At 36.0% G+C, this 136051-nt stretch overlaps 2 protein-coding genes across 2 annotated transcripts; both read right to left on the bottom strand.

The window, feature by feature from the left end:
• Nucleotides 1-15657: 15657 nt before the first annotated feature.
• LOC111060553 (endoplasmic reticulum metallopeptidase 1) lies at nucleotides 15658-99848 on the bottom strand. Its single transcript, XM_039422166.1, has 14 exons — nucleotides 99637-99848; nucleotides 91037-91240; nucleotides 87355-87700; nucleotides 69192-69451; nucleotides 63254-63374; nucleotides 61141-61452; nucleotides 53513-53742; nucleotides 50160-50340; nucleotides 43538-43722; nucleotides 27947-28102; nucleotides 26658-26863; nucleotides 24256-24371; nucleotides 20185-20361; nucleotides 15658-16210 (listed from the first exon to the last, which is right to left on the bottom strand). The coding sequence occupies exons 1-14, from the start codon at nucleotides 99652-99654 to the stop codon at nucleotides 15948-15950; spliced, it is 2775 nt and encodes a 924-aa protein (XP_039278100.1). The 5' UTR covers nucleotides 99655-99848; the 3' UTR covers nucleotides 15658-15947.
• Nucleotides 99849-102435: 2587 nt separating this feature from the next.
• On the bottom strand, nucleotides 102436-131768 carry LOC120348817. Its single transcript, XM_039422165.1, has 10 exons — nucleotides 131462-131768; nucleotides 127468-127583; nucleotides 125824-126058; nucleotides 120380-120587; nucleotides 119361-119597; nucleotides 115704-115988; nucleotides 111697-111977; nucleotides 109882-110113; nucleotides 104738-104931; nucleotides 102436-102749 (listed from the first exon to the last, which is right to left on the bottom strand). Exons 1-10 carry the CDS (start codon nucleotides 131639-131641, stop codon nucleotides 102639-102641), a joined length of 2079 nt encoding a protein of 692 aa, XP_039278099.1. The 5' UTR covers nucleotides 131642-131768; the 3' UTR covers nucleotides 102436-102638.
• Nucleotides 131769-136051: the final 4283 nt, after the last annotated feature.

Here is a 136051-nt window from a genome sequence, read left to right as displayed (position 1 = left end):
AGCAAAACTAAGTAGTTTGAGCGATGGCAACGAGTAATCAGTCGGCTATAATTAGTGGCTTGAGATTCAGTCGAAAATAGAAAAAATATAATAAAGAAAAAAGAAACCTATGGAATGTATGAAAAAACTAGAAAAAAAATAAAATTTCAATCCGAAAAGAAGAAGTACCAAGAGTGAAATACTAAGAGAGCAGAAAAAACTAGAATGAATTCATAATAATTTAAAAACTCACAAGAAAAAGAGATGATTCATGTAATTATCAATCTACAATTCACTGTACATATGTAATCCATTTAGTAACATAATGTAATTCATTTCTAGCATATATGCAATTCCTTTTGTAAGCAAAGCGAGAATTAGAAAAACAATACAATATAGTACACATGACACAAAAAATAAAACTTAAACTCAGAGAGAGAAAATTAATCTGAGAGTATAGCCCTACATAATAATAAATTCAGAGGAACTGAGGAAGACAGTATATGTACATCAAATTAAAATATTTTAGGTATGATATCTTCTGTCTTTATCCAGCTTTCAATTTTCAATTTAAGTGCTTTTGTAGGTTTTCTTGCAATGAAATGTTCCGGCATAAAATTAATAAGCTTTTTTGTTGTATAGTTGAATTGTCTTCTGCATATAGTTAGATCTGTTCGAGGAACAAAGCATCTATTTTACTGATCTAAAACTATAATTAGTTGAATGAGGTATAAAAAGATGTTTTTGTTGATTAATTATATTTCTACATTGTTAAAAAACGATCTGGCAACAGAGCAAAGCGAGAAAGAGATTGGCGCTATCCGCTTTGTTGAATGATGGACAAGGATAGCAACACCAATGGTAAGGAAATACTGCCATTATAAAGCGGACCTCACCATAGACTAGAGCAGCGGTATTGATCAAGCCACACAAGGAGTAATATGACAATAAATAGTTACCGTATACAATGTAATATAATAGTATATTATACGGTACTATTTATTTATTTATTAGGTTAGCACAAACAATAAAATGATTGGAAAAGAAAAAACAGGCTATTGCCCAAAACTTTTTCAAGTTCATAATTTATACTATTAGTTAAATAGTATATAATAGTAGCCTACAAGGAGCCATACTTTCTCTGCTCTGATTAATTAATTAAGAAGGTGGAATATGATTCCCAAATAACTCATACTTAAATTGATACAGTTTTTCAATAGTTACTGTTTACCGTACTACCGTATATGAATGCAATGATGAATAAAGAACTATTTGATTTGAAAAAAATGAATTTCAAATTCAAATTTATTCACACTCATAAATACGTATACAGAAACCAAATAGAGTCTAGCTTGACAAATACAACAATAATCCATCTAAAATTTAATAATAGATTGTAAGTAATAGTATATATATAATATAATCTTGTAGAATATCTTGTTGAATATCACTATATAATCTTGTTGAATATCTTGTAATGTAATTGTTTGAACCATTAGTGGATAATATACAGAACACATTATTTTAGCCGATTATTGTGACCGACTTTAAAACAATGTTTCAGATAAGTTCAATTTGAGAAGATTGCTGTTTACTACCAGGAAAAATTGTATTGTTGTTTTCATCCTGAGCCATATTTTAATGATGACTGTACAAATAAATGTCTTATTCAACTTAGACTGTAAGTTCGCACTACTTGAGATCAAATTGATAACTACCGGCAGAGATGAAAGAAATAATCTTTAAAAATATAATTTAATAAAAAAATAAAATTACGATACTAACTTCTCTGTGGTAATCAAAAAAGTATAAAAATATAAAATTTAACTTTTACGAGTTTTAAAAGTATAAGACTAGTAGGCTTATATCAAATTTAACTTTTACAAGAGTTTTAAATCAGATTTCATGATAAGGTTGATAGGTTCTCAGTGGTGCCATGAAGTAACTAGATGGAGTTGATATAATGTTAATATATTATGCTTGTATTACCTAATAAATGAATAGATCATTTAAAAAAATGAAAATTATCGTTCAAATTAAATTTTGAATTCTGAATACTTCTCAGAGAGGAAATAAGTCGTCCAATTTTATGAAATTTGTAACAATTCTGTAATTATCTATTAATTTATTTTCTATTATTGATTATTGATTGATTGATATAATAAGTATACATCATATAAATGATAGGGAGAGGAAAAATAAGGTAACCTTGTGCTATTCCTCTCCCCAATTTAGATATGGTTACCATAGTCCGAAATAGGTTAAGTCTTGTAGCTCTTCACTTTGCAAAATTTTCAGACCACTAATATGTTCACAAAGTAAATTTTCAAATTTAGACGCACTAAACAAAAAATAGAACAGATATTCCACATTATTATCACTTGAATAGAGAAGATTTGTATATTAAAGAAATAATTTTGAAAAAGAACCGAAAAAACAAACAAACATTGTTAATTCATTGCTAATTCACAAATTTGTTGTAATAGTTCAAGAAAAACAATGACCCCTAAACCTGAAACTGGTTTTCGTGAAGTTTTAAGATAATTGAGGTATAATAATGAATAAACATTGAGATTTTACTAATGTTCTGTAAGGCAACTCCAAGCTTTTGGCTTATCTATTTTTCTAATTATAGCTAGAATATGTTTTAAATCTTCAGAAACTGCAGAGTTTGATCTTCAAGGAATAGAAATGAAACCACAGTACAGAGAAGGCAAGATGTCGGCATGTCTGATTTCAATCAAAATATTCCGATATGCGATGTCATGCCAACTTTTACTGGTGGAAAACTACAAGCAGAAAAGATCTCCTGTACGAGACTAGAGGCTGAGGATACCCTATATGAGGCTAGTCAATCGAGAGAACATCTGGACAACATAGATTAATCCTTTATTAGATTTTATTTATTTATTGTTTATTTATTTATTTGCAATGCAAATGACACTAATGTGATAACATTAGTAGATAAAATTAATAGGTAGTCCTTGTGCTATTTTTCTTCCAGATTGATACGGTACTGAAGCTAGATACTAAAATTTACTAAATTTTGTAATGAATTTTTAGGCTAATAGCATAGAGAAAAGATAGCATAAGATCATATCCCATATATAAGGCGTTTATGTTATAAATTTTACTGTTAACTCAATCTGATTGTCGTATAGTGAGGTCCACGTTTTAATGGCAGTAGAGAAAATTAGGAGAACAAAAGATCAGATCTTCTTTCTTGTTAGCTGTTACAGGTTTATTGATGTAATATTAACTGTTTAATCAATTATATTTTATTAAGCAAGAAATTATATTTTTCAATAATCTCATAATTAAGATGAAATATTTTGTTTAATTATTAATTCTACATTGTTTAAAGACGATCTGGCATCAGAGCAAAGCGAGAAAGCGATAGCGCCGTGGCGTAACGTTTCCAAACCTGGCCCCCACGCAAAAAAAAGTCCGGGCCCCTCTTCTAAAATCGTACCACCTTTCTCCAGCCCCTTCTCCCTTAATCCCAAGCATTAAACTCTAATGTGAACGTACATCTTTATTCATGAGTGAATTACATAGCATAGTTGAAAAAATAAAACTTGTTCTCGATTGAATTCTACAATTCAAGTCAAGAATTATGTTTTAAGCTACAAATATAGAATCCAACCTTTAGAGCTAGAGTCAGTAAGTAGTATTTAGTCTTAAGATTCATGACTTATTAAAATAATAGAGATAATAATTTATAGAAACCTTTGATTTGATGTCTCCTAGCTCTGCAATCACTGCTTTCTTGGTACAGTAGCACCTTGGTTCTTTCTCCCACATGTTTTTTTCTCACATGTTTGTATTCTGATTTCTTGTTCACGCACTTGAAGAAGTTTAAGTTTTAGGTTTTAATAAGAAGTTTTAATTTTTCAAGATTTTAAATTAGAGTTCGATTGATAATATTATTCATTTTATTGATTTGAAAAAAATGTTCAGAAGAAATAGTAGCCTACCTTTGAGTTGTATTCTTACACAATGAATGGAACCTGTCATTTTCCACAATAAAACTACTGCTCTTTTATCAAAAGTTACTTCCAGGATTATTTTATTTTTATTTTTAAAGTATGCAATATATAATTATCATTTCGGGCCCCCTATACCGGGTAATTTTATTTTTTCAGAAAACCTATATTAGCCTACATATTATCCGGGCCCTAGCCCGCGCCACGGGTCAGCAAGGGTGTAGGTTACGCCACTGACTGGCGCTATCTGCTTTGTTGAATGATAGACAAGGATAGCAATACCATTGTTAATCAAACACTACCATTATAACGTGGACCTCACTAAAGCTCTTTGTCTTATAGTATCTTGCTCATCTTCAATAAATTTTGAAATCCAACTAGAATGCCTTTACTTGACCACCGCCATTTTGTCCTTAGAAAGAACGAGGACCGCAGAACTCGGAACCTCTGACTGCTCTCAGTGTGCACACACCCTAATACTGTATAAGTTTTTACCTTTTAAGTTTTTCAGGAGGATTACCGAGGTATATTTTTCAATGCATCTATCATCCCTTCATTCCATTTGTAAATATTTGAAAATAAATTCAATTTTGATTTATCTGTTCAAAAGACGAAAAAAACAAAAGTGAAACAACTTATGTGAATTACGTTGTTGGTTATCCAACCAGATTATGTTGGTTATGTGAATTAATTATTTTGTAACCGCATACATGTTATTCCCTTTGCAGCAGCAGAGAGTATACAGATTGAAAAGTTATTTTTTGTTAAGAAATAACTTTGAAATATTTTCCCTTCAAGAAAGTGTGTTCTTCTGGATTTGAACTTCAGTAATAAATTAAAATAAATTAATTGACACAACCAATTATTACATATCATAGCATAACCTATAGTTTTTTTTTTCATTCATAACTCTACCTTCATTGTACTAGTAGTTCTGTGAACAGTAGACCTCACGCAGTATTCTCATCCACAAGTACCTGATTAAAACTATAGACCTTATGGAAATACAGCAATAGAATGGCTTCTCCACACTTCTGTGTAATCACTTGTTAGCTGATTTATGATGAATAATTGACCGAGCGAAGTGAGGTCTAAGATTCAAGTCGACTGTTTGGCATTTCTCTTACTGTAATGTTTAAATGTTGCGCATTTACGGCGAAACGCGGTAATAGATTTTCATGAAATTTGACAGGTATGCTCCTTTTTTAATTGTCGACCTATATACAAGGCTTTTGGAAATTTTGCATTTCAATGATGATATAAAAGGAAAAAGGAGCCTCCTTCATACGCCAATATTAGAGTAAAAATCAGACTATAGAATTATTCATCATAAATCAGCTGACAAGTGATTACACAGATGTGTGGAGAAACCAGTCTATTGCTGTATTTCGATAAGGTCTATAGTTTCAATCAGGTACTTGTGGATGAGAATACTGCGTGAGGTCTACTACTGTTCACAGAACTACTAGTACAATGAAGGTAGAGTTATGAATGAAAAAAAAACTATAAGTTATGCTATGATTTGTGATTGGTTGTGTCAATCTAATTGATCGATCATTTAAATTTATTTAATTGCTGTATTTCCATAAGGTCTATAGTTTCAATCAGGTACTTGTGGATGAGAGTACTGCGTGAGGTCTACTGTTCACAGAGCTGCTAGTAAATAGTCTGACTTTTACTCTAATATTGGCGTATGAAGGAGGCTCCTTCTTCCTTTTATAGTATCTTTGAAATGCAAAATTTCCAAAAAACCTTGTACATACGTCGACACGCAATTAAAAAAGGAACATATTTCATGAAAATCTATTACCGCTTTTCGCCGTAAATGCGCAACATATAAACATTTAAACATGATTAAACCGTCGACTTGAATCTTAGACCTCACTTCGGTCGGTCAATTATTATCGGCTTAAAATACTTCTAGTAAGTCGCCTTTGTAAAATAATGAATAAATAAATTACAAAAGGGTGTGGGTTCATTAAATGAATCAATTCAAACCTTTAAAGAGTATAAACAATCCTATTTATTCAATATATTTTTGTATTGCCATAGATTACAAATAGTAAGATATATAAATAGAAATTACTTTAAGTAATTTCAATAATAAATATAAAACACATCCCATACTTGTATTTTTAAGATCATGCTTTATAAGAGTCTTATAATATAACTTATGATAATTATTTTTGAGACTCATAATAAATAACAGTCTTTAAACTTATAATAGTAAATATCTCAAGACTCATTGCATGAGTCGATCCCCAATCAAAAACCGATTAATGAAGACAAGACTAGTCTCGGTTAGTCACAATACTTCACATTGTTGCTTATGAAGCAATACACACCGATCAGTCATTGCAATTAGACATATCTTCATAAGCAACTATGTGAAGTATTGTGACTAAACGTGTCTTGTCTTGTCTTGACTAACTGGTGTGTGCCTAGCCATAGAATTAAGTAAATCACGAGATAAATTGTCTCATACAATGGGCTTCGAATAATGTTCTTTCTGAATAACAGTAAGTACTTATAAGTTGCTAGGCTGCTGACTTTACAACTTATGGGAAGCCTATGATATAAGTTCATTTTATCAGTGATTTACAATATTTGTGACATTTATTTATTTATTCGTGGATACAATAACAAATCATATAAAATAATATGATTGGGTAGGAAAAACAGGCTTGGCCCAAAACTAGCTTTTACATTAACATAAAATAATATGAATTTGTGTATTTTCTTAGAAAAATCATGGGGAACAGGCAGTCAATCAATTTTTATAAAATTATTCATTTTTAGTGATTCAGTTAATCTTCAGATTTATTGCCATTAATTTTATCCACTTCAGTTTCATTCCAAATAGAGGCTAATTCGATATAATTATATTGTAAAAACACTATGTTGTAAAATACCCGTAAGATGGTATAAATGGAATGGTATACCATGTAGTATAGATATGCATTTTTTTTAGATCACTAAAGAATGTAGATATTATCAATGTAGTTATGTAACTTAGTATAAACTAAGATGTATTTAGATAAATATAATATAAATAATACACAATAAATACATAGCACATAGAGAAATAGCTTTACTCTTAGGGAATATTATACATTACAGTGTATTATCAATGAATGGAAGTAGAATAAGCTATATAATCTTCAGGAATAATAAATCGATTCAAATTGATTGACTGAGATCTCCCACTAGGTGATTTGCACCATTAATCCATTGTAATATTATGTATTAATAATAATGATGATAATAATACAGTAATTATTTCGTGTTCAAGAAATTAACAAAAAGTGAAAACCGACTATTTGAAATATAATTATGTCTTGCTGCCATTATATTATAACATTCTGTGAAAATTTAAAAATTGTTTGTGAAATGTGATTATATGAAAAAGGCTGTTTGGAAGAGGTAGATCAATATATATTTTATAAATTTTTGTAAAAAAAGACTGTACAAGTCTTATTATAAAAGACTAAAACAATGGGTATTTCATAGATATTATTTACATATTTTTACAATGTCTAGTAAAATGTGAAAATAGTCTGAATGGAGATGGTGTAACAATAGTTAGATTATAGATTTTGGTGTGCTTCAAGATTTATTTCGTTGTTTTTTAGACTAGTAGATGATTTTAGTTATCAACTTAACTTTTCAAGGACAATAAACTATTGATTGTTTCTCAAGAATAATGTGCTTTATGTATATGCGAAACACTGTGAATAATATATTTTTATTGAATTTATTAAAACTAAAATGGATAAAAGGCACAATTTCAACAAACAAAATGTAGAAAATAATCACCAAATGGTGAATGTGTAACACTATAACAACGGGATCTTAACTTAGTAACTTATGTTTAAATCTCACTCGAGTAAACTTACACCATCAGTGTATAATCTTCCTCGCCCCGGTTGTAAAAAAGCCTGTTAAATTTTAATCGTGATTAAATACCATGAGAACAAAATAAGAGAAGACTTATTTCTGCAAAAGTCTTCTCTGATTGGTTCTCGTGATATTTAATCAAATTCAACAGGCTTTTTTGCAACCAGGCCATACCTACTCATTTGCACACTCATTTTTGCACCATATGACTGGACTAAAAGCTATGTCTTCATTGTACTTTATTATTGCAGTTATGGAGAATGTCTTGGAAAGTTGGAAGAAAAGCTTTTTAAATAGCTTTTTTTTCATTTCGGACTTTAAAATATCATCTGAATTTGGGAGAGAAATGGTACAATAAGTTTCCTTAGTTTTTCTCTCCCATTCAGTGCTTTCTTGTGAAAATAAATAAATGAATGAAATAAATACTATCAATAGTATTATGAGTAACTAATGAAATAATCAGTATACAGTACAGGGATATGTATAATTCCTACTGAACCAAAATAGTTATTTGTGAAACTAGTGCGCAAAGTGACAGTTTGCTGCACCGAAAGAAACGTTTATGGTTTATGTTTTAATGTTTTCTTGAGTGCAGCAGAGGAGCTTTGCGTACGTATTTCACATTAAGTTTTTCCTACAGTTACCATTGAATATGAAAAGTGGGTAATTATGGGTAAAATTGCCTGAAATGCATCAAATGTTTTTCTGTGTAATTTTATTATTTATAAAAACCTTAATTTATTGTCAAATTGAATAAAAATGTTGTCCTTGGTTATAATATATAATGAATAATAATTAGCGCGTTGTGCTTCGTTGCACGTCTGCTCACTATAGCAGCCACAGCAGTCACTGTTACCAACTTCATTTTGATTTTGCTGCACTGTTGCTCCATATAACCTACTAAGTATTTTGCGTTGCCATGTTGCAAATCTGGAGTGCAGAAAAATTTTTCCCGCACTAGAGCGGAAAAGTGATTCTTTGCGTTCTGTAATCAGTGCAGCAATGGCCACTTTTCAACGTAACTGTAGGAAAAGTTATTTCTATATGGGATATGAGATTCACCACATCTATTAATAATAATTATAATTATTCTAGGTGACTATGGATTCACACAAAACAAGTTTAATTTGAAGCAACATGAACAAGAATCCAAGATATTTAAAATGATTAGACATACCAATAAAATTTATAATATAACTAAATCATAAAATTTAACTAATCCGATGCAATTGAATAACCTAAACCGTCTTCAATTCAATAAACCATCAACATAAAAACAGCTACATAAAGTAAACAAATCAAATTAAGAGATTATTCTTAATCACTGTTTAAATATGCACGAATATAATGTAAACAATGGTTTACAATATCTTATTTACATGGATAAATACGACAGCATCAGTCAAAATACAACAATATATAAAGAATAAAGATTATTACAATCACAGTAAACTATATTACTGAACATTCCAGAGCTAGATGCTAGTAGCTAGTTCTATTGCAGAACGTTAGAAAATAATAATTATTAGATGAAGATCCAAAGTTTAATGCTCTAAATGCATTTAAAATTAAATAAGTTTGAAGAGTTAAAAAGAGGAAATTCTAAAATGAAGAATTCGGTACAACTCAACAATAGGAGTAAGAATATAATATAAAACGTTATATTAAAGTATTATAATAGGGATACGTGAATGTTTAATTATAGAAAATAACTTGTAACCTTGTAATATTACCTACAATGGTACTAGTTTATTTTCTATGATTGAAACGTTATAAATTCGGTCTACCAAAACTCAAACACCATTAATTTTTCATATTTTCAGTTTGCTCCATCTGTAAATATTCTCATCTGTACTTTGTACGAGGGTCATTCAATAAGTAACGAGGCAAATTACTAAAGCTGGGTTTACACCAAAGTTATTAACAAAATGTTAATAACCTAATCCTTATAGATTCTATTAGAATGAACATAACTTATCATACATATGATGAACATATGAATTTGTCAAGTTCCATTCAATCTAATAGAATCTATAAGGATTAAGTTATTAACATTTTGTTAATAACTTTGGTGTAAACCCAGCTTAATTTTAAAAAACGGCTAAATTGATCCTTATGGTACTTTCAGGACATGAAGTTGCCAACCTTGCGATGACATCTGATCAGTTGTTCCACTGTATTTCGTAAAAGTAATCGCAAATTGACTCAGTTAACAATGGCGAGTCTGCTTGAGAATTGCACCGTGAAAGAACAACGTGATGTGATCAGATGTTCAGTCGCAGGAGGTGAGAAAGGTAGTGAAATCCACAAAAGAATGTTTAAAGTGTTCGGAGACCATTGTTTGAATCGTTCAAACGTTTACAAATGGGTAGAAAAGTTGCAAAGTGGCCGTACAGAAGTCTGTGACAATCACCGCAGTGGACGCGACCAGTCAAAGTTGGGACTTCCTCTCTCAAAACTCGAATTTATTAAAATTAGTAGAAGTGATGGTGATGTTGTGAAATCTCTCCATAATAAGAAAACAAAGATATTGTCGAATTTCACTAGAAATTTATTAAAAACTTTAAAACAGAACCATGGTTTTACGTAGTTAACCAATGCATCATCAGCTGTACTGAGGAATGAGGATACAGAAACATGTTTCAGTACAGCTGATGATGCGTTGGTTAAATACGTAAAACCATGGTTCTGTTTTAAAGTTTTTAATAAATTTCTAGTGAAATTCGAATTTATTAGTTGATTCGGACAATAGGTGTATCACTGTTGAGTTTATAAGTGAAAAAGTAAACGCGAGTGTTGGAACTGTCCTAACATTATTCACAACAAGCTGCAGTGTACAACAAAACTTGTGCAAGGTGGAAGCCTAGACAGCTCACGGACGTTCACAAAGAAACCCGGCTTCAAATCAGTCAACAGTTGAAAAATCGGTATGCGACTGAAGATGAATGTTTTTCCAAAGAATTGAAACATATTTGATGAAACATGGATCCACCACTATGAGCCAGAGCCAAAGACCTTAAAGATGCATAGACTCACATGCAGCGCTAGTGTCGTACTTGGAATTGAAATCGGCCATTGAGGGGGCAACCTATAAGATTAATACATATCAATGCCTTTGTAATCTATAATATTACAAACATATAGATATAATATCTCGTGCTAAAATACTCCAATGGCGGCCTTCAATTTCAAGTAAGTGATATCATTGGGAAGGCATAGGCATTGTGGGTCTATATATCTTTAAGGTCTTTGGCCAGAGCATGACAACCTCTAATACAAGGCCCCGGCCTACGATCTTGCAAGGTCGCAGTGTAGGCCTAGAATCTAATACATGATTGGTGAGAGAGATTTTAAAAAATACCAGCTGACCTTTTTCACCAATCATGTATTAGATTCTAGACCTACACTGCGACGTTGCAATATCGTAGGCCGGGGCCTTGTATTAGAGGTGGCTATGGCCAGAGTCAAAACGACAGACACTCAAATCTGATCACGGAACTTTGTCTTCCATGATGCAATTCTCAAGCGGACTCGCCGTTGTTAACTGAGTGAATTTGAGATTAGTTTTACGAAATACGGTGGTACAACTGATCAGATGCCATGACAAGGTTGCCAACTTCATGTCCTGAAAGTTCCATAAGGATCAATTCAGCCGTTTTTGAAAATAAGTAATTTGTCTCGTTACTTATTGAATGACCCTCGTACATCTGTACTAGTGTTATTCACTGCTATCAGCATGTCTTATAAATAACGTGGATGGAAATAAAAATAAAAATCTCAGTACCCTTTTTGAATTATTTAATCACAACATGTTTCGGACATTGATGCCATTTTCAAGTGATATGAAGTAAATAAATAAATACTGCTGGAAGATTCTTATTTTGATCATATGTTAGTGTATTCATATGACTTCATATCACTTGATAAAAAATTCGGACATCAATGTCCGAAACATGTTGTGATTAAATAATTCAAAAAGGGTACTGAGATTTTTATTTTTCTTTCCATTTCTATAAAAAGTAGCCCTATACAGAAAAGAGATAAATAACGTGAATGCTACACATTCATACAATGCTGAAGGGAATCTCAAAGTACATGTTCAGTAAAATAAATATGTTAGGGCACCTTAGCGTTTTGTTTACAATTTTTGAAGAGGAAAATCCTCTACCATAGACGACTTCTTGGGGAAGTTCCACTCACTGAATATTGTATGTGATCTGTTATGTTTCCGGAATAAATTTGATTTGAATTTCAAATCAAAAGTGCTTTACAGACTGCATTGGATCAACAACTGCATTTGAAATAGGAAAGAGTTGAATGCACCTTTAGGGGTCAAAACAGGAGGCAGCTGAGAGCGTTGAAAATAATGCATGAATGTGTCAGAACAGTGCAGCGGCGAAGGTAGAATGTATCAGAGAGAGCAGTTTATCAGAGATTGACAATGGTATAATAACCGAAACCGGTCTTTCTAAGTATCAATAAATCTGTGGTTTTTGACAATTTCCTAGTCTTTTTCATACAATATGAATAATTACCACAATATCAACTTCTCAACTACACAAAAAGTGTATAAGAGAGGGTAGCTTAGAATGTTGAAAAGTAATGCATGTATTCAAACGTGTCGGAACATACTGGAGCAACGAAGCTAGCAGAGAATATAGATGGGAGTGTTGATATAATGCATGTATCTATATGACTCCGCTTTCTTCTACCTTCTACCCTACCTTCGCCGCTCCACTATGTCCGTACACATTTAAATACATTAATTGATTTTCACCACTCCAGCTACCTTCCTTACTACACATTACCTTCGCAGCTCCAGTGTCTATTGAAATACATTCAAATATATGCTATTTTTTTCTATTCTCTTAGCTATGGTTCAACCTTGAGAGTTATTTTACATTTAAAGCCAAGTCGGATTGGAGCATTGCACTGGCAAATAGAGGTCAAAACAAACTTTGTAGTGATTTTTGATCATATTTTAGGTACTAGTTATTTTTAATCAAATAAAAATGGAAAGGTAACTAACTAACTGTTGAGGGTGATTTTACAAACAACATTTTACAGAAGATTGCTAGAAACTAAATTTGATTTTACAATAAGTTGCGATTCATGTATTTTGCCATGAAGTTTTGATGTGGGATGAGTGGACATGTTAGTATTACATGTGTTCCAAACCACGATTTTTCAACTCAAAAATAATTATATTTAACTCAAAAGGTCACACAGAATTAGAAGATGATATACATACAGTAGTTTTAAACCAATAATTATAACAAGAGTTATAGTCGAAAAGTATGTGAAGATCGATGCAAATACGGCAGTATTTTAATCAAGGGATTGTCACAAATTAATGTTAGAGCTTTCAAGGATTGTAGTTATTTGTTACCAATATTAATGAAGGAATAGTCACAAATGTTACAGCTTTTAAGATTGTAGTTATGTGTTACCAATAGAAAAAATATGAACGTCCGACATTACAACAAACATTATAGAAAGAACAATAAATTGATACAAGAATATATCGTTTGAACCGACGAGACATACAAAACCCACGAATACATAGATTAGATAGCTGTCAAATACTACAAACTATAAGGAACGTCATCGAGCGAACAATTGATATAAGCAAAATAATTTTCGTTTGAGTTGACAACAGAAGTTGACAAAACATAAAAGAAACTACGAGTAGATATGTTGTCAAATACGGAAAAATAAGCAAAAAAAAAAGGGGAAAGGATAATCAATATATTAATATAAACATAAGAATCTACAGTTTCAGTTTACAAAAGGTTGACATAACATACAAAAACTACGGATGTATAAAGCAGATATGTTGTAAAGATAATGAAACAAAATAATATAAACCACAAAATATGAGAAACGCTATGGAATGAACAATGTATTAATATAAACACAAGAATCTACATTTTGTTGAAAAAACATACAAAAACTAAGACCCGGTTGCACGGAAGGCTGTTAGATTTTATTCATGATTAAATTACAAGATAACCAATCAGAAAAGGTTTATCGGAGACTAATGCTACTCTGATATTCAGAGCCTTATTGGTTCTCGTGGCATTTAATCGAGATTAACAGTTAACAGAATTTTGTACAACCGGGTAAATGAGTAGATCTGTAGTCAATGAGAAGAATATAAACCAACAAACTACTAGAAAGGTCATAGTGAACAATGTATTACCTAATATAAACACAATAATCTACAGTTTGAGCTGGCAACAGAGGTCGACAAAATATAAAAAAACTACCAGTGGATGTTGGAATAATATATTTCGCACCTAGGGCCGAAAATGAGACTTTTCCGGCTCGAAATCGGTTTTCAAGTCCGAGGCCATAGGCCGAGGACTAGAAAAGATTGAGAGCCGGAAAAACATTTTTCCCGTGGTGCGAACGCTATTTTTCGCCACACAGAAAAATGAACAATATATATATATATATATATATATATATATATATATATATATATATATATATATATGAGAATATTGTTTATTAAGCACTTCCGAAAGCAAAAGTGGAAAATCATAGCTCTAGCAAATCTGAGGTAATCTGAATATCAGGAAATTGTCCAAGCACTTCCGAAAGCAAAAGTGGAAGATCATAGCATAGCTCTAGCAAATCTGAGGTAATCTGAATATCAGGAAATTGTCCAAGTATTTTATTGTACAGGAAATTGTTCAATTATGTGGGAGGTTGAGTTTATACTTTTTTATTCTTTCAAATGACAATAAGATGATATTATTATAAATGTTTTAATTATTGAATAATAAACTCAAATAATGAAAAGTTTTTTGATCAGCTGTTTTAGCACACTTGAAATTTAGCGGCCGGAAAGAAACCTGTTCTGACGTCAGACAAGAGTCGTCTGCAAACAATGTCTTTCAGATCTACGTAGGGACTGGAAAACAGCTGCTTTCTGTGCAGTGTGGCGAAAACATTTAAACCAACAAACGTGAAGAAAGTGTTTATATTATTTAATAGAACATTGTTTTTTCAATCAAGGGGATGTTCCACTTTGAAAAATTTTATAAGAGCCATCAAACAGCGAATGATATATCAACATAAATAATCGAGTCTTTAGTTTGGTTGACGATGCTTACGAGTAGATATAGTTATATGAGAATAATACAGAGTGACACAGAATAACGGGAACTTTTAAAAACGCCATAAAACATTAGTGGGAAGGGAAAAAATGATTTTATTCAAAGTAAAGTTCAAGACTTGCGATTTGAGAATTATTAATGACATCTATCACTTTTCGACAATTACTTTCCAAGATGGCTTCCTCCTGCACGAATACACTCTTGAAATCTGTGTAGAGATTCCTGAACGATTGCTGCAGCATTTCAGCTGGGATATTGTTAATTTCATTTTGAAGTGTCTGTTATGATTCAACCACAGTTATTGGTCAAGTTGTGAAAACGTTTGATTTTAGTTAGCTCCACAAACAGAAAATCGCAGGTGGACAGATCATGGGACCAGGAAACGCATATGTTGCAGCGATCAATGAGGAATCGTCAACATAGATTTCAAGAGTGTATTCATGTAGGAGGAAGCCATCTTGAAGAAGTAATTGTCAAAAAGTGTTAGATGTTATTAATACTTCTTAAATGGCAAGTCTTGAACTTTACATTAGTTCGAATAAACTCATGTTTGCCCTTCCCACTTATGTTTTATGGCGTTTTTAAAAGTTCCCGTTATTCTGTGTCATCCTGCATAAACCAACCTATAAGAAACTTGTTTGTATTATTAAACAAAACATTGTTTTTGAATGCGGGAGTACCACATCAAAAAATATTCAACACATTTTACTAGAACCGTCATAGAACGAGTAATATAATATCAACATAAATAATCGAGTCTTCAGTTTGGTTGACGATGCTTACAACAATGACGAGTAGATTTTGATATAAATATATGAGAAAAATATAAACCAGCTGAAAAAACGTGTTTATATTAAAAAAAAACATTTTTTCAATCATGGTTCAAGTTCCACATTAACTCAACAAATTTTATAAGATACGTCATAGAACGAACAATATATCAACATAAATAATCGAGTCTTTAGTTTGGTTGATGATGCTCACGAAAACGATGAGTAGACAGAGATATAGGTGGGACAAATGGTACGTTCTGGGAGCACAGCTGTACTGTGAGTTGGGTCAAAAGACGTAGGACTTGTAGGAGGCCGTCCAACCGGAAGTGACCGTCCAGGGCGGAAACTGCGCGAGAAATCTGCGCAGTCGCACGGACGTCTGGTGGGCGCCGTGTATAAAATGGCCGCACAGTGCCACGTCTACCAGACTGCCTTGTTTGTCGGCGGGCACCTGCAATCACCAATTAATCAATCAAACCGGTTAGGTTAGGTTAGATTTCGTTAGGTTAGGTTAAATTTGGTTAGGTTAGGTTAGGTTAGATATGATTAGATTGGGTTTGGTTAGGTTAGGTTCTCACAGAACTAATGAATTAATTAAGCAATCGATCGATGGATGAATTTTCATTTCCCAAAGAACCAACACAAAATAAAAACGGAACGATACACATTAAAGACGACAGTTAATAACATGATCATTGAGAGTAGGCTTCAGTGAAACCAAATTTCAAATCTTACTATTGCAAACCTGTTAAATTCAGGACGATTATTTTTGCAGATGAGCCCACATAAGCTTTTTTCTTGTGCGTGGGTAAAGGAAAGTTTGAGGGTAAGATTATGAATTTGATGAGATGCCCAAACGTCATCCGAAGGGATTCGGCGGGATTCGAACCCGCGACCAAGTGGCGCTAGCAGACTGAACGGTGCAACGCCTTAGGTGCATTTTCGTTTGTGCGAAAACTTCCGCAGTTGACAAGCATTGTTGACATTCATATTGTCTAAATTTCAAGTGTGCTAAAACAGCTGATCAAAAAACTTTTCATTATTTGTGTTTATTATTCAAGAATCACACATTTCTAATAATATCAACATATTGCCATTTAAAAGTATAAAAAATATAAGCTCAGCCTGCCCCATTAAAATATAATTGAACATAATCTTCTAGGTTATGTAGACAAATTGAAATCAATCTACCCAATTTGAGATTCTATCCCTGTCGTGGTCGACGCGGCATTTACGCACAAACGAAAACCCAGCTTTAGTCGTCTCGGCTATCCTGGCCGGCAAACTATAACTAAATAATATCGATCTGTCTATATCAGTCTACAATGAGATTCACGTTATCAAGTCAGTTGGAAATGATAGGAAGGGGTAGTAGCCAGTTCTCTTTTTTCATCATCTTTATTTATATTTCTGTTGTTTAGTTATAGCTGTTATGCCTCATTTTATAGCTGTGATTCAAGTTATCCCAGTATATCTGATAAAAAATTAATTGTTTATTCTTGTTAGTAATATTAATCAATTATATCTCAATTGATATTCATCAAGAGAATAATCTTATCATGATTTCTTAATAAATATTCATAACAAGAGGGGATGCTAAGGATAGATCCACCTGGAGGCTTCTTGTTGGTGCGGCCAAATGCTGACATAGATGGCGCTGGGATGAAGTAAGTGATTGATATTTCATATTTTGGTAGGTGATGATATATCTACATAGCCAACAAGCAATTTGGTGCGGTGTTGGTGAAGGATCGTGCTATCTACTTTGTCTAATAACAGACAAGGATAGAGAGAAGTAGCACCGAATGAGGCAGCAGCGTTGCATCCAATTTTCCACTATAGTTTTTGTTCTAATTTAAAACGCTGCTGCTTCAGTCAGTGCTACCATAGAGAAACAATAGCATAAGTAGATATCCCATGGTATAATGTCGCAACTTTTACTGTTATCTCAAGCCGATAGTCCACGTAGTTCTTTCCCTTCAAGCTGTGTGACACTGGTAGTCTCTCATATTGTGCCGTTCATACACTCTCACCCCAACAAAACAGTAAAAATCGACAATAATCGACAGTAATCGGCTTGAGATAACAGTAAAAGTTGCGACATTATACCATGGGATATCTACTTACGCTAGTGTTTCTCTATGGTGCTACCTCCAGTTGTTATTTAACCTTCCGGTAGTCGCGCCCTTGTTCTAATTTCTACAACATCCAATTTTCCAAGTGTTATGTACTCTGTTTACTGTCAAAACATTTTAATTAATTGTATAATTACTATTTCCATCTCATTGGATTATTATATTATGCCTATGAACTTATTCCTACGCATGATTACCTTTTTGTAGCCCAATAAGGTACACCAAGAAAAGCCAACAATTCCGTGTTATTGGTTCGTTGGCAGTCTCTTTCCCTATCATATGCACTGTCGCGACTAAATGACACCTAAAGACTGAAACATTGCTCGGTTGATCAACTCAGTGAAGTGATGGAGAGAAAGTTTTGTCATTCACTGACACCACCCCATCCAATAGTTTTATTGAAGTTGTATATGAAACTGTTGTACTTTTTACAACAGCGCGACTGCCGGAAGGTTAACTCAGTGTTGTTAAGATTGACCCAATAATTCTAGGCTGAAATAACTATTTGCCAGTTGAATCTTAAGCCTCGTTTACACCAAAGTTATTAACAAAATGTTAATAACTTAATCCTAATAGATTCTATTAGATTGAACGGAACTTGACAAACACATATGTTCATCATGTGAATGTTAAGTTGTGTTCATATAATAGAAAATAGAATCTATAAGGATTATGTTATTAACATTTTGTTAATAACTTTGGTGTGAACGCAGCTTTAAGCTGCGGGCATACTTGAGCGCCATGGACACGCGCATTCCACTCTTCATCACCTGATGCTATGCTTCTTATATCATCACTAGCCGTCAGGCTCGCTTCGCTCGCCATATCCGTCTAGCCAGGGGGCTCCGCCACCTGGACCCCCGACTGGATCGTCCAAGAATGAGATCAGCAGGCTCGCTTCGCTCGCCTGCATTTTTCATTTTTACCATATTATATTAGGACATTCCAGTCGGGGGTCCAGACTAAACGTCTGGCTAAACAGATATGGCGAGCGAAGCGAGCCTGACGGCTAGTAATATGATATTCCCAGGATTGAAGTAGCAGTGCCCAATCAATTTTTCCGCGATAAATGCATTTAAATCTTCAACTTGGTGCCAACCTAACAAAAGCAACTCAACTTAATGCCAACCTGACAAAATTATCAATTCAGTTGCCAGTTAACAACTGTTTCGAAGAGGTACTCTATCTAGATTATAGTTCTATAGTAACATATGATATGGAAATTTCAATTCTAATTAAGAGATTGGGAGAAGAAGAATATACATGCTAAAAGACGAACTTTAAACCCTTAAAAACAACCCTTAGAGTTGAAATATTGCCAAAAGATTTCTTAGTGCGCCTCTAAAGGGCCAACTGAACATACCTACCAAATTTGAACATTTTTGGTCCGGTAGATTTTTAGTTATGCGAGTGAGTGAGTGAGTGAGTGAGTGAGTGAGTGAGTCAGTCAGTCAGTCAGTCAGTCAGTCAGTGAGTGAGTGCCATTTCGCTTTTATATATATAGATAAGAGTATTGTTTATGATGATGTAACAAGCGTAGTCGTACCAGACTTACATGTACCTTACTGCTTCTGTACAAATACAGGTAATAGTAGTTCTGTGAACAGTAGACCTCACGCAGTATTCTCATCCACAAGTACCTGATTGAAAATACAGCAATAGACTGGCTTCTCCACACATCTGTGTAATCACTTGTCAGCTGATTTTATGATGAATAATTCTATAGTCTGATTTTTACTCTAATATTGGCGTATGAAGGAGGCTCCTTTTTCCTTTTAGATTATCCTTGAAATGCAAAAATTTCCAGAAACCTTAAAAAGGAACATACCTGTCAATGAAAATCTATTACCGCGTTTCGCCGTAAATGCGCAACATATAAACATTCAAACGAGAAATGCCAAACCGTCGACTTGAATCTTAGACCTCACTTTGCTCGGTCAATAATCAGCTGATGAAAAATGAAATAAGCGTGTTCGTGGCGCTCAAGTCTGTAAGCAAATCTTAAAATAGATGGTATATTAGTCTAAAAGTAGAGTAAATATAGCACAGAAGATGGTATAGTACAGTATAGGGTGTTCATGTTCCAATTTTCAATGTTAACTCAAGCCGATGTAGTTTTCTTTTTCGTGAAGCTATGCGACGCTGATAATCTCGAATACTGTGTCGTGCTTACACTCTCACCCTAACAAAACAGTAATCGGCTTCAGTTAACAAGAAATCGGCTCGAAATTTGGAACATAAACTACCTATACCATGGGATATCTTCCTATGCTATCTTATAAGGTCTAACCTTGAAATCGATGTAGAATCGCCAGGGCTCGGGGGTCGCTGGCACACGAGTAGTAGACAAAGTATGTGTTGCGTCCGTGCCACTTGGGGCCGGCGAGTGGCTTGGATGCATCCACGCTCCAGCCAACCAGCTCCATGCCATCGCGTGGTGACACCAGCAGGGTCATGTGGTCTGGACCTGTAACCCAACCAACCAATCACAACACACTTACCAACTCACACTCCACACAAGCAACAGATTCAGAAATTGAAATAGCGACAGATTTCAAGGTATTCAAATTCAGTATTTTTTTTATCTTACACGCTCGCAAACAGACATCAGTTTTGTGAGTTTCAAGTTCTTTTGTAAGATTCTTTTGATATTCATATTAAAGTAATGCATCCATATTAATATTGAAAGAAAAGGACCAATGACAGTAGAGCTTTCCGAAGGACTCGCTGCCAAATTCAAGTCATAAGAATAAATTAATAGAACAGTAGATTTCAACTTTTATTGGTTAATAGCTAATTGCCGACCAGATAGCCGAGTTGACTAAGGCTCAACTCACACTTACGCGACTCAGGTCGAGAAGAGACTCGACTCTAGTGGTTCCAAATGGTGACACTCAGACCAGTCAATTCTAGTCTCCGCGACGTCACCATTTGAGTCGAGTCTCTTCTCGACCAGAGTCGCGTAAAGCATGGACGTTTGATCATCTCATAATTCCCTCGATCTAATGGCCAAACGTGTGGCTTCACCAACACTATAATTACATTCTTTTGCTCAATGTTTAAGCTTACATTTTACTAGAGATTGATAACAGTGTAACAACCGAAACTGGTATCTCAATTTGTTTTAGTAAATCAGTGGTATTTATAAAAAAAAAAACTAGCAAGTAGTCCGTGCTTTGCACTGGGGAAAATATGGTGATATCAAATGCAATGTCCAGGAAACGAAAACATCCATTAATATAATAATTATTCATTATTTTGTTAAAATTACGTGCATAATCTTCGTCAGAATTGAAAACCCTCAACAGTCACACGTGTTACTAATTACGCCACGGAATCACTTGGGGAAAGCTCGGTTTGGTTGGGATTTTATTGTTGCGTAAATTTTGAATCAAATTAGATAACTTATACAAATCATAACTTGAAAGTTTTGTATCAAATCTTGTGATAAAGGAGTGTTCATTCCTTTCTACAATATGTAGCGTATCATTTGAACCAATTGAAGTGATACAAAAGGAAAAAAAACTATTGTTTAGGCTACTGAAACTAATATTTGGGTATTATCATTGTTGATAACAAAAATGGAACCTCTTCTTCCCTTTCCGATTGGAAAGTAATTTTGTACCCCTTGTTATTCTGTGTTGTTGAGGTGGAAAGTATACTTTTCATTACAGTGAAACATAATGAAAAATCATTGAAAATCGTAATTAATACATTTCATTGATGTAGAATACATTTATTAATGCATTTTCATTGATTCAGTATTTTCAATACTGAATTAAAATTATTTGATTAATAAACATGGAAATAAGCCTATATCCAATCTCGGTAAATTCAGAATATATATTATATTAAAGCTTCTTCATATAAAATTGCAAAATCATCATTTCATTAGTTCATAAGTGATGATGCATCAATAGTGTATTTTCTATCCCATACATGTCTATGGCAATGTATTAACCTTACATTTAAGGTTAAAAAATATTTTTATTAATGTTTTTATTAATTAATTAATGAGCGTAACCAATATTTTTCAAGGAATTCTTCATCAGAAACAATTGAATGTAATCTGGAGATTAAGTAGTAATATCCTGCTCATTTCATAATTATCCTGCTCAAAATATGAGGAATTCACCTGCTTTGAATGTCTTGAAAAATTATGTTCTTATTGCCTATGATAGATTAAAAAAAGAAGGTAGGCTACATACTCAGCTAGGTTGACGTATAATAATATTAAGAAGCTGTACAGATGTGAATTGAAAATGGCTCAACTGAACCATAATGGCAAGTTTATTGAATCGGCTAACAATAAATGCTCAGTGGCTTGGAAAATTATTCGAAAAAAATCCAAGCCTGCTCAGTCTACTGTTACAACTGTATCCTCTGAAGAATTCAACCAATACTTTATCAGTGCTGTAGCAGAAATTCATAAAGTGATCGAGCCTTCAGCTGTTTCTGCTGAGGAGCTTCTGGTATCTTCCCCAAAAACGCAGGCTGTATTTGTATTAAAAGAAGTATCATGTGATCAAGTCTCTTAATAGTTTCTAGAATGAAGTCCTCCACTAGCAAAGATATTTATTCCCTTTCCAGCTCATTCATAAAACAAGTCATTGAATTTTATTTTACAGCCATTAACATCTTGTTTTAATGCCTGTATCAGAGAATCAGTTTTTCCATCAACACTTAAGCATTCTAGAACAGTGCCCATATACAAGAGGGGGGACAAAGATTCACCAGAAAACTTTAGGCCAATATCGGTACCACCCATCTTTAGTAAGATATTTGAATACATTATTGCCTCACAACTATATGAATTCTTTGAATCAAATGGTTTGTTCAGTGAAACTCAGTACGGATTTAGGAAAGGTAGGTCAACTATTGATGCTGTTAGTACCATTGTGGCTGACATTGAGAATGGTTTTAATGATAAGAATCACACAGGATTGGTTCTTTTCGATTTGACTAAAGGATTTGATGTGGTGGATCAAAACATTTTATTAAGTAAATTAGAATTTCTTGGTATCCAAAACAATGCTCTTAAACTATTAGAATCTTATTTACAGGGTCGTATCCAGACAGTATGTGTAAACTCAGAGTTTTCCAAGCCAATTGCTGTACCACATGGCGTTCTTCAGGGGTCCATTCTTGGGCCTCTACTTTTTCTGGTTATGATGAACGATATTGGGTTTAGCATTCGATCCAAGGTGGTATGCTATGCTGATGATTCATCATTAGTTACTGCTGATGTGGATCTCAGTGCTCTTGAACAAAAGATGTCCAGATGTCAGGGCGAGGCAGAAGCCTGGTTTAGGGCAAACCGTCTATTTTGAATACAACCAGACCCAGAAGCTAGTGCTTGGTTTGAGACAGATCAGTCAGAGTGCAAAAAGTGCTAAGCTTCTTGGCATTACACTAGATTATAAACTCACTTGGATACCTCATATAGAAAGTGTCTGCTCCAAACTTAGTAGGGTTATATATACCCTTCGAAGGCTCAGGGATTGTGTACCCGTACACTATTTAAGAATGTGCTATTTCGCTTTTTTCAGAGTGTCTTTATGTACGGATTGGTCTTGTGGGTTTGTGCCCCAGATGTGCAAAGAGTGTTCTTACTACAGAAAAAGGCTATAAGAATTATATCAGGTGCAGCGTATTTGGAGCATTGCAGGCCATTATTTATAAAGGAAAAAGTTATGACAGTTTACAGTATGGTAGCATTCAAACTCCTACTTCAAGTAAAGAAGGATATAGGATCATATAGATGCAGAGTTGACATCCACAGCCATAATACACGAAATAAGACAAAAATAGATGTACCTTACACAAGACTGAAAAAAGTATTAACTAGTCCTAATCATGTATCCTTGAAACTTTTTAATATTCTGCCAGACTCAGCCAGAAACTTGCCTTTAACAGTATTCCGACAAAAACTTGAAAACCTTCTCTTACAGTTCCCACTATACTCGCTTTCTGATTTCCTCCAGCTGCCAGTAGAGAATTATTTTTTTGGAAACCATACGTGATAGTACTCTGTAGTCTTTTATATTTTTTGGTGCTTATATTTAAATGATGCATTATGTACGTTGGATTGTTTTATTCTTGATATTATTGTTTTATTGCATATATGGAGGAAACCTTAATAGAGGTCTCCAATAGCATTGTTTGTGTCCTGAATGAATGAAACTTTTATTCTATTATTCTGTTATTTTATTATGATGTATTTATAATGTATATTTTGACGTTTCCGATAGCATTGTTTGTATGCACTAAAAGGAATAAAAATCATTCTTATTCTTATTCTTATCATTTATATCGAATTAATCACCAAAAACAAAGAAAAACTGTTGAAAAGGTTACTCACCCACAGCTTCGAATGTCAACCTATGGATATTTTGAGGCCTAACCTCTCTTTGGAGTAAAGTTAGTTCAGTCGGTATAGAAATAATCGGCGAAGGACCTGGTATCCAATGCGTTTGCCTAAAAACAAAAAACAGGCTACTTGTTATTTCAACACACTTTATAAAAATGCTAAAAAACAGGCTACTCAGTATTTCAACAAACTTTATAAAATTGCTAATTTCACAAGACTCAGAAAATTAATAATAGAATCATAACAGCGTTTGTCAATAGACACTTGGTGAGAATGGGTGATGAGAGGATTATAAAATAGAAGAAGAAAAAGAAGACCAAAAGAGATGGACAGATAATGTGGCGCGGGATTTGAGAACGCTTATAGTTCGCAACTGGAAAAAGCAGGCAGAGAATCGGGAGAGATGGAGAGGCTTTGTGAGGGAGGTCAAGGGTTGTAACGACCTGTAGAGCTGAGGAGTAAGTAATTGTTACATTTATCTCTAGCACAGTCCCTCATACTGTATTGGATTGTAGGATGGGGAGGAACAAGCTTCTCACACATCGAACCGCTCCTCAGGGTACAGAAGCTGATCATGAGGGTCATCAATCAGAAGCCACCACGCTAACCAGCTATTCAATGAGTTTGACGTGATGGATCCAAGACATCTTTACTCCAAGGAGATACTATGCAGATTACACAAGAAACCAACAACATTTCAAACCAGAAACCACAACCACAACACCACATACAGGAATCTTTTCATCACCAATGTTGCAAGGAAGGCACTATAGCCTACCAAAGACATTTAGCACCAAAATTATATAATCTACTTCCTGCAAACTGTTAACAGATTAATCATTCTAGAAAGTTCAAAACAATAGTACACAATTGGTTGATGAGCAAAGGAAGACAGAACATAGAAAACATTATTGCAAACAATAACTCATATTTTCAACTAATAACTTACTTAACACTTAGCCTACTAATATTACTAATCCGCACAAAAAAAACAAACAAACCCTACTCTAGAACATGGTACCATAGATAAACAATAGCTTGAGTAGATATCCCATGGTATAGGGCGTTTATGTCGCAACTTTTACTGTTATCTCAAGCCGATAGTCCACGTAGTTCTTTCCCTTGAAGTTGTGTGACACTGGTAGTCTCTCATATTGTGCCGTTCATACACTCTCACCCCAAAATCTACAATAATCGACAGTAATCGGCTTGGGATAACAGTAAAAGCTGCGACATAAACGCCCTATACCATGGGATATCTACTAACACTATTGTTTCTCTATGATGGTACGCCATAGTGGAGTAGGTCAATTTCCACACAGAAAACACTATAGTAGCCCAAGCGAAAATGGGTCTCTCAAGGCCACTGCAATGTTGCCACTGTTGTCCACCCCTCACTCGACCAGTCTATATACATTGACTACCTATATTTCTATACCCTGAAGATCGCTCTTTCCTTCTCATACCTTCCCTCTTCCTATTTTCCTTCACTACCTGTCACAAATTCTTTTGAGCACGTCAGGTTCAAAAGTTCTATTGTGTCATTCTTTGAAGTTAGAACAATAACCTCACCCGTTACCTCCTCCCCTCCACCGCTATCTTCTTCAACATTATGAAATGGAGGAATATTGTTATGTATAATTTATAACTCTTTCTTGAGTCATGACATCAAGAAATCCAATTTTATAATAATGATTAGATTTTTCTTTATAAATGCAACTATTGAGCTATTACTTCATAAAGGTTACTTGAAGACTTTTATAATAATGAATTGGAAGTGGAGTGATGTATTTTTTTATTTTATTCAATATTCTTGTAGTGTCCACTTCACTCTGCATTTTTCAATTTGCATGAATTCTCATTTGATCAATTCTCATTCAGACACCAGTACAGCTGTTAGAAAGTTATTTGTATTATATAATAATATATAATCATTATGTACAATACATTTGAAAAACTGTAAACTATATTGTCCTCGTCATAGTCAGCAACCCAGAGAAGACAAACAATACTCCTCACAAGAACAAATACTTCACTCTCCAACCCTCTCTCTCACACACATTCACTTTCTCTCTTACTAGTCACCCCTAGTACAAAGTGGCAACAGTGTTGGTAGAGACGGGTGGTGGTGTCAAGAGGAAATTTCGACCTTGAGAGACCCATTTTCGCTTGGGCAACTATAAACATGTAGAAGACACATTATAAGAAATTTCTGAAACTAACCATTGTATGTAATTGTAAACTATCTAATATTTTCTGCAATTGATGTAGTAATTTCAGTTTTTTTAGGAAATAAACATTTATTTACTTATCTAGATCTGTTCAAGCTTGCCTATTTGTGCAAAATAAAGGCATATTTATCATTATTAATTAGTGTTGTGACAGCTACTGACCATATGAACGTCATGACAGGTATGATGTAGGGCAGACCGCAGTAGAGTCGCTTGTCGCAGTCCTCGTCGATTACTTGCGCACGCGCCATCTCGGGCACCAGTGAGCTGACCGAACGAGGCGAGTTCACATCCAGGTTGATCACCCAGAAGCCAGCGCGTTGCTCCTCCACCTCCCCACCCACCCCATGGAACGTCCGCTCCACGTGCTGAAAACACAAAATAATCCGGTGTGGCGCACTCACACAACTTTCCTTGCCGTCATGAAAACTGATCACCAGACACTAGTGTTCACGCGCATCTCAAGTCTACTATTCAAAGATCTGAGCCAGCTGGTGACAGACAGGACAATAACGCTGGAGACACACGAGGTCTGCTATCTCTTCATAGTGAATCATTTAATAGAATTAACAGTTGCCAACAGTTTGCAATTGAATAATCACATTTTCTCGAATTTCGAGCTTATTTTCAATTTTAGGTGAAAATGTTACTGGACACTAATTGTAGAGATTTTCATGCTCAATATTTTCGACTTGAGATTCTATATTTAAATTGTATCTCAGCCTGATAATTGGGAATCTAATATTAAACTTTGCATAGATGGGGCGGAGCTCCTGAAATTTTTACAGATATGGGACTTGTAGCAGTTGATAGAGCTTATCAATGCCTATTTTAGGTATAAATTTGATAAAAATCGTTGGAGCCGTTTTCGAGAAAATCGCGAAACCCCCTGTTTTTGACAACTTTTTTTGCCATTTTAGCCGCCATCTTGAATCGCATTTGATCGAAATTGTTCGTGTTGGATCCTTATATTGCAAGGACCTCAAGTTGAAAATTTCAAGTCATTCCGTTAATTGGGAGATGAGATATCGTGTACACAGACACACATACACTCATACATACACATACAGATCAATACCCAAAAACACTTTTTTGGATTCAGGAGACCTTGAAACGTATAGAAATTTAGAAATTGGGGTACCTTAATTTTTTTCGGAAAGCAATACTTTCCTTACCATGGTAATTGGACAAGGAAAGTAATAATCACTGAATATTATACTGATACTAATAGTATATTATACTGTTATAAAACAGTATACTGTTATATACTGTTATTTACTTCAAACAATCAAGCATTCCTTTCAAAACATATCAATGAAATGAATAAAATCAAATCAAATAATATAGAGTAATTTGCAGGAGGCCAAGGTCCACATCGGACTGTAGCGCCAATGAATGTAAGAAAGAAACATAGAATGCATCTAACTATAGGTGGACTCCGAACCACTAACCAGTATCATATGCCTTTGCGGAGCCGGAGCCGCCGGATCGGACGAGTAGGGGAATCCGAGCGGAGTCAAGATCAACACCAAGATGGCTATGAAGAAAATGGCGCTCAGGAAACTCACCACTCGTTTTGGGATTTGGACTAGCAGTATACCAGGCACCTGCAAAATAAATTTATTACATCTGAAACTTCATACATTCGCTGGTTTATTTGAACAAGCATTACAATCACGGAAAGAGTCAGGAGGCGTCAGCTCTCATATTGTGTCCCATTTTGTGTCCCACGAAAGGTGGCACAACCGAAAGCCATGGATTTTACATGAAATCAGTGGCGCCATTTCACCAAACTGCTAGGGGGGGGGGCAAAAACCAAGCGGTATAAGGGGGGAGGAATACCCCCAAAGGATAGCGGGTCCTGGGTTTTTCCCCATAAATGTTACATTCGAAGATGTTTCAATATATGCTTCATTTGTCCAGTTTTTTACAAATGTGGTTAAAGTATCAATATAATAATACAAACACATACATTATTAGGCTAGTTATTAAATCATGAAATATTTATTAGAAATATAGGCCTACAGAGAGGCCCTAAAGTACGAATACACTGAAACAGATTTCTTAAAAATCATGGAAACAGTTATTTTTTTTACAATGACAATTTCATAGGGGATCATATTCTAATTGGAAAATAACTTTCATTTAGAGAGCAAAAGAAACATTAAGCTGTTCCCATAATTCTCACCAACTCTGTATATGTACATTTTTGATTGTCTGATTGTGCCCTTATTTTTGTTTTCACTGTGACATCTTGCAACTTGTTATTCTCACATTGAAATTTATGCAATAACTCACCTATTGTGCCCTGATCAATAATTGTACCCATTCTATATTTAAGCTTCAACTATACCACAGAGAAAAAAATATTCTTTATTACTCCATACCCGTAGCCATACTTTCAAGGCAATTTTGCTACATTGTTCATACTGTAGAAGGAATTATACTACTGCTGTTTAAAAACAGTATGAAATTCTAAGGATTCGCGTAGATAGACCCGCATTTTCATTATATATCCGATCCTTGGGAGGGCCTAGACCAACCGCCCCCCCCCCCTAAATGGCACCCCTGCATGAAATTGGCAAAATTGTCTCATATCGACCTTCCGAGATTTATTCATTTATTTTTTTTTCATTTTATTAATTCTTTATTCATTTATACAATAAGTACATTATCAATGAGAGGGAGAATAAGGTAACCTTGTGCTATTCTTCTCCCAAATTTAGATAACACATAGTCCGAAATAGGTTGAGTCTTGTAGTTTTTCAATTCATAAAATTTTCAATCCTCATGTATTTTCACAAAGTAGATTTTCAAATTTAGATGCTTCAAAACTAAACATAGAAGAAATATTTCACATTATTATAACTAAAATGACGGAAATATTCACTTATTAAAAATAGAATTTTGAAGAATTACCGAAAAACAAACTTAATTCTATGAGATCTATCGATTTTTCGATATTTGAAAAAAACGTAAATAAATTGGAAAATATCAGTATAAATTTAATTCTAAGGATATGGTTGGAGAGAGGAAGACATTTCAATTACATTCACATAATTTGTTATTTTTTTGACGTTTTTGAACTTTTTATGAGCGCTCAAAGTTGAAAAAAAGTACAAAAGTGCGTGTAGTCGAGTTCAAAGCCAAATTTCAAACAGTTTCGTGGGACACTCTGTATATTCAGATCCTAAATTTGGTCGAATAAAAGCGGATTCCCAAAGATCAATATTTAATTTGATAATCTTAAAAGCGAAATGGCACTCACTGACTAACTGACTGACTCACTCACTCACTCACTCGAACTAAAAATCTATCGGACCAAAAACGTTCAAATTTGGTAGGTATGTTCAGTTGGCCCTTTAGAGGCGCACTAAGAAATCTTTTGGCAATATTTTAACTCTTGATATGGCGGAAGGTGTGGCTCGTTCATCAATTGGGCTAGTCAGTCGGGTCGAGCGAGGGGTTTGTTACCACTGTCTGAAAAAATGGCTTTTGGTGGCCCTGCAAAGGGCCAAGTTTGTTGCTGGTGGCCCTGAAAAGGGACCAAGGCAGGCTAGAGTTTAGTAGTCGTCGACGGCGCGATACCACGCCGCGCGAGGGTCCCGGAGGTCCGTCTGGTGCGAGAGCAGCGGCAGTGGCTCAGTCAATGGTTCGCAGTCTCCCTCTGGTTTACCCGGGCTACGGAGCCGGGCGTAGTTGAGTCCTCATACACCTTGATGGTCTCGTTGTCACGGGTGATCCAGTAGACAGCTCCTTGGTTGTGGGCGACCGTAATGGTCCCTTCCATCTGGGTGCTAGGCCGCGTGGAATTTCTGAGCCTTGTTTGAGAGTTGATGATTCCGTGTGAGCACCTGTCGCCGATCTGGTAACGAGGCTGTGTCTCGGCTATCGGGTCTCCCTTCCTATGAGATAATTTTCTTGTTCAACACGGCTTCGCGTTGGATTGCGGTTAGCGTGTGTAGACGCTGGTTAATATGGTCTTTGTGCGGTTGAGTTGATTTTCGGGCCAGTGGCTCCATTCCCCTGGCCGTGGAAGGGTTTGGCCAAACAGGATTTGACTGGGGCTGTATCTTGTTGCCGTGTTCTGTCGATTTCGCAGGGTGAATAGCACGGATGGTTTGGTTCTCCCATTCTTGGTGTTGTTCTTGTAGGCGGATCCATAGTCCCTTCTTGAGTTCCTGGTTCCTTCTCTCGGTAGGGTTGGCTCGGGGGTGATAAATTGGCGTGGTGTAGTGTAAGACTCCCCATTTGAGGCAGAGTTCGTTCCATAGTTTCCCCGTAAACTGAGTGCCATGTCGGAGAGTAGGATTTTTGGGTATCCCCATCTGGAAACAGGTGCGTATCCATCGTGCGGCCAATCGTGTTGGCGTCGCCGTGAGGCAGCGGGTAGGCTTCTATCCACCTGGAGAAAGAATCAGTGATGACCAATATGAATCGATTTCTTCGCATGGAGAGTGGGTAGGGGCCCATCAGATCGAGACATACGGTTTCCCATGTCTAGTAGACCGTCGCGGTCGTTGCGTAGGTTCGTGATTCCGGTTGTACGCTTTTGAGCAGCTACACAGCAGGCAATTTTGTACGTACGCGGTTATCTGCGCCTTCATACAGGGCCTCCCATTAGATCATCGTCGTGATAGCGGAACAGTAGCCGGGTGCGAAAGTTGGGCGGTATGACTATTCGCCAACCGTCGCGTGTCTTCTTCTCCCAGAGTCGGTTGTGTAGGCGGTAACTGGTGAGGAATACTTGATCAGTTCCCAGTTGATCCTCCAACGGTCGGGGTTCGATCTCCATCCATCGTTGCACCTGCGCGTTGATCTGGTCGTCTGTGGCCTGTGCTTTCCGAATCTCTTCTAACAGTTCAGTTTCGGTTGCGATGCTTGCTAGCGTAGCGGGTTCACTGGTGACTGGCAGGATGTCGGGAGGCATGGTTCGTTCTAGTTGTTGACTGGTCTCCTCAACTTTTTCGTTGTCGGGTTGCCGTGACAGTACGTCGGCGAACTGATTCTCTTTACCCCAGGCAGTGTTCTAGGGTGAAGTAAAATTCTTGTAGGAGCAGGGCCCATCGAGTGAGTTTGGCACGGCTGTCCTTTGCAGTTTGTAACCAGGTAATCACCTTATTGTCGGTACAGAGTATGAATGGCCTGCCTTCCAGGTAAGGGCGATATTTGCTTTATTGCCCAGACAACCGCAAGGCACTCTTGTTCGTTACTGTGATACTGTTGTTCCGTGTGGTTCAGCTTGGCACTGGCGTATGCGATCACCTTATGGTCATTGTTGATTTCTTGGTATAGGACAGCCCCTATACCGACCTTGCTGGCGTCTGTCTGTAGGATGAAGGTCTTGGAGAAATCTGGTCGACAGAGTGGTTGGATGTTGGCGGTCAATGCTTGTAGGCGGCGGAAAGCTGTCTCTTCTGTTGGTGACCATTTCCATCGCGTCTTCGTGCTAAGTAGCTCAGACAGAGGCGCACAAACGTCAGCGGCGTTGGGTAAAAATTCTCGTAGCCAGCCGACTACTCCGAGAAATTCTCGCAGTTTCTTTCTGGTGGTGGGTGGTTGGGCAGAAGTCACAGCTAGGATAGCCTGCGGTTTTGCTTGGTTGCCCTCGGAGGTGATTATGTGACCGAGGTATTCAAGTTGCTTGCGGCCGATCTGGCAATTTGCTGCTGAGACAGAGAGATTGTATAGATTTAACCGTTCAAACACTTTGGCTAAGTGGAGTAAGTGTTCTTCCCAGGTATCTGAGTACACAATGATGTCGTCGAGATAAGCGTAGCAGAACTTGTCGACGTATCCACTCAGTACCTTGTTCATCATGGATTGGAAGCAGCTGGGTGCATTTCGTAGGCCGAAAGGCATGACCTTAAATTGTAGCTTTTCGCCGTAGGGAGTGGTGAAGGCCGTGTAAGGTCGAGACTGGGGTGCGAGTGGTACCTGCCAGTATCCCATCCGTAGGTCGAGTGAGCTGAATATTTTTGAAGTTCCCAGGCTTCGAATGACGTCCTGTAGGGTCATCTGCGGTGCCGTGGCTGGAACGGTGATGGAATTCAGCCATCGGTAATCGATGCAGAACCGTGATGTGCCGTCCTTCTTGGGGACAACGACGATTGGAGAGTTGTAAGGCGAATCACTGGCTTCTACCAGGTTGCGTTCCTTGAGGGCGGCAACTTCGGACTCGATAATTTGCAGTTTCTCCCGTGAGTATCGGTAAGGCCGCTGGCTGCGTATTTCTGAGCTGTTGAGTTGAATTGTCATGGTGGCGGCCGTGGTGATGGAGGGTGGCATCTGCTCCATGAACAATTTTGCATGTTGTTGCAGTAATACTGTTAACCGTCGGTGCTGGTCGCTGGGCGTGTCTTCTAGTAACTTGTCAACCAGGTGAGTGTCCATCTCTACTGAGACTGGTGGTTGCGCTATCCAGAAGATCGTGTCTCGCTGCGTCTTGCCGTAGATTAGCCTGTCTTGCTCAAAGTCAAGCACTGCCTTATTCTCCCGAAACCATGGTCGTCCCAAGATGATGTCTTCGCGTAGGTCAGGTAGACCTAGGAAGGGAATATTTTGAATGTGCTGTTTGATCTGGAGTTCCAGATGTCCTTGTATGGCCGTTTCACAGCTAGTGGGACGGTTGGCCAGCAGTACAGGTAGCTTCAGCGGTTGGATCCGTGTACCGTGGTCGAGGTGGGCAGCTCTCACGAAGTTGTGCGTTGCGGCTGAATCGAGTAGAGCGTGTAGTTGTTTACCGCGAGGATGACAGGGATCCGGGGTAGAGTCTGTCCGTCTATCTGGATCACGGCTAGGTTCGGTGCTTGGCTGGGCGGAGGGCTGGTGATGTGGTTGTTGACTACTGGGGAGGCAGTGTTGGTGACCTTGTCGGTGACTGCGGCCAGGGCAGTGTTGGTGACCTGGTGGCTGTCTGCAGCTGGGGCAGTGTTGGTGACCGGCTGGTTGACGGCGGCTGGGTCAGTGTTGGCGACCTGGTGGCTGACTGCGGCTGGGGCAGTGTTGGTGACCTGGTCGTCGACTGCGGCGAGGGCAGTGTTGGTGACTCCGTCCATGACAGCGACCCCGGTAGGTGGCGGGTGCGTGTGGGTCACAGTTGCATGTTCCTCCCCAGGCTGGTGGTCGATGACACGCTCATCGTCGGCTGGTGATGCTCTCCTCTCGCGGGCCAGTAGAGGCGCGGCTGCTGGGTGCTGTGGAGAGTCTCTGTCAGCCGGGAAGAGCAAGGGGTCTTCGGTGACATTGGAAGGAGACTTAGCAACGCTAGCAGGGTCTACGGTGGCGTGACGGGTAGGCGATCGATCCGTTGTGAGTGAGACGGTCATGAGTGACGGCTGGGTGGTTGACGCGCAAGGGTGTGCCGGACGCGGTTGCTGTTGTGAGACGGTGACCCGGGTGACGACTGGTACTGGGTCATTCTTGATAGCCCGTGGAGGTGCGGCTGCTAGGTACCGTGGAGAGTCTCCGTCAGCCGAGAAGAGCGAGGGGTCTTCGGTGACGTTGGAAGGAGGCTTGGTGACGCTGGCAGGATCCACGGTGGCGTGACCAAGGAATGACTGGCTGGCCGGTTCGGTGACGGTTATCGCTTGTAGTTGGGGTGGTGACCTGCGAGGCTGGCGCTGCGGGTCTTGCACCTCATCGTTAGTGTAGTGGACTCCTACTTTCCGTGCTGGAGGGGTGGAGTCCGAGTCTCTCCAGTATCGCCGTTTCCCTGCCGTTTCTTCGCGAGTTCTGGGCAGTCGCGATGAAAATGCTTGGCCGGGCAGTAATGACACTGAGGAAGCTGGTTGTAGTTGAACCTCGGCGGCGGCTCTCGATGGGGTGGCCCTGCGGGTGCCGTAGGTTGAGGCGGCTTATATTTTGGTCAACTGTTGAGGTCGGTTTCCAGGTCGTTGGCGATCATGATCAGCTCTTCATAGTTCGTGGGACGAGCAGCTCGAACTAGGGTGCGAAGCTCGGAACTCAGCTGACCGATGAGCAGGGCGATCACCTCGTCTTCAGCCAGGTTGGTTCCTAAGCGCTGCTGTAGTTGGAGCTTCTGACGGATGAATCGCTCCACTGGCTGGTTCGGTTTGTGGGTGGTGCCATAAAATTCCGTGTGAGCGGCTGCGATTTTATGGGCTCCCGAGAAACGGGCCTGAAGTCGGTCACGGAACTGTTCCCAGGTGGTGATGAATTCTCAGTAGTCTCTCCACCAGGCGGCAGTGTCGTCTTTGAGTTGCGCTTTTAGAAGCATGACCCAGGTATAGCTGGGAATGTGGTGACCCTGTAGCAGCTCGGTGCACTGTCGCATGAAGGTGATGGGGTCTTCATGGAGCTTGCCGCGGAAGAACGGTAGCAGGGTCGCTATGCTGGTCAGCTGGCTGAGGTTGCCGGTGTAGCTGACGGCTGGAGCCGGTAAGTTGGCCATGTTGCTGGGTGCGGTAGTGGCGTGACTAGAGGTTGACGGTGGAGCAGGCAGGTTGACGGTCAGCGCGCTGGGTTGCAGGGTGGTTGGTCGAGCGGGCTCGCTGGTGAAGGCGGGTGGCTGCGTTGCCCCGGTTTCGCTGGTGGAAGCGGGCGGCTGCGTCGTGCTGCTGTCGGTTTGACCGGTGGTCTGTGCAGGCCAGCCGGCGAATGTAGACTCGGTGTGCTGGCTGGTTGACTGCATCGAATCTTCGGTGGTCGTATCTCCACTGTCTCCGGCTCCGGTTCTAGTCGCTACCATGTTCAGGTGTTATGGGCGCCACTGGGAAATTGCCTGTTCCCAGACAGGTATTCTGAATTGAAAGATTCAGAGACACATTTTGTTGAAAGAAAATAAGTTTGAATTTTTTGTGTGAAAAATTCAAGACATACATTTAGATGAAAAATTTAAGACATACATTAGTTGAAAATTTAGGTTGACATTTTGTTTAAAAAAAAGTTTTGACAGTGGTAACGGGTTACTGTATCTCCATACAGTGAGTGGCCTCACGTTGGCAGGCGCCAATAATTGATATGGCGGAAGGTGTGGCTCGTTCATCAATTGGGCTAGTCAGTCGGGTCGAGCGAGGGGTTTGTTACCACTGTCTAAGAAAAATGGCTTTTGGTGGCCCTGCAAAGGGCCAAGTTGTTGCTGGTGGCCCTGAAAAGGGACCAAGGCAGGCTAGATGTTTAGTAGTCGTCGACTGGCGCGATACCACGCCGCGCGAGGGTCCCGGGCAGGTCCGTCTGGTGCGAGAGCAGGCCGGCAGGGGCTCAAGTCAATGGTTTGCAGTCTCCACTCTGGTTTACCCGGGCTACGGAGAGGGCTGACCGGGTGATCTACTAGCCAGAGGTCGTGCCGAGTCTCCGCCGGGAGGACCTCCTCGACCACTTCCTCGTTTAGAAGGGGCCTTCGGTCAAACCCGGGCAGGCAGGGTCGTAGGCTTCCGCTGCACACACTCCGATGTCGGTTCGGCACCCAACCCGCGCATCCAGAACCGCGCGCCAGTTGTTAGGCTGGGGCGCTAAGTCTTGGGGCGCAGCTGGCGCGGCGGTGTACAGCCTCAGCCTCTCCTCCACCTGGCGAAGCCGACGTAGGGCCCTCCTCTTCTGGATTCGGCGGCCGGCTCGATTCCTCCTAGGCATCGGCTGGGTAGTAGACAAGGAAGACACCTCAGGTTGCGGTTAGTCTCGCCGTGGTTCCCTCATTGGCCTGCTCGCTGCTCTGCTCCTGGTCTCGGTAGTGGTCTCGGCTGGTAGTGGTCTCTGGTAGTGGTCTCGGCTGGTGGTCTCTTCTGGCTCTTCAGTGGAAGGCTGCTAGTGAGCAAGTGCTCTCGAGGGCTACGCTACGCTACTGGTGGAACATGTTAGAGTGAGTCATTGCACCCTAACTCGGCAGTGTCTTGAGCTATGGAGCTCTATGACTGCTCAAAGTAATAACAGTGCTGAAGTTGGGGGTTCCTGATATAAGACCTTCAGTAGAGCTTGGCAAGTTTATCTTTATTTATTTATTTATTATTCTCTAATTTTTATTTTTCTAATATTGATCAATATCTGATATACTAATTCCAGTTCTATTTCCATTTAATTTTCGAGGTTAAAATATGTATAAAATATGTATTATATATATATATATTATATATATATATATATATATATATATATATATTATTTTTATTATTTATTTATTATTTTTATTTATTTATTATTTTTTTTTTTTTTTTTTTTTTTTTTATTTTTTTTTTTCCTGCCAAGTCTACTTTTTTGGGAGAAGTGGTAATGGAGAAGGGTTCTCTCCTAGGGAATTGAGTACTGTGAACAGTGGCTGACTGACAATCAGCTGCTGGCACCTTTACAGCCCAACTGCTAACTGTCAATCAGGCCACCATTGTTGAAATGGGAGTGGCTTGTGGGTTTGAGGTGGTCGTGGTATTTCGTACATCTGCCTTATTGATGTACGCCACGAGATAGAAGCTGTATCATGAAGCTTTCGAGATGTGAGCTGAATGAAGTTGAGTAATTGAGGGGTACTGGCATATTCATAGAGTAACCTATTATTCACTGTGTAGTGAAAGTTGCAGATGGTTCTGATGAGTCTGTTTTGAAGGCCAAATAGACGTTTTCTATTGGTCTTCGATAGATATGGGAACCAGACTGGGGCGGCATAGGTCAGGTATGCTCTGATGATGGCTGTGAATATGAGCAGCCGAAATTTCAGGGGGAGTGAAGGGGTGACAAGTAGGGGGAATAGTTGTACAAACAGCACACGACAGTGTTGAATTTTCACTTTAATGTGTTGTTTGAAAGTGAGTGTTCTATCCAGAGTTACACCTAGGTACTTGACGGTATGGGACCATGGCAGGGCGTGGCCATGGATTTTGAGAGTGGGAGGAAGTTTGAGTTTTCGGGAAAAGGCGACAGCCACACATTTAGTTGGATTTATCTCTACCTTCCAGGATGAACACCAGGATGTAAGCAGGTTTAATTGCTCTTGAACATTCCTGGCCGCCCTATTCAGATTCATGCTGCTCGAGTGGAATGTGGTGTCATCAGCAAATAGACTTGTTTGAACTGAAGGTAGAGATGGCATGTCATTGATGAAGAAGGAGTAGAGGATAGGTCCAAGCACAGATCCTTGGGGGACACCTGCTGTTGCTGGGGTGAGAGCTGAAGAGTTTACTGAAGATGGGGTTTGGTTGTGAACTTCGAAATACCTATTAGTAAGGTATGACTTGAAGAGTCTTATTGTTGAAGGTGGAAAGACAGATGAAAGTTTATAGAGTAGTCCATCCAGCCACACAGTGTCGAAGGCTGCTTTGAAGTCTATAAAGACTGCAGCCACGTGCTCTTTCTTGTTGAAAGAATCTGATAACTGAGAGCAGAATTCATTAGTTGCAGTGTTGTTGAACAACCTGCACGAAATCCAAACTGCTCTGGCCTTATCACACTATCTAATGTATCTCTTATATGTTTCTCCAGAAACATTTTCTCAAAAAGCTTTGAGAAAAAGCAGGGTATGGAGATGGCCTGTAGCTGGATGGTAGGGTGGAGCGTTTTCCTGGCTTTAGGAGCAGGAATAATTTGCTCTTTTTCCATTCTGAGGGGAAGTGTTGGGTGTTCAGAATGGAATTGAAAATTACAAGCAGGTGTTGGGCTAGCTCTGGAGGCGCATTTAAGATGGCCTTTCCAGAAATACCATCAAGACCTGGGGCCTTTTTTGGATTTGTATTTTTAAGTGCATTTGTTATATCTCCCATTGTAAAAGGTGAGAGATTATTTGGGGTGGGGTCTTGCACTGTTACTAAAACACTGTCAACTATTTTTCTAAAGTGGGTGCCGAGCTCTTGACTATGAGGGACGGGTGGATTTGAGAAGTGGAGTTCTAGATGGGAGGCAAACTCATCCACTTTCTCTTGGTCTGAGAAGATTAGCCCATTTGGGCCCTCAAGTGGAGAGTTTGGAGGTTTTTTCCTGAGAAGTTTACGGGTAGCTTGCCAGGCTGAGTTGGGTGGCAAAGAGGTGAGATACTCTTCCCAGGATTGGAGGCGATGTAGTTTAAGTAGTTGAGAGCATTTGTTCGATGCTCTATTAAATGCATATTTGTCAGCAGGAGCTCGTGTTATCTGCCAACGTTTGCGAGTGCTGCGGCGCTCTCTGATAGCCACTTGAATTTCAGTGGGAAGTAGTGAGCGTCGTTGGGGTGGGGCTAAGGAAGTGTTATCAGCTAGTGCTGTTTTTATAACTTCCGTAATATTTGCTGTATGAGCTTCCAAGTCGACAGTGTTCGAATGTGTGCTTGGAAGGATGGGAATAGAGTTTGACACACTTTCATGATACTTCCTCCACTTCACTGTGAGGCGATGTGGAGGTGGTCTTGCAATGTAGTCGGGACTCACAAGAGTGAACAACACTGGCAGGTGATCTGAAGACAGGTCCTCGACCACCTCAACCAGGGAGGTTCTTGTGAGTCCCACTGACAATGCATAATCCAATATGTCAGGTTGAGCAGCTTGATTGCACATACTTGTATGTGTGGGAGATGATGGGACATGTAAATGTATGTCTGTGTCAAATTTTTCTATGAATTCAAGGAGACATTTTCCTGCTATGTTTGTAACCCTGCAGCCAATAGCTGTGTGTTTGGCATTCCAATCACCAGCACCAAACATACAGGGAGAGGAGGTGAAAAGTTGAGATAGGAGGTCAGAGTTGAACTCTCTATTACGAGGAGGATTATATATGGAAACAAAAGTAACTGGTGTATTCTGTACAGAGATCTGTACAGTGCTCTCGAGGGTAGCTGAGTAGCCCCCTTTTATTCACAGTCCCCGAGTTCACCTGCGCTGCTATTGGCCGGCGGTGCTCGGCCCATAGAAACGCAGGAACGGGTGGCGGCGACTGAGGCGCACCCTGGTGGCGGGTGGGTCAACCACTCATTTGGTTGATGCGTGGCGTGGGGAGCAGAGCAGAGCGGCAGGCTGAAAGGTAGCGAACGCGAGGGAGGTATCACTCTAAGGGTTGTTTTTAAGGGTTTAAAGTTAGTCTTATAGCATGTATATTCTTCTTCTCCCAATCTCTTAATTATAATTGAAATTTCCATATCATATGTTACTATAGAACTATAATCTAGATAGAGTACCTCTTCGAAACAGTTGTTAACTGGCAACTAAATTAATAATTTTGTCAGGTTGGCATTAAGTTGAGTTGACTTTGTTAGGTTGGCACCAAGTTGAAGATTTAAATGCATTTATCACGGAAAAATTGATTGGGCACTGCTACTTCAATCCTGGGAATATTATATTACTAGCAGTCAGGCTCGCTTCGCTCGCCATATCCGTTTAGCCAGCCGTTTAGTCTGGACCCCCGACTGGATAGTCCTAACATATGATAAAAATGCCCAAATGAAAAATGCAGGCGAGCGAAGCGAGCCTGCTGATCTCATTCTTGGACGATCCAGTCGGGGGTCCAGGGGGCGGAGCCCCCTGGCTAGACGGATATGGCGAGCGAAGCGAGCCTGACGGCTAGTTCTTAATATTCACTTCAAAATTACTTCAACTCCGTAAATCACTTTGGTGAATGTTAAGGCGCGTACAGATTTACGCTCCGCGAACATGAGCAATTCACTTTTAATCAGCTGATCTGTGAAAATACAGATATAGTCTGCTGATTAAAAGTGAATTGCTCATGTTCGCACCTTAATATATGCAGTAGTGATTTACTGAGTTGAATTAATTTTGAAGTGAATATTAAAAATTATCAAATTAAATACTGATACGTGGGAATCCGCTTTTATTCGACCAAATTCAGGATCTGAATATACAGAGTGTGACAATGACTAACAAAAAGGAAGAGGCATTGAGGGTATTTGAGAGAGGAATTGTGAGGAAAATTTTTGGTGCGGTAGGGTGGCAGCGGATACATGGTGGAGAAGGAGCAAGCAGAGGTGGAGGAAGCACTGCAGGGTGAGAATATTGTTAGATTTTTCAAAGCCCAGAGAATAAGAGGCTTGGCCATGTGTTAGATGGATAATGAGAGCTTCCAAGAGTGACACTGAATGGAAAAATAGATGGACCTAGGAGAGGTCGTCCAAGAAAGAGATGGATAGATGGTGTGGAGGAGGACTTTAGAGGGAATGGGAAACTGGAGAGAGTTGTGTCAGGATCGACCGAGATGGAGGAGAATCGTGGAGGAGGCCAAGGCCCACAGAGGGCTGTAGCGCCATAGGGTATGGTATGGTATGGTATATACAGAGTGTCCCATCGAAACTGTTTGAAATTTGGCTATATTCACTGGACTGTTTGAGTAAATTTGAGTTTGATTATCGAGCATTATCGAAGCGCTATGTTACACTTGTGTGAAAGGAACAAATATGTAGCGTGGACTTAATATTGGTAGATAGGACGGCTTCGTTTTCCAAAGACGTATTCCTAGCTACACGTAGCTGGGTGTGATGACCTCTAGGATAACCTAAAGGTGCGTACAGATAAACGCGCCTCCAACACGCTCCGCCCTCGCTCCGCAATCACTCCGCCCTCGCTCCTATCATGAACGTTACGGGAGATGTTAGCTCTTCTCGCGTTCCACTCTTGATCCCCGGTCGATCATCAATCGCTGCTCGAGTGACGTTCGATTGTGGAGCAGAGCGAAAGTCTGTACGCACCTTTATATTATAATATAGAAGAATAACTAACTATCCTTATAGTTTTAATCAGTGATTTCTAGGAGATTCCTGCTAATCCTTGCCAAACAACGTTTTCTCCAACTCTATGATCTCTATCTCTGGAGTGTTAACTAAATTGACTATAGGTTTATTCTTAAATAGAGTCGATTTCCACTTTAAAACCACACTCTTGAAATTTGTGACCTGTTTGAAAAAGCTTTACATGTCTTGAGAAGACTTGAGAGAACCTTGCAAGTGAAAATTGAAAATGAATAGAATCGAATGAGTGGAATAGTTATTTGTGCAACTAGTGCGCAAAGTGACAGTTTGCTGCACCGAAAGAAACGTTTACGCACGAGCCGTAGGCGAGGGCGGATTGGTTTCTTGAGTGCAGCAGAGGAACTTTGCGTACGTATTTCACATTAAATTTTCATGCAGTTACCATTGAATATGAGAAGTGGTTGATTATGCGTAAAATGATGACTGAAATCCATCAATGTTTGTCTGTATAATTTTGTTATTAATAACAACTTTATTTATTTTAACTTTATAATCCAATTGAAAATTAATAATCGATAATTTATTCAAATTTAAAATTAAATTAATACAATTAATTTAAAAATTGAATAATTTAATGAATCTTAATTTCTAAATAATTTTCAAACACTCATTTATGAATGAAAATATTATTTGGAAAATGAATAATTAATAATATTCAAAATGTATAATTCAATGAGTTCTCATTTTTATTTATTTAAAAATCAGAAAAAATATAGATAGAACAAATTCGCATTCAAAATACATGCCAACAAAGTCAACAGCTGATTGGGATGACTGCAAGATAATACGCAAAGTAATACTTTGCGTTCTGTAATCAGTGCAGGAATGGTCACTTTCCAAGGTAACTGTAGGAAAATGAATATAATGAATAAAGGTATAATGATCACATTGAATGCGTATATGTGCAAGTGCATGCTTGATCATACATGACCAAGCTTGCAGATGAGAAACAGAATCTGGAAAGAGCAATAGGAACACTCACACTGAACGCGTGCACTTGCTGGTTGCGTTCAGTGTGAGCAGCTACATGCAAGTCACGCCGTTTTTCAATGACAAGTTCCAGATATTGTTTTTCGGCTCATGCATGATTCGACCTGTACTTGCACATACAGAGTGAGTCATATCTATGGGAACCCTTCAATAGATTGGAGACTGTTGTAGATATAATACTGTAACTTTCAGGATAAGTTATTGGTCAAATACACCTTTTGACGTACAACTGAATTTCAACCCCTCATAAGGGGGTAACTTAAGGGTTACAACTGAATTAGTTACGTACAACTGAATTTCAGCCCCTCATAAGGGGATGACTTAGGGGTTGTAACTCGAATATTCTAAATGTAACACCCATTGTGTGGTACATCATTTTAAAGGCCTTTCTAAAACAAGAAATATGACATCAATTAAAATTTTCTATGATACTTTTATCCAAAATTGCGGCTGATTGAGGTTTTAGTTTCTAAGGAAATTGGGTTTTACTCAAATATTTTAAATGTTAACACCCCTTGTGTGGTACATCATTTTAAAGGCCTTTCTAAAACAAGAAATATGACATCAATAAAATGTTCTATGATACTTTTATCCAAAATTGCGGCTGATTGAGGTTTTAGTTTCTAAGGAAATTGGGTTCTAACTAAAATATTTTAAATGTTAACACCCATTGTGTGGTACATAATTTTTAAGGCCTTTCTAAAACAAGAAAGATGACATCAATTAGAATGTTCTATGATACATTTATCCAAAATTGCGGCTGATTGAAGTTTGAGTTTTTAAAGAAATAATTGATAAGGTTTAATCAGCGGCCATTTTGGATAAAAGTATCATAGAACATTTTTATTGATGTCATCTTTCTTGTTTTAGAAAGGCCTTTAAAATGATGTATCACACAATGGGTGTTCACTCTCAAAATATTTGAGTTACAACCCCTCATTTCTTTAAAAACTTAAACTTCAATCAGACGCCATTTTGGATATAAGTATCATAAAACATTTTTATCGATGCAATCTTTCTTGTTTTAAAAAGGCCTTTAAAATGATGTAACACTCGATGGGGTGACATTGAAATATTTGAAATATTAATATAAACATAAATATAAACATTTGAAATATTCGAGTTACAACCACTAAGTCACCCCCTTATGAGGGGTTGAAATTCAGTTGTACGTCAAAAGGTAGAGTATTTGACCAATAACTTATCCTGAAAGTTACAGTATTATTATCTACAACAGTCTCCAATTTATTGAAGTGTTCCCATACATTCCCATACACTCTGTAAACGCATTCAATGTGATCACACCCTTATTCATTATTCATGATGCACAAGTATTTTTACGTTTCTACTCATTCTATTTAAATTTTTCAAGTTATAAACTCACCAGGAAACTGAGCAGCAGAGTAAACATAGCAGAGGATATCATTCCGAGCACGATTTCGGCATGATTGCCTGAGCCCGACCGGCCCATTATGGGGATGATGAGTTGCAGTGAGCCATTTATGATGTAGGCACATTCGATGTAGGGAAGCACCAGGCAGCCAACGTATAGCACCAGTATTCTCCAGTCTGAGATTAAACAGATGAAAGTTAATTACTTTGCATTGAAGTTCAATTGATTTGCCAAAAAATAGTTATTTGTATATCTAGAGTGAAAAGTACGACTTTTTCTCCCTGTGGGAAAAAGTTTGAAGCCCGAGGCGAAGCCGATGGCAACAATTTTCCTGAGGGAGAAAAAGTATTTTTCGCTCGTGATCTACACAACATTTTTCCTCATCTACATTTTTTTATAAAAACTGCAAATAAAAATCATTCGCTCGTGATGTACACAACATTTTTCCTCATCTACATTTTTTTATAAAAACTGCAAATAAAATCATTCTAATAACTTACGTATTGGTGACAATGTTTCCTAACAACATAACCTAAAATCTAAAACCTAAAAACCGGTCGGCTGATTGGCACTGCCGATTGCGCTATCTATCGGCAAAAGTTGTAACAATTATATCAGCTGAGCGGCTACCAAAAATGGCTGACTCCAGATCACGCGTTTCAGATTTGAATTGCAGATCAAAATATTTGTTGGCTGGTATTTTGAATAGAATAGAATATTTTTAAAATTGTTTAAATTTTTATCGTCTACTAATATTAAGAATATAATATCATACAAACATATATTTCATGAGTTGATCAAATTTCTTGTTTGGTATTGAATTCAGTTGACTCAATGATAGACACCTCTATTACGCTTTCTCATCTGAGCTTAGACCTTCTAACCTATTACAATGTAAGTTTTAAAATAGAGATGCTTCCCATGTAATTTAAATGGAGTCACTTTTCCTCCCTAGGGAGTTTATCTGTTTTTTACTACCGAGAGCGAAAAAGTGACACTTTAGTATTATGTTTCAGGGAGTAAAGTAAGTACTTTAGACAGTAGGTGGAGGAAAAGAATATATAACAATACAAACTACGAGATATAAGTTATAAAGAGATATACGTTAGAGGTGGGAGAAATTAATTTGGAATAATTTAAATTGAATTACAAAAAGAAATCATACACAAAACTCGAACAATCACTATACCTATGGTGAGATTCACGTCATAAAGTCAGTGAAAATGTTAGGACGACATATTTGCCACTTGCCAATTTCCCATTCTAGTCTTGCAATTTCCAAACCAGTCGATTCTAGTCTGCGACCTCACGACTGTGAGACTGAGTCGAGCGTCGACTCGACATGTTGGTCGAGCCTCGACTTGAGTTGCATAGTACTGTACATTTTTAATAAAAGTGAGGTTATGTTTCAAGAAAGTGATGTTTTATCATTTTAGATAAGACTTAAGTATTTAATATAGAATTCTAATAACAATTAGATAAGACAAAGAATTTAATATAGAATTCTAATGACAATTAGATAAGACAATGCATTCATAATAATTATTATAAAATTTGTTATATAAGCAGAAGAGACGTATTGGGTCTCATATTTTTAATAAGGAGAGGTATTGATAGATAGTTAGATATATAGATAGATATATATTACGTCTGGTTGGCCTCAACGGCGTCAGACAAGTCAAAGTGCTAGCAAAAGCGAGACACCATTAATTTTTCATGAAATTTAAACCTAGTATATAATTACTATTTGTATTTGACTCTATTATAGTAGTCAAAATAGTCCTTCAGACTATAAAAGCACTCCTCCTTTAGAAATAATTTCAAACTTCGTTTAAACTCCTTTATTGTTAATATTTCCCGCAACCGAATTGGTAGTACTTGGTAAATCTCTCTACCAATATAACTGGGTTTTTCTTCATACAAAGTCAATCTATACTATTCCGGGAAGGTTCTCTTATGTCGTTATGTCGGTAAGAAATGAAGTAGCATGGAATTGAAGTAGTGACAATGAGCAAGAAAGTCGTAAGGTCGAGAGATTAAAGTATCCTCGACTGGAGTCGTACGATTTGAGTCGAGGTAGTGTGAGTTGAGCCTAACATTGCTTTGTAATTAAAGCTGTGATCACAGAGAAAAGCTTCGAGCAAAAGTTTTGAGGTTAGGTTTTTGTATTTCTAATTTATGTTGTTCATTACTTTCCTTGCCCTATTACCATAAGTAAGGAAAGTATTTCTTTCCGATAAAATTAAGGTACCCCAATTTCTAAATTTCTATATGTTTCAAGGTCCCGTGAGTCCAAAAAAGTGGTTTTTGGGTATTGGTCTGTATGTGTGTGTGTATGAGTGTATGTGTGTCTGTGTACACTATATCTCATCTCCCAATTAACGGAATGACTTGAAATTCAGAACTTAAGGTTCTTACAATATCAGGATCCGACACGAACAATATCGATCTAATGCAATTCAAGAAGGCGGCTGAAATGGCGAAAATGTAGTCAAAAACAGGTTTTTTCGCGGTTTTCTCGAAAACGGCTCCAACGATTTTGATCAAATTTATACCTAAAATAGTCATTGATAAGCTCTATCAACTGCCATAAGTCCCATATCTGTAAAAATTCCAGGAGCTCCGCCCCATCTATGCAAAATTTGATTTTAGATTCCATATTATCAGGCTTCAGATACAATTCAAACAAAACATTTCAAGTGGAAAAGATTGAGCATGAAAATCTTTACAATTAATGTTCAGTAACATTTTCACCTAAAATTTAAAATAAGCTCGAAATTCGAGAAAATGTGATTATTCAATTACAATTCAAAACTGTTGGCAACTGTTGATTCTATTAAATAATTCACTATGAAGAGATAGCAGACTTCGTGTGTCTCCAGCGTTATTGTCCTGTCACCAGCTGGCTTGGATCTTTGAATTGTAGACTTGAGATGCGCGTGAACACTAGCGTCAGGTGATCAATTTTCATAACGGCAAGGAAAGTTGTGTGAGTGCGCCACGCCAGATCTCTTTCTTTGCTGATCTATTAGTAGGGGTAAAGTGAGAATACTGCCCCAAACCTGCCCCAAACCTGGCTCCAAATCTGATTCTTGGTTCTAACCTTGCCCAATCCAATGTAATCCGATCTAACCTAACCTAGCCATACCCCTAATCTCACAATAAACCTCAAATGAAGATTTCCCACTTTTTTGGAGAAAAAAAAAACTAGATCCAGCTTTTTTTTTTTCTTGAATAACTAGAAACCGTTAATTTTACAAAAAATCTACAAGAGTAACTTTTTCCAGTAAATCTAATAACGAATCCATTGACACCCCATTTGTCAAGATTGAACAAAAAATAAGGATCTCATAGATCCAGCTTTTTTTTATTTCTTGAATAACTAAGAAACCGTTAATTTTACAAAAAATCTACAAGAGTAACTTTTTCCAGTAAATCTAATAACAAATCCATTTGTCAAGATTGAACAAAAAATATGGGAAAACTAGATCCAATAACTAAGAAACCAAGAATAACTTTTTCCATTTATCAAGATTGAACAGAAAAAGTAGATCCAATTTCTTGAATAACTAAGAATAATTTTTTTCAGTAAATCCATTATTTGTCAAGGGATCCTAACTCTGAAACTAAGCAACAAGCATTTTTATGTTGAGACCTTGCTTAAACCTCAGCACTAAACCCCCCCCCCCCACAGGGGGGGTTGGGGGGCTTGACCCTCTGCCTTTAACCTGAACTACTTGAAAACTCACCTCAGGTTGTATTGAGAAGAAAAATATATATAATAAAAATGTATAAGAAACAAGTCAAGTCAGATATATTACTTGTTGATCAGAGTGTACATCTTGATGAGAGTATTACCAAATATGAGTATATCACTCACACACCATATATTCAACAGACATTCAATTACAATGATGAAATTCGAATTAGTTTAAAACAAGAAGATATTTATACACTTCCAAGTAGAAGTTTTCTCATAATTGAAGGCGAAATCAAAGTGAAAGATAAGAATGATGTTGAAACCAAGGACTTTTCACTTATCAATAATGGAGTTGCATACCTATTTGATGAAATCAGATATGAATTGGGAGGGGTTGAAGTTGATCGCACACGTAATGTAGGATTGACAACAACCATGAAAAACTATCTACGTCAATCAAAACTCAATGAAAAAATTATGGAGAATGCAGGATGGAAGTTGACTGGATGGAAAAGTTTAGATAAATTCTGCTTCTGCATTCCTTTGGATATGTGGTTAGGTGTAATGGAAGACTATAGAAAAGTTCTATTAAATGTTCGTCAGGAAATTGTTCTATTAAGGTCATCATCAGACTTAAATTGTATTGAATCAGAAACAGCAAAATCGGTGAAAATTGATATTACAAAACTACAATGGAAAGTACCCTATATACATGCTTCTGACACTGTTCGTCTTGATCTGCTGAGTTTAACACATAGTGATATACCAATTACCATTCCATTCAGATCATGGGAATTGCATGAATTTCCACAATTACCTGAAACTACTAATCTTCAATGGACAGTTAAGACAACTTCGAACATATTGAAACCTAGATTCATTATTCTTGGATTACAAAAGAATAGGAAAAATGTTATAACTGCTAACAGGTCACATTTCGATTTCTGTAATCTGAACAATGTTAATCTCTATTTAAATGCTCAATCATTCCCCTATGAAAATATTGTTGGTAATAAACATTTATTGTATCACATGTTCTCTGAATTCCAAAATGAATACTATCCTTATAACAGCAGTACATCAATTGAGTATAAAACATTTGATGAATATGCACCATTGGTTGTTATAGACTGTAGTAAGCAAAATGAACTATTGAAATCTGGTGCAATAGACATAAAGTTGACATTGGAAACAACAAATAATTTCTCAGAAAAAACCAGTGCCTACTGTTTAATCCTCTATGATAATGAGTTTGAATATACACCACTGAGTGGAACAGTAAAAAGAGTATTATAAATCTTCTATAAAATAACAAAGAACTAGACAATATTCAAATCAAAAGTATTATCTACAAATGTATCAATATTTTACCTTCAGTATCATCCCATTAATTTATAGAATTGTTCTTGTCTTCTAATAGAATTTTCTCCAAATTTAATTTTAAAGCATTTTATATTATAATTTGATTTATCAGCTTCTTTCAAAGCAAAATACTGACTGTGTATCCATATGAGCTTAGATTTTTCATTAAAGTTGAATAATGTTCTTGGTCTGGGTAACCAAACCTACATTTTTTTTCTGGGTGTACTCACCTACATCTACAATTTCTTTCTGGGTGTACTCACCTAAACCTAAGATTTTTCACCTATATTTATTACATTTTTTTCATACCATTCTTTAAAAGAGATTCCAGAAGAAAGTGAGAATTGTTGGATTAAGTTTGGATCAGTCATATACTTCCATTCTTTTTCATTATTGAGATTGATGTTTGGTATGAAAGTTGCAGCTAATGGTATACATTGTAAAAAATGGAAAAAATTCTGAATCAAATTTTTGATATCAACATTAATATCTCTATTATTATCTTTATCATACAAATATCGACCAAATTTATCAACACTCATGATCTATTTTTATAATAAATGTTTAATACAACCTGAGGTGAGTTTTCAAGTAGTTCAGGTTAAAGGCAGAGGGTCAAGCCCCCACCCCCCCCCCTGTGGGGGGTTGGGGGGGGTTTAGTGCTGAGGTTTAAGCAAGGTCTCAACATAAAAATGCTTGTTGCTTAGTTTCAGAGTTAGGATCCCTTGACAAATAATGGATTTTTTGTAAAATTAACGGTTTCTTAGTTATTCAAGAAATTGGATCTATGAGATCCTTATTTTTCGTTCAATCTTGACAAATGGGGTGTCAATGGATTTGTTATTAGATTTACTGGATAAAGTTACTCTTGTAGATTTTTTGTAAAATTAACGGTTTCTTAGTTATTCGAGAAATAAAAAAAACTGGATCTAGTTTTCCCATGAGATCCTTATTTTTTGTTCAATCTTGACAAATGGGGTGTCAATGGATTCGTTATTAGATTTACTGGAAAAAGTTACTCTTGTAGATTTTTTGTAAAATTAACGGTTTCTTAGTTATTCAAGAAATAAAAAAACTGGATCTAGTTTTCCCTTATTTTTTGTTCAATCTTGACAAATGGGGTGTCAATGGATTCGTTATTAGATTTACTGGAAAAAGTTACTCTTGTAGATTTTTTGTAAAATCAACGGTTTCCTAGTTATTCAAGAAATAAAAAAAAAGCTGGATCTAGTTTTTTTTTCTCCAAAAAAGTGGGAAATCTTCATTTGAGGTTTATTGTGAGATTAGGGGTATGGCTAGGTTAGGTTAGATCAGATTACATTGGATTGGGCAAGGTTAGAACCAAGAATCAGATTTGGAGCCAGGTTTGGGGCAGGTTTGGGGCAGTATTCTCACTTTACCCCTACTTCTATTTGAGGTTGAATTATTTTTCATAATTATAAATTGTAATTTTCCAGTGGTTAATTTATTGTTTATTTTATTTTAGAAGTCTCTTGCTGATTTAGTGTATACACGTTCAACAGTTAGTGGCCAGCCTTAGAAATGACATACCTTTCCAATGAGCGAAGATGCGTTCGCGTAGCACGCTGCTGATACAGCTGAAGAACAGCCACATGGCCGGGATGAAGCCAGACCTGATTCTGAACAGCAGGCAGATGAGAGTCATAGTAGTGTACAGGATCTGGTTGGCGTCGCAGTACAATCTGAAGAGAGTCCACGGTGACCTAATTACCTGCAAATACAAGGAATGCAATCAATAATTACCTTAAACGATTATCGGTTATCAAAGACCTTAAAAAGCCATGTAAATGTAGGTTTGAGACTCTTCAATCACCTTCCTCAAGAAATAAGAAATTTCCCGTTTTTGAAGTTTAAAGATGCACTTTACAATTTTCTAGTCAAAAATCCCTTTTACAGCTTGAACGAGTACTATGAGAAGTGAATATTTGAATGTATTATGACTTTTAAAAATTTATACTTTGATTTTATTAAGACTTATATTGTATAGAAATATATTAAGATGTAATTGAATATTATAACTATCTTGAAAATGTCTCATGCAATCATGTAATTGTTCTTGGACAAATAAAAAATATTCTATTCAACAAATATATGGAAATACAATAAATTACCATTTAACTACACGAGTGAAAAATAGTTAGGTTACCAAAAATATATTTAGAAAAAAGACATTCATTTGGGTCTGGTTTCCAGAAAAATTATTAAATCTTATGAACCAATATAGATAGATGAAGTGTAATAAGATGATAATAAGTTGAAGTGTATTTGGCTCAACTCACACTACCTCGAATCGAATCGTACGACTCCAGTCGAGGATACTCCAGTCTCTCGACCTCAAGACTCTTTTGCTCATTGTCACTACTTCAGTTCGGGTATGCGCCACCTTAGTCCTCCGACATACCCAGAACCTGAACCAGATTTTCAGTGCTAGGATGAATGTGTCTGGCTTTGACGCTGGTGAATACTTCAGTTCCATGCTTCTCCATTTTCTAACCTTACCGGTACTTTATTAACCAAAGACCTTAAAGAGACCCACAATGCCTATGTCTTCCCAATGATAGCTCTTACTTGAAATTGAAGGCCGCCATTGGGGTATTTTAGCACGAGTATTATATCTATATATATTTGTAATACAATAGATCACAAAGGCATTGGTGGCATTGGTATGTAATAATCTTTTGTGTTGCCCCCTCAATGGCGGATTTCAATTCCAAGTACGACACTAGCGCTGTATGTGAGTCTATGCATCTTTAAGGTCTTTGTTATTAACAGTATAATAGTTATTTGTGCAAAGTGACAGTTCGCTGCACCGAAAGAAACGTTTACGCCCGAGCCGTAGGCGAGGGCGGAATGGCTTCTTGAGTGCAGCAGAGGAACTTTGCGCACGTATTTCACATTAAATTTTTCCTACAGTTACCATTGAACATGAAAAGTGGGTAATTGTGGGTAAAATGATGGCTGAAATCCATCAAATGTTTGTGTGTGTGTGATGCTGTTATTAATAACAACCTTAATTCATTTAAAAATTAATAATCCAATTGAAGTTGAAAATTATCAGCCAAAGTTCTCATTTTTATTCATTAAAGAATCAGAAATATTCATTGTAGTATTCTTATGTTTTTTTATTTATATGGATATCGAACGGTAATCATTTAACCTTAAAATTCGAATTTTATAATGTATATTTGCTACTTTTCTCATTGCTTGCAGTTGAAATAATAATTATCAATAGAAAAGAACTATTATTTATTATTGAATGATGAGAATTCGTAAACGATTATTATTTAATTATGATTTAGATTAACATTATTCTTGTTTTGGATTTCTGGATTGGGATTTTATCATAAATGTAGGGTAGCCATTGAAATGATTCTTATCTAAATCTAACCACAGTCATTGTTACCAACTTAATTTTTGTTTTCGTGCACTAATCCTCCATATAACCCACCAACTATTTTGTGTTGCCATGTTGCAAATCTGGAGTGCAGAAAAAAAATTTCCCGCACTAGAGCGGAAAAGTGATTCTTTGCGTTCTGTAATCAGTGCAGGAATGGCCACTTTTCAAGGTAACTGTTGGAAAAATCTAATTCGTCACTACTTAGCATGTAACAGATTTTATAATAATTATTAATATATTGTCTTATCTAATTCTTATTATTGTCTTATCTTAAATGATAAATCATCACTTCCATCAAACATAAACTCACTTTTATTAAAAATGCACGTTACTATGCAACTCAAGTCGAGGCTCGACCAACATGTCGAGTCGACGCTTGACTCAGTCTCACAGTCGCGAGGTCGTGGAGACTAGAATTGACTGGTCTGAGTGTCGCCGTTTGAAAACACATGCTGCGTCGAGAAGAGACTAGAGTCGCAGTCTCTTCTCGACTTGAGCCTTAGAAACCAGGCCTAAGTTTGTTGTAATGTTTCATTGTGGCCCAAACACTAATCTTTCTTTGGTACATTAGCTCTGAATATTATCAACTTTTATTCTACCCTTCATTTGCTACTTCAAATTTGAAATTTATTTTTCCATGAGAGTGATTCACAATAATTGATTCCTTGGTTTATTTATTTACAACAATATGGGAGCATACGGGAAAATCACAAATATTGCTCCCAATCAAAATAAAATTGCAATAATCACTTTACAAAGAAATTGAAAATCGAGAGAAAGAAACAAGGAAAAAGACTATTATTATACTAGATAGACTATACTATCTATAATATTATAGATATACTATAATATTATACTATTATTATAGACTATTAGACTATATTAGTGACGAAAAAATCTTATGAGAAACTAAATATACCGAATACTAGAGACTATACTATATACTAGAAACCATTTACAATATGAGAAAGTAATAAGAGAGGAATCAAGAAATTACAAATAACATTCCAAGAATGATGTGAATTATATGCTGAGAATTGAGAATAAGAATGAGGTGAATAATAACAGAGCTAAGAATAAAAATAATTGTTTTGTGCGTGAATAATGATAGGGCGAATGATGAGAGATGAATACGTATATGGAAGGTTCCGGTAGAACTCGCCTACTAGTATAAATTCTGCTGTTCTTGTATTTAGTTTTAGTTTATCAGAGATTGCCAATGGTATAATAACCGAAACCGGTCTTTCTAAGTATCAATAAATCTGTGGTTTTTTGACAATTTCTTAGACTTTTTCATTCAATATGAATAATTACCACAATATCAACTTCTCAACTACACAAAAAGTGACCAATCTCTGTCCGGTCAACAAATATTCAAAACTGAATCCACTTTAATAAACTAACCAATCTCTGTCTAATTATAGATTTGAAATTCAAATTAATAATCATAACATTTTCAAAACTGAATCAATTATTACAATCTCACCAGTCTCTGCCTTCTTGCCGCCAGCAGTGTGACCAACAGAGGCACCAAAAAAGAGGGAATGATGTAGAGGAAGAATATCCAGACAGGTCGCGCGAACCAGCTCATAGCGCGATTCAGCATGGTCAGCGAAAACGCGGTCAGACCGCAGGTAAGCAGCGACAGCACCCAGCCACACACTATCACACCCGTGCAAAGGAACATCTGCCTCATGTAAAGTTGCTTCACTATGTCTGCAAAGCACACGGGTCTATTTTAAAACTTGACAAACTGAAAACTTGACCGAGTGGAATCTTGAAGAGTTTGAAATAGGCCTAGAACCATCCTTATCTTATTAGTTATATCCTTATCTTATCTTATTAGTCTGAGACACAGTGCGATTATAGGAAATGATTGTATACGAAATACAGATTATGTGAAATTACTTGGCCTAGAGCTAGATTTCAAGTTTGTGTGGGATGAGCATGTAAATGTAATAGTTAATAGAGTGAGTAGAGACCTTTTTGTGATAAGAAATATGGTAAAATTTGTACCATTATCTGTTTCAAAGATGGTTTACTTTGCATTGTTTCACTCCCATGTTGCTTATGGGATAGAGTTATGGGGAAGCACTGCAGATTTGCACTTCCAAAAAATATTTAAATTGCAAAAAAGAGCTATTCGCTATTTGGCTGGACTCAAATTTAATGAGTCATGTAGAGAGGCTTTCGTCTATTTGAACATTCTAACTCTACCCTCAATTTATATTTTCAAATTATTAGTCTTCACTCACGACCATATCTCAGATCTGGCCACAAACGCTGACATCCACAATCATAATACTAGAGGCAGAAATAAATTAGTTTTAAGACAGCACAGGCTTCAACTGTATGAGAAAATGCCTTCTTACATTGGTTCAAAGCTTTACAATAATTTACCAATTGAGCTGCAGTCCCTAACAAACAAGAACATATTCAAAAAGAAATTATACAGCTTTCTTGTTGCAAAAGCTTATTATAGTTTCAATGATTATTTCTGTAATACATGATTGAAGCATCTAGTAATAATAAATTTCTATGTCCTGCACTACTTTTAAAACCTACTTTATGTATCTGATGTCTTTGTACTGGTGCTTATTTTATGTCCATTGATGTGAGTATATTTTCAACAATTCCTCAAGGAATGACCTGTGACTAGACGATATTCAAATGTATATTGTATTATATGCTGTGTTGAATAAAGAGATTATCTTATCTTATCCTCGGTTCGAGTTCTCATTTAAGAATCTATATGATCAGTACACCATAACCCATGATGCTCTGGACATGAGCATAGTAAACCTTGAGCAGGATATCAACTACACACGTGCTCAGTCTTCTGATAAGAAATAACTCTCTGAGTTTCTCCAACACCTAATTCACATGGTTGTTCCATGACAAGTAGTGCCTGTCCATCCGAATACCAAGAAACTTATACGCAGCAGGTAGTCAAGATAAGATAAGATAAGATAAGATATCTTTTATTGCCATAAACATATACAATGCATTAATAGGCAAAAGTCAAAATACAAACAATACAATAAGTAACAAAATCATTACACTGGCGGAAATAAAAATACAATAAAAGTTACAATACAACCAACAGAATACAGTCACAAAAAATCAACCACTGTTAGCAGTGTTATCACTTGGCGTTGCCTTGATAAGGAATGTGCGGCTTCCATGAAGACTGATGTGAACTGTGATAGGGTTGTTGAATTGTCTGGTACTCATAAGAATCATACTCGACTTTCAATGCTTTCTGAATCCCCGATTTCGTCATCATCCACTATCTCTGTTGGACTTACAACTGAAGTGGGAAATCAAAATATCGATTCCAATAGTTTGTCATCGATGCTCGATGGATCGGATTCTCAATTTGGTCCTCTGAATGATGAACTTTCCCTTTTGAGAATTGAAAATGAATCGTTGAAATCTCGGCTTGAGGAGTTGGAGATACAGCGTAATGCGGCTTTAGACAGATCGATTGAACTGGATATCCAATTGATGCAACGTCTGGATGCAGCTAAAGACATTACGACACAGACCGTTCCAGCTCCAGCCAGGGACAATAGGACTAGCGGAACTCTGATTGATCGATTAAATACATTCATCGGTGATGAATTATTCACAGACAATGACATTGATGTGTATTGTAAGAAAATGTTCTCTAGATGTAAAGATTTAATTGTCGTTGACACGGCTGTAGTGTCTTTGATTATCAATGATAGTAGTTATGACCTCTCCTTTTTATGCCCCAATTCGTCAGTAAACAGAAATATTGCCTTTATTCTTAATGACAATTGCAAAGTTGATTCTGTAAATGGATGGAGTGGCTCACACTGGAGTCTTGTTGTATTTGATTACATTGATAGTACTTTCTATAATTTCGATTCTATGAGAGAATATAACAACAGGTCATTGAATATTTTGGTGGAAAGAATGAAACTGGTTCTCAATTCGGATAGGATAGTTCATGTAGACTGTCTGCAACAGCAAAACTCATTTGACTGTGGTTTCTTATCGCTCTTTCACCTTGAAAGCTACATCAAAATCAGAACTAAGAACAAAAGTAAATCCATTAATAATAGTTTTGAATTTGCCAGATTTGATTCAAAAAAGTATAGATTGGAGGTATTGAGTGCCATCGTTAATTTTTTAAAGCAGCAGAATGATGATATTGGTAATTTTTCTCAATCTACTGTCTCAACAAATCTTGAAAAAAAATCTCTTGCTCCGAAGTCAAAAACTGTTAAACCAGTTAGAAAAATTAAACTATTCATGAGTAGCCAGGGTCGTACTGTTGTTGATAGATTAATGCGTGACAAAGATGAAAAATGTAAAGTAACAGGTACACTAAAGCCTGGAGCTTGTTTTGAGGATGTGACCAGGGAGAGCGTGGGTGACTGCTCAGATTTGGGGCCTCTGGATGCGGCAGTGTTGATTGGAGGGGGTAATGACATTGCCAGAAATGATGCCAAAGGTTTCATATCAGTCCTGCGTAGGAGGCTGGCTGATTTAAGACACACCAGAGTATTTTTATTTGACATTCCACACAGGTATGACCTCCCAAAATGGTCTTGTGTAAATAAAGCAATTCAATGGGCAAATTCTGAGATACATAAAACATGTAAACATTTTGAAAATGTCACTGTGTTAGAGCTTTGTAAGTTGGGGAAACGTTTTCATACGAAACATGGGCACCACTTGAATAATCTTGGAAAGCGGTACGTTGCCTCACAAATCTTAAAACAATTCAATAAAGACGTGATAATTCCAACCAATAAACTTATTCCTCTAAAAAACTACTAAGGCCATCAGCCGAGACTGATTTCAATCCATATCGGCTGAATCATAGGGATGATTATGCCATTCACTCTAGGAAAAGTAATATAAATATCTTACATCAAAATGTACAGAGCTTATCAAATAAAATAGGACTGCTGGAGGAGATTATTGTTAATTATAAGTTGGACATTTTATGTGTATCGGAGCATTGGATGACTGATGCTGAGCTTGAAGTAAACTCTAATATTAAGCATCTACATTTAGTAACCGGCTACTGTCGCTCAATACGAATTCATGGTGGTGTGGCCATATATTCAAATCATGATGCGTCCCAATACAAAGTATTAAACTATTTAAATAACATTTCGGTTGAGTTGGACTGTGAATTAGCAGGAGCTCATTTCTTGAATATTGATATCATGGTCATTACTGTTTATAGAAGTACTCAAGGTAATTTTGAAACGTTTTGCAGGGTTATGGAACTAGCTTCAAGTTATTTAAATAAGAAAAACCGGAAATCAATATTATGTGGTGACTTCAATCTGCATTTTAATAGAAATAGTAAGGATGCAGAACACTTTGTTAATTTGTGTTGTATGTATGGGTTGGAAAAGAGGGTTCATGAACCGACAAGGGGTACCAACTGTCTGGACAATGTGTTCACAACTTTCAAAGAAAGTTTGAGTGTTCTAGTGAGTAACTGTCATGTTAGTGATCACTTGGGCCAACTTATTTCAATGAGTAGAGTGAATTATATCGATACACAGAAATCTAAGACAAACACTGAAAAGATTTATAAAATAGTAACTAAAATTGATGACAGTAATATTAATGTACTTAGGAGTTACCTGTTGATAGAAGGCTGGTCAGATATTTTCAATAATCATGCTGAAGTAGATACAAATTTTGAAGCATTTCTAAATACGGTTATATATTACTATAAATTAAGTTTCAACGTAATCATTACAAATAGGAAAACTGGTTCTGGTAGACGTTCAAGTAACAATCTAAACTGGTATACACAAGAATTGAAAAATCATAAGAATAGGCTTGATTTTTTATACTTTCTTTCCAACACATCCTCTGATTATAAAGATATGTATACTCGAGAAAAAAGTTATTACAGACTAATGATAAAAAAAGCAAAAAAAGAATCCAACAAAAGTTTAATAGAGAATTCTGAAAATAAGTCGAAGACACTGTGGAACATAGTAAACAAGGATAAATCAGAAAAAAAGAACTACTCAAGAACATTATATCTCCAGACAGTTTCAATAGTTTCTTTGCAAATATTGCTAATGAAATTAAGAAAAAACTTGATAAAAATGATACAGTTACATCAGATAATCTACTAAAGAATAAGAATGTTCCTGAAAGTATTGAGATGTTTAGATTCAAGCCCATTACAGAGAATTGCGTTCTGGAAGTTGTTAAGCATATGTCACCAAAGATAAGCAAAGATCACTATGGACTATCCAATGCCCTAATTAAACGAATCATAGATTGTATTGTTACCCCATTCACGGCACTTATTAATGAAGTCATCGCTAATGGAAAATTCCCCACTTCTCTTAAAATTACCAAAATTATACCAATTTACAAGAAGGGCAAGCATGATGATATTGCCAACTATAGACCTATTGCTTTGGTCCCTATACTGTCTAAAATAATCGAAATTCTGCTCGCAATGCAATTTTGCAAATTTCTTGAAATTAATAACTTGCTCTGCAAAACACAGTTTGGCTTCCGAAAAGGCCTCTCAACCACACATGCTCTTATAAAACTGGTTGAAGAAATTCTTGACTGCTTTGAAGATAAATCCTCTGCCGCTGTCTCTTTCTGTGACCTCAGTCGTGCATTCGATTGTGTGTCACATGATATCCTCCTGGCGAAATTGAAACACCTTCATGTTGAGGGACCTGCTCTTGAGCTATTTTCTTCCTATTTGCGAGGCAGAGTGCAGTACGTCTCCGTGAATGGTGACAACTCTCGCGTTTTGCCTGTGGAGTGTGGTGTGCCTCAGGGGTCTGTATTGGGTCCAGTGCTTTTTCTGATCATGATTGATGATCTTAGCATAAATGTCCCAACAAAAATCTTCATGTATGCCGATGATACCACAGTTCTTAATAAGCATAAAAATGATGCTCAAGCTGTTGCACTGTCGGAGAGGAATCTGGAGTCGGTGCAAACTTGGTTGAATGCCAACGAACTGTTCCTCAACAAAGCCAAAACCACAACAGTCACTTTTAGGCTCAAAAAGGGATCAGCAACAAATGATACTGGTAAGGAGCAGAAATTCCTAGGAATAATTATTGACCCTACTCTAAGTTGGGCACAACACATTGCTGTTCTGAAAAGTAGGTTGAGCAGCGGTGTGTTTGCCCTTAAACGATTATGTGGGGAGCTGGACCAACATGGACTACGTCAGGCTTATTTTGGTATTTTTCATCCACACATTTCATATGGCCTTATAGTCTGGGGCTGTTCTTCACAAGCACAAGACATTTTCATAATGCAGAAAAGGGCTGTCAGAGTCATCGCCAGGGCGCGGAATCGGGAACATTGTAGAGATATTTATAAAGGTCTTCGAATTCTAACTCTATATTCATTATATATATTGCAATGCTTACTATTCCTGAAAGCAAATCCAGAGAAAATGGAGTTGAGAAATGCAATTCATTCTTATAATACAAGATCCAATCAGACGCTCAATGTAACACGAAGCAGACTGCATAAAACTGATCAAAGTCCCTCGAATGTTGCAATTAAATTGATGAATAGGCTTCCTATTGAGGTGAGGCAACTTAATCACAGGAGGTTCAAAAAGATTTTAGAAATATTTCTCTTGAAAAACCCCTTTTACTCAGTTGAAGAGTTTATCGACATGAAAATGAATGTAGAAGATTTCAATATTTAGAATTTATTAATATTACTGTTATATGAATAGGATTAATATACCATACATGTTTTTATTGTAAATGTGACTTTGTATTGTTTTTTATTGACAGTATTTGTATTGACTGAGTGTTTTACTGTTATATTGACTGGCCTATATGTCAAATTGTGACATCCTGTTTTTTGGCTAATAAATTTATTATTATTATTATTATTATTATAGTTAATTCAATAATTGGCAACCAGCCAACTTCTGAACTAGACTGACGTAAACGGTTCCAATGGACGACCTTATTCGGCTGAGTTGACGGCCGGCAGATACGTCCGATCCAACGGCCGAACTTATCGGTTGAATACGGTTCCAGTGGACTGGAAATACTTCTACTTTTGTTGATATTTAGTTTGATTTGTGTATGATGATATGAATAAATAAATAAATATCTGTGAATTTAAACAGTTATTGACCGAGCGAAGTGAGGTCTAAGATTCAAGTCGACAGTTTGGCATTTCTCTTAATGTTTAAATGTTTATGGGCCGGTTTCCGAGCTCGGGATTTAGCTAAGTCCTAAACTTTAAACAGCTGGAGTCAGAAAATTGGCTTTCCAAAACGGGGCGTAGTCGCAGCATTTATAACAGTAGTCGTAGTTTTTATTTTCTCATTTCTATAATTGGAAATGTTTTTCCTTTACGAAATTAGACATTCCTAAATAATTCAAAAAAGCTGAAACTTAACACTATTCTCTTTTTATTTTATTTTTGTTCAATTTTATAGTTTTTCGAAATTTAATTCAAACGTGACTATGACAATCACTGCGACTACGCCCCGTCTTGGAAAACCAATTTTCTGACTCCAGCTGTTTAAAGTCTAGGACTTAGCTAAATCCCGTGCTCGGAAACCGGCCCTATATGTTTTTATGTTGCGCATTTACGGCGAAACGTGGTAATAGATTTACGCGGTAGATAGACGCGTCGACATATATACAAGGTTTTTGAAAATTTTGCATTTCAAGGATAATATAAAAGGAAAAAGGAGCCTCCTTCATACGCCAATATTGGAGTAAAAATCAGACTATAGAATTAATCATCCTAAATCAGCTGACAAGTGATTACACAGATGTGTGGAAAAGCCAGTCTATTGCTGTATTTCCATGAGGTCTATAGTTTCAATCAGGTACTTGTGGATGAGAATACTGCGTGAGGACTACTGTTCACAGAACTACTAGTATATTGATGTGTTAGGGAAATTATGAATTAATCTATTTTGTTTCTGACAACTGAACTGGACTGACGAAAACGGTTCCAATGGACGACCGTATTCGGCTGATTTGACGGCCGGCAGATTCGTCCGATCCAACGCCCGAACGGATCGGTTGAATACGGTTCCAGTGGACGGTTATCCTTTTAAGCTACACCAATAAATTGAAAAATTACCTTCTGAGACAGACTTGTTAATGTTGAAGTTGAGGGTGTAGATGCTGAATGCTAGTACAGCAATGTTGAGCAGATTGCCGACCAGTTCAGACCAGTAGACGATGAAGGCGCCAATCACGTCGAAGAAGATGATCTTGCCAGCTGCAGCTGATTGGCTGCTGGAGGGCACCAGCTGATCAGCTGAGGCCAGCTTCAAGGTCAACGACAGGATGTTATCACCCGTTCGCTGCAGAGTGCCAAGAGGGATCTGGGCTGCGTTGTCCAGTCGGGTATGGTACACGTAGCCATTGGTGACCCATGCAAAGTCCAGGCCTGCAAAAGAGAGTACATTATAGATCATCTAGAAAACTAATAGAGCCTACCATAGAGAAAAGATAGCATAAGATGATATCCCATGGTATAGGTCGTTCATGTTCTGAATTTTATGCCAATTTTTTGCTAACTCAAGTCGATTACTGTCGTATTATTACAGTTTGGTGAGAGTGTAAATGCGCGTACAGACTTTCGCTCTGCTCCGCAATCGAACGTCACTCGAGCAGATCGATTGATGATCGCAGGTGGAGCGAGAGTGGAACGCGAGAAGAGCGTGTAACAGAGCTCGAGCTTGGCAAGTTCCTAGGGCGAACTAACCAAATAGTTGCGCATGCGCGGTTAACGTTTTAGTTTGTAACGTTTGTTAATAGTTACGATCTCTGTGTTAGCATATAAAATTATCAAAATTAATTATTAAATCAACAAAATTAAATGATATAAAATTATGAAAATATTTTCAATAATAGGTACCAGCATATAAGAATTTAGAAGAAAGAAGCCGAACTCCCAACCAAGCCTTTCACCTTTCAAAACATTGACAGACATAACCTTTTTTGTAATAAAACTTTAACATAAATGGCAATAAACATAATATTTATCGTCAATTTATTATTTAAACATAATGTATTATTAGGCTACCTAGTAATCCCCTGGGGCCTGTTTCATAAAACCCTTGTAATACAGGGCCTGTATTACAGGACTTATCAATTAAAATTTACAATCCTGTAAAATTATGTTTCATAAAAATAATTCTACACTTGTAAAATCACCTGTAATATTCGCCTGTATTACAGTTCCTTTATTTTGAATTAATGTTTTCATTGGCCAGCGAGCCTAATATAATATTTGAACAAAGTGCTACTTACTTAAAATGTTTTGGTGGAAAATCCACATTATCAAATTTCTGACGATGGACAGATTGCATTTGTTTAATAAAAACATAAAACATTATGGACGTACTTTTTCTGAATATTTTCAATAACGCTTTATTGAGGAAAGCTTAATCTAAACCGTTCATAATATTGATATGTTTCCTGCATCATATTGTAAGAAATTCTGTCCTGGAAAATTCTTGGCCTACGAATAATAACATAGTCATCTTTACCAGAACTAGAACTACTACCTCCATCCATTTTAACACGTTGCCTTTCCAACAAAATGTCGCTTTTCAAGATTCTACCTACACTTGTAAAAGTTTTAGGATGGTCTAAACTATGATAAAATATTCAACATCTTACAGGCCCAGTAATACAGGACGTTTCTTTTTATGAAACACAACTATGCAAAAGTCCTGTATTATTTACTTGTAATACAGGCAAATGTCTTGTAAATTGTTTTACAGGGAAAATTGTTTATGAAACACAAACTTCTAAATTTTACCTGTAATACAGGAACTTTTCTTGCATTACAGGACTTGTAACTTTTATGAAACAGGCCCCAGGTCAGAATATTTTATCTAGTTTTGTCACCCGATCAGCTGGATTGAACGTTTCACATTTGTCAGGTTAGGTTGTAGCGAAGTCAACGATACTACAAGCGCGCGATCATCCTTCGGAAATATTTCGAACCTCTAGCGAACCCTTGCGTAATATCTCGCGTAACGTTCGTGATCGGAGCGTGTTCGAGGCGCGTATATCTGTACGCACCTTTAGAATTTAGAAAAATTAAATTTTATTTGTTTCAGCTTCCTCAATACTGTGTTGATATACTGTTACCCTTTCCAGGGACCCTATTTTTATCGTGAATTTCAGAATTAATTTCTTAAAACAGATGAGTTCTTAACTCTAAAGAAAATATTCACCAGATATATGGCCAAAGTCGCGGAATATCCTGAAGTCAGTGTCTCCGGGAATAATTCCACTCTCGAATACTTCTTGCGCCAAGGATGAGGCAAGAGGATAAGGCACTGTTTCTGCATAAGCCTGTAACATAACAATATTGTCAGAAAATATTTGCAACAAAATTGGGAAGCATTAGTGTTTCAACGCTTTAGTGAGGCCCACGTTATAATGGTAGTAGAGAAAGATTAGGAGAAAACCGTTGCCGATCCTCTGTCTTGTCAATGCCTTCTATAGACGGTAGTTGATACAGGTTTATTGATGTAATATTAACGGTTCATTTTCATTTAAAATAATCAATTATATTTTATTAAGCAAGAAATTATATCTATATATAAATAAAAGCGAAATGACACTCACTCACTCACTCACTCGCAGAACTAAAAATCTACTAGACCAAAAACGTTCAAATTTGGTAGGTATGTTCAGTTGGCCCTTTAGAGGCGCACTAAGAACGGATTTGAAAAAATTTCCAAAGATACGCCCAAAATCTTCGTTTTTCCAGCGTTTTCTCAGCTTTATCGAGAACAAATGAACAGAAAATGTTCAAATTTAGTACAGAAGCTCAGCTAGGGTGTAATAATGTTGTGTTAGAAAGAAATTTGCAATTACGTCAAAGATACGCACAAAATTAGCGTTTTACCAGCGTTTTTATGCTTTTTCTCAGATTTATCGAGAAAAAATGAACAGAAAATGTTCAAATTTAGTACCAAAATTAGCGATGGGGTGACTTTAATATTTCATCAAAGATACGCCCAAAATCAGCGTTTTTCTCAGCTTTTCTGCGTTTTCTCAGTACTTTGACTTTCTGATGGAATAAAGCATGCTCAAATGAAAAACGCAGGCGAGCGAAGCGAGCCTGCTGACCTCATTTTTGGACGATCCAGTCGGGGAGCCAGGGGGCGGAGCCCCCTGGCTAGACGGATATGGCGAGCGAAGCGAGCCTGACGGCTAGTTTTTCAATAATTTCACAATGAATTTTCATAATTAAGATTAAATATTTTGTTAATTATCAATTCTACATTGTTGAAAGACGATTTGGCAACAGAGCAAAGCGAGAAAGAGATAGCGCTATCCGCATTGTTGAATGATAGACAAGGATAGCATCACCATTGCTAATCAAACACTGCCATTATAACGTGGACCTCAACACTTTTGTTCAGTGGAATTTTGTGATATTCCCAACAGTTCCCAAGATATTTTTTCTTGAAGGTGTATAATTGTTAAAATGACAGGTTTTCATCCAATGTTTTGCTCTTTCAGGGCTTATAACTCTACAACAATGCATCATAAAAACTTATGCTTATAGTAGGTTTGTAGAGCATTGATCTCTCTTTGAAATGATGCATTACTTCACTATTCAAAGTTTTCCTTTCATTGTTACAGGAGCTTCAATGTAGGGGGTGAAGTTTTCATTGTTGATTTTCAAAAAGTTATAAGAGCAAAAATATAAAAACATTGGTGGCAAACGTGTTTTTTCAAAAATGTCTCACCTTCAAGAGCGGATATCTCGAAAACTAGAGGAGATATAAAAAAAAGTTGTGAAATGAATATTGTAAGAAATTATGTAAGCTTTAATTTGTTATATGACAGTCAATTCAATTCAATTTATTAATGTCAACAAAAAATTAATATACAATTCATACTTACAAACATAAAATACAAATTCTTTACAAAATAATGAATATTTACATAAAATATCATATTCTAAATAATATTGTTGCATCCCTCTTTGAGCAAAGCTTGTGATGAGGGATGGTGTATCTCTAGAATGTTGGATAGCATAAGATACTAATATACATCGTAATATTAATAACATAATTAGATTTTATAATTTTACATTACAATATCAAGAAAAAAAGAAAATTCCATTCTCTTATGCTATTTTCATACAAATGTTGCTCTTGTAATCAGTATAGGCCTAATTGAGATTCAACTATATGTTCTACATCAAAGATAAAGATCACCAATATTTAAAAATAAAACAACAAATTCTCTTCTGCTCTATTATACTAAGTAAGATATGTATTCTAAGAATAGAATTGAGATTTACAAACAGATTTGAGAAATAAATCAAAATTAGTCTTCATTTTGTCTCCCTAATAAGTAGTGTCGTAGATACTGTCTAAAAGTTTTGAAAGTGAAAGAATAATAACAAATTGGTATACATTGGGATGCTCCAGAAACTTCAAGCAACAGACGGTTTAAAAGTCTAGGACCATAATACGCTGCATGAGCACTGGCAGCCGCTGTTCTACAAGGTGGTTCTAGCAAAAATCTCTCAGATTGTCTACGAGTAACATAGCCGCCATGAGGGGCTATAGGGAATCTATGGGCCACGAATAGACAAAACTAGCTAGGTCAAGATCATACAAGTGCTCAATACTGAGAACATTAAATTCTTATAGAGCAAATTTGTTGGATATCTAACCGGTTTTTTCAAGCATATTTTAATAATTTTCTTATACAATACTATAAGAGGCTTAAGAACGGTAACACCACAACCACCCCAGCCAATTATACCATATCGCACAACTGACTGCACAAGCGCAAAGAAAACCATTTTAATTTGCTCAACTGTAAAAATATTTCTCAGTTGAACAAACTTATACAGCGTCTTCCTCAACCTAGAACATAAATATGAAATATGGTCTCTCCATTTCAAATGCTTATCAATGATTATTCCCAAGTATTTGGTGCTGTTCTTAAATATTATTATAGGACATAGACAACTATTATCATCGCATCCAGTTCATGAAAAGCCAAACTCCCCTGGTTATCTGGCTGACCTGCTGAGGTCAAACAAAATGACACTGCAGTAGTTTTTGCTATATTTAAACTAACTAAGTTGAAATCTAACCAGTTTTTTATAACTTTCAAACCCTCATTAGCTCTACAAAAAACATCTTCCCATTTTGATGCACAGAAAATAGCAACAGTGTCATCAGCAAAAGAAAACAAAGAACAGCTCTCAAGCTCTATCTTGAGTAAGTCATTAATGTAAATCAAAAATAATATTGGACCCAGAACAGTTCCCTGTGGCACACCCATCGTAATTTCTAATTCTGAGCTCATTATACCATTAACACCAACCACCTGTGATCTACAACTGAGATAGCTTTTGAAGAAACCCAAAGCAACACCTCTAATTCCAATACCTTCTAACTTTCTAAATAAAATATTGTGGTCCACTGTATCAAAAGCCTTCTGGAGATCTAAAAACACAGCTATACATTTTTCTTCCCTGTCCAGTGTTTCAATAATTCTCTTAGTAACATTATATACAGCATCAGAAGTACTTACACCCTTACGAAAACCAAATTGGCAATTAGATAAAATTTCATATTTTTCCAAGAATTCGACCAAACGAGTCTTAACACATTTCTCAATCACCTTTGACAAACATGAAAGCAGAGAAATTGGGCGATAGTTCCCTGGATCACTTTTGTTACCATTCTTATGCAAAGGAATAACAGTGGCCTTTTTCAACTCGTCGGGGAAAACACCATTCAAAAAGCATAAATTTATTACATGAGCCAGAGGAACTGAAATTATGCGAGAATTTGAACTCAGACATTTAGAAAAAATTCCATCAAATCCTGGTGCTACCCCTTTCTTCAAGTTTTTAATACACATATCAATTTCCTCTGCTATGACAGGAAAAAAGAAAAACGAATTACAAAACAATCTATTAGTTTTTTCCCTAAAAATCTTGTCCTTTACCTTAGTAATTTTTTCAGAAATTCTTCTACCAACACTCACAAAATGTTCATTAAGCTCCTCTGCTATTTCATTTACTTGATAAGATCTCAAAATGCGATTATCCTTGGTAACCAACTCTTTAATAGAACAATTAGTTTTACAAGGGGTATCTGTTGCTTCATTCACAACCTTCCATACAGCCCTTAGATTATTTCCACATTCAACTAATTTATTCTTGAAATACTGTTCCTTTAGAGTTCGCAATGCCGACTTCAGTGTTCGATTATATGATTTAAAACAATCCATCAGCTGTACATTAAATGGTTGTTTACGAACCTTAAGAGACATTTTGTCTCTTCGCCTCATACATCAAAGAATACCATCAGTCACCCAAGGTTTGATTTTCTTTGTATTATTACTAATCCTTCTCCTAACAGTTTTTGCAGGGTCAAATAATGAACGAAGTCTATCATAAAACAAAGAGAAAGCTAGTCTGGGATCGTTCTCCTGAAGAACATGTTTCTGTTTTAATTTTTGATTGAAAAACATCTTCATTAAATAATAAAGCCTGAACATCCTGGGAATCAGATTCAACATCTCTGCTATATGACAACCGGCTCTTACGTTCTACACAACACATCACTACATTGTGATCTGTGATTGCACAATTATATATAGCTGATTTGAATAGACAATGCTTACTTTTCAAAAAGATCTGATCGATTCACTTGAAACAGTACATCTAGTACTGTCATAGAGATAATTTATAAAGCCATATTCAAGAAGATTATCCAAAAATCTATTACCCACAAGAGACAAATTTTTATCAAGAATATCAATATTAGAGTCACCAACAATTAACCTATTTTCGAAATGTGCTGTCTCATTCAGAAATATCTCTAGAGCATCCACAAAACACGCTACATCAGTTTCTGGTGACCTATATAAAGCTGTGCAATAAAACTCCAATTCATCATACACTAATTTGAAATTCAAAACATTGGCATAATCTATATCTACTTCCAAAATATTATAATTAAGTTCATTCTTTATGTATACTACAATGCCATCACATTTATTAAATTTTGTTGGCTTTATGATTTTGTTATAGCCAGAGATATCAAATCCAGTTATATCGTGTGTGAGCCAAGACTCAGTTAATACTATAATATCAAACGCGACATCAAGACCAGACAACAAAATACACAATTCATCAAAATTTTTCCTTATACTCCTAATATTTAAATGAAAAAGTTTTAAATTCGAATCATTGCAAAAAAAACTTTCACTTCGTTCAAATCACATAGATTAATTGATTCATTACTATTCATATTTTCTAAGTCATCAAGTAAATCACAAATATCCATTACAAACTTATAGAAATAAAAGGTTGAGTTACCAGTGATTTATGATTACCTTACAGCTTTGAAATATCGCTTTCATTTTTTATCACCACCACACTCTTGCTCGCTTCATCCTTTTTCACTAGAACGTTGCTGTCCCGAATCCATACAAAATCATATTTCTTTTCCATTGCGCATTTTTTAACTTCTCGGAAAAGTTGCATGACCGATGGCGAATGATGTTGGAAAGCGAGCACCCTGCTCTCAGGAAGAGCCTGCGAAATGCATTTCGATGATATTCCCGGGCCTCTATTATCTTTAATAGCAGATGATCTGAAACTGGAATGCCAAGCTTCCTTGTCTTGTCGACGCAGAAAACGAAACACAATAGGCCTAATACTGCCCTTGACTCTCGACGGCAGTCTATGTGCAGTACTCAGGCTTTGGGCCGTTATATCACTATTGATTACCGAAGAAATGCTATTGAAAATCTGGAAGACAGACTCATTAGGCGTCTCGGTGATCCCTGTTACGACCAAATTCTCTCTACGAGAATACTCTTGCATATTACAAACTTCAGTTTTCAATTTTTCATTTTCAGTCTTCTAAAGTCTCCTAAGTCAAGTCCTTAGGATATATAGGTTTTGTGTTTTATGCGAGAAACCAAAAAATGGTACCTTTAAACCACCCCCCTTAGCCCAGGGGGTAGGGGTGGGGACTTTCGATATGTTTACCTCCTTACTACCCTAAACAGAACTGCGAGGTCAAAAATTGTCTTCCCAACTTTTCCCTCTTTACCATTTTTTGAGCATTCATTGCCTGGACTATATGAATTTGTGAAGTTTGTTTTACTGACCTGCATGAGCCACGGATGCTCAGGCCCGGCCTGGAATAGTATCTCCCTTCCGCCCGCACCACACGACTCCAGGTTGACGAAGGCGCGCACTTCGCTCGCCCAGCGGTGCTGCGTGATGAAGCCGTGCGACGCCTGCAACAAGTTCTCCTCGGCACCGTTGAACAGCAGCACCACGTTGTGAGGCAGTGCGGCGTCACGCTGCGACATCACGCGCAGTATTTCCAGCATCACGGCGCAACTGGCTCCGTCATCGCTGCCGCCTGAAATTATTGCCAGGGTTTCAGTTCGTCAAAATCTCAGTTCATCGAATACCTCATATAATCATACTAGCCGTCAAGCTCGCTTCGCTCGCCATATATCCGTCTAGCCTAGGAGCTCCGCCCCCTGGACCCCCGACTGGATCGTCCAAGAATGAGATCAGCAGGCTCGCTTCGCTCGCCTGCATTTTTCATTTGTAGGACGATCCAGTCGGGGGTCCAGACTAAACGTCTGGCTAAACGGATATGGCGAGCGAAGCGAGCCTGACGGCTAGTAATATAATATTCCCAGGAATAGCTCTGATTGAAGTAGCAGTGCCCAATCAATTTTTCCGCGATGAATGCATTTCAATCTTCAACTTGGTGCCAACCTAACAAGGTCAACTCAACTTAATGCCAACCTGACAAAATTATTAATTTAGTAACCAGTTAACAACTGTTTCGAAGAGGTACTCTCTCTAGATTATAGTTCTATATTAACTTCAACTGAGTTGTGGTCGATGTTGTAGAAACGTTCCATGATGAAATAAAAACACATAGATGTTGTCAGTTTTCTACACTTTAATTTGGTACACGACCATGGTTTCGTGACCACACAGGTCACATTTTCAAGCTGACTAAAACTAAAACGGACATATTGGGCTGTTCAAAATAATACATGGTAGCCAACTTAACCTAAAGAAATAAAATAGCCTACTAAATAATTTGATGCATTGAGACAATAATAAATGGTGAGTTTCATAATCTAATAATGTTTAAAAATTCCAAAATATATTTTAGTAGAATTGAATAAATATATTAATCTATGAAACTAATCAGAAAGAATAATCATGTAGCCTAAGTAAGTTGGAAGTTAGGGAACAGCTGAGAGGGGTGAATGTAGTCTGTTTACCATTCCAATTAAAATTGTAAATATAACCTATTTCAATGAATGTGAGATTGAAATGAAAGAATCCTTATAGTTAAAGTAATTAAAAACATAAAGAACTTGAAAATTAAAAGAACTAATCCTATAAATAATTTTAATCTCAAGATAAGTCAAAAAGATAAGTCATATTAAAAACTGTGAAGCTGATATTTTAGGAAATGTGGTTTGATGGTCTAATTGAATAAATTGAATGGATGGCAAATGAATGAATGATTATGCTAGCTCTAATCACACTATAACCTGAATGACTAAGAAGTACATAAATTTTCCAACTACAAGTACAATATTTATTCTACAGCAGATCTTAAATTATCAGAAAAAATCTAATCCTACTATTGTGTGTTGTACAGTTATTGTTGTGAGGTGACTATTGTGTTTGCTTAGTTACTTCTTAAAACCATTTTACTAATGTAGCAGTTAACAAATTCCAACTGTTCGTTAAGGTTGTCACTGTTTGGACATCCAATGATTTTTTGGATTTCCATTGCTTCTAAAATATTCAAAAGCCTTCCTTTTTCGCATACATGTAGAATGTTCACATCTTTGGTGTGATCAAAGCTGTGTCCTGTCGTGATTAAGTGCTCTGCAAATTTGGATGTGTCCTTCTTGTGCTCCCATGCTGTTTTGTGCTCTAAGATCCTGATTCTGAATTTTCTTCCTGTCTGACCTACATATTGGGCATTGCACTCCCCACACTTCAACAGATACACTCCACTTTTATCCCATTTTTCAATTTTGTCTTTTGACATGTTCAACAGTTTGTGTAGAGTTGGAATGGTTTTGAAGGCCACTCTAAAACCATTCCTTCTAAGTAGTCTTCCTATCTTCTCTGAAACTAATCCTAAATATGGTATTGTGATCCATTTTACTTCATCCTGTGGGTTTGAACTTGTGTATATTTCTTTCAGTATCTTCTGGTTTTTCTTCTTTTGGAGTAATCTAATTATGAACCTATTGTTGTATCCATTGTTCTCTGCAATTTTTAGGATGGTGTCCAGTTCTGTTTTGAAATCTGTGTGATCTAATGGGATGTGTATTAGTCTGTCTAGCATTGAATGGAATGCTGCTGATTTATGTGATTGTGGATGGCAAGATGAGTTTGGTATAACTGTGTCCGTGCTCATAGGTTTTCTGAATATTGCAAATTTGTGTTTTCCTTCTTGTTCACTAATAGTTAAGTCCAGGTAGTTGATGGAGTTGTTGACACCCACTTCTTTTGTAAACTTGATGTTTTGGTGGATGTTGTTGATAAAGTTGTGGAATAGATCTAGTTGTCTATTTGATCCATTCCATAAGCAAAGAACATCATCTACATACCGAAACCAGTACCCTATGTAGTTTCTGAAACGTGGAGCATTGAGGATTTCTTTTTCAAATTTGTCCATGAATATTTCAGCTAGTAGTGGTGAAAGAGGTGAGCCCATAGCTAGTCCATGTTTTTGTTGATAAATATGGCCATTGAACTTGAAAAAATTTTGGTTGGTGCAAACTTCCATGAGTGTCACTAATTCGTGGATCTGATCTGGGTTGATAGGTGAGTTTTCTAGGATAGTCTTGGCCTGTTCAATGCTTTCCTGTACAGGGACACTAGTAAATAAATTCTTTACATCAAATGAGACTATGGTGGAATTCGGTGGGAAATTCAACTTGGATAGTTTTTCTGTAAGTTCAACTGAGTTTTTAACACTATATTGTGGTTTGAATGCTGTGTAGTTTCGGAACAGACTGTTTATCTTGAATGAGAGTTTGTGGGTAGGTGAACCTATGAAGGAAACCACAGGTCTTATAGGAGCTCCTGCCTTGTGTAACTTGGGAAGACCAAATAGTCGAGGTGTCAGGGGGTTCATGTTGATTAGTTTTCTTCTGTCCCATGTATTGCCTAAAATTCTGCTTCCATTCACTTTGGATCTTACTGTTGTGTTGTATTTTTCAGTTGGGTCTCTGTCTAGATTCTCAAGTTGTTTTCTGATATAAAGTTTTCAACTTTCTCCACATAGTCCTCTTTTTTCAAAATGACAGTTGTGTTTCCTTTGTCTGATTTTGTAAGAACTAGGTTAGACTCTTTCACTTTATCTTCAATTTTCTTGATGATGACACTACAATTATTGTTCTTTTTGTGTGGTGTGTTGGTTTTGGTTTTACTGAGAATTTCGATGCACTGGTTACTCAAAAGTTTGTTGTGGTTGACTTCTTCACTTTTGTCCAGGTGAGCAGCAAGTATCTGTAGGTTGTCCCTGTTAGTTTTTTCCACACAAAACTTTTTGCCTTTGCCTAACAGTTCTATTTCATTTTTGTGGAATTTATCAGTAGTCAATTAGTCCAACACAAAATTCCACAAAAATGAAATAGAACTGTTAGGCAAAGGCAAAAAGTTTTGTGTGGAAAAAACTAACAGGGACAACCTACAGATACTTGCTGCTCACCTGGACAAAAGTGAAGAAGTCAACCACAACAAACTTTTGAGTAACCAGTGCATCGAAATTCTCAGTAAAACCAAAACCAACACACCACACAAAAAGAACAATAATTGTAGTGTCATCATCAAGAAAATTGAAGATAAAGTGAAAGAGTCTAACCTAGTTCTTACAAAATCAGACAAAGGAAACACAACTGTCATTTTGAAAAAAGAGGACTATGTGGAGAAAGTTGAAAACTTTATATCAGAAAACAACTTTGAGAATCTAGACAGAGACCCAACTGAAAAATACAACACAACAGTAAGATCCAAGTGAATGGAAGCAGAATTTTAGGCAATACATGGGACAGAAGAAAACTAATCAACATGAACCCCCTGACACCTCGACTATTTGGTCTTCCCAAGTTACACAAGGCAGGAGCTCCTATAAGACCTGTGGTTTCCTTCATAGGTTCACCTACCCACAAACTCTCATTCAAGATAAACAGTCTGTTCCGAAACTACACAGCATTCAAACCACAATATAGTGTTAAAAACTCAGTTGAACTTACAGAAAAACTATCCAAGTTGAATTTCCCACCGAATTCCACCATAGTCTCATTTGATGTAAAGAATTTATTTACTAGTGTCCCTGTACAGGAAAGCATTGAACAGGCCAAGACTATCCTAGAAAACTCACCTATCAACCCAGATCAGATCCACGAATTAGTGACACTCATGGAAGTTTGCACCAACCAAAATTTTTTCAAGTTCAATGGCCATATTTATCAACAAAAACATGGACTAGCTATGGGCTCACCTCTTTCACCACTACTAGCTGAAATATTCATGGACAAATTTGAAAAAGAAATCCTCAATGCTCCACGTTTCAGAAACTACATAGGGTACTGGTTTCGGTATGTAGATGATGTTCTTTGCTTATGGAATGGATCAAATAGACAACTAGATCTATTCCACAACTTTATCAACAACATCCACCAAAACATCAAGTTTACAAAAGAAGTGGGTGTCAACAACTCCATCAACTACCTGGACTTAACTATTAGTGAACAAGAAGGAAAACACAAATTTGCAATATTCAGAAAACCTATGAGCACGGACACAGTTATACCAAACTCATCTTGCCATCCACAATCACATAATCAGCAGCATTCCATTCAATGCTAGACAGACTAATACACATCCCATTAGATCACACAGATTTCAAAACAGAACTGGACACCATCCTAAAAATTGCAGAGAACAATGGATACAACAATAGGTTCATAATTAGATTACTCCAAAAGAAGAAAAACCAGAAGATACTGAAAGAAATATACACAAGTTCAAACCCACAGGATGAAGTAAAATGGATCACAATACCATATTTAGGATTAGTTTCAGAGAAGATAGGAAGGCTACTTAGAAGGAATGGTTTTAGAGTGGCCTTCAAAACCATTCCAACTCTACACAAACTGTTGAACATGTCAAAAGACAAAATTGAAAAATGGGATAAAAGTGGAGTGTATCTGTTGAAGTGTGGGGAGTGCAATGCCCAATATGTAGGTCAGACAGGAAGAAAATTCAGAATCAGGATCTTAGAGCACAAAACAGCATGGGAGCACAAGAAGGACACATCCAAATTTGCAGAGCACTTAATCACGACAGGACACAGCTTTGATCACACCAAAGATGTGAACATTCTACATGTATGCGAAAAAGGAAGGCTTTTGAATATTTTAGAAGCAATGGAAATCCAAAAAATCATTGGATGTCCAAACAGTGACAACCTTAACGAACAGTTGGAATTTGTTAACTGCTACATTAGTAAAATGGTTTTAAGAAGTAACTAAGCAAACACAATAGTCACCTCACAACAATAACTGTACAACACACAATAGTAGGATTAGATTTTTTCTGATAATTTAAGATCTGCTGTAGAATAAATATTGTACTTGTAGTTGGAAAATTTATGTACTTCTTAGTCATTCAGGTTATAGTGTGATTAGAGCTAGCATAATCATTCATTCATTTGCCATCCATTCAATTTATTCAATTAGACCATCAAACCACATTTCCTAAAATATCAGCTTCACAGTTTTTAATATGACTTATCTTTTTGACTTATCTTGAGATTAAAATTATTTATAGGATTAGTTCTTTTAATTTTCAAGTTCTTTATGTTTTTAATTACTTTAACTATAAGGATTCTTTCATTTCAATCTCACATTCATTGAAATAGGTTATATTTACAATTTTAATTGGAATGGTAAACAGACTACATTCACCCCTCTCAGCTGTTCCCTAACTTCCAACTTACTTAGGCTACATGATTATTCTTTCTGATTAGTTTCATAGATTAATATATTTATTCAATTCTACTTAATTATTTATAGGGTTAGTTCTTTTAATTTTCAAGTTCTTTGTGTTTTCCATTAATCTAACTGTGAGAATTCTTTAACTTCGATCCTAAATTCATAGAAATAGGTTATATTTACAATTTTGATTGGAATGGTAAACAGACTACATTCACTCCTCTCAGCTGTTTCCCAACTTTCAAACTTACTTAGGCTACATGATTATTCTTTCTTTCTGATTAGTTTCATAGATTAATATATTTATTCAATTCTACTAAAATATATTTTGGAATTTTTAAACATTATTAGATTATGAAACTCACCATTTATTATTGTCTCAATGCATCAAATTATTTAGTAGGCTATTTTATTTCTTTAGGTTAAGTTGGCTACCATGTATTATTTTGAACAGCCCAATATGTCCGTTTTAGTTTTAGTCAGCTTGAAAATGTGACCTGTGTGGTCACGAAACCATGGTCGTGTACCAAATTAAAGTGTAGAAAACTGACAACATCTATGTGTTTTTATTCTATATTAACATATGGTATGGACATTTTTCAATTATAATTAAGAGAATAAGAAGAATATACATGCTAAAAGACGAACTTTAAACCCTTAAAAACCACCCTTGGAGTTAAAATATTGCCAAAAAGATTTCTTAGTGCGCCACTAAAGGGCCAACTGAACATATACCTACCAAATTTGAACGTCTTTGGTCCGCTACATTTTTAGTTCTGCGAATGAGTGAGTGAGTGAGTGAGTGAGTCAGTCAGTCAGTCAGTGCCATTTCGCTTTTTTAAATATAGATAAACAAAGTCCGCCTTATATAGGAATAAAATTTATGGATTATCTACCAAGTGGTAATAGGGATGAAAGGGATAGTGACATATTTAAAAATAAACTTAAGAAGTACCTGATAGAATTAGTTTGTTATAATTGACCGAGCGAAGTGAGGTCTAAGATTCAAGTCGACGGTTTGGCATTTCTCTTAATGTTTAAATGTTTATATGTTGCGCATTTACGGCGAAACGCGTAGTCTAATAGATTTTTATGAAATTTTGACAGGTATGTTCCTTTTTTAATTGCGCGTCGACGTATATATAAGGTTTTTGGAAATTTTGCATTTCAAGGATAATATAAAAGGAAAAAAGCCTCCTTCATACGCCAATTTCAGAATAAAAATCAGACTAAAGAATAATTCATCATAAATCAGCTGACAAGTGATTATACAGATGTGTGGAGAAGCCAGTCTATTGCTGTATTTCCATGAGGTCTATAGTTTCAATCAGGTACTTGTGGATGAGAATACTGCGTGAGGTCTTCTGTTCACAGAACTACTAGTATATTATATATTCTATTTTCAATGACGCATTCATTTACATAACCAATATAGGCTATGTATTGAATAAAAGAGTTTGATTGATTGATTGAGTTGATTATCATTAATGACTCACAATAGTAGATTATTTGAACAAAAACCAGATTATATTGGAAGGAAATTTCATAACAGGTTACCGCAACTCCTTAAAAGTAATGATGATTTGAAGATCTTCAAAAATCTGATAGCGTATTTTATAGTAAGTAAGAGTATTTTATAGTATTTTTTAGATTAAGTTCTTTAATTGAGAGAGTATTAGTGTACAAGAGTTCCTTTCAAACCAAGACTAGGTTTGCTTTACTTAAAAATTATTGACCCGATTTGTCTTATACTCCATAACTGGAGTCCTTGGGAAGTAATTTTTTTTAATCTATTAGTTTCAGTCTTATTTCGTCAAAAAATCACTACATAATCGAGCAATGCTTTATGGTATATGAGAAATCAGAGATTTGAGATGAATCCGAGTATAGCCTACAGAGTGTTTCACGAAAGGTGTGTAACCGAAGACCAAAGAATTTACATGAAATTTTCAACAAAAATTGTCCAGTTCTTATCTCGACATTATTTCTTATATAGAATTTCAATATTTTTGAAAAACTTCAATAACTGGAAAAGTATCAGTCTACAGGTAAATCTATTTCTAAGGATATGGTTGGAAAAAGGAGGAGAAATTTCCAATGAGATAATTTGTTTCTTTGTTTGACGTTTTTAAACTTCTTATGAGCGTTCAAACTACAGATGGAAATAACTGAGATATTGCAATTATTCAAATGCTAATGAATTAATAATTATTATTAAACGAAAATCCAAATTAAATCTAGCTGTTATCCTGTTGTCAATATTTGCAGTAGCAGAAGTCTTCGGGGTGAATTACAACATTTAATTTGGATTTTCGTTTAATATTAATTATTAGCGTTCAAACTGTTTGAAATTTGGCTTTGAACTCAACAAATGTACGTTATCAACTTTGAACGCTCATAAAAAATTCAAAAACGTCAAACAAAAGAACAAGCTATATGAATCTTATTGGAAATGTCTTCCACGTTTCAACACCAATGGTGACATCTTCGGCCCGGTTGCACAACAGCTGGTTGAATTTAACCGGGATTAATTTCACGAGAACCAATCAGAGAAGCGGTCTTTCCTTTTTCCAACCTTATCCTTAGAATTATTAGTTTTTGACTGATAGTTTTCCAGTTATTGACGCTTTTCAATGTAAGAAAATTTTACTGAACATTTGTTGTTGCAAATTTCATGTAAAATCTATGGTTTTCGGCTGTTACACCATTTTTGGCACACCCTTGTAAAGGCGGTCATTAGGATGCTAAATAATATTTTCATGCAATTCTCATGATGACTGAAACATATTTGAAATTTGAAATTTATTTACCAAAAAATTCATACATTACAAAAATTTGAATATTAAACTCTGCACCTACTGTGTTGTCAAATTTATCCAGACAAAAGAATGAAATTTTGTAAAACGGATATTTTTTCAAGTCTCATTTTATTCAGAGTAAATTCGTAAATTGAAGATTACTTCTTAGCCTTTTAACTAAAATATTAGACTGAGAACAAGCATTATTATGGATATCCAAATTTCAAGACTCTTATGCAATCTATAATAATTAAACAAATACTGAGATTCTAGATTCTAGGATTCAAAATTCAAGATAGAAAGTTCAATCACAATAAAATATCACGACAAATGTAAGTGATTTATTGAAAATATTTCAAGTTATATTTTATCAATATTCTTGCAATTGACATTGATTGATTGATTGATTGATTGATTCTTTATTGGTTCTTCATCACAAATGACAATGTATTGCCAGGTCTTGCTTGCAAGACCCATTTCATACTAGCACTACATTATAATGGAAACAGATGAACAATTAACATATTCAGAACAGAAAATAAATATGTAGATGAGTGTATAACTTTTAGAAACAAAGAGTAGAACCTATTTGTTTACAGAATAGTAATGAGAATACACATGAAATTCTATCAATACTAAGTAAATCAATATTGACTTAATATTATGACATCTACAAAAATTAATCAATACCATTCATGCATTACATTTTTAAAATAATAAATTCAAAATGAAGACAAATTTGATGAAATTCAAGTCAAAAATAGTAATCCACAAGCTAAAACACCAACAACTTTCTTGTTTTTCTTCGAGTTACCAAGGACATTAGTAAATCAACATTTAGCAGGCTTTTATGCAACAATGCTCACTTTCTTTGTCCGGCAGTTTTAATAACCATTGTCTGTAAACTTTTTCAACCGATGTTTAGTAGCAGATAAGCATGTAATAAAAACATTGTTTGCTTTGTTGATAAGCAGAGCGGTCTACTCTAAATGGATAAACATGCTCACTACTAATATATAATCAATGAAAAACTGAGAGCGTTCATTTCCTCAATTGAATGAATCACTAAGTAATCATTAAACTCTGTCATTGTTCGGCTTTACAACTGTTTCATTTTCTAAATGTCAGCATTGATTTAATGGGTAGTATTATTGTTACTTATAAGGAATGCTGAGAGATTTTGTTAAATGTGAAGCAGTGATGTCATTTTATAGTATGCTAACAGTTTAGAATGAGTCTCACTGTAGTAGATAATTTTAGACAGACAATAGAGATTACACGTCCAATTCCACACGCATAATATCACGTTCATTGTGTTTTTCACAAACGACAAAATATTCTCCAAGAAAAATTATTAAATGAATTCAAGTTTCAAGTTTTTATTGGGCCAGTTGAACATATAGCCAAGCCACAATTCACATTGAAGAAACATACAATAAATTGCGTAGTTTTTAGCTCTAAAATTTCTAGTTTCATTCAAAATTTAGACTTTTTAAATAATTATTAAGTTACTGTTCTAGATTTTTTAATTTCAGACTCTAATAGTATCTAGTTAGTATCTATTTGATTCAAAATTTGCTCGTTTATCTGAGTATTGAAGAGTGTAAATTGTATTTTGAAAAGTGAAAGTGACATAACCAACATTTTGATTTGGACAGTATTGTATAATATAAATTGGAAATGGGACAGTTTTGGGCATGAGCCTGTTGTGCCTTTCCTCATATTAAGTATTTGTACACAATGTGAATAAATAAATAAATAAATAAATAAATAAATAAATAAATAAATAAATAAATAAATAATAAATAAATAAATAAATAAATAAATAAATAAATAAATTGCACAGGTACATCAAATACAATAGACAATAATAAATAAAACAGATCAGTTGAAACAAATTTACAATTAGTTAAGATAGTTTTGTGGTCTCCTGTACTTGGGTATTAATAGACAAAAAATAACATTATATTAAATTGACTAGGGTGTTGTGATCAGCGGTAATGAATTCCTCCACTGAATAAAATGGATTCACAATCAACCAGGATCTAAGTACTTGGAGAAAACGTTTGTTTGGCAAGGATTAGCAGGAATATTCTAGAAATCACTAATTAACTATAAGGATAGTTGGTTATTCTTCTATATTATAATATAAAGTGCGTACAGACTTTCGCTCTGCTCCGCAATCGAACGTCACTCGAGCAGATCGATTGATGATCGACCGGGGAGCAAGAGTGGAACGCGAGAAGAGCTAACATCTACCGTAACGTTCATGGTCGGTGCGAGTGCGGAGCGTGGGCGGAGCGATTGCGGAGCGATGGCGGAACGAGGGCGGAGCGTGCGCGGTGCGGGTTGGAGGCGCGTATATCTGTACGCACCTTTATATTTCTCCATGTAATCTTTAGTATAATAACGGAAAGAATTGACTAATACACATACAAGATAAGAGATTCACGAATGACGCATCATCACGTCTGAATGATCAACTTGAAATTTTGCATATAGATTCCTAATTTACCAAGGATGCTTATTCAATTCAATTCTTTTATTGCGAAAATTCAACGAATCAAAGGTTAATAAATCAAACACTTATCACAAGAAAATAAAATAAAATTAACTGCCCAGACTAAAAAACTAAAAATTGTTTCAGTCACCACAAGCAAAAGAAAAGTCTTTGACCGCTGGTGGCAGTCGCAAAAAAGTCAGATTCAAACTAAATACTAAAAGTAACACAATACATAATCAAGTTGATGACAAGAAAAAACTATTTCATGTCACTGCAAAAAAAACAAATGAGTAATAACTAATTTTGAGAGAGAAAAACAAATACGATTTTCTAATAGGAAAAACTAAAACAAAATAGGGATCAAATGAAAAATATGATTACCATTCAGGTCTCAAGAATTACAAAAAATAAAATAGAGATTGCTTATAGATCTATATTAAATTCTTCAAGATTCCAGTAGGTGAAGTTTTCAGTTTGTCAACTTATGTTTGCCAGTTTGTTTATCAGTTTGTCAATAAATAGTACAAAGCTACAAACAATACATAGCTTATAGAAATACATTGTTGCTAAATTTCTCGATAAAGGCGGATTCTCACATATCAGATCAGTGGAGAGTTCAGTGAAGTGAGTTCAGTATTATTCCAATGAGTTCAAATGGGACTATTCATATTGGCTCGGTCGAGCTGACTAGGAATGGTCCAATTACAACTAATGGAAATTATATTTCCACAGACTCTGATGCTTATGTGTGAGAATCAGCCTTTTTTGAAAAATTAGGCACTCCTAAGAAAAACCTATAAATGGGAGATGCTATCAATAGTTACAATATCTTATTATTTTCAATGCGAATAGTCAATAATAATAATAGGTATAATATTATAATAAAAGGAAATTATGCTATAAATATAATTTATATTCATGTAGAACTGGTCTGACTGAAAAGCTAGTTTTTAGCGATCTGACTTGTAGCATATTTCTCATAGCATGCATGTTATTTAATGGCTTTCAAGAATCAGTTAATCAAAGTGTCAAATTACAAATTAATTTTATGTTAGGTGATAATTTGATAACGATATCGGGAACTAATTTGAATTTATGTTAGCTACAACCGCAATAAAAATTGAAAGGTCTTCTACATTCTACAATAGTGAATGCAATTTCTGAATAAGAATTTAAAAATACAACACACTAAACCTGAAGGTATACGGTACACCCTCATAAAAAATATACTAGTAAAATGGGGATCGTCATTTGAATTATTTTCCTATAATTACCGGTACATTAAATTATAATTTACTAACACTGTACAGTATTCAGTGTCCCTTGATTATTATGTTGAACTTTCAAATTAAATTCATTAATTTTCCTCAAGTAATAGATTCGTGAAGAAATTTCCTTTAATAGGAGTTTTCATATTGAGAATGATTGACAGTTCAGGGATTAATTCATGTCCATCGGCAGATATTAATTTTTTACATTTTAATTCACTTTATTAAGTTAATACGGCCACTCTCAAACTAAAAGATAGCAAAACAACTCATTTCTCTGGTTGAAAGATTTAATTAAATTGAATGTTGGATTTCGATTTCATTTTTAATCAAATAAATTTAGTTGAATTAAGCTTATTCTATTTACAAACTGAGCATACATTGAGCCTGCCTAAATTGTAATAACTTGAGCAGATGTAAATCGAACCCTAGAATAATTTAACAGCTGAATAGTATCAAAGCACAAATTTTCTATTTACATTCCGCAGTCTCTAAACAAGCTTTAGTTGGAAAGGATTCAAAATTTTAGTTGTTTTTCAATTCTATTAAAATTTTTGTTGATTGTTAAATATTATAGTTTATAGTATAGTGAAATCCGTCGGATAACGTGTGAACTCATCTAAATACAAAGTAAGTATTTCGGATTTAAAATTAAATTTTATTGATCTTGGAGTCACCAACTAAGCATATCTGAATACAAAAGGACATTTCTGGTATATAAAAACTATTATTTTAAGCATTTATATAACACAAGTAAACTCATCTAAATACAAAAACACAATTTGGGATGAAAGCAAAACTTTACTAATCTTCAAGTCTTAGCTTTTAAGCTTCAAATGAGCGCATCTGAATACAAGACCGCATTTCCTAGATGAAAGCTATTTCATGAAACAAAAAGTAATTTCACAAATTTCTGTATAAAACAATGGTTTCTTCATCAAAAGCAAGTTTTTGAACCTTTTAGTCTAACTTCCAAAGCGTTTAAATAAGTGAGCGTATTAGAAGGATATTTTATTGGCAAGAGCTATCCTCTGCTAATCTAAATTTTTCAAGTTTCTACCTAAGTGTTTAAAGAAGTGAAAAAGTGAGTTCACAAATTTCTGGATAAAAACAATTTTTTCTCAATAGAAAACAAATTTTTGAACCTTTGAGTCTAAATTCCAAAGCGTTCAAACAAGTGAGCGTGTTAGAAGGATATTTTATTGGCAAAAACTATCCTCTGCCAATCTAAATTTTTCTACCAAGAAGTCAGCTTGTTTGAACACTAAAAGGCATTTCTTGGATAGAAGATAAACTGAGGTGAGGAAAATCCTATTTTTGAGCTTTCAAACAAAAAGTGAGATTATCTGAATGCTAGAAGGCATTTTTTGGATAGAAAATAAACTGTGGTGAGGAAAATTCAATTTTTAAAGTTTCTTCCAAGAAGTGATTTTATTTTAATGTTGAACGGTATTTCTTAGAAGATAAACTGAGGTGAGGAAAATCCTATTTTTAAGCTTTCAAACTAAAAGTCAGGTTATCTGTATGCTAGAATGCATTTTTTGGATAGAAGATAACCTGTGGTGAGGAAAGACCAGTTTTTAAAGTTTCTTCCAAGAAAAGAGCTTATCTAAATGCTCAAAGGCATTTCTTGGATTAAAGATAAACTGTGGTGAAGAAAATCCAATTTTTAAAGTTTCTTCCAAGAAGTGAGCTTATTTGAATGCTAGAAGGCATTCTTGGATAAAAAATCAACTTTGGTGAGGAAAATCCATTTTCGAAAACAAAATGGTGGGCACAGAGGACAAGTTCAACAAGGAGATGCGACTGTTCGCGAACGATGCGCTCGTCAAAATGACAACGGGCGCGCTGATCGGCGCACTAGGCTGTCTGCTGTTTGTGCGCCGGCGCAGATGGCCGATTCTGCTGGGCGCAACCTATGGGCTGGCGCACGCCGCCAAGAACTGTGAAAGCGCCATCAGCGAATTGGTCTGCGACCAGAAGGAGGCCGAGCAGAGGAGGGCGGCTGAAGAAGCTGCGGCGAAGAAGGCGGAAGAAGAACAGGCTAAGGGGAAGAAGAAGTAGGAAGAAAGGAGAGAGAATGAGAGAGTGAGAGAGTGAGGATGGGGTGAGGAAAAGATCAAGAAAGGAGGGGAGAAGAAGTAGTAGTGTGAAAGGATAGGAGGGAATGGAGGAAGAGGTGGGAGAAAGATCAAAAGAGGGGAAGATGAAGAAGTAGGGTAAAAGGAGAGAGTGAGAGAAAGAATGAGGTGGAAGAAGAGTTCAGATGAGGTGTGAGAAGAAATAGTAGTGTGAAATGAGATAGTGAGAGAGGATGAGAGAGAGATAAAGTAAGGATGGGGTGAAGAAGAAGCAGTGGGAGAGACATAAGGAGGAAGAAGTAGGGTAAAAGGAGAGAGTGAGAGATAGAATGAGGCGGAAAAAGAGTTCAGAAGAGGTGTGAGAAGTAGTAGTGTGAAATGAGATAGAGTGAGAGAGGGTGAGAGAGAGATAGGAAGGATGGGGTGAAGAAGCAATGGGAGAGACATAAGGAAGAAAAAGTAGAGTAAAAGGAGAGAGTGAGAGAAAGAATGAGGCGGAAGAAGAGTTCAGAAGAGGTGTGAGAAGTAGTAGTATGAAAGGAGATAGAGTGAGAGAGGGTGAGAGAGAGATAGGAAGGATGGGGTGAAGAAGCAATGGGAGAGACATAAGGAGGAAGAAGTAGGGTAAAAGGAGAGAGACAACGGAGGAGATTATAGTAGGGTAAAAGGAGTGAGAGAAAGAATGGTGGAAGAGATCAGAAGACGGTGGAAAAGAAGAAGGAGTGTGGAAGAATATAAGGAAATGAAGAGAGAAGTGAAGAAGAAGCAGTGGGAGAGGCAAGGGAGAAGAAGAATGAAAGCGAAAAAACGATGAGACAAGAAAATGGCAGAGGAAAAGAGGCAGATGAAGAGGGTAAGGGGTAGAAGGAGAGAGGAGGTGGAAGAGGTGGAGGAGAGATGAAAAGAGGCAGGGGGGAAGGAAGGAAGAGGCAAGGAGGTGGCAGGGGGCGGAAAGTAGAGTGGAAGAAAAGGGTGGAGAGACGAGGAAGAAATATGGAGAAACAGGGGGGAAGAAGTAGAGTGAAAGGAACGAAAAAAAGGAGGAAAGGATGGAAGAGGAGGCGTGGAGAACTAGTGTAAAAGGAAAGAAGGAATGATGGGGTGGAGTAGAAATGGAGCGAGAGAAAAGAAGAGAAAGGAATGATAAAGGGGAGAAAAGATAGGGAGAGTCAGGGGAGAAGAAGAAGAAGTAAGAAAGCAAAGAGGCAAAATAGCAAGACTAATGCGAGAAGGAGGAATATATCGGAATTCGAAAGTGACCAACTGGAAGTAGTGTGGAATAGGGTACGAAAATTAACGATGAAATGGAAAAGAAAATTTAGTGTTAGATAAAAGAAGCAAAAGTTGAATTAGACGGGGAAGAAGCTTTCTAAAAACTCATAAGAGCTATAACTTGTATCAAAGATGTGTGATGTTCAATAAACTTTTTACAAAAATTCTAGAGTTACTAGAAATGAAATTTAAAAAAAGTAATAAACAAATGGTTGGGGAAAGACCAATCTAAAATTTGAAAAACATGGACTATGATATTAATAATTTAGTTACCAGTGATAAAATGTTGTGTTTTATGTGATCTATTATTAAAATCATAAATGCTGATTGAATTTACTCATTCAAACATAATTTTAGAATGACTCTTTTATTATTTACAGATGTAAATGAATTGGAAGATGCTTTTGTTCAAATGCTAATGCATGAATAATTTTCATCTAGCTGTTTACCCTGTTGTCAATATTTGCTGTAGCCGAAGTCTTCGAGGTGATTTACAGCATTTAATTGGGATTTTCGTTTAATAATAATTACTTTTTTATTATGTTGACGTGGCGAAGTTAGGACAGTAATGTCCACTCTATCACTTTACCACGAATATGTACAGAATAGCCTACCTAATTCTATACATGACATAGCTTCAATTTAGTTGTTATTGTTACAAAAAACCAGTTGACAATACTCTCAAATACACAAAATCTCATACGGTTCTTAATCAGTTCAGTCAAATATGTTAGGTTGCTACTAGTCCAGTCAAGGAAAGGTTATAGAGGGGAAAGTTGGAAAGACAATTTTTGACCCCGCAGTTTTGTTTAGGGTAGTAAGGAGGTAAACATATCAAAAGTCCCCACCCCTACCCCCTGTGCTAAGGGGGTGGGGGTGGTTTAACCATACCATTTTTTGGGTTCTCGCATAAAACTCAAAAACTATGTATCCTAAGAACTTGACTATCATTAAATGATGTATTTTTCAACAAATTAAAGCTTATATAATTTCCTACAATATTCATTGTAAAGCCTTCTTTATATCTACTCTAGTTTTCGAGATATCCGCTCTTGACGGTGTGACATTTTTGAAAAAAAAACACGTTTGCCATCAATTTTTATCTATTTTTGCTCTTATAACTTTTTAAAAATAGACGGGAAAAATCCATGCTGATTATGAGCTTATACGGCATTAAATTATCTTCAATTTGATGAAATCCCATCGATAGAAAAATAGAAAAAAATTGGTGGCAAACGTGTTTTTCAAAAATCTCACACCTTCAGAGCGGATATCTCGAAAACTAGAGGAGATATAAAAAAGTTGTAGAATGAATATTGTAGGAAATTATGTATGCTTTAATTTGTTATACGATAGTCAAGTTCTTAGGATACATAGTTTTTTAGTTTTATGCGAGAAATCAAAAAATGGTACCTTTAAACCACCCCACCACCTAAGCACAGTGGGTAGGGGTGGGGCTTTTGATATGTTTACCTCCTTACTACACTAAACAGAACTGCGGGGTCAAAAATTGTCTTCCAAACATTTCCCTCTAAACCCTTTTTTGAGCATTCATTGCCTGGATTATACTGTGAATCGGTCTTATGGCCAAAGCACACACCAACAGACAGCAGACGGAGGAAAAATCAAACGTCTGCATGCAGATCTGAAGAGACAAACGGGGGTCTATTATATGCGTTGCAACATTCCTGGTGAGGAATCTCGATAACCTGGTGAGGGATTTTTCCGCGGACTCAACTATTTAACAGGCCTATTTCGTTGCAGAGACGTTCTGTTAGGTATTGCTCCGCCGATAGTTAACAGCACGCCAATAAACACGTTTTTCCGTTGCAGAGACAAAAAACCTACAGGCGGTGACGTCATTGGAGATGTGTCAATCATATGACAATTTTAAAATCAGGTTTTATTTATGTTTTAGAGAAAAAAATAAATACTCGTCACTTGTCCAATTACAATGGTTCAGTGAAGGCTTGAATTGGTGCTAATCGTTTCTTATTTTTAGTATATTTTTTTAATTAAATGTGAAAATGTAAAATTTACATAAATGTATGACTGAGTTTGAAAAATCTTTAATAAACATATTTTTAATGAGAAGTCAGATAAGATGACATTTCAAATGTAAACAAAAACAAAGCAGAAGAACTTTTTTAACTGCTTGAAATTTACCAATTTCTCTCAGAGATGGCGCCACCATCACCCGCCTCTCCAATTTGCGTTTACTATAGCGATACTTCCAGAGCAAATTTGTAAAGCGTCTTGGCAATGTTCAAATGAATTGACCAAGATTGGTAAAACTGGGCATAAAAAACATCTTAATTTAAAAAATTAATGAGACATACAACTCACCAGGACTGTCGGTGACCGTATCAAAATGGCAGTTGATGAGCAGACTGTGCGCAGATTCCTGTACGCCGCTGATCCTGACCACAACGTTCTGCACATTCCTGTACACGCTGGTCATTCCATCGAGGAAGCTCAGCGGAAAAGAGCCGCTCACCTTCTGCACGTCCAATACGATACGGTGCACCTTTTTGGCGCGCGAAATTATGTAATTGATTTCCTTGGACAGGAAGTTGACGGCTAACACCTCGTTCTCGAAGCTTCCGGTCGGTCGCGGTCCCAGACTGGTCAGGTTCACCACGTGATTCTTGGCGCGCTCGGCGATAAAACGGTGCGGATTGGCGGGTTCGTCCTTCAATAAAAAACAAAACAAATTAATTAATAAATGTTTAAGTTTATTTTTATGTTTTGAAGGGACGGATTCAAAGATCCAAAGGTGATAAAACGGTGCGGGTTGGTGGGTTCGTCCTTCAATAAAAAAACAAAACAAATTAATTAATAAATGTTCAAGCTTATTTTTATGTTTTGAAGGGACGGATTCAAAGATCCAAAGGTGATAAAACGGTGCGGATTGGCGGGTTCGTCCTTCAATACAAAAACAAAATAAATTTATTAATAAATGTTCAAGTTTATTTTTATGTTTTGAAGGGACGGATTCAAAGATTATCCAAAGGTTCAAAGAACCCCACACGTGAACCGAAGCTTATTGTGTGTCCCAAGTATGTTAGGAAAACCAACTCCTGTGTCCTTTACAAGGTCCAGAAGTTTTTTCCCTTTACTAACATCCCATTCCTCAGCTGGTTGCTTGCAGCCAAACAGAGCCCCTTCTTCTAGCCCCAAGTCTTTCGCAATCCAGTATGATATGCTTGGCAGTCTCTTCAGACTGATTACAAAGCCTACACATCTGACTTTCACATTAAAACAAAATAAAAAGAAAATGGTGCAAAAAAAGGATGGAAGATTGAACGGTTTTTCCAACTATGGATATCCATGTACTAGGAAAACCTTGAGAAGGTGAAAGAGGTATCAGGAAAAGTAAATAGACGGTAGATATGAAAGGATGGGATGGGGGAAGAATAATAAGGGAAGGATGGAAAAAAGAAACCGATATTATTCTTTTATATAATTGTGTGGAGATGTTTCCTGAAGTGGCCATGTCCAGTTATCAGGGCAATCACCTGCTTGACCTGACCTCTACCCAGACTCACCAGCCAGCTGGTGTTGCATCTACCAGCAGCCTTTTGCCAAGTGCTTGACCAGGGTGACAATGCCACTGCTGGTGATGTAAGTCCCTGGACCATTTACTTATTGTATGGGAGGCAGTTGTTTTGCTTATGCCACAGCTTGGCTCTGGGCCAAAGAATGACATACTAGAACCCCGCTTAGCAAGCTCATCTGCACGCTCATCACCTCCTATGCCTACATGGCCAGGCACCCAACCAAGGTGCACAGAGTTGCGTGATAAAAGCCTGCTGAGTGTTTTGTGACACTCCCACACCAATTTGGACTTGATTTCCTTGGAGTCAAGAGCCTTGAGGGCTGCCTGACAATCTGACAGGATTACTATACGCTTGTTGCAATAGTGTCTGGTAATGCCTATGTTGGCACAAGCCATGATGCCCCATGATTAATGGATGGATAAACATTAGGGCTTGTTTCCGAGCTCGGGATTTGCCTAAGTCCTGGACTTTAAAAAGCTGGAATCAGAAAATTGGCTTTCCGAAACGAGGCGTAGTCGCAGTCATTGTCATAGTCACGCAAAAAGAAAATCTTTGCCCGCTGGTGAGAGTTTCATTATTATGATACTGCTGGTATATGTTTCATTATTTACATTCAATTTATAATGGTATTAGTTAGACTAAATTTGTACATATAATCAATATAGTAAAGTGTGTATCTATCCAATCACTGTAGGCTACCACTGATTGGTCTACCAATATATTTCTCCGAGTTTGAAATTGTAAAATTACTTCTAAAATTACGTTATAAAATTACTAAGGTACTTTTCAACACATAAACAACACGAAAACACATAGCGTGAAGGCAGAGTCAATAACCTTAATCTACGGAATATTGCTCTATATGAAGCTTGGTTCATTACAGATAATTGTTACAGCCCTCTTCTGCAGTCTTCAACTACATCGTCTCTAGACTATGTTCTGACTCATTTCAAAACTTTTCAAACCTCTTAACTTTCTTCTCTGATACCTTCTACCTCCGACCCCCACTATGTAATGGCACATTTAAATACATGTATTCTTCAACACTTTCAGCTACCTTCTCTGATACCCTCTACCTTCACCTCTCTCACTAGGCCTATGTTTTGACCCCAAGTCGACAATACCATGGTTTATCTACACGTCTATGCTTTCTCCAAGGTAATATTCGAAGCTATACAAAGAGTAAAGTTTATTTTGTAAGTGGTCACTATGTTTTGACCTTAAAAAGAAATAAATAATTTCTCTCAAATTGTCCCTCTCATGCCCGGTTGCAGAAACGTCATATAAAGTTAAAAACAGGCAGTTAATTTTAACTCATTTACGAAGCCACAAATTCACTTTCCGTTGCACAGACGTCAAAGTAAACTGTAGCTCTCATAAAACTAAAAACGCTCAATTAGACACATGATTTCGTTGCACAGTCGTCAAAAAGAGCTTATTTATGTCTCCAATAGCTAAAAACGGTCTGTCAAGTTATGGGCCCAAAGTCGTGCTGTTAAATCCAATATCTACTCCCGCCAAATGCATTTTAGAGGTTGTGATAGCTTTTTTAAAATATGTTTACGAAAAACCATCTGTATATAAGTAAATTATGTTTCCTCTCCCTATGTTTTTTCAAGTTGTTTATAGCATCTAAATCGCCAAAAGCCAAGAGTCGCTATATTGTTTATCAATTATTTTATGTGAGGCCTTTAGGTTTGTTCACAGTGATGTCGATTGAAACTTTTCCCGATGCTAAGACATTGTTTGGATAGAAGCATGTACGGAAATTTACGGAAAAATAGAGCTGCAGTGTTTTGAATTGAATAAAAAATCTTTATTCATAAAACATGTAAAAATACATATGAATAGAGTCACAGAATACTAATAAATATAGCCTCAATACTAATTACAAACAAATGTCATACACATAAAATATTATAAAAATTCCTGTAACGAATACAGGGATAATCCTACCAAAAATTCCTTCAACTCAATACCAAACCTTTTAACATCTTCCAAAATATTCAAATCGTTTGGCAATTTTGTAAAAAATGATCTTCCCATAAAACTGTTTTCCTCTCGAATAGGTCTAATCTATGTCTTTCAGAAATCCTGCCATAACGGGTTTAGTAGCTGTGAGTCTGATTTCTTATTTCTGTAGCCTATTGGTCTTTCTAGAAAACATGATGGCATCAAATATATACTGCCCATACACTGCCAAAATCCCAAGCTGCGAGAAAAACAATCGTGTGACTTATGTGTGATGCTAATTCGAGATATAGCTAAATGGGCTTCGGCAAACGACTGTGCAACGACCAACCATTTATGACAGTGATTTTAAACCATTTCTCACATATCTATGATTGATCTTATGTAACGACTCTGCAACCGGGCATCAGAGTCTCTACATGTATTGGATTGATAAATTAATTTTGTCACAAATATTGCCCTCAAACCCTCTAAAATGGAAACAAAGAGTGACTTACCTTGACCATGAGTGGAGGAGGAAGTTGTTTCTCGAGTTGTTCGATGATAACAAAGATGAGCACAAAAGAGACAAGGATGGAGAGATAGCAGAGGGTGGAAGCGGGGAGGAGGGTGCGGAAGGCATGTTTTTGGTCGGGGTAGTGCTTGGGCAGCAGACTCTCATGTCGCAACTTGGCACGATAGCGGATTTCGCTCCTCTCGCTCTAGAAAAGAGACAGAAAATCAGTTGAGAATCGTCCTAATTAATAGAAAAAATCTGGTGTGGTACACTCACACAACTTTCCTTGCTCATATTTGAAACTACGATCACACTTTTGTATATGTATTTATATAATTGTTTTCAGAGTACTTTTTCCTTTGTGTAAATTGTGAAATTCGATGATCTTTTTTAGTCGCCATTTTTATAAAGTCGTCCAAACAGCTGTTCTACAGATGAAATATCTCGACTATGTGTTCTTTTTATGAACTAACTGCTCTACCTACCTACCTCATGCACGAGAAGGAGGTTACAAAGTCCATTTCTCAAGGATGGGGTGGACCCCTCATTAGTTTCCCAGAAAGAAGACTCATGCCAGTTGATAGAGCTGATAAATAACTATCCAGAGTATGAATTTGAAAAAAAAATCGGTCAAGTTATTTTGAGAAAATCGTGAAAAACATGTTTTTTTTAGTAATTATCCGCCATTTTTCTCAAGTATATTACGGAGCTCCTGCAATTTTCGCAGAAATGAGACTCATGTCAGTTGATAGGGCTTATAAATAGCTATTCATGGTATAAATTTGAAGAAAATCGTTAGAGCCGTTTTCGAGAAAACCGTGAAAAACATGGTTTTTTAGTAATTATCCGCCATTTTGAATTCAATTTTATTGAATTTCTTATTGTCAGATCCTCATGGTATAAGGACCTTAAGTTAAAAATTTCAAGTCAATCGGTTGATTAGGAATGGAGTTATCGTGTTCACAGACATACACACACACACACACACACACACACACACACACACACACACACACCACACACACACACACACACACACACACACACACCAACACCAAAAATCATGTTTTTGGACTCAGGGGACCTTGAAACGTATAGAAAACTTGTAATTAGGGTATCTTAATTTTTTTTGGAAAGCAATACTTTCCTTACCTATGGTAGTAGGGCAAGGAAAGTAAAAAAGGAATTGAATGAAAATTTGATAATAATCCAAATGAATATACTATCAACTACACTGTAAGCTTAGCCGACTGCAAATATTGACAACAGGGAGAAAAGCTCAGAGAAATCCTTGAGCGCTACCATAAAAAGTTATTTCACTTAAATTGATACGGGCCTAGTAACATATTAATTTGGATTTTCGTTCAATTTTAGATATTAAACCTAAATTATTACGTAATAAAATAATAGTACCGGTATGTGAATTGAGTTCTATGACGCCCTCGATCCCACAAATGTGGGTCTGAAATTATTATATAATTGTGATCGAATGAGCTTTCCTCCAAGTAATAAACCAAGGCGAGTTTATAAGTCTATGTCGGGGATGAAAAAGCGAAATAAAATAGTAATATTATCTGATAGTCAGGGCAGATACTTTTCCAGATATGTTCAAGCACTTACTGATAATTATGACTGCTTTGTGCACACACAGTCCAGCGCTAAACTAAAGCAGGTGATTGAGGGAGGAAAGTGTTTTATAAAAAATATGACTGAGGAAGACTACGTGGTCATTTTGGCAGGAAGCAACGACATGCATGTGCATGAGCCCGTCAGCTGACCATAATGCAAGGCCTAGACGCTCTGTTTTCTCTACCCAATCGGACAAATGTGATTCTACACACGATTCCATTTCGTTTTGACAACACTGCCCTCAACGATGACATACACTTTGCCAATTCACTTATCAGAAATATATTGGAAAAGTATAAGGGAAAACTAAATATCACCCTCAAAGACACAAGTCAATATTTGAAACGCAGGTGCTTTACACGACATGGTCTTCATTATAGCACAATGGGAAAAAAGATAATTTGCGAGGAAATTTTCAAAACTATTGGAAACTCAAGGATTTTATATGAAGCTGCTCAGAGTAGGAGTTTGGTCTGTTCGACAGAAATTGAATCTGTCCAGGACAGTCTTGCGGTGCGTTCTGAGGCAGTTACTGATGATGACTCCATCGTGGAATTTCGGGGGTTCTCACCCACTTGCCAGGAGTTACAAGGTTTCTCATTTACTCCAAGGGATTCAACAACTGACAGCGGTGAACATCCTTTTGCAGTACTAAGTGAAGCTGGTAACGTGAGTGACTCTTCAATTGTGAACTTTACAACTGCTCAATCACATTACGATGGTATTTTTTTAGACAACTCTCTATAACTGATCAACACGATCAAAACATTTAGAGCTTAGAATGTGTTTACAGTCTAAAAGGTGTTCAGGGTGTGTTTGCATGTGTTTGACAACTGTAATAAGAATTATTCATTTAAGCAGCATACTAAACAGAATACTAAATCTGTTCAAAATGTGACTCTTGTTGACACGTCAACGTTTTTATGTACTGATATAGGGGATACAACACCTAGCAGTAAAACAGTTACAGGGGCAATTATAAAAGGAAAAAGTTTTAAATGCGATTCAGCTAGCGGTAATATAAATATTCTCCACCAGAATGTACAGAGTCTATCTAATAAAATAGGTTTAATTGAACAAATCATTGTGGATAAGAAACTAGATATTTTATGTCTTACTGAGCATTGGATGACTGAGGTTGAACTGGAAGTAATTCTAATCTAAAAGAACTTCAATTAGTTACTGGTTACTGCCGCACAACACGAATGCATGGTGGGGTAGCCATTTATTCAAATATAGACCTTCACAGTATAGATTATTAAAATATATAAATAACATTTCTGTAGAGCTGGACTGCGAATTAGCAGGTGTAGAATTCTCAAATATTGATACTATGGTCATTACTGTATATCGTAGTCCTCAAGGTACTTTTGAAATGTTTTGTAAAATAATGGAATTAGCTCTTAGTTACTTGAATAAGAGAAACCGAAAGTCAATAGTTTGTGGGGACTTCAACTTACGTTTCAATGCAAATGACAAACAGGCAGATCACTTTGTTAATTTGTGTAGTATGTATGGCTTTGAAATGAGGGTTTATGAGCCGACTAGGGGGGCCAATTGTCTTGATAATGTTTTCTCATCCAGCTTCCAAGACAGTTTGAGTGTAGAAATAAGCAACTGCCATGTCAGCGACCACTTAGGACAGCTTATCTCAGTAAAATTCAATAAATCTCAAAAAGCTTGTTGTCCTCGAGTAAGATTTATAGAAAAGTCACTAAAATAAATGAAAGTAATATTAATGTATTTAGATGCCACCTGTTAAAGGAAGGTTGGTCAGTTTCTATTTATGATAGTGATGTTGATACGAGCTTTGATGTATTTTTGAATACAGTTATATATTATTATGATCTGAGTTTCAACATGATCAAAAAAATTAATTCTAACTCAAGAACCGCTAGGCATTCTTATAATAAAATCAATTATTGGTTCACTCCGGAGCTGAAAGAGCAGAAAAATAGGTTGGACTTTCTGTATTTTCTTTCTAAAACACACTTAGATTATAGATATATGTATATTAGAGAAAAAAGTTCCTATAGACTAATGATAGAGAAGCAAAGAAAGTAGCAAACAGAAATATTATAGAAAATTCTGAAAATAAGTCAAAAATGTTGTGGAACATTGTAAATAAAAGTAAAACAAAAAGAGAGGAGTTACCGCAAATAAATATATCTCCTGATAATTTTAATAGCTTTTTTGTAAATACAGCTGAAGAAATTAAGAAAAAACTTGTTAAAAACTATAGAGTAACATCGGCTGAACTATTAGAAAAGAAAAATATTCCTGAAAATATTAAGAAGTTCCGATTCAAACCTGTAACAGAAAATTGTATCTTGGAAGTTGTAAAGCATATGTCTACAAAGAATAGTAAGGACCACTATGGACTGTCCAATGCTCTAATAAAGAATATTATCAATTGTATTCTAACCCCTTTCACATGCCTTGTAAATAAAGTCATTGCGGAAGGGAAATTTCCCACCTCACTCAAAATCACTAAAGTAATACCGGTTTTCAAGAAGGGTAAACATGAAGATATTACAAACTTCAGGCCCATTGCTATAGTTCCTATTTTTTCGAAAATAATAGAAATTCTGCTTGGAAAGCAATTTTGCAAATTTTTGGAGGAGAATGACTTGCTCTGTAAGACTCAGTTCGGTTTCCGAAAAGGCCTATCAACCACCCATGCTCTGATTAAATTGGTGGAGGAAATTCTGGACTGTTTTGAGGAGAAATGTTCTGCTGCTGTATCATTCTGCGACCTCAGTAGAGCTTTTGAATGTGTTTCACATGACATCCTGTTAGCAAAATTGAAGCACTTACAGATTGAAGGATTAGCACTGGATTTATTCTCCAGCTATTTGCAGGGCAGAACTCAATATGTATGTGTGGATGGTAAAAGCTCGGGTACTTTGTCTGTTAAGTGTGGAGTACCTCAGGGCTCGGTCCTGGGTCCTTTGCTCTTTCTTATTATGATTAATGATTTGAGCATCAATGTCCCATCGAAAATGGTCTTATATGCAGATGACACCACAGTTCTCAATAGGCATTCAGATGACACTCAGGCTGTGGCACTTTCTGAATCTAATTTGAAGGTAGTTCAAACGTGGTTGAATGCGAATGAGCTGCTTCTCAATGCAGATAAAACAACAACAATCACGTTTGGGCTTAAAAGTAGATCTGCTTCCAATAGCACAAATAATAAGGCTCAGAAATTTTTGGGAATCATTGTAGACCCTACTCTAACTTGGACCCATCACATTGCCAGTCTGAAAAATAAGTTGAGCAGCAGTGTATTTGCCCTCAAACGTCTTTGTGGTGAGCTGGACCAGGATGGCATTCGTCAGGCCTATTTTGGCATTTTTCAGTCGCATATCCAATATGGCCTAATAGTCTGGGGTTGTGCAGCACAAGCGCATGATATCTTTTTGTTGCAGAAAAAGGCTGTCAGAGTCATTGCCAAAGCTCCATTTCGTGAACATTGTAGAGAAATTTTTAAGGGATTGCGTATATCAACACTCTTTTCATTATACATATTACAATGTTTACTGTTCTTGAAAGCTAATCCCGATAAAATGGAGTTGAGAAGTGCTACACACACACATAATACTCGAACAAGTCAATCTTTGAATTTAGCAAGAAGCAGACTCCACAAGACAGATCAAGGCCCCACTAATGCCGCAATCAAAATTATGAATAGACTGCCCTTTGAAATAAGACAACTTAATTACAAAAGGTTTAGAAATGTGCTAGAAAAATTTCTCTAACGAATACAGGGATAATCCTACCAAAAATTCCTTTAGCTCAATACCAACCTTTTTAACATCTTCCAAAATGAAATAAAAACACATAGATGTTGTCAGTTTTCTACACTTTAATTTGGTACACGACCATGGTTTCGTGACCACACAGGTCACATTTTCAAGCTGACAGGTCAGCTGACAGGTCAGCTTGAAAATGTGACCTGTGTGGTCACGAAACCATGGTCGTGTACCAAATTAAAGTGTAGAAAACTGACAACATCTATGTGTTTTTATTTCATCATGGAACGTTTCTACAACATCGACCACAACTCAGTTGAAATCTTCCAAAATATTCAAATCGTTTGGCAATTTTGTAAAAAATTACCTTCCCATAAAACTGTTTTCCTCTCGAATAGGTCTAATCTATGTCTTTCAGAAATTTTGCCATAACGGGTTTAGTAGCTGTGAGTCTGATTTCTTATTTCTGTAGACTATTGGTCTTTCTAAAAAACATGAGGGCATCAAATATATACTGCCCATACACTGTCAAAATCCCAAGCTGCGAGAAAAACGATCGTGTGACTTATGTGTGATGCTAATTCGAGATATAGCTAAATAGGCTTCGGCAAACGACTGTGCAACGACCAACCATTTATGTCAGTGATTTTAAACTATGGCTCACATAGCTATGATTGGTTTTATGTAACGACTCTGCAACCGGGCATCAGAGTCTCTACATGTATTGGATTGATAAATTAATTGTGTCACAAATATGTTCCTCAAGCCCCCTAAAAATGGAAACAAAGAGTGACTCACCTTGACCATGAGTGGAGGAGGAAGTTGTTTCTCGAGTTGTTCGATGATAACAAAGATGAGCACAAAAGAGACAAGGATGGAGAGATAGCAGAGGGTGGAAGCAGGGAGGAGGGTGCGGAAGGCATGCTTTTGGTCGGGGTAGTGCTTGGGCAGAAGACTCTCATGTCGCAACTTGGCACGATAGCGGATTTCGCTCCTCTCGCTCTAGAAAAGAGACAGAAAATCAGTTGAGAATTGTCCTAATTAATAGAAAAAAGGAATTGAATGAAAGTTTGATGATAATCCAAATGAATATACTATCAACTACACTGTAGCTTAGCCGACTGCAAATATTGACAACAGGGAGAAAAGCTCAGAGAAATCCTTGAGCGCTACCATAAAAAGTTATTTCACTTAAATTGATACGGGCCTAGTAACATATTAATTTGGATTTTCGTTTAATTTTAGATATTAAACCTAAATTATTACGTAATAAAATAGTACCGGTATGTGAATTGAGTTCTATGACGCCATCGATCCCACAAATGTGGGTAATGGATGAAGCAAAAGGTATTAAAGGTAAATTATTCTATTTTCATGACATGTTACATGCCGCTTGAGCTCTGCTCAGATTTGTGGCTTCACGTAACAAATGACAATAATAATAATAATATAAAACTCTAGAATATTGTCTAAAGATATCACGAATTTATTAAAAAGTTACAAAGCTTCAACACCTATGTTGTCACCTTCAGTGTGACAATTCAAGAAAGTTTTTTTAAAATACTGATATTTTTGGACAATATTCTAGTTTTTTATAGATAGGCCTATCACTATATCTCACCAAACAGTATCTGATATATATTATTATTTCATTATAGTGTATGAATTGTTTAAATATAACTTGGACCTAGAATAATATTAGCCTACTTTCCAGAAATTATTTGATTATTATTAAATAAATTTTATTAATTATTTTGAATAATGAAATAGTAGTTTAATAATTAATAATAATAATTTCTCTGATTGCCAATGAATTGCAACCAGAGGAGTTTATTGACAAAACATATACATACATATTATATTATACATACAAAAGTTGCTAATCTAATTATGATACCCCACTATAATAATATGTGTCGTGGTAAGGGGAGAGCGGGGGTTTCAAGGGAGAGCTACAGTATTGGTCTAATGGGAAGATCCCAAGTTGTTCGGTGTGTTGTGGGCAAAAGTTGAAATAAGCTAACTGTGCATGCCTGACTGAATAATTAGGATAATCCTAATAATTGGGAATACAGCAGTCAGGCAGTTAGCTAATTTCAAATGTTATAATTATCATGAAATTTCGGCTTGGGCAAATTGACTCAAATAACTGGTTACAATTAGAGACAATAAATTATCCATGATACCTTGAATAAATAATTAAACAGAATATTTACTCTATGGCATAACTTATATGGTTGATCAAATGTTTTGCTATGTAGCATCTTTGTGGAAGGGATAAATTGGTCTAGGGATCAAGTAATGAGTCCGTTACGTTATATGGGCTTTTCTAAATAATTATAAATTGCACAATTTACGGTATTAAATTTGGATAAGCTACTTTATTGACAGAAGCTCAAAATTTAGTGTACGTACTACCTTCAATACTGTTCAGACTAAAACTGCTTCTTAATCTTTTTCCAAGAGCGACGCAATATAGCCTATATTCAACATAAAAAGCAATAACCATGAGTTCCTTGAATCCCTAAATAAAACGGTCAGTATATTATTCCAAAGAGCTATTGATCTGTTAGCCTATATTAATATTATTTTTTTGGTATGCCCACATAAAAACGATTGAATTAGAGTCAATAAAATGAGTGATTCAAAAAAAAGCTTTTGACACAAAAGTTTTGAAACTGATAAAAAATGACTCATAGCCAAGACTAACAATAAAAATATTCTTGGAATTTACTAAGTCATAAACAAATAATAAGGAGTACCTCCTTGTTTTGCACCCTATCCATCCAGCTCTCTATCCTCCTCCACACCCACATTTCGAAGGCCTCCATTCTCTTCTTCTGCCTTTTAAGCGTCCAGGTTTCTGCTTCATATAGAGCCACGCTCCACAGTAATACTTTACTAAATAGTCTTTACTATTATCATTTAGTTTGAAGCAGATTATTATTAAGCATAATATAGTCTACTGCAGTATAAATAAATTAGTACTTTTTATTGTCTCAATTTACTTCTTTGTTAGAGCACAATGACATGTAAAATGCAACTCATCGCATGCCATTAAAATAAGTTTGTTAAGAACTTGGACAAGAATATTATTTTAAAACAACAATTGCTTATGAAATAATCAAACATTGAAAAGAGTACTTATAGTACAAATTCCATCAATGCTATAAACAAATCGGCTATAATTGGCAATTGAACATAACCTCAATCTTACCTTCAGTCTATTTAGCATGATGAAGAATGTTTAAAATAAACAAAAGAGACCTTCAGAGATGAATGTAATTGAAAGGCACTTTGAACAATTTCATAATCTAGTCATAGAGTCCAATAATTAACATTTTGACAAGAAATATTAATATTAATTGCTATCACTAAAACGCTATCAGTCAGCTGCTGTTGCTGAAATCGTTTGTCGTTTTTCGTTAGAATCGGCGACGCGATTTTGACTGGTTGATATATCATAATCGATATTTCAGCATCGATATTCAATATTTGACATCGATATGGTAGCTTACCGATACTTTTCGCTAGCGATGTTTCAATATCGATATATCAATCTGTCATTTTCCTTGGAATTTCATGCAAAAAGTGACAATCGGTCGATATTTCAAATGATTATTACTTTTTCACAATTTTTCAATGTTGTTTCAATATGCTTAACCCTCGATGGGTTAATCCTTACGCTTAACCCTTTACTCTCCTCCAACCAACCACCACAGCCCCCTCCATTGCCGTCAAAGGGAGGCCGCATACCTCAGAAAGTGTCCCAGCCAGTTCCTCATCACTGCTATAATATTCCTTTCCTCTCCTACTATACGCAGTACCTCCTTGTTTTGCACCCTATCCATCCAGCTCTCTATCCTCCTCCACACCCACATTTCGAAGGCCTCCATTCTCTTCTTCTGCCTTTTCAGCGTCCAGGTTTCTGCTTCATATAGAGCCACGCTCCACTGAAAGCACTTGCCAACACAAGAAAACAAAAATTTCCACGGGTCACACAATCTTCAATCTTCAATCTTCATTTGTAGGACCATTAACCAGCCAGATGAGCTGGGTAGGTCATCACGTCAATATACAATTTCACACAGAAGTTTTTGACAACACTGTCACGTCAAAAAAATTAAACATAATGGCATGGATGGCTAAACACGGTGATGGCCACTAAATGTCAACTGTAGACTCCTGAAAAAATTCACTCAAGGAGTAGTATGGTCTGGCACGCAGCCAGGACTTGAGTCTCCTCTTAAACTCACTGTCACTCAAATGACGCACAGATGGAGGTAGCATATTAAACATTTTAATAGCGATATTGGGATAACAGTTCTGAGCCTTACTTAGCCTACATGGCAACCTCTAAGATTTTTCCGAGTAAGGGGGTAACAGTAATTGGTCGGAAGTTATTCTTGTCCTTCTCATCTCCCTTTTTGTATATAGGTACAGTTTTACCCAACTTCAAACAATTCGGAAAGTAGCCCAGTTTAAGACACTGACTAAAGACACTGGCAAGATGAGGTGCCATCTCATCAACCACTGATTTCAAGAAAGCCACAGTAAATCCATAGATGTCCTGAGAAGGTGAATTTTTTACACACTTTTTTCACACAGACTATTAGCTATTATTTACAATAGCATAGACTGTTACGTATTAAAAGTGAACAACAAGTGAACACTGGATTGTTTTCAAAAATATCACTTATTTATTGTAAAAGTTACAAACATTCTTCAACACACTGCACACTTCAGCATACTGAAGATGACATCATTGTTTTGAAAACATGTTTGTAACTTTTACAATAAAAAGGGATATTTTTGACTTCAACCCAGTGTTTTCATTATGGATAGATATCACAATATCTCACCAGCAACTGTATCTGAATAATTATAATGTTATAGTGCTGTGGTCGCCAAACAGTCGATCGCGAGCTACCGGTAGCTCGTGGGGTGGTTTTTGGTAGCTCACAGAAATGCTTGGGTTGTCAACCATGCATTGAGAAACATGGCTACAAAATTTTGCATTTCTCACAGATATAACTGAGAAGTTGAATGATTTAAATTCGCAGTTTCAAGGAAAGGTAAGGACATCGGTGGAATGATTTGAACTGTAAAATCGTTTTCCAAGGAGCTGTGGGAAAAGAATGTCGTCCAGTTTGAATATAAACACTTTTCCAGTCTGAAGAAAATCAATGACGAGAAAAATCCTTCACAGCACCTCAGCATAACCAAGAATACGTTACAATTCAGACTTGAGACAACAGTTTGATCAACGATTTCAAGATTTTAAAAGCATATCGAATATGGTACAATTCGTCAACTCTCCTTTTGTAGAGATCGATGCAGAAGATTTTGCAGCTTGTGTTGTGAAACATTTTGGTGGAGATCAGGCTTCAGTTGAAATGGAATTTGTGGATTTTAAAAATGATCTTGTCTCTCAGATCACTTTCTACAACTGGAAATATTTGGCCTCAAGTCCCCAAAGAAAAATATCCAATTATTATTCAAGTTGCATTGAGGTTGAAAGCTATGCTCAGCTCTACCTACTTGTGTAAATCATCTTTTTCAAGTATGAAATTCATAAAAAATCGATATAGGGACATGTTTTGGACAACTGCATCAGAATGGCGGCTACAACGTCAAGAAAATACTTGATTGCCAAAAAGAGTTCCACTGCTCTCATTGAAATGTAAATTTCAACTTTTGTTGTACTTTTTGCTATGAGATAAGTAGATTTCAACACTAGAAATGTATCTTTATAGGTGATAAAAGATACTTTCTTTATTCTAATATTGCTTGGTAGCTCACTAGAAGATTTATAAATGCCATTCTAGCTCACAGGCTCATAAGTTTGGCGACCACTGTTATAGTGGATGAGAGTCAGAGAAAGCCCAAACCAATTACTTCAAGAAAACAAATTACCTAACTACTTTTCTTGGAGCTATAACGGTTTCCCCAAACATTTTCCAATTTTTTTAAAACCAGAATTTTTTGAAAAGGTTTTTAAAAAACCAGTAAAATGTAGACATTGAAGTGTACATTTGTACAAAATTTTATTTAAATAAAAACACATAGAAACATAACATATATAATACAATATTTACAATAAAGTATTCTAACTTTTTAAAAACTCTTCAATGTTGTTTTCCATCACGAACTGCTTATTATTAAATCACTTTTTTCTAAAAGCAAAAAGTGATTTTTTAAAAACATTGTACAAAAGTTTCAAGTTGGAAGATTTTTGCTAATATTTCTTATTTGATCTTTGAAGGTTTTCAATGTTTTCGGCTCCAAGTCCATCTTCAACTTTGCTACTTCAAACGATAATCGAACCTCCTGTTAACAGAATAAATTTATCAACTATTACATATATTAAAGTAAAATATATCGTTAGTAATAAACAAACCAACACCTAATTTATTCAATTACATTATCTTAATTTAGTACTTAATTTTGGTAACTATGAATAATATTGGTCACTATTTTGGTAACATATTTCACATTTTTACATTGAATTATAACTCTAACTTTATTTGTGATATATTATTATGGATATTCATTATCATTATTATTTGATAAACATAATTATTTTATAAACTTGCAAGTGAACAAGTCGCAAAGGATGCGACAATAATTTACACTTTGAACCCCTTGGATATTTGAATATGTTGAATGAATCTTATTATATTAAAGCTGTAAAAGACTATTATAATATATTTTAATAATATGGTATTTTAAAAATTATTATTTAAAACCTGATATTGTGGATCACTGAAACTAGTTGTTATAATTTGTATTTTTAATCTGTTATTCTATTCATTTCAAAAAAGGGTACTATAATTATATTTTATAAATAATAAAAGAGCTTTAATTGAATCCTGAACAGAACAAGAGGCTCTACTTTGCGAGGTATCCGGAAGTTGGGAATAAATACTTTAAAGTTAATAAAATGAATTTTTCAATCTAATGTCACATTATAGCACACAAAGCCCCCTGTGGGTTGGGGGGAGCTTTGAGTCGATCATCGAACTCAAGAATGTGTTGAAAACAAGAATTCACCCACAATATCCATGCTTGTCGTAGGAGGCGACTAAAATGGACCTCAAGACAACTCTAGAAGTTGCCTTGCCTTCAAACCCACGAGATCTGCCCCATCAGGGCAGTTTCGGAGTGGCAAAAAGAAAAACCCAAGAGACCAGAGATGGGTGAAACTCCAGGCACAAATGTGGGTCAAGAGGCTAAGTCGAGGGTGGCCCAGTTGGCAATTTGGCGACCCCTCCGTCAGCGGAAGGGCCTATAAAGAAGCCAAGAGTGACACTCACGTAGGTCACGATTTTGTGGGTAGAGAGACCAAAACTCACCACTGCTCAGAGAAGGGCGGCCGTTCAGGCAAAACTTTTTGGGAGAGGTGAGGCTTTTTACCCTGCAGAGTTTCGGAGGGGCAAAAATAAAACCCCAAGAGACCAGAGATGGGTGAAACTCCAGGCAAAAATGTGGGTCAAGAGGCTGAGTCAAGGGTGGCCGGGCGCCCTAGAGGCAACTTGGCCACCCCTTCCTCAGCGGTAGGACCTTCAAAGTAGGCCAGGAGTGGAACTCACGTAGGTCACGAGGACTAATCAGTCTGAAGAGACAGCCAAGCATATCACACTGGATTGCAACAAGCAACTGGATGATGAATGGGATGTTAGTATAGGGAAAACTCCTGGTTCTTGTAAAGGACATAGGTATTGGTTTGCCTAACTAACATACTACTTGGGAACACAATAAGCTTCGGTTGACGTGTGGGGTTCTTTGAACCTTTGGATCCTTGAATATGTCCTTCAAAAACAATAAACGATAGCACACAAATGATGATCCTCCTTGCAGTAAGTTAATCATAATTTTGAAATGATTCTAGTTTATAGTTTTTATTTTTGCTGAAGTACATAACCAAATAGGCACCACTCTTTTGGAAGTAAATATTCTTCCAATTTATGAAATTCATAATAATAGAAAACATAGCAGACGACGCAAACACAAGCGGTGTCTCCTAACTTGCATATTTAGCGCTTACGTGAGCTATAAAAACAAAGTAAGGTTACAAAGGCGAATCAGCCGATGAAAAATCTTCAAAATACGTGAGCATTTGCTCCAGGGTTCAGGAGCATAAGGTGAGAGTATAAGGTAAAGCTTATTCATATAGAAATGAGCAAATGCTTATGCTTCTACCTAATGCTCATGAGCAAAACCTTATGCTCCATGCTCTTGCTCATGAGCATTTGCTCTGGTTTTATTCATATGGGCCATTGTATCAATCAATTAATACTAAAGAGTAAAGTACAAACCTCAGCATCAACATAGACCCTCTCCTCAAGACAAACATCCAAATTACTGACTATTCTGGAAAGTATTGCTTGTCTCACTCGGTGACATATCTCTGCACAGCTCGAACTGATTTTCAGTGAACTCTGAGCTTTGTCCAGTCTTATATACACACTGTCATCCCCAATGCTTGCATTCACTGATGTAGTGGTGCTATCTGCAATCAATAAACAAATACATAAAATAAAAACACAATATCAATCAATCAATAATCCTTTATTGTCATAAAACACAAAGTGTTGTAACAAACGTCAAAGATACAAATAAAATAAAAACAGTCAGAGGAATTAGTACCTACAAAAAGAATTGGAGAATAGTAATAAATAGTAATTAGTGTCACCTGGTCATATGGGAAATATATAATATAAAAAAATAGTTCATCTCATATTGATCAGGATTTTAGAGTTTCAAATTATAATTCAATGAACAGTATTTCACTTGTCATTTAAAGGAAGGCTGTTTATTTGTTTTCAATAATAACTTTAGCATCTTTTTTCTTTTTAATAACAAATGTGCGCTCGAGCGATAGATAGGAAATATTATTGTATACTCGAGGTGACTTTCATGTTGTCATTGACTGATAGTTTATTTATACCCAAAAATTATATTTTTTAGGAGAGCTCGTTTGATAGGACTCATAGTAAAGTCCGTCTGAACTGGTTGTGAGGATAGGCTTGTCTTGTCTACAGCTTTTTCTGTCACAGTTCGGGCAGTTAAAAAAAAAGTTGTAGTATTAGTGAAGACACGTTTGAACCGATTCATTAGTTCAGATAGTTTGATCTTTTATCTTAATTGTAAAATCGCGTAAACTATCAGTGGATTCCAAACTGAGGGCATCTCGAAAGGTAGGTGATTTTTACATATTTGGTGGAGGCTTCTCGTCGTTACATTATTAAAACGGGGTCCACTTAATAAATATACTATGAGCATATAGGTAGGCTATATCAGTATCAATATGTTGGCTTTTGTACTAAAAATATACAACAACATTTATTATTATCATCAGTTCTAAATACAGTCGAAACTCTCTATAGCGAACCTCCACTTGACGAATCCTCTCCACAACGAATTTTTACCTCGTCCTATGACATTTTAGAGTTTTGGCTGCTTATTTACCTCCACTTAACGGATTTCGGACCTCTCAACAACAAAGTTTTCTCTTCACTTCAACATACAAAATGTTGAAGATTCAAAAATAATGTAGTGTGTATAGGAAGCAGACATTTTCAAAGAATTGTTTAGATTCAGCAGAAAGGTCAATAGACTAAAAATAATGGCAATTCAGGTAGGAAGAAGATAGGGTGGTAGACAGTCAATAGAGGTTGAAACACATGTTGGAAATTGAATGCAAGTTACTGGAAATGTAGAAAACCAAGAACTTGTCATTCGTAGACCAGGCAGGTAACCGACTGGACTTTCTCATCATTGCTTTTAGCACATATTTCAATATAGTACTTTACGTAACAAGTCCGGTAACGATAATTTACCGCATAAGTATGATTGTTTCTGCCCGAAACGTAGTTGAGGGAAGAATTATCATACGACTGCGGTAAATACGTTACCGTACAAGTTACGTACAATATTTTTTGTCATACTTATCTGAGAAAGAATAATATTGCTGAGAAACAGAAACCATTACCTGCTGCTGCTCGAGCTACTGCATTCTATAAACATGACCTAGCCCGTAGCGCCTAGTTCATAACAGACAGACACTTCGAGCTCAAATAAAATAACAAAGGCCTAAATTATAAGATTTCAGATGAGTTCTTATAACTTAAAACTCCTTAAATGAGTTCTTTAATTATTTGAGTTGGTATATTAATTACTCAGATGTTATTAGGACTCAGTAGAGTCCTAACATACTCGACTGTAAAGAGAACATAATGATCTCTTTACAGTATAGTATGCTGTAATGAAAATCACATGTTTTCTTGTTATGCAAACAGCTGTTTACCGGCTTGATTTAATGCATGAAAAACAGCTGCAATTGAGTAAGTATGACAAAAATATTATTGTTGGAACTCGCCATTTAGGAATGAAGGAACGGGAATGCTGGATTTCCCATCCTTCCACCATTTGCTTTCGTCACAAATTTTACAAAATGTCACTACCTACGTTCCCGATGTTATATTTTATGTACGATATTCATTTAATTACCGCCCGTGATATATTATAAGATTCATAAGATCGTGCCAGTTTTCTTGACAGAACAACCTCTCAATAACGAATACCTCTCTGCAGCGATCGACTTCGTTATACAGAGGTTCAACTGTATCTAGGCATAACACTCGATAGAACTCTTTCTTTCAAAGCCCAGTAATCAAAAATAGCAGGAAAATGAATACCAGAAATAGCATAATTCAAAAGCTTTGCGGAACAAGCTGGGGGGTCCAGCTTCAACTCTGCGCTCAACAGTTCAAGTATACTTGAATTAAAGTATTTATAATCTCAAAAGTATATAATTATGAAATAAAATTCCAATAAATTCTCAGTTTTCATCTTACTATTCATACTTTACTTGCATCATACTTTTCTATTTAGTTGTTTTAATACATTCTACATTTACTGTCAACTGTTTTTATCTCATTTCTCATTTGTAGGTTGGATTTTACCTTCAAGATTGAAGTTGAATCCAAAAGTCAAACATGCTCAACATCTACTTGAATCAACAAAACTTGAAGAAGGTAGCTGAGTATTTGAAAAATTCATGTATCTAAACATCTCAACATCATGGGATTTTAGGTATGATTTTAGGCGTTTGCTAGTTCACGTACCTCAATCAAATTTGACTGCTTTTCAACATTCTTACTCTTCCAATGCTCCAAGATTGTACAATTTGATTTAACCTAAATTGAAAAATTTGCACCCGCTTTCTTTGTTTCTAAAAAGCTTGAAAGTTTATCTTTTTACACTCAGTGACTGTGAAACATTCTTGAAAATTGTGGGATAGCTTACTTCAAGTCTTTTTGTACTGTTCATCTAAAATATATTATTCTAGTGTCATTTGTTTAAATAGTTTGTTAGTCCGTAACATATTATGAAGGTATATCTTTTTCATTGTTATCCGATAAAATTATGGTTAATTTGTTAGGGCGGGCGGTCCTAAACCTCTGAGTATCATTTAAAATATTCATTTTCGGTAGTACACCTCACTCGGGCTTATGCCTAGGGGTGCGCATTTTATCTTGCACTTTTCAATTATTTTTTAGTTTATGGTTGTTTTATAATATTTATCAAATTAAGTTATTTTTGTGATTATACATAAGGTAAATTATGAAAACAAACAATTATTTTTTGTCATAATTTGTGTATTGATGTGCAAAATAAATAAATTTTGAATTGAATTGTTTCCTCCTACCTTCTGCTCTATCTCCGTCACTCCAGTATGTTCTAACATATTTCAAAACATGAATTATTTTCAACACCGTCAGCTAGCTACTCTATTCGTTTAGCAGAGTAGGCATCTGAGAGTACATGTAATGCATGTATCTAAATGTCTCAGTTTCCTTCTACTATAGAGAAAAGATTGCATAAGAAGATATCCCATCATATAAGCCTGGTTTTCATCTTTTTCATTAGTAGAGTTAGTGATAGAGTTCCCTGGGTAAGTACTAATTACTATCTTGTGTACTCTCCCAATGAAAACGTTCATGGTAGAGTACTAGTTTTTAGTAGAGTCGAGTGGGATAGCACCGTGGGATAGTACTCTACCACTTGCCTTCCCCACCACCTCTTCTCACTCTACCACTACTATGCTAATGAAAACAGTCTCGAGCTAGTAGAGTAGAGTCGTAACGTAGGCTATCAGTTTTAAGAAATATTATTATTTATTAAAAAGTCAAATCAAATCAAAGTTTATTCATCAAAACAATTACAATACAAATTTGGATACTGTAACATTCAATACAAATAGACCAAAGAAGTTTTATGCATTGAATGATTTCTTAATAGGCATAGATAATTTAATGAATAAATATTTTAAAGTGTTAATTTATTAAAAAGTATTGACATTCTAAGGTTAGTTATGTTCACTAGTCAACACACTTTACCTACTATTCTAAATTGTAGTGAAAACAGTTACTCGACCAAGTAAGTAGAGTAGAGTTAGCTCGGTAGAGTTAGTATGCCAGTTACTCGACCACTAGCTCTACTAGTGAAAACCAGGCTCTATAGGGCGTTTAAGTTCCAGATTTCACTGTTAACTCTAGCCGATAGTCCTAGTAGTTACTTTTTGTGTAGCCATGTGACGCTGTTGTGCCGTTCTTACACTCTCACTTCAACAAAACAGACAGTAGTCGACAATAATCAGCTTAAAATTTGTAACATAAACGATCTATACCATTGGATATATCAAATCTAATTGGTTTTTATTATCCATGATAACAGGATACAAAAATTCAAATCATACAAAAACGTTAAGTCTCCTGCAAACAAGTAATCATAAATAAAACTTACAGTTGAAATTAAATAATTAATCGTAATAACTAGTAGTTCTGTGAACAGCAGACCTCACGCAGTATTCTCATCCACAAGTACCTAATTGAAACTATAGACCTTATGGAAATACAGCAATAGACTGGCTTCTCCACACATCTGTGTAATCACTTGTCAGCTGATTTATGATGAATAATTCTATAGTCTGATTTTTACTCTAATATTGGCGTATGAAGGAGGCTCTTTTTTCCTTTTATATTATCCTTGAAATGCAAAATTTCCGAAAACCTTGTATATACTTCGACGCGCAATTAAAAAAGGAACATACCTGTCAAATGTTCATGAAAATCTATTACCGCGTTTCGCCGTAAATGCGCAACATATAAACATTTAAACATTAAGAGAAATGCCAAACCATCGACTTGAATCTTAGACCTCACTTCGCTCGGTCAATTAAATTCAACTGCAATATATCGTAGTTACAGAAAATACAACATTATTTTTTAATAAGATATTTACTTATGCTCTCTTTTCCCTATGATTCTACCCTACCTTTGCCGCTCCAGTATATTCTAACATATTTGAATATAATATTAATTCTTTAGAACACGTTCAGCTACACTCTACCTTAACCGCTCCACTATTTTTTAACCCATAGAAACGTTCCACCTACCTTTCAGGCTTATCCATTGGTCTTTCGTCATACGATGCGATGAATTGAAGAGCATTTTTTGAAATAAAAATTGGTCATTCAGGGTGGGTGCACTGAGCGTCATTGTCAACACTGTATCTACTTTTTGGATGGTCTCATTCGGGGAGAGAATAGACTGTGACGTCACACCAGCATTTGACTTCGGCACAACGTGATTGACGACGTTCAAAAAGTAACCAGCGTCTAGTTTTATCTGGAAATCATACAAAACATATATCATGTTTTGGAAGAAAATTAAAGAAAATAATTAATGAAATTGAAAAATTAATTAATTGGTTAGTGGTATGGGGAGGAGCGTATGATGTTTTCATGAATAAAATTTTTACATTTCAAAAAATGATAATAAAAGCAATTCTTAATAAGCCAAGGGCTTTTTCTAGTAGTGAAACATTTGCCGAATTTAAAGTGATGACAGTACGTCAAATTTATATAAAGAAACTTCTCTACTATGCATGGATGAGGAAGGATGAATTTACAGTGAATAATAACGTTTCTATGTATAACCTGAGAGTTACATCTCATAACATTTATAATATTAACTATTCACATTTGACAATAGTGCGAAGACAATTGGGGTATCTTAGCTCAAAAATTATAAATATCATGCCAAATGCATTGTCAGAATCTCTTTCTAATAGGGGTAGACAGAGGATGGAACAGATAAATAAGTAGGTGATACAAAAATTTTTCTTCGACATCAGTCAAATATTAATTTATTGTTAACTTCGATTTTTTGTAGCTTTGATTATTAGTAAATAAATTTTTATATTGTCTAAACAGCTGATACTCTCACTCAGCGGTCAGGGTTTTGCCCTTGCTGGGTGGTGCCATGTAATTTTAATTTATTTGTAATAGCATAATATTATAATCTAGAATATTTCTTTTGTAAGTTTTTTTTGTATTTTGTTTTTATGGGCAATAAAGATGTTAAAAAAACATTAATAAAAATTCGGGGATGAAATGGTGCAGGCTAAACCTGTTTTTTCGTTTCCTCTTGAAAACTGTTATTTGTTTTCTCCAAGATCAAAAACTCACTTATGTTAAAAAACTTAGTCCACGTTTGAATTTGTATCCCATATGATAATTTATCCAGTTCCGTGATAATCTTTCACTCTGATGGAAATATTTCTCAAATATTATTGAAAATTATTTTTTTTATCAAAAATATTATATTTTCTTCAGCATTATTTAGTTCACTTAATCATTTTTTATTTTATTTTCAATCATCTATTTTTATTTTATTTTCAATCACCTATTAAATTTGTTTTTCAAATGTGAGAATATTGATACTGATGGGCACGCATCATAATACCATGACTGCAAAACAAAATATTGAAAATATTTCTACCTTATAGAAATAGACAAGGCTTCTCCAGACATCTGTGTAATGGATGCAATGTATAATCCACTTGTCAGCTGATTGATTATGAATAATTGTATAGTCTGATTAATCCTACATTCAAAGTAGATGATATATATAGTGATACAGGAGTATGGAGGAAATTTCTTTTCCTTTCATATTATCCTTAAAATGCAAAATTTCAAAAAACCTCTTGTATACATCGACGCTCAGTTAAAAAAGGAATATTCCTGCCAAATCTCATAGAATTCTAACGACGCGTTTGGCCGTAAATGCGTTACATACATGCAGACAAAAGAAAATCCGAGTTGAAACATAGACCTCACTTCGTTCGGTCAATAATTATAGATTTACAAAGGCAACTCTCCACAAGTATGATGATGGGAAACCTATCAGGAAAACTCGTTGGATCTCACCTTGCCAAGAGGAAAAACAAGCCAGGGTTGTTCAGCTTCTATAGAAGCCACCATGCTGCATTGGACTTGTGAGCCAATTCCAACCAAGCCGGTTTCCATTTCGCAAATCACCGGACTGTCGCAGTTGAACGATTTTCGCAATTTTTTCAAGACGATTTCGGATGTTCCGCCCTCTGGTGAGGTAACTGTCAACTCCAACTGCCACACGTGACTGGAGAAGTCGACAAAATCGCAGCTGGTTTCCACTCGAACTTTGAGTCTGTCCTGAGCATGACAACTACCTGAAAATTATTACAATTATATTCCGTAATATAATAAAAGGGAGAACTGACTAATACACGTACGGGGTAGGAAATTCACGAATAACGCATAATCACGTCTCAACTACTCAACTGATAAACTTGAACTCTATAATACAGAGTGTCTATAAAAGAATTCCGGGGTTTAAAAAATTAATATTTTTTCAACTATAAACATAGCAAAATTTGATCAATTCCTTTGAAACAAGCAGCTCAAAGAGTTTTACTCATACCAATTGGGAATGTTTCTCTCAACAGTTGGCAGCGCTGCGGAGCGTTGACCTTGAAATGACGTAGCGGCTGCGGCAGGCAGTCAGTGTCGTCTGGACTGCCGTGCTATGGCGACGCCTCACCAAAAGGCTCAATGTGTTATTTGGCTCATAGAAACTAATTCTGTTGTTACTGTACAAAGAAACTTTCGACGTAGCTGTGGTGTTGACCCGCCTACAGACAAAACAATTCGTCAGTGGTTAAGTGCCTTCAAGGAAACAGGAAGTGTTTTGAAGCAAAAGTCGCCGGGTAGGCCGCGTGTGTCTCAAGAGAATGTGGACAGAATCCGAGCTTCATGCACTCGAAGCCCTAAGAAATCGTTAACAAGACGCAGTCTGGAGTTGGGGTTACCAAGATCAACAGTCCATAAGGTAATTCATAAAAGACTTCGTTTAACTGCCTACAAGATTCAACTTTTACACCATATCAAACCGGCAGACAAGGTTAAGAGATTCGACTTTTCTGTTTCCATGCTGGATAAAATTGATGAAGATAATGATTTTTTAAAAAGTGTGGTTTTTAGTGATGAAGCTACTTTTCATGTGAACGGAACTGTAAACAGGCATAATTGCAGAGTTTGGGGTTCAGAGCCGCCCCATGAGTTTATTGAGTACGAACGTGACACGCCCAAAGTGAATGTTTGGTGTGCTCTTATGCATGACAGAGTCATAGGACCCTTCATTTATGACGAAAGGAATATCAATGGTGATGTCTATTGTGACATGTTAGAGGAGTATGTTTATCCTCAGTTGGATGACATTGAGGCGGAGAAAGGTTTAGTTTATTTCCAACAAGATGGGGCGCCGCCACACTTCAGTTTGCGTGTCCGTGAGTCACTGGACGCTCGTTTCGGCAACAGGTGGATTGGAAGGGAAGGACCTATTCCATGGCCACCAAGGAGCCCTGATATGACTCCGTTGGACTTTTTCTTCTGGGGGCATATCAAGAATCTTGTATATGCGGAGAAAATTCGAAATGTTCGCCATCTCAGGGAACGAATAGTGAATTGCGTGGCGTCCGTTCCCCCAGACATGCTCGCCAGGACATGGGAAGAGGTAGAATACCGTTTCGACGTGTGCCGTGCCACTCACGGAGCTCACATTGAACTTTACTAAGTTGTTAAAAAATCTTGAAAATATAGGCTTTCTAATCATGTATAAAACATGTATGTACGTTTTTTAGTTTATTAAAATATTTTGTCTTAAAACCCCGGAGTTCTTTTATAGACACCCTGTATAATAGAGGAAAGAATCGGCTTTTACACGTAGGGATAGGAAATTCACGAATGACGCATTATCACGTCTGCACTACTGGACTGATAAACTAGAAATTTTGTATACAGATTTCTTATTTACCAAGGATGGTTACAGGCCTATTTTGAATTCTTCAAGATTTCAGTAGGTCTAGTTTTCAGTACCTTACATTCTCCATATAAAATAGTTGACTAATTATTCTATAATATAGCAAAGGAAAGAATATTGGTGTATACAAATACGGGATAAGAAATTCACGAATGACGCATCATCACATCTGAACTACTGGACTGATAAACTAGAAATGTTGCATACTGATTCTCAATTTCTCAATTTGTGCGGATTTGGAAAAGAATAGAGCTATCTGCTTTGTCCAATGACAGACAAGCATGGTAAACCAATGTTGATCAGGTGCTGACTTTAGAACGCGGAGCTCACTATAGTCCAGAATAAGATATTTGTGACTGTCTTTAGTCTTTTACGCCCGGTTTCTAGAATACTTATTGAATTTAATGGACCATTAAACCTATAGATTGAATGGTCAATTAGATTTAATGTGTGTCCTGGAAACTGGGCCATAATATGAATATAAGCATTCAAATACCACCCGACAGGGGAAAAAGATATAGGTAGACATAGAAAAAGATGGCAACACTATAAATAATGTAATAGCTGCTGAAAGATTTTAATTTCATTTTTAGATTTACTGTATAATGTGAAAAATTTTATTTTTAATTTTAGATTTATGTATAATGTGGTGGATTTGATCTACAGGATGTCTGATAAGTCACTCCCTATTTTTATACAGATATATTTTATTTATTTATGAACCAATTTTGTTAGAAGTACATTTGTTAGATAGAGCACTCCTTGAGGTTGTGTTCAACACCAATTTTCATTTGTTTCAGTTTAAAAATGCCCCCTCTCTTGACTGTGGAAGAACGAGCCGAAATAGCAGCTCGTTATGAGGTTTGGGGATCTGTGGTGCGAGTACAAAGATGATGGGGCTGAACGAGGGATCCATGCTACACTGTTAATAATTGCCATTCCAAATTACTAACAACAGGGAGTGTCGCAGATGCAAAACTATCAGGAAGACCATCAACGTCAAGGACAGCAGAGAATGTTGACAGAGTTCGTGAAATGTTCATGAGGAGCCCCAAGAAATCACTGCATCAAGGATCTCGTGAAAGTGGTCTTTCACGTTACTCTGTTGCTACAATTTTAAGAAAGATCTCAATTTTTTGTATCCAGTGTAGCATGGTCCCTCGTTCAGCCCTCCACCACATTCGTACTCGCACCACAGATCCCCAGAACTCATAAAGAGCTGCTATTTTGTCTCGTTCTTCCACAGTCAAGAGAGGTGGCATTTTTAAACTGAAACAAATGAAAATTGGTGTTAAACACAACCTCAAAGAGTGCTCCAACAATGTAGTTCTAACAAAATTGGTTGAAAATAAATAAATTTTAGCTGTATAACTAGTAGTTCTGTGAAAAGTAGACCTCACGCAGTATTCTCATCCACCAGTACCTGATTGAAACTATAGACCTTATGGAAATACAGCAATAGACTGGCTTCTCCACACATCTCTGTGTAATCACTTGTCAGCTGATTTATGATGAATAATTCTATAGTCTGATTTTTACTCTTATATTAGCGTATGAAGGAGGCTCCTTTTTTCTTTTATATTATCCTTGAAATGCAAAATTTCCAAAAACCTTGTATATACGTCGACGCGCAATTTAAAAAGGAACATACCTGTCAAATTTCATGAAAATCTATTACCGCGTTTCGCCGTAAATGCCCAACAGTTCAATTTTGAATATTGAGCTTGAACTATTTACAGTGGAAACATAACCTATTTTTATGGACATGTAACATTATCAAAATTTGGGAATGGAATAGTTTTGGGCCAAGCCTGTTGTTCCTACCCAATCATATTATTTTATATGATTTGTAATATTGTATCCACGAATAAATAAAATAAAATAAATAAAAATAAAACATATAAACATTTAAACATTAAGAGAAATGCCAAACCGTCGACTTGAATCTTAGACCTCACTTCGCTCGGTCAAAAATAGGTAGTGACTTGTCAGACACTCTGTATACTGTTGTGAGTCGGAACAGGCAAGAGCCTAAATCTTGAATGAAGGAAGGAGCATTAATTTAACCGGAACTTACCCGCGTACACTTTGACTAGAACATTGAAGAATTTTCGCATACTTTGGGCCCGTTTCACAAGAGCCACCGCCCTAATGATCGCATCCTCCTTCTCCATTTTGAGGCAGATGTTTTCCAAACAGCCAGTAGACGCGAGCAGTGCGTCCAGAAGTCGATCGTCTGGCATCGCGAATTCGGTCGCGTCACCAGTTGACGGCAGAGAGGGGTTCAGCCAGTAGACACACCTATGGTGGGTTCCAACCAGTACTAAGCTGCTGTTGGGTAGTTCGCACATGGACCTCACACCTGCACATTCAAAAATACCAGGTGTTTCAAAACGAATGACCCAATTTTAAACAGTAAGTTATATTTATTTTGAAAAATGATGTCCACAAACCAATTTTACATAAAATTACTCACAGAAGTATCAAGTTTATGACGATGTATTATAAGTGTTCTATATGCCCTACTTTTGAGGCTCGGATGACATCTAGACGGTAGCCAAATTCATACCAGACTGTCAGGCACGGATCCAGGACCCTGACCTGGGGGGGGGGGCGATTTGGGTGGTCACCCCCCCCCCGTTCGACTCCACCCACCACACGGAAAAAGTTTTTAATCGAAAACAGCATTTGAGAGCTTTATTTGTTGAAATTGATTGGATTTTTGAATTTTTTAATTCAAATGCCATGGTCTTGATCCTTATTTCTGCAACTACAGTTGTAGTACAGTCACTATATTGGTGCTTGCATTTTATATTGTGTAGGCTTCTGATTTTGTAATATATTGTTTGGATACATTAGAGAAATCGAGAACCAAAGTATATGGACTCAAACATAGAGCTTCCTGGGCTAGAGGATCGGATATACACGGGTACAACACGAGGTCTAGGAATGCTCTAAGACTAGATGCTCATAGAACGTCTTTTTCCAAGGTAGTCCTGATCACATGAGCAGGAAAATATTGAACTCTCTCCCACCTGTTATATCTGAGATTGACTCTGAAGTTTTGTTCAAGATTAAGTTGAAGAATTGGCTGATCGAAAAATCCTTTTACAGTATAATGGAATTTTTTGAATTGAGACTTTTTTAAAATGATGCGATTCTTGCCATCTTGGCAGCGAATTGAATTATTTCTTGTTATTTAAATATCTTAATATTTTTTACAATGTAATTTACCATTGTCACTATGTATTTGACTTGTGTCAATATTGTATTATTGTACAATGCATGACATCAATAAAATTGAAATTGAAAAATTTCATGGCAAATTCCCCTTGTGCTAGATACAGAGTGGCCCAAAAACCTCGTATTTTCGGTTCATTTTCCAGTTTTCAGCTATTTCCGCCAAATCCTGACAAAAAAATATTTGTTTTTGCCTTTTTATAGATAATGGAATTCCATTGTCATCACATTAAGATTTTGCATCATGACATAAGTTCATTAGATCATGTTCTATGAGAATCACCCATTAGATGCTCTTAATTTAGTAGAGAGGCTCGCATAAGGACACCTCAAGGATCACATTTTAGCACATCTAACACAAGGGAATTTTGCGTGAAATAATTGGCTCAGGCCTTCTTTTATGTATCCAAACAATGTATTGAAAAATCAGAACTACAATATAAAATGCAAGCACACCCCCTTTTTCATGTATATAATTATTACCTGGACTTGTGACTGTAAATTTTTCAAACACCACTCGGAAAGTATTTTTTTTTTTAATTTTGCATTTCAAGGATAATACATAAGGAAAAGGAGTCTCCTAACGTCAATATTACGTAAAATCAGACTATAGAATTATTCATCATAAATCATCTGTCGAGTGGATTATTAATTGCATGCATTTATTATCTCAATGTAACTTGGTAAAAAATCAACTGCTGAGTCATAATTTTGACACAGTCCCACACACATGAACTCGCTCACTCACTTCCATCACCAACAGACGACGAAATAATTATTATCAGCTGTTTTTCCAAGGATGAATAATAATTATCCTTTCAATGTCCTTCAGCGAGTTTTCCCAGGGATGAGACCTAGTGCAATCGAATTTTTATACCGGGTGATTACAAATGAAATAGACAGTTTGAATAGCTTGTAGAGAATTTATTATTTAAAAGTTTAGATCATTACTTACATGATTACATAGAAGAATTCTTGAAGTTTTTATTGAAAATTTACAGATGTTCAATGTGTGCACCATTTGCAACACGACAGATATCAACACGGTAGTCAAATTCTGACCACACACGACTAAGCATCTCACGGTTAACGGTGCATCTCACGGTGCAAGAGCATTTGTGATTCGTTGTTTAAGATCATCGATATCAACAGGAAGCGGTGGTACGAAAACTCTGTCTTTTACATAGCCCCACAAGAAAAAGTCGCAGGGCATTAGGTCCGGACTACGAGGTGGCCACGGCTGAAACACAACGTTTTCCTCACTTGCACGGCCGATCCATCGTCTAGGAAGATGTTCATCCAGATACCCTCTGACGTCTGAGTACCAGTGAGGCGGAGCTCCATCTTGTACAAAAATGAAGTTACAACTATCTTCATGGAGTTGAGGCATTAACCATTCGGTTAACATGTCCAGATAAATTCTTCCGGTTACTGATGGTTCTTGGAAGAAGAAAGGCCCGTAAACCTTTTCACAAGATAAAGCGAAAAACACGTTCACTTTAGGAGAATCGCGTATATGCTGTACAGTCTCTCTTGGGTTTTCTGTTCCCCATACTCGTACATTATGTCTGTTAACTTTTCCACTAATGTGAAAAGTGCATTCATCACTGAAAATTAGGCGATTAAACAATGTGTCGTCATTTTCAAGACAATGTTGCATCTCTTGACAAAAATTTTTACGTACAACTTTATCATTGTCATTTAAACTTTGTACTAACTGCAATTTATAAGGTGTCATTTTCAAACGTTTATGCTGATCTAGTCGATTTTCCTGGACTTCGTACAAAAACATCACGAACACTATCAATTTTTTCTTCTGAAGGAAGAGAAGGTCTTCCAGTACTCTTCTTCTTACACACACATCCACTGCTTTCAAAACGTTCATACCAGTCATAAATTGATTGCCTTGTTGGTGGTGGTTTACCGTATTTTGTTCTGAAATGACGCTGCACAACAGTAACAGAGTTTGTTCTGGCTAATTCAAGAACACAATAAGCTTTCTCCACTTGAGTAGCGGCCATATTGCTAAACTAAACTGGCTGTTGTAACATGGAGCAGCCAACAATAGCCAGCAACAGTTCTACCAACATAAACTTTAAGAAATTCCCTACAAACCTATATCACTTACTATGTTGAAATACACCAGTTTAATTTTGTACAGGCTATTGAAGTTGTCTATTTCATTTGTAATCACACGGTATTATCAACCTACTATGTTCTGAATTTTGTGAGAATTGTTAGAGCCGTTTTCGAGATCAAACATCTAAACATATAAACAGAAATTGCTCGTTTAATAGTATAGGATACTTTTAATATAAATAAAAATATAAATTAAATATAATTTAAAGGGTACTAAGAATTATATTTTTATATATATTAAAAGAAGCCCTAAAGAAAAAAGACAATACTTTCACTATCATGAAAGTAAAAAATCAATGGTAATCTGGATAGCCGTTTTCCGTAATTAAAGCTATCAAAATTAAAGTTACTGTACCTTTTAGAGGTGACACACTGCACTCGTAGTTGACATCATGGTCTTGACTGATTTGTAGTTTGGTGACGACACAATCGACGCCATCCGAAGTGACGTACGACATGCATGAAGTATCGAACAGACTGGTATGAACCGGGCCTGATAAGTATATGGTTTGAGAACCGCCTTCATGGAGAATCATGGCGGCCCCATGCACGAACTGCACTAGAACCGCTATGGAGGAATGCCTTGATTTGTCTGAAACATGACAACATTTTTGACCGAGCGAAGTAAGGTCTAAGATTCAAGTCGACGGTTTGGCATTTCTCTTAATGTTTAAATGTTAAATGTTTAAATGTTTAAATGTTTAAATGTTTAAATGTTTAAATGTTTAAATGTTTAAATGTTTAAATGTTTAAATGTTTAAATGTTAAATGTTTAAATGTTTAAATGTTTAAATGTTTAAATGTTTAAATGTTTAAATGTTTAAATGTTTAAATGTTTAAATGTTTAAATGTTTAAATGTTTAAATGTTTAAATGTTTAAATGTTTAAATGTTTAAATGTTTAAATGTTCAAATGTTTAAATGTTTGAATGTTTAAATCTTTATATATGTTTATATGTTGCGCATTTACGGCGAAACGCGGTAATAGATTTTCATGAAATTTGACAGGTATGATCCTTTTTTAATTGCGCGTCGACGTATTTGCAAGGTTTTTGGAAATTTTGCATTTCATGGTTAATATAAAAGGAAAAAGGAGCCTCCTTCATACGCCAATATTAGAGTAAAAATAAGACTATAGAATTATTCATCTTAAATCAGCTGACAAGTGATTACACAGATGTGTGGAGAAGCCAGTTTATAGCTGTATTTCCATAAGCTCTATAGTACTGTTTCAATTAGGTACTTGTGGATGAGAATACTGCGTGAGGTCTACTGTTCACAGAACTACTAGTAAACTAGTAGAAGTCTTCGGGTGATTTACAACATTTAATTAGGATTTTCGTTAAATTATAATAAATATTTAATGTTTTCTCACCTGCTATCCAATTCACTGAAGATATTGAATAAGGTGTGGAGAGAAGATTGGATAAGTTACTCTGACTTTTCTTAGAGCAAAGTAAAGACTGGACCTGTCCTGAGCTCAAGCCAACTAGTAATACATTTTCTTCTCCTTTTTGTAAAGAATTGAAGTGTTTCCATTTCAATTCTTCCGAAATAGGAAATTTATTGTAACTCAGGAACACCTGGAACAGACAATATTCACATTCATGATTCAATATCTGATAATATACCGTATTATTCATGTACGAATTTAGATAATAATGTAGATAAAAATGATAATAATGTCTACCAGCTATCAACCCAGCATCTAAGAATGGTGTATTTTGCTCTAGCTCTAGTTCAGAGTCATCTAGCTTATGGCATGCATTTGTGGGGTCACACAGCCCACCTCACTCATCTACTGCTGTACCAGAATAGAGCAATTCCAACTATTTTTCATAAGTCAGCAAGATACTTGTAGACCTCTGTTTATTCGACTCAAAGTATTAACTGTATTCAACTTGTTTATACTATGCTCTATTCTGTATATAAAAAAGGACATGTCGACTTATGTTCAACGGTCGCAGATACATAGTTTTAATACACGATCTAGTCAGATGTTGCATCTTCCAAGATGTAGAACAGACAAGTCATATAAAACATGCTTTGTAGGTGGTGTCAATTTATTCAAAAAGCTTCCTGCTGGAGCCAAGAATGTTTCTAATAAAACTTTAAAAATAAAACTATTTTGTTATTTAGTAGAAAGGCCCTATTACTCTATAGAAGAATTTTTGAATTCCAACTGTGATATAACATTTCAGTTTATAGTACCTGCCCAAATTGATTTGAATTTATGTATTTTTATATTTATATTTATAAAATTTCTACTCTGCTGTACTTGACAATTTCTGTGTAAATTTATGTTTGACAAGATCTTATATTCATGTATATGAATCTATGGATCAAATAAATAAATTATTACAGATGAAAATTATTGATATATTGCAATTATTCAAATGCTAATGCATTAATTATAATCATTATTAAACGAAAATCCAAATTAAATGCTGTAATTCACCCCGAACACTTCTGCTAGGTACTGCAAATATTGACAACAGGGTAAACAGCTGGATGGAAATTAAATTACAGCATTTAATTTGGATTTTCGTTTAATAATAATAAATATTAAAGTGTTTTTTTCATCTGAACTACTGCACTGATTAACCTAAGATTTTGCAAATAGATTTATTATATAAACAAAAATATAAATCCGAGTACCCTTTTGAATTATTTTGTCACGACAAGTTTCGTCTACTAATGTAGTGACAAAATTATTCAAAATGGTAACTTACTCAGATTTATATTTTTATTTATATTAAAAGTATCCCTGAAGATAAAAGACAATATATTTTTATTTTATAAATAAAGAGGGTTTGTTATAGGCTCATTTTCAGTTTGTCAAGGTTTTACTACGTCAAGTCTTCAGTTTTTCTGTAGTATCAAATAAATTAAAAGATGTATACAATTCCGTGTGACCGTCAGTCGGTTGTATGAATTTATGTTTAACACTCTTCTCAAATCTGGAATGTTATGTAGAATAACTAGTAGTTCTGTGATCACTAGACCTCAAGCAGTTTTCTCATCCACAAGTATCTGATGCCACCTGTTTGAAATGTAAACAAACTCAGTTCACGTTTGAATTTGTATTCCATATGATATAATTCATCCAGTTCCGTGATAATCTTTCCATCTGATGAAAATTATTTTTTACAATAAAAAATATTCGAATTTCTTCAGCATTATTTAGTTTATTTGATTATTTTTAATCACCTATTAAATTAGTTTTTTCAAATATGAGAATATTGATACTGATGGGCACGCATAATGATACCATGACTGCAAAACGAAATATTGAAACCAAAGCCCTTGAAGATGCATAACTCTTTAAGGTCTTTGATTGAAACTATAGACCTTATAGAAATAGACATAGCTTCTCCAGAACATCTGTGTAATCGACTTGTCAGTCAGCTGATTGATTATGAATTATTCTATAGCCTGATTAATCCAATCTTCAGAGTAGATGATAAATATATAGTGATATCAGAGTGTGGAGGAATTCCTTTTCTTTTCATATTATCCTTAAAATGCAAAATTTCATAAACCTTGTGTAAACATCGACGCGCAGTTGAAAAAGGAATATTCCTGCCAAATCTCATCGAATTCTATCGACGCGTTTGGCCATAATCGCGTTACATACATACAGACAGACAAAAGAAAATCCGAGTTAAACATAGACCTCACTGCGTTCGGTCAACAAATTTATTTATTAATAAAGCAATCACCATCAATTTTAAGGACAAATAATAATTATTTGTAAATTACCTTTCAACACACATATCCACTTCAATCTATAGTAGCCTACGTCCAAACTTTAGTTTGTAGCACGGGGCTTTTAGGTCAATGTAATTTCTTACGAGAATAGGAGCACACTGTTGCCGCTTTTTATGCTGATTCTTTCAAAATGACATACGCTCTCTTTTCTCTCATTGAATTAGCTCACAGGCTTTCTGGCTTCTGTTTGACAGCACTGTACTGAGTAGGCTACTGCAGCAATCTAAGCTTTAAACAGACTATAGTATTGAATATAAATTTATCTATTGAGTATCACCAATCAATAAAGCAGTAGAGTTGATAAAATGTCAAAAAACCGTACAGAATTTATTATGAAGTAGCTGGCCCAGGAACTTTGTACCGCCAAATAATTAATGCATCTCATGACAAAACTTTAGCTTGATAAACACCTGAGGAGGCGCGATGCGGCATTTTGCATTTAGGTGCTTCTTGCTTATTGGTTTGGATGGAAGAACACACACTCACTGAATCGGACATGGCGTGGAACAGTGTGATAAGGCAATCTCCGTAAGATCAATACTTTTTATCACCAAGCCGCGCCTCCTCAGGTGTGATTAGCCTTAGCTTAATCTGATGCACTATATTTCTATGAAAACTATCCAACAATCAGTATTTACATTTATATCTCAATATGGACTTCCTATGTGCTTAGTTATCGTTGTTCAGCAGTTTGTATTTTTACTTTCATTGCCCTATTACCATAGGTAAGGAAAGTATTGCTTTCCGAAAAAAATTAAGGTACCCCAATTACTAAATTTAGTGTGTGTGTGTGTGTGTGTGTGTGTATTGAGTGTATGTGCGTCTGTGTACACGATATCTCATCTCCCAGTTAACGGAATGACTTGAAATTTGGAACTTAAGGTCCTTACACTATAAGGATCCGACACGAACAACTTCGATCAAATGCAATCTAAGATGGCGGCTAAAATGGCGAAAATGTTGTCAAAAACAGGGTTTTTTGCGATTTTCTCGAAAACGGCTCCAACGATTTTGATCAAATTCATACCTTAAATAGTCATTAATAAGCTCCATCAACTGCAACAAGTCCTATATCTGTAAAAATTTCAGGAGCTTTGCCCCATCTATGCAAAGTTTGATTTTAGATTCTCAGTTATCAGCCTTCATATACAATTTAAACAAAAAAAATCAAGTGGAGAGGATTGAGCATGAAAATCTCTGCAATTAATGTCTAGTAATATTTCCATCTAAAATTGAAAATAAGCTTGCAATCCGAGAAAATGTGATTATTAAATTTTCAAACTGTTGGCAACTGTTTGGTTCTATTGAATCATTCACTACGAAGAGATAGCAGACTTCGTGTGTCTCCAGCGTTATTGACCTATCACCAGCTGTCTCATATCTTTGAATAATAGACTTGAGATGCGCGAGTATACTAGCGTCAGGTGATCAATTTTCATAACGGCAAGGAAAGTTGTGTGAGTGCGCCACACCAGATTTTTATATATAGTTGAATGCAGCTTGCTGGGAAATTGAATGGTACCGTATATCTAATTGCTGATGTTTTCCCGTGCATATTCTAAATTTACAACATTTCGAGTTCTACGACCCCAAGTTTCGTCGTCGTTCGTACCGCGGCATTATTATTAGAATTATAATTTTTTTAATCAGTAGAAAAAATAATTATAAAAACAGATCTACCGACGGCTGTTGGATGACGCAATGATTATAACAGCTGATTTTTATTTCTGTGTGTGTGTGTGTGTGGTCAGCTCACAAATCTCCTCCCATAAGGATTACAAGTAAACTTTGAAGCACCGTAGGAAAGAGTCCTGAAGTCGGATTATAAATTTGATAGGCCATAAACCTGGTCCACATAACGAACACAACTGAAAAAAATCATAAAATTCGGTGCACAAATAAAAAAGTTATTGAATGTCAAAATTTGAGGCTCGATTTTTACTTTCCTTGCCCTATTACCATAGGTAAGGAAAGTATTGCTTTCCAAAAAAAATTAAGGTACCCGAATTTCTAAATTTCTATACGTTTCAAGGTCCCCTGAGTCCAAAAAAATGGTTTTTTGGGTATTGGTCTGTATGTGTGTGTGTGCGTCTGTGTACACGATATCTCATCTCCCAATTTACGGAATGACTTGAAATTTGGAACGTAAGGTCCTTACAATATGAGGATCCGACACGAACAATTTCAATCAAATGCGATTCAAGATGGCGGCTAAAATGGCGAAAATGTTGTCAAAAACATGGTTTTTCGCGATTTTCTCGGAAACGGCGCCAACGATTTTGATCAAATTCATACCTGGAATAGTCATCGATAAGCTCTATCAACTGTCACTAGTCCCATATCTGTAAAAATTTCAGGAGCTCCGCCCCATCTATGCAAAGTTTGATTTTAGATTCTCAATTATCAGGCTTCAAATACAATTTAAACAAAAAAATTTGAGTGGAAAAGATTGAGCATGAGAATCTCTACAATTAATGTTCAGTAACATTTTCACCTAAAATTAAAAATAAGCTCGAAATTCGAGAAAATGTGATTATCCAATTGCAAACTGTTGATTCTATTAAATGGTTCACTATGAAGAGATAGCAGACCTCGTGTGTCTCCAGCGTTATTGCCTGTCACCAGCTGGCTCAAATCTTTGAATAGTAGACTTGAGATGCGCGGGAACACTAGCGTCAGGTGATCAATTTTCATAACGGCAAGGAAAGTTGTGTGAGTGCGCCACATCAGATTTTTATTTATATAATTAGATAATTTACTTCAATATATTACAATTTTCAATTCTCCACTGAACGTTTTTAAAAGGTAGAGATATCTAGAAAATAAAGAGAGTGATAATTTTATTGCAATTTGATCAAAGTCAGTCTGATTCATTGATTGCAAATTTGATTAATCGAATTTATGAATTTCCTGTGAATACTTTTTTATTAAGTACTACATACATTTCCACAAATAAGAATATGGGTTTCAAGAATATTATTAATTCTCATTTCAATAAATCAACATGAAATAATTGAATAAAATAATAAAAAACTTGATAAATCAAACCTGACAAGGTGATGTATCCGTAATACTGTGCTCAGTGATTTTTTCCAGTAGTGGATGTACTCTCCAGATTTGAACAATCAGTTTCTGTTTACACTTTGAACAAGAAGCGAATCCTGCAGCCACTTCCGTAACTGCTAGTAATTCATCACATTTGTCTAAACTACCTATTAGACTCTGCTGACGATTAACCTCTTCCTCAGGACTTGCTTCAAATATATCCATATCATCGGGTGAACTGTAAAAGTCATAAGTTTCTTTTGTCTATTTGTAACGAAATGAGTTGATTTGTATTTATATGAAAATTGAAATTATAGATATACATGCACAAGTTCTGACAATGAGTATCTTACATTTCCCGTATAAAATAGTTGACTAATGATCTTCTATATAAATATAAAAGCGAAATGGCACTCACTGACTGACTGACTGACTGACTCACTCACTCGCAGAACTAAAAATCTACCGGACCAAAAACGTTCAAATTTGGTAGGTATGTTTAGTTGGCCCTTAAGAGGCGCACTAAGAAATATTTTGGCGATATTTTAACTCTAAGGGTGGTTTTTAATGGTTAAAGTTCGTCTTTTAGCATGTATATTCTTCTTATTCCAATATCTTAAAATTATAATTGAAATGTCCATACCATATGTTAATATAGAACTATAATCTACAGAGAGTACCTCTTCGAAACAGTTGTTCAGGTAACTAAATTAAAATTTTTGTCAGGTTGGCATTAAGTTGAGTTGACTTTGTTAGGTTGGCACCAAGTTGAAGATTGAAATGCATTTATCGCGGAAAAATTGATTAGGCACTGCTACTTCAATGAGAGCTATTCCTGGGAATATTATATTACTAGCCGTCAGGCTCGCTTCGCTCGCCATATCCGTTTAGCCAGACGTTTAGTCTGGACCCCCGACTGGATCGTCCTAACATATGATAAAAATGCTCAAATGAAAAACGCAGGCGAGCGAAGCGAGCCTGCTGATCTCATTCTTGGACGATGCAGTCGGGGGTCCAGGGGGCGGAGCCCCCTGGATATACGGATATGGCGAGCGAAGCGAGCCTGTCGGCTAGTTCTATAATATAACAAAGAAAAGAACTGGCTTATATACGAACGGGATAGGAAAATTATGTTTCACGCATCATCACATCTAAACTACTGGACTGATAAACAAGAAATTTTGAATACAGATTCTTAATTAATCTACCACGGATGGTTACAGGCCTATTTTGAATTCTTCAAGATTTTAGTAGGTCAAGATTTTTAATTATCCCGGGAATGATTCGTATAGAATGAGCGCTGTTATCCAGAGATTGTCAGTTTGGTGTAAGGGTAAGCATTTCTGACCGGCAATTAGGAGGTACTGGGTTCGATCCCGGGCTGACAAATAATTTTTGTATAGTAGCGCTCATCGAATTTCCATCTAGCTGTTTACCCTGTTGTCAATGTCTGCAGTAGCAGAGGTCTTCGGGGTGAATTACAGCATTTAATTTGGATTTTCATTCAATAATAATTATTAATTCATTAGCATTTGAATAATTTCAATTTCTCAGTAATTTCCATCTCTCAATCTGATAAAATTTGCTTGATATAACTATAAATCAATAATAATTAAGCTTGAATCGGAATTAATAGCTCATACTTACTTTGAACTTTTAGCATCGAGATTAAATAGAAAAACTGATCCTTTTTCGTCCAATGCATACACGTTTTCTTCTGAACTTATAACAGCTACTATATTATTTCCAAAATTCAACGTTTCCTGGAAAAATATGAGTACAATGTAGATTATAAATTGGACAAAGCATTACATAGAGTCAAAATATTGTGGAGCTGACAATGTAGAGTGTAGGGTATCATAAGAGAATGGAGCAAGTGTTTGAACTAGTAGTTCTATGAAGAGTAGACCTCGCGCTCAGTAAGTTACATTGACCTGTTGTTATGTTTTCTCAAAAATTAATAAATAATTTATCAATTTAAAATGTCTAGAAGAATCCTAAATAAACATAGAGCTTTATATGACAGTTAGTTTATAGTTATAATGACAGTGGAGAAAGATACAAGAACAACGTTGCCGATCCTCTGTCTTGTCAATGCCTTCTATAGACGGTAGCTGATATAGGTTTATTGATATAATATTAACTGTTCATTCTCGTTTAAAATAATCAATTATATTTTATTAAGCAAAATCTTAGGAATCTTCCTTTTGCCGGTGTTTTTGTCTCACCTACTGTACTTATGCATGTGAACATAAATTAAATCTTCATTTTATAACTATTATTTATAATATAAAGGATATCATTTCGTTATTATATCTAATTGGATAAATGTATGTATCTTGGTTTAAGTGCAGTAGCATATACTTATATTTATTTTTTGTAAAGCTTTTTTGTATTTTGTTTTTGGCAAATAAATTCATTCATTTTCATTTTTATTCAAGCAAGAAATTATATTTTTCAATAATTTCATAATTAAGATGAAATATTTTGTTTATTAATATTATTAATTCTACATTGTTGAAAGACGATCTGGCAACAGAGCAAAGCGAGAAAGAGATAGCGCTATCCGCATTGTTGAATGATAGACGAGGATAGCAATACCATTGCTAATCAAACACTGCCATTATAGCGTGGACATCACTTTAGTTACATGCATTATTTGAACAGTGTCAGCTCTCTTATCTGCTATTTTCTCTGATACACTCTACCTTCACAGGTCCACTACATTCTGATACACTGGATTACCTTCATTATTTTCGACACTCTCACCTACCTTTTTTGATACTGATTCACTCTACCTCAGCCACCAGTAGGTCGCCAGTAGGCAGCCGATTCTGAATCACGCTGGGATACCAGTGAGACACCATTATTGGCGACCCGAGTGGGTAATAAGCGCAATAAGACCTAATGTCCCCCGACCATAGGAGACTATAGAATCGATACATTCGGCCACCAGTCTCGGCTACTACTTGTAGGACGCCAAGTGTTCGTGCGTGCCGCGGGCATTAGTTCTCATTGCTATTTTCTTAAAATAGAATAACATCTATATTTTAATACAAAGTAATCAAGTACTGTGGTAATAAACTTGGACATCAACAATTGTTTCAAACACCAACAATGGATTTTTGAATCTCTAGGGTCGCCACTTTGTTTTTGCAAAGGCGGGTCGCCAACCCGGCAGCCAACCCTGGTGTCTAAGGCCTAGCGTGCTTCATGCCTAGTCCACATGTTAGTCCAGTTGCTGGCGCAGCCTGGTAAGCTTAGCCGCGTGCCGCATTCACACTGCGTTCCCAATGAAGGCCAGCGGTAGCCAGCGTTGGAAAGCGCTTTTGCTACAAGGAGCACCGCATTCAAAATGGCAAATTGGAAATGGAGTTGGAGGTTGAAAATATTGACTAGAAGGAACAAAATAAAAACTATTTAAAAAAGTAACCCAATAACGTTTAACAGAAAATCAACTCAATTACACAGTACAGGGAAAAACCAGCAGAGCAGACAACAGAACGCATTGATTGACTAGTGTGGATGGATGGTGTGCCCAGCGCTGGCTCACGCTCTGCTGGCCTCCTTTCGGCGAAAATCGAAGCGATACTCAATGAATGCCAATGCTGGCAAACCATTCATCCACACACTGACGCTTGTCAACATTGGCCTTCATTGGGCAAGCATGTACATGAAGCATATCAGATGTCGGACTTCCCTGTGCTCAACATAAGACAACTATACATAAAAACATTACTCAGTTATATTAGGAAACATAAAGCAGATCTATTCATCAATATCGAACACAATTATCAAACACGACATAGGAACAACCATGGATATTATATACGTAGATTGATACACGGAACTGAACTCAAATCACCATACTATGTAGCTCAGATTTTGTACAGGAATGTTCCAGATGTTGTGAGGGAGGCCGAGAGCAGCAGCAATGTGATGTTTAAAAGCTCGTTGAAGAAACGGCTCTTCAGCATAGGCTGGATTGGAGCTGAGAGGCTGATTCACTCACCTTACACCTAGGAAGAGTAAATGCATTGGGGAATAACTTTATACATTAATATTTCGAAATGCTAAATTCATTTACACACTCATACCTCACGTTCAAGTATTTAGGGTTTCAAAACATAATAGAGGCTTATAAAACAATAAATTACCTCCGGGTTTTGGGGTCCTCTTGCTCTCCCACTCTAGATATCAAGCTACACCCAACTCTATAATTATGTTATCATTTATAATTCACTTACTGTTATCTGAATCTTATTTTTATAATTTTAATCACACATATTGTAATTTATCTATATAAATATAAAAGCGAAATGGCACTCACTCACTGACTGACTGACTGACTCACTCACTCACTCGCATAACTAAAAATCTACCGGACCAAAAACTTTCAAATTTGGTAGGTATGTTCAGTTGGCCCTTTAGAGGCGCACTAAGAAATCTTTTGGCAATATTTTAACTCTAAGGGTTGTTTTTAAGGGTTTAAAGTTCGTCTTTTAGCATGTATATTATTCTTCTCCCAATCTCTTAATTATAATTGAAATTTCCATATCATATGTTACTATAGAACTATAATCTAGATTGAGTACCTCTTCGAAACAGTTGTTAACTGGCAACTAAATTAATGATTTTGTCAGGTTGGGATTAAGTTGAGTTGACTTTGTTAGGTTGGCACCAAGTTGAAGATTTAAATGCATTTATCGCGGAAAAATTGATTGGGCACTGCTACTTCAATCCTGGGAATATTATATTACTAGCCAGTCGGGGGTCCAGGGGGCGGAGCCCCCTGGCTAGACGGATATGGCGAGTGAAGCGAGCCTGACGGCTAGTAGTAGTACTGAATAATACTGTTTGCTGGAACTGTCCTCCAATCTCAGAGGCATAGTCTTACTGGGGGAATTCCACTCAATCAATATGTTCTTTGTACTGTTTTTGTAAAAATGCAATTCTTATTTTGTTGAATATCAAATATAAATATGTACATGTATTGTATGCCAAATGGAAATAAACGAATTGAATTGAAGATCATGTAGATGCGGCCCAATGTCGTTTAGCTCCAGTTTATAGTTGGGTGGTTTGCCAACGCTGGCCTTCATTGGACATCGCTCCAATTTTTGCCGAGCGAAGGCTAGCCCAGTGTAGGCCACTGAAGGCCAGCGCTGAGCACACCAATCCGTGCTGTTCCCTGTTTTGACATCCCTGGTTTTCTGTGTACTGTGTTAACTTCGTAATTGAGTTAATTTTCTGTGAATAGTCATAGCGTTATTTTTTATTGTTATTAGCTAGTTGATATTTTCAATTTGCCATTCTGAATACGGTGCTCCATGTAGCAATCGCTTGCCAATGCTGGCTACCACTGGCTGGGCACGCAGTGTAGATGGCAAGACCAACGCAGCCAAGCTTACCAGGCTGGGCCAATATGTGAATAATGAAGACCAGCGCTGGCAAACCACCCATCCACATACTGGCACTTGACGAAATTGGCCTTCGTCGGCATTAAACTGGGTCTCCAATGCTCCATTGGTTGCTCTCTGGTCTCTGGTGTGGTGACCCACAGGTGGCCAAGTGTCATACAAGCCTTAGTAAGAAAATCAACTACTACTACAATATTCAATCAAATTAAAAACTCAATTACCTCATATCCATTTAGTTCTGGCAGCCCATCTACAATTGCCAGTTTATACTCATAAACATACACTTCCTGGGAACTCCAGACAAAAAGAAGATTTCTTGAAGTTGAACAAATAATAGACTTCATGGCTTTTGGTATAATGCTACATTTTTTTAGTATGGCGAATGATGTTACTTCGTCCATCTTGATTGAATGAATTGAATTAATAATTACTTTTAAAATAATAAAAAACTAAAAAATGTAAGAAAAATGTGATTGTTTTCACATTTTAGGTTATGTTTTTAGAGGTTATGTTATGTTTATTATTCTCGATATCTTAATTCCTCGATTGGGTTGACTATCGACTCGTAGTTTATCGATAACTTTTAACGTTTCGATAATATTCTCGTTCATAAAATGGCCACAGCAAGCGCCAGTTTCGGTTAAAAGATCGCGTCGTCTTGTTGTATCGGTCAATGAGCTTGTTTATTTTATTGATTTTAATATTAAATCACAATTTTAATTTATGTGGACTGTTACCGTTAATTCATTTTTAATTTGTGTAGCTAATAATATATTTTTAGTTGTGTTTCGACTTTTAGAATTTGGTATAATCGCGATCAACATAGTCTACTCTTGACAACGGGTTTTCATGTAAGTAGATTCGGCATGTTTACAGTAACCTAATGTAGTTTCCAATTATTTTTTATATTTATATATTGAAAATGCATTCATTAATGTGTATGCATAACCAACGATTTCAATTTTTCGTCTTACTTTGTGGTTACGGTAGACTTCCAACAGGGGAAGTTGAGAACAGCCATTGTTTACATAAATTATTAAGCATCTATTTACCTTTATTCTTATGTAAATCAAACAATAATGCCATCCAATTATAATCAAGATATCGCTGAATCTCTTTTTACAAAATAATTAGTATATCATCGCTTTGATAGTATCTGAATCGTTTCCTTACATTTCCTAACCTTACATTTTAGTCATCACCCTTCTACATTATTTTCACCCTTTACAAAAATAAATGTAGCGGTCTCTTGAATTCTTAAAATAACAATCATTAAGACTGCATTTATTTATTTATTATGTTACAAAAATCAGTCTTTAGGAAAAAAGTCATCCAGTATAACAAGAAATAAATTTTACTCTTCAAAAGAAAAGAACAAAAAGTGCTATAATTCTTCTACAAATCATTATTAAGATGTTACAAACGTTCCAGAGAATTAAAAACTCTGAATGACAACTATAAATCACTGTGAAACGAAATCTAAAACATTGTGTAAAGCTGCGTTTACACCAAAGTTATTAACAAAATGTTAATAATTTAAACCTTATAAATTCTATTAGATTAAACAAAACTTATCATACACATGATGAACATATGTGTTTGTCAAGCTCCGTTCAATCTAATAGAATCTATAAGGATTAAGTTATTAACATTGGTGTAAACGCAGCTTTACAGATAACTTTTGAAACTATTTTGTTAGAGAATTTTCATATTGAAGTTTATTTTGATCTTCCCCTTTCTAATGAGAGTTAATTTTGTTCAATTTGATTTAAATTTATACTTTTATATTCAACTTCCCATATATAAATCAAAACCAAGAGGGTAGGCTGTATTTCTTTTATTTTTACATTTTTTGTTCAACTAGGTAATTCTTTTGTATCAATTATTTACCAACCACAATCAGATGTGTTTCAGATGTCTAGTTATAGCCTACTTCATTTTATGATTGTATGTTGATTAATAAATTGAAACATAAGTTCTACCTTCTTGTTCCCTTTTCTGCCCATTAATCATTATCCTTTATTTATTTATTCATCAATTTAATATTATCTTTTATGCCGATTGATCATGAAGAAAAGTGCATAGGTATCTATGTGCTGATATGAGTTACCAGATGAAGAGAATTTATATACATGAAAAGCAATCAGTAATTTAGCAACGAAAGGGAAGCTTATAATATTATTTACCCTGAACCTAAATTCAGTCCTGTAAAAAGGATTCAATTCAATTCTTCAAAAGCTCAAGACTGATAACTAGTGGTTCTGTGAACAGTAGACCTCACGCAGTATTTTCATCCACAAGTACCTAATTGAAACTATTGACCTTATGGAAATACAGCAATGGACTGGCTTCTCCACACATCTGTATAATCACTTGTCAGCTGATTTATGATGAATAATTCTATAGTCTGATTTGTACTCTAATATTGGCGTATGAAGGAGGCTCCTTTTTCCTTTATACTATCCTTGAAATGCAAAATTTCCTAAAACCTTGTATATACGTCGACGCGCAATTAAAAAAGGAACATACCTGTCAAATTTCATGAAAATCTATTACTGCGTTTCGCCGTAAATGCGCAACATATAAACATTTAAACATTAAGAGAAATGCCAAATCGTCGACTTGAATCTTAGACCTCACTTCGCTCGGTCAATTACCTGACTATCTTTCTTGAGAAATTTTTTTTTCCTCACTTCATTCCAATATGAAAAATGAAATACACTCACAACTCTCCTTATACACAGTACTTGACTTATGATTATCAAAACTTCTTCCAGTTGGTCGGATCTCAAATTCAGTTGCAAAGTACTTTTGTAAATGTGCAATCTATTCTTTCTTTCATTTTTTGTGAGAGATGGGATGCACTTTAGAGTCCCCTTTCCAAAATGATTGTAGATTATGGGAAACCTTTCAAGTGGAAGCTTCATCAACTTTTTAGTGAGTGCTCAGTGGAGTGGATCTCAACTTTTCTGCTATCAATAATCGATCATATTCACAACAAAGTCGGAAGTCAAATTTTTCAACCTCCTTTTTTCCTCCCCTTTCGCTCTCTGGTGCTTCCCATCTTCTTTCTCTCACTCATTATTCTCCTTGCTCTTTAGTCATACTCTATGTGGCATACCAAAGAGGATAAGAATAGAATAGAAATTTAATATTTATATTTTCTTCGCTCATACCAAAGAGGATTCAGGCAGAGAGAACCCAGTACTTCAGATCTTCCCTTATCTCTAATTCAAGTAATAATCCTATTTTTCAGATACAGATTATTTTCTCTTATACTCTGCTTTTATATGTTTTTCAGTTTTGACAGAGAGAAAAAATAAGGAATTATTGTTGAGTTCTATTCTCTCTGACTTTTTATTACTTTCTTTGCCCTTTTACCGTAGGTAAGGAAAGTATATTGCTTTCCGAAAAAAATTAAGGTACCCCAATTTCTAAATTTCTATACGTTTCAAGGTCCCCTGAGTCCAAAAAACTGGTTTTTGGGTATTGGTCTGTATGTGTGTGTGTGTGTGTATATGAGTGTATGTATGTCTGTGTACACGATATTTCATTTCCCAATTAACGGAATGCCTTGAAATTTGGAACTTCAGGTCCTTACAATATAAGGATCCGTCACAATTAACAATTTTGATCAAATGCAATTCAATATGGTGGCTAAAATGGCGAAAATGTTGTCAAAACAGGGGTTTTTGCGATTTTCTCGAAAACGATTCCAACGATTTTGATCAAATTTATACCCTAAAGTAGTCATTGATAAGCTCTATCAAACTGAAACAAGTCCCATATCTGTAAAAATTTTAGGAGCTCTGCCTCATCTATGCAACGTTTGATTTTAAATTCACATCTATCAGGCTTGAGATACAATTTTAACAAAAAATTCCAAGTAGAAAAGATTGAGAATGAAAATCTCTACAATTAATGTTCAATAACATTTCCGCCTAAAATTGAAAATAAGCTCGAAATTCGAGAAAATGTGATTATTCTATTGCCAACTGTTGGCAACTGTTGATTCTATTAAATCATTCACTATGAAGAGATAGCAGACCTCGTGTGTCTCCAGCGTTATTGCCCTGTCACCAGCTGGCTCAAATCTTTGAATAGTAGACTTGAGATGCGCGTGAACACTAGCGTCAGGTGATCAATTTTCATAACGGCAAGGAAAGTTGTGTGAGTGCGCCACACCAGATTTTTACTCTAATATTGGCGTATGAAGGAGGCTCCTTTTTCCTTTTATATTATCCTTGAAATGCAACATTTTTCAAAAACCTTGTATAAACGTTGACGCGCAATTTAAAAAGGAACATACCTTTCAAATTCTATGAAAATCTATTACCGCGTTTCGCCGTAAATGCGCAACATAGAAATATATAAACATTTAAACATTAAGAGAAATACCAAACCGTCGACTTAAATCTTAGACATCACTTCGTTCGGTCAATTAATTATGTAACTGGTTTCTTTTTCTTTTTCTTTTCTCTATTTTTTTTCTTCTTCTTCTCCTCCTTCTTCTCCTTCTCCTTCTCCTTCTCCTACTCCTTCTCCTCCTCCTCCTTCACCAATTCCTCCTCCTTCTTCTTCTCCTCACGCCTTCTTCTTCTCCTTCTCCTTCACCTCCTTCTTCATCTCCTCCACCTTCTTCTTCTTCTTCTTCTTCTTCTTTCTTCTTTTTCTTCTTCTTCTTCTTCTTCTTCTTCTTCTTCTTCTTCTACTTCCTTCACCTTCTTCTTCTTCTTCTTCTTCTTCTTCTTCCTTCTTCACCTTCTTCTTCTTCTTCTTTTTCTTCTTCCTTCTTCACCTTCTTCTTGTTC

This window comes from Nilaparvata lugens, chromosome 2, assembly GCF_014356525.2.
Source record: "Nilaparvata lugens isolate BPH chromosome 2, ASM1435652v1, whole genome shotgun sequence".
NCBI classification, from domain to species: Eukaryota; Metazoa; Arthropoda; class Insecta; order Hemiptera; family Delphacidae; genus Nilaparvata; species Nilaparvata lugens.
The sequence above is the reverse complement of the archived record's forward strand: the minus strand, read 5'-3'. Positions and strand labels throughout refer to the sequence as shown.

Bases quoted from the DNA above. Each gene is read 5' to 3' on its own strand.
- LOC111060553 (XM_039422166.1), bottom strand. The intron at 87,701-91,036 runs GTAAGTCACTCT...TTTTTATTGAAG, and splicing joins CTCCTCCACTCATGGTCAAG to GACGAACCCGCCAATCCGCA. The intron at 16,211-20,184 runs GTTAGACCTTAT...TGGTGATTGCAG, and splicing joins GATTCTACATCGATTTCAAG to GTGCCCGCCGACAAACAAGG.
- LOC120348817 (XM_039422165.1), bottom strand. From the start codon at position 131,641: ATGGACGAAGTAACATCATTCGCCATACTAAAAAAATGTAGCATTATA. The intron at 111,978-115,703 runs GTAAGTTCCGGT...AATAATTTTCAG, and splicing joins TCTAGTCAAAGTGTACGCGG to GTAGTTGTCATGCTCAGGAC. The intron at 102,750-104,737 runs GTTTGTACTTTA...TTCTGTTAACAG, and splicing joins GGGTCTATGTTGATGCTGAG to GAGGTTCGATTATCGTTTGA.